Source organism: Leiobunum rupestre, chromosome 2 (assembly GCF_980474605.1).
Source record: "Leiobunum rupestre chromosome 2, qqLeiRupe1.1.hap1, whole genome shotgun sequence".
In the NCBI taxonomy this organism is placed as follows: domain Eukaryota; kingdom Metazoa; phylum Arthropoda; class Arachnida; order Opiliones; family Sclerosomatidae; genus Leiobunum; species Leiobunum rupestre.
The window spans coordinates 35,248,779-35,392,957 of NC_143385.1; the positions used below are offsets into that span (position 1 = coordinate 35,248,779).

At 36.0% G+C, this 144,179-nt stretch overlaps 2 protein-coding genes across 2 annotated transcripts; one reads left to right on the top strand and one right to left on the bottom strand.

The window, feature by feature from the left end:
• The first annotated feature begins 29,571 nt into the window (after positions 1-29,571).
• LOC149957434 (uncharacterized) lies at positions 29,572-101,018 on the top strand. The gene is made up of 16 exons (XM_090167029.1): positions 29,572-29,695; positions 68,150-68,290; positions 68,378-68,575; positions 69,879-69,917; positions 76,220-76,408; positions 77,205-77,258; positions 78,907-79,092; positions 79,981-80,472; positions 81,257-81,451; positions 81,535-88,614; positions 88,689-88,874; positions 88,952-98,287; positions 98,370-98,405; positions 98,475-98,654; positions 98,733-98,870; positions 98,940-101,018. Exons 1-16 carry the CDS (start codon positions 29,572-29,574, stop codon positions 99,113-99,115), a joined length of 18,750 nt encoding a protein of 6,249 aa, XP_090023155.1. The 3' UTR covers positions 99,116-101,018.
• A 32,361-nt stretch (positions 101,019-133,379) lies between these two features.
• Positions 133,380-134,057, bottom strand: LOC149957435 (uncharacterized). Its single transcript, XM_090164806.1, has one exon. The coding sequence runs from the start codon at positions 133,981-133,983 to the stop codon at positions 133,405-133,407; it is 579 nt and encodes a 192-aa protein (XP_090020932.1). The 5' UTR covers positions 133,984-134,057; the 3' UTR covers positions 133,380-133,404.
• Between the last annotated feature and the right edge of the window lie 10,122 nt (positions 134,058-144,179).

Consider the following 144,179-nt stretch of genomic DNA (forward strand, 5'->3'; position numbering starts at 1 on the left):
GTAAGTGGTGCCAATGGTATTAGCCTAGCTTATTATTATTATTAAATTAGTGCAGATGAAAAGTGTTTTACAATACCATTACAGAGGGAAAATAGCATTTTCAAATTGTATGGTAATGTAATGTAGTTTGTAATGTGGTTTGTAATGTAGTTTGTAATGTGGTTTGTAATGTGGTTTGTAATGTAGTTTGTAATGTTGTTTGTAATGTGGTTTGTAATGTGGTTTGTAATGTATTTTGTAGTGTAGTTTGTAATGTAGTTTGTAATCTGGTTTGTAATGTAATTTGGTGGGGTAAATCATCTCCATTGAAAATTAACTCTGGAGACCATCTCGAGCGGCACTTCTCTCGAAAGACATATATTATATACTTGTGATATTACGAAAGGCATCAACATTCGACTTTCATCCTCCTGAATATATTTTATCTTCTTAAACATGTACCCAATAACATATTAGAGAGATTAAGTATAGCTAAAGTCACGAACGGAAAGTCCAAGCTTCAACAGTCAAATCATTCCGAAGTTCCCGTTCAATTTGATCCGTACTTAAGCTCTCTATTTCCCGCTAGCGTAGTGACGCGTATGCGACTCGTCTTTGACCTTAAGAATGCACGTATTCTGGATACAAAGCGATCCGCGTGGCGTGAGCGAAGAATCTCCGATTCACGCTGGGTTTTGAGCGGTCACTATTTTGGGTGTCTGACTTCACGGCAGTCATGTTTTTTCATCGTACCGCCGCTTTCGGGGTATCCCGCCAGGTTGCGCTTCGATACGGCGCGCCGTCTATAAACTCCCCTATTGAAACCTGTTGGTAGGTCCCCTCGACAATGTACCTTCCGTTTCTCGTATTTTTTCCTTTTCATTTATGACGACCAACGTCGAGCTAAGTTGGCACCGCCCGAGAAGCGTGCACCAGGAAATATAACTTCGGTGCGCTATTGAACATTTTAAAAGCGACAATTTTTGAAATAAACTTTCTCGATTTCTCTTTAAAATTTGAATATTTTTTAAAAATTTTAAAATGCTATGTTTTTGCATATTGTCTTGTCACGATTTATGATAGATATTTTTTTGATAAACACGCCAAATAACCTAATGACCTATGATTTCACAATTTGACAGTAAACGCGGATCGGTATCTTGGCACTTTTTGACCGACAACAGGAAAATACAGTATTTCGATTTATGAACGCAATGTTTTTTTTAGATATTTTGGGAAGTGGGTGCAAAAGATAAAAACATACCAAAAACGTTCAAAATTTAAAAAAAAACAAACAAACAGATAAACAAAAAATATTTATAGTTATTATACAAAGCGATGGTTTTGTATTATTTATCAAAATAAAAACGAGTTTTAAATGGTATTTTAAATATTAATAAATAATCAGCTAGGCTAATAATCCTATAGAATTACGTTATCTTTTTAAATTAAATCGGAATATGAAATTATATTTAGTTAGATCACAACACCAAATTTACCAAGCTTTTTCGGTAAAAAATACTGTTTTCTGCCTAGTTCATGATGTCAAAGATATAAATATGACTTTTAAAACATTTGAGGAAACTTATAAGCACCCATCTAATATCAATCGCATACCAGTACCTTAATCTCAGACTTGTATTTTTTACGATTAATTAAAAGAAATGTTAACTACTTGATAAAATTTTACCTGCAATTCAATTCTGCAATAACCAAACTTCACATAATAAAATCAAACTTAGGCAAGAAAGATATGCAAGATTTGAGTAGTTTGCGGGAAATGCTGATAGATATTTAACTATAAACGTTTCTTTAGTTGGACAAAGGGCCAGTTGAAAAAATTATCCAAAATTTAAAAACTTTTTCTTACAAAATAATTTAGAAAAGTGAGAAAAATATGGGATAAAGTCGAACTATTTGGATCGCTACCTTCAAATTTCGTGTAGTATAAATTGATATTTAAAAAAAATTAAAGAATTTATATTAATAGCTCCATTGTGAATGTCAGTTTATTATCCTTCCCCGGGTGAGACACCCCGCCATTTCCGACTCTTCCGAATAAGTCCGCGTGATTGATAAGTCAGTTAAAAGACAAAATGAAACCCGGGATATACCGTTGTAAAGTGTGTTCCTTATCCAAAGAACCGTTGCCTAGATTCACCGGGAAAAAATACACCCCACGAAGTTCATCAAATTCCCGTTTTCAATTATTGAAACAAAGTAATATTTAAAAGAATCTCCTGACGTAACAAAAACATCTCCATCCTCCACCCACAACTCACTCTCCGTAAAAATAGTCGACGGTGTCCTCCGCCCGTAGGAAATAGTATTTTTCCTCCTAAGGTAGAGTCTCTCGGCCGATCTTCGGGTCTCCGAAGGTGCGAGCGAAAGGGGAAGATTGCGGCGGGGTGGAACCGGGGGGAACGCGTACCTGGCAGAAAAAGAATCCCCTTTGGTGGCTGTTCGCTCGGCTAGGTTGGAAAGCGATGATCCAATGGCTTCCCCCAAAACTTTCACTTTAATTGCCCGGGGCTGCGAATCGGCGGTATTTATAGCGTGAGCGATCGAACCGGCCCGACCGTTTTAGGCAGACCAGGCCAGAGAGAACAGGCGACTCGGACGGACCGCGGTCATCATTTCGCCACCACTCGACACTCTTTATATACCAGCGTTTAGTTCTAGAGTCGGCACTCTCACGTTGAACTCAGACACGAATGCAGCACCGACCATCGCGACACGCGATTTCAACCAGTGCTGTCGTTGATTGAACCGATAAATACCGCGCGCTATTCGTCGAGTGTTCTATCGTATTTATTATCGCGGGACGAAACAGTGATGATTCAGTGATATTTTTTGATCAGAAAGTTTTTAGTTTGTAGGTTTTTTTATCAGCTGTGGCGGACTAGAAGGACTAAATTAAATTACGTTTTAGTTTTTTTTAAAGTACACCAGGAAGAGCATTTTGTACAACGAAAGGTAAGCATTTTTTATCAACTTTTTTCTCGGTTTTCAAGGGTAACGTTTTACGTTTTGAAAGTATTTTCAAGTTGAATTGTTAACGTACCAATTTTTCTTCAGTGGGTTGAAAAATTGAAATATTTTTATTTCTGAGATATATTTTTTTTAAATATTGAAAGGTTTGACGTATTTTGGTATGATCTCGTATTCGTTAAGTTTACGTAATTTTGAAGTTATTGAAGTTACGATTTCTACGTTAATACTTAAATTTTACTGGTGTGGGTTTTTAAGTTAAATTTTGTACGGAAAAAGTTTGGGGAACCTACGGTTTATAGTATTTTAATTTTTATAAATTTCCAAAAATTATTTACTACTGAAAAATTAAATAATATTCTATGGGTATTTCGTAATTTTGAAGAATTTATTTAAAAACTGAATTCCGGGGTAAAAATTATATTTTACCTCAAACTTTATCTTTTTGAAAAGTGCCAAAATTTGTGACGAAATTTATTTTAAATATTTTCCAATACTTCGAAAGAGGTTTTCCATTTTCAAAGGATGTATAATAATTTAAGTTGAACTACGACTATTCTTTTTGCTTGAAAATGGGGTGTGAGAAGCCAATATTTCCAGAAACGAGGCGTGATAAGTTCGTCTAGAGAACGTTAAATACTCTTTCAACCTATTTGGAGAATACTTTGAATGAAAATTCTCCGTAAATTGACAAGCGTTTCTCGCTTTGACCTCGAAACAATTTAATTTCTACGAGGGATTTTGGATAGAGCATTTCGCGCCGGTAAAAAGCCTTAGATTTGGTTAGAAGTCTCCCCCTTTTTGAAACAAATTGTAACAAAATTCTCAGACTAAAGGGAATTTCTCGCCCACTTGTCAGAGAGCGGGTTACCGTTTGGAAAACGTGATACTCTTTACCAAAAATTTCCCATCCGTTATAGCCACGAATATCTTCTTTTTTTTACTTAAATTTTTTATGAAAAAAATTAACTTTCACTAAAGACGTAACGTTTAGTTCGTACAGGAAATATGGAACAATAAATTCTAACCAAAATTGTCGATAAAAACCTTTTAATACTAAAAAAAATTTTGCTTCTTATACGAAAGTTTTAATATAATATTTTTGAACCTGAAATTTATGAAGTTTGAAAATGTTTACGAAAAATTGGTTATCTGAAATTTAGCGCTTATGATAAATTTTTGGAAATTTTAAAATGTATAGTAAAAGCAATATTTTACGCAAAATTTGTTTATAGAAACATTTAGCGTAAGGAATGTCTCGAAAAGAATTGATAGGAATTTGTAAATAAATTAATTGATAATTAGGTAAGTTGTGGAAAATTTGTTAGAAAATATTTAGTTATATTGGATAAGTCATGGAAATTTTTATAGAAAATATTTAATTTAATTAGGTAAATTGTGCAAATTTATATAAATTATTTAGTGAAATTAGGAAAATTGTGGAAAAATGTATAGAAAATCGTTAGATAAATTGTGAAAAATTTGATGAATATTTCGATAAATCAGTTAAATAATGGAAAATTTTAAAGAAAATCTTTAGTAAAATTAAGAAAATTGTGGAAAATTTAAGAGAAATGTTCATGAGTGTATTAGTCGATAAAATCTATAAACAATAGAGACGTTTCTGTTGAACTTCATGAAATTGTATTACGTAGAATTTTAAAAATTCACGTGAAATTTGTAAATTTTATTTGAATTTTTCAAATTAACGTATATTTATGTGGATTTAAAAAAAGCAATGTGATAAGTTTTCCGATAACGTCAATTTAATTTGCGAAGTTTTAAGAAAAAACCTGAATGTGGAATTCGTAACATTTGAATATAAAATGACTGTAGATATAAATTTTATTTATATTAATTGACATTCATTCATATACTTTCCAAGGGGAGGGCAACAATATTTAAATTATAAATAGTGAAATGAATGAATTTCCTTAAGAAGAAACTGCGACTAAGACGCGAAGATATTTTGAGTTCGATATTAAGCAGTCATTTCTATGGAGGGTGAAAAATAATTAATGCTACCGAAAAAATGTGTATTTTTTTCAACTCTTTTTTTTTCCGCCACCGATTTTTGCACCGGATCTAATAGCGTGCAGTCGCCGTAATATGTCTTCGGAATTCGCGACTAGAGACGTCTGCGTCCCAAAAAAATGTACCTTTTTTATGACATATCTGCCATCCATATTTATTGGGTTACACGCCTTTAGATGGGCTATTAAACGCGACTCTGGAACGCGGGCGCTCCGTCGTGAAAATCCCGAGTGCAGCGGGCTACGCGACGAAGAGCGCCCAGCCAGCACGCCCGTCGTGAGAGACGGTCGCTTCAGAAATGTCGGCTCTCTGCGCAGCACGCGCCGCTCGCGACAATTTCTGCTGTTCAGAGAGAGAGAGAGAGAGAAGAGTCTCTATGAGCCATCACGCTGCTCGCGCGCGCTTTCCGGATCGCGCGCGCGCGAGAAAGCGAGAGAGAAAGAGACTTTCTCGCATTCTCGCTCGCGCGCGCGCGAACCGGAACACTGCTGCGCTCTGGTGGCGGAACCCGGTGCCACTGACCCTGGCAACGCTTCCACCGGCGCCTCGCGGGAGAAGCGGACGCTTAGGCGTAGCTGAGGGGGAATTCGACTTTTCGTTTCGCGTCGCTTAAGTAGATTCATATTACTCTATTAATATCTAATTTATTCTCGGTTCAACCGTAGTTAAGTTAATTTGTGTATTAAATCTTAACGTCTTTATGGAAGGTACGTTAACTGCCTAAGTTTAAGTAACTCAAATTTGAATAATTCGGACATTACGATGAGAAATTTGGGCTATTTTCCTCATTTTGATAGTGATAAAAATAATGTATTTTTACCCTGGTCATAATTTATTTTAAAAACGTAATAATTACTTAAATACGGGGGTGTTGATATTTTTGATAAATAAAATCCAAAATTATATTTATTTTACTTTTTTAATTTAAATTTTTTTTTATTTTATTGAGTTTCAAACATGGAATATTTTTTTATTAACAATATATTTACATATTTGCACCGGTAATGCAAACTTTAATTTGATCTTAATTAAATACAGTGCCCTCTTCTGTTGGTTCCGAAAATATTATGCACATTTGTACAGAAATTTCTTTAATTAAATTTTAATATTGTTTAAAATCTGATATTTTAATCCAATTGATATAAATCTGAGAACTCCGTTGAAATAAATTAAATTTCAAAGTAGTCTTTATACTTATTTAAGTGACCAAAAGTAATTTTCGCTTTACGATATGTCACTCCTTCAATTTATTGATATTTTTTTGGAGCTAAATTTCGAAGGAAATGAGGATTTAGGTTTCTTTTTTCAAATTCCATCAACATTGAAATGTTCGGAGGAAATGAATGCGAATAATTGCATAGTACGGCTTAAGATGGCCTTCGCTCACGTTTTCAATTGGGGAGTTCGGAGACAGCTCTCGGTTGCCCTTTTGAAACTACGAACCAAAACAGCGTGACACGTCGACGCATTCTGTCACCACATTGTGGCATTACCCATTCGCGTACTGATATTTCATTATTTCAATTTGTATTGATAAAAACAATTGAAGAATTTTATGGGCAGTTAAAATTTGTTTTTTTAGGAAAACTAAAAAGGAACGTTTGTTTCGGGGTAAGGTTATGTGGTAGCCTCATATTAATCACGTTAATCAGTTGTCAAAGTCAAGTTATGGATAACATTTTTGTAAAGAAGAACCATTTCACTAACAAGGAGACTACCCGAGGTGTTACACACCGATTTTGTTCAAACTCGGGGGTTGGTAGACCTTCGTGTAACTTGAAAAATCCTAAATTGATTTTATTCAATGAGCAACGGGTTTGCCTTGGTAACGAAAAATGTTTTTGACAACATAAAATTTAAATTTTCCCATTGAAAATAACATGGGATTTTGACCGATTTCCCTGTGAGAAAAATAAAAAAAATTTATCAAAATGTGATCAATTTTGATTTTTTTCAAATTTTTTATAATCCCAGGTTATTTTCAATGGGAAAATTTCCATTTTATGTTGTCAAAAACATTTTAGGCCCGTATAAATTCAATTTACCACGATATTCAAATTTATTTAAAATATTATTTAAATTAAAATATCTCTAATTTATTGTAAAAAAACTTCGAACTTCTTTCACATTGAGTATGCAAGTTCTCTCCTTTCTGGTTTATGGAGTTTTCCTTCGGTTTTTCGGTTTCCCCTTTCCATAAAAACATGCTGAGGTTAACGGTAATAGTTAATGTACGCTCGTTTGGCATGAAGGGCTTGCCACTACCCTCCTACACAAATTAACCAGGCCACCTGAAGTCATCAAAAGTCGTTAGATGACTTAGACCTAAGATAGTGCTTTGGTTATTTGCCTATAGCTGTTGATGACGGTGATATAATATAATTTCGCAGCCAAAGGTTCATCCCCATATAGAATGAAACTTCCTTTTCGTACTTTATGCCACATTTAATAGAAATAATAATGTCAGTAATGCTACTTCATGCATTTCTTCATTCATATTTAGGCGTGCTGCACTGCCTCTTAGACACGAGCAGCCCATACTTTCCTGTAACAAAATTACAATACACCCGCGTATTTCAGGGAAGCACGGAGAGGTCCAAGGGGCAAAAACATGAACTGATAATGAAAATACAGCATAGAGGATCGACTCCCAAGTTCAATTAATGTGTTCGTGGCATTCAATTTGTATCCCTCCAGTTATTTTACTCGGTGGACATTGTCCTTATTTTAAGAACTTGAATCATTTCATTTTATGTAATTTAAGAAAACAATTAGATCATTAAATCTCATTAATTAGGAATATTTTACTAATTATTTATGCAAATTAAGAACCATCAAGATCCGAAATTTTTCACGCAGACATGTCAACGTCTCAATTTTTTTTATAATTTGTCATCAAAAAACAATTGAACGGAGTCAATAAAAATTTGCATATCTGATAACATTACTGGTCTCTCAAAATATTTAGACAAACAATATACGTTATTTTCGTTTTCAATATGACTCTACCCACTCGTAGAGAAAGGAAGTATTTTCGAAGGAAAATTTGGGAGGACGCCAGAACAACGACCTTTTTCATTTCTTTCAGGATTCCAGCCCAAAAAAAATATTTGTATTGTTCATTTTGTAAACATGAAAGGATTACTATTTTGAGGCATTCCTCATCCTCAAAATTTACCCATTATAACAGAAACGTCAAATTAATTTAGAGCTTATGGGTGCAAAACCAATATTTAGATAAAGGCAAAAGCAATGTCGGTACAATGGACGCATTCAACAGTCAAAACTCAAACAGCAAATCAAACGTTAAAAGCACCTCTAGCCAATAAGCCACCAGAAATATTATAAGTTATTAGCTAGACTGTTTGACCGATATAAAGTTATATAACGTTCATATTGCAACGCCCTAGAGTAGCCTTGAACGACCAATTTTGAAAAAAATCAAGTTGTTGTAGTACCTTAGTTAAATGATGAGTTAGTAGGCGAATTCGTTTGGCCTGTCCCCGAACAAATTTCGAGCAAATAATTTGCTTGGACTGAATGTGAAAGGTTGGTAATGGTGTGGCTCCGAACAGCTTAAGGCAAATGGTTTTTGCCTATAGAATACTTGAAATCTGACTACTACATTTTAAAATTAAAGTAATTATTTTGGATAACCGTAGGTTTCCTCTTAATGTTTGATACATATCTTGATATTGCACATCATAGGCCGGGCAAAATATCCTATGATAATTTGAATAATTTGTTTCATCGGTTAAACCAACGACCAAATATTTGAAACATATCTTGATATTGCACATCATGCAAGGTAAAATATCCTGGTATAATTTGAATAATTTGATTCAACGGTTAAACCAACGACCAAATATTTGAAAAATATCTTGGTATTGCATATCATAGGCGGGACAAAATTTCCTATGATAATTTGAATAATTTGTTTCAATGGTTAAACCAACGTCCAAATATACATATCTTGGTAATGCATTATATGAACATGACCAAATGTCTCTTAATGCTCTGACCATACGTGTTATATGTCAAAACATCAAAAGATATTTTTCAAATTGGTCCAGATCATAAGGGCCTCTTTAGTATCAATGTCGTTGAAGTAAACCCGCGGGAAACCTGTCCTCCAGTTTTGTCACGAGGCGGAAATATAATCCAGGTATCACTTTTGTCGAACCCTTATCGTACAACCTTTTTTCACCGCCGACGACATCATACAAGCTTTTCGCTTTCCAGTGTTTCTATCGGGGGAAAGCATTTCCCGAATCCGGAAACTTGTCTTGAACCGGCGCACTGGAATTTAATGAATTTATCACTTTTATAACGCTCGGGTTCTTATTTATTTTTCGAAGGCGGCTTACCCGGATTCGCGACCTTACGCGTTTCAAGTTCACGCGCTTCTTTAGGTTCCATTCTGGCTTACGCGAGCGCTAATCTCAGATAATTTTAAATATTTAAAATTATTCCTCCCCCGGAATTTCGGAGTTTATTAAAAAAAAATGTAATTTTTAAACAACTTTTCCTTTACTATCGTATATTTTACGTTGCCTGGAGGGTTACCTAATTGCCTAACGAGAGTGCGGTATTACCCAAAGAACACCTTAAAAAATGATTATCCCGGGAAAATATGTTTCAATTTCCTTGAAAATTAGTGGTTTTTTTAAAGGTACCGCAAACCGTACATGTTGTAATATATACGTTTCGGTGCAAATTACTAAAACCGAATTTGTTTTAAAATTATTATATATTATCAAGGGTAATGTTTTGTAATACTAATAATAATATTAATATATTAACTTATAATAATACAAATGTTAATATTAATGGATTATTAATTTATTAAGTGAAGTTATTTAATAGTTGTCAGTGTTGATGACAATTTTCATTTTAGGTTTTTCAAATTTAATTTTTAATTATTACACTAATTTAATATAAATGTTTTATGTTGGTATTAATTTTAATGTTAATATTGTTATTTTAATAGAAACTAATATTACCTAAGATTGAGGCTTAGAAATAAGTGAGTAGTTTAGCCTTTGACAATAGTAACAGGTAAGATATAATATTAATATTGATATGACTAATAATATTATATAAAAAATATTTAGATTTCTAAATGGATATTTTCTTTAGCCTCTGAAGGTTTAAATTACAATTTTGAAGACGATTTCTCTTTAGAAAGTTTCTTAGAAATTTCACAACAATATTTGGTTTTTACTAGCAGATTGGGGGTTTTTGGAAACAATTTCTTTCAATAAAATTCTTCCAGGAATAGATGATCTCACTGACCGTAGTGCTTCGGATGATTATTAATTAATGGGTTTCTTGTCTGTTTTGTATCAGCTGCGCACTTTAAATTGTTTCTTTGTTCGTTTAATGCGTATATTTACTATCGATTGGCTTCATCGGAAATAAATATAACAAATTGCATTAAAGTTTACCGACATAATCTTATTTTTGTAAATTTACCTGTGGTATATCATATTTCATCACCAAATTTAATTTTTTAAATAATTTGTAAAATTAAGCGCGATCAAATAAATAAATGACCACAAACTATGGAAGACAATTTATCCTAAACTAACCCAAACTACCCAAGACAAATTATCCTAAACTACCCCCGATTACCTCAGAGCTACCTAAGACAAATTATCCCAAACTACCCAGGATAAATTAATCCAAACTACCAAGACAAATTATCCCAAACTACCCCAAACTACCCAAGACAAATTATCCCAACTACTCCGAACTACCTATAACAAATTATCCCAAACTACCCCAAACTACCCAAGACAAATAATCCCAAACTACCCCAAACTACCCAAGACAAATAATCCCAAACTACCCCAGATTACCCCAAAGCTACCTCAGACAAGTTATCCCAAACTACCAAGACAAATTATCCCAAACTATCCCAAACTACCCAAGACAAATAATCCCAAACTACCCCAGACTACCCAAAACAAATAACCACAAACTAAAATATCTGTGAAAGTTTTGGCTTTAAAATTTACGTCTTTATTTTAAATCTGAAATAAAATTTCGCAATAGAAAATTTATTCGTAATAACAGTTTTATGGTCTAGCCACATCGTCGTATAAATTATATCGAATTGGATGTAACCGCATTCTCCCGAGATAAATCCTAAGGTGTGATCGGTTAAATCTATTAAATCACTTTCCGACGAAACAGTCTTGCTTTCGGGTCTTGGAAAAATACGAAATCGGCGTCCTCAATTTTCCTACACTTTTATATGAATGTTTCTTAAATTTCCCGAATCCCGAAAAGAATGAATGAAACTTGTAAAGTGCGCGTCGGTGATTTTTTTTATTGACCCGTTCTAAAAAGCGCATCGAATCAAAATAGAGACGGAGCCCTCTTTGTAAAGGCTTACGTGATAGTTAACAACCTTTCTTCGTGGCTTTTTCCGCAATAAGGAAAAGAGCTTTTAATTATTATTAAAAATGACTCCACCGCCAGGTTCGGATATTGCGTAAATATTTAATAAAGAATTATCGAACTGTTTTCATTATAAAACGTACTCTCTCTCTCTCTCTCTCTCTCTCTCTCTCTCTCTCTCTCTCTCTCTCTCTCTCTCTCTCTCTCTCTCTCTCTCTCTCTCTCTCTCTCTCTCTCTCTCTCTCTCTCTCTCTCTCTCTCTCTCTCTCTCTCTCTCTCTCTCTCTCTCTCTCTCTCTCTCTCTCTCTCTCTCTCTCTCTCTCTCTCTCTCTCTCTCTCTCTCTCTCTCTCTCTCTCTCTCTCTCTCTCTCTCTCTCTCTCTCTCTCTCTCTCTCTCTCTCTCTCTCTCTCTCTCTCTCTCTCTCTCTCTCTCTCTCTCTCTCTCTCTCTCTCTCTCTCTCTCTCTCTCTCTCTCTCTCTCTCTCTCTCTCTCTCTCTCTCTCTCTCTCTCTCTCTCTCTCTCTCTCTCTCTCTCTCTCTCTCTCTCTCTCTCTCTCTCTCTCTCTCTCTCTCTCTCTCTCTCTCTCTCTCTCTCTCTCTCTCTCTCTCTCTCTCTCTCTCTCTCTCTCTCTCTCTCTCTCTCTCTCTCTCTCTCTCTCTCTCTCTCTCTCTCTCTCTCTCTCTCTCTCTCTCTCTCTCTCTCTCTCTCTCTCTCTCTCTCTCTCTCTCTCTCTCTCTCTCTCTCTCTCTCTCTCTCTCTCTCTCTCTCTCTCTCTCTCTCTCTCTCTCTCTCTCTCTCTCTCTCTCTCTCTCTCTCTCTCTCTCTCTCTCTCTCTCTCTCTCTCTCTCTCTCTCTCTCTCTCTCTCTCTCTCTCTCTCTCTCTCTCTCTCTCTCTCTCTCTCTCTCTCTCTCTCTCTCTCTCTCTCTCTCTCTCTCTCTCTCTCTCTCTCTCTCTCTCTCTCTCTCTCTCTCTCTCTCTCTCTCTCTCTCTCTCTCTCTCTCTCTCTCTCTCTCTCTCTCTCTCTCTCTCTCTCTCTCTCTCTCTCTCTCTCTCTCTCTCTCTCTCTCTCTCTCTCTCTCTCTCTCTCTCTCTCTCTCTCTCTCTCTCTCTCTCTCTCTCTCTCTCTCTCTCTCTCTCTCTCTCTCTCTCTCTCTCTCTCTCTCTCTCTCTCTCTCTCTCTCTCTCTCTCTCTCTCTCTCTCTCTCTCTCTCTCTCTCTCTCTCTCTCTCTCTCTCTCTCTCTCTCTCTCTCTCTCTCTCTCTCTCTCTCTCTCTCTCTCTCTCTCTCTCTCTCTCTCTCTCTCTCTCTCTCTCTCTCTCTCTCTCTCTCTCTCTCTCTCTCTCTCTCTCTCTCTCTCTCTCTCTCTCTCTCTCTCTCTCTCTCTCTCTCTCTCTCTCTCTCTCTCTCTCTCTCTCTCTCTCTCTCTCTCTCTCTCTCTCTCTCTCTCTCTCTCTCTCTCTCTCTCTCTCTCTCTCTCTCTCTCTCTCTCTCTCTCTCTCTCTCTCTCTCTCTCTCTCTCTCTCTCTCTCTCTCTCTCTCTCTCTCTCTCTCTCTCTCTCTCTCTCTCTCTCTCTCTCTCTCTCTCTCTCTCTCTCTCTCTCTCTCTCTCTCTCTCTCTCTCTCTCTCTCTCTCTCTCTCTCTCTCTCTCTCTCTCTCTCTCTCTCTCTCTCTCTCTCTCTCTCTCTCTCTCTCTCTCTCTCTCTCTCTCTCTCTCTCTCTCTCTCTCTCTCTCTCTCTCTCTCTCTCTCTCTCTCTCTCTCTCTCTCTCTCTCTCTCTCTCTCTCTCTCTCTCTCTCTCTCTCTCTCTCTCTCTCTCTCTCTCTCTCTCTCTCTCTCTCTCTCTCTCTCTCTCTCTCTCTCTCTCTCTCTCTCTCTCTCTCTCTCTCTCTCTCTCTCTCTCTCTCTCTCTCTCTCTCTCTCTCTCTCTCTCTCTCTCTCTCTCTCTCTCTCTCTCTCTCTCTCTCTCTCTCTCTCTCTCTCTCTCTCTCTCTCTCTCTCTCTCTCTCTCTCTCTCTCTCTCTCTCTCTCTCTCTCTCTCTCTCTCTCTCTCTCTCTCTCTCTCTCTCTCTCTCTCTCTCTCTCTCTCTCTCTCTCTCTCTCTCTCTCTCTCTCTCTCTCTCTCTTTCTTTCTCAGGCTGTCAGAATTCTTTTTAAAATGACTCCGGAATAAGATAAAGACCGATAATTATTTTTGCTTTCGCATTAAATTTACCCTCACTCTCGCATCACGCGATGAGCAAAGGTTTCAAATTGAAAATCGTGCCGTTTCATTTTTAAGTCAATTTCTTCATATATAAATTTGTAATTTTCGACCAAAATATAACGGAGAATTTATTAACCCGTTACCAATTAACACGTATGTTTTAATGACGTGGCGAATTATAAATATTTAATTTTTAATTTAGTTGACCTTTTACACGGTTCCAATTACTGTTACAGTATTTAATATACTGAAATGACCTTAAGATAATAATTTATTAATCGTAAAAAACTCTGCTAACTACAGCTGGTTTTAAACGTAACAAGCTTCTGTTAACCCTGGTCGCCGAAATATGGAACTTGAGGGTCAGTTTAAACTATTTCGTAAGAAAGGTTCAGGTCTTAGAGAATCTGAGAAGTTTAAGGATGTTTTAGGGTTATATTCCTAATTCATCCCTTTTGGAGCATTGATAATTTTTTAGACTATCCACGTATCGAAGATTATTGGAATAAGCAACTCAAATAGAATATATCATTAAATACCAATGCATGGCATTTAAAAATATTATTTCAATTTAAGATTAATTTACATTACAATTACCACTAATACAATTTTCTTCAATGCAACAAACCAAATTTAATAATTTCGTGTTTGACTGGTTTTTCATATCGGAAATTTATAATCAATTCGATTCAGCTCTCGTACATTCAAATTAGATCAAATATAATACATTTATAATTTTGTTATCAAATTGAAATTGAATTTTCCAAATTTTTCCTACATTTTGCCAATCAAATTTGATTCGAATGGCATCTCAATCGGTTACCGGATGTCATAATAATCAACAAAATTTAATCATGATTTAAAAACTATTAATCTTTATAAAACCAATGCTACAGAATTGATATTAATCAGATTAAATCTTTGATTTATTCTTACGATATTGTCCGAATAATTAAGGGAGTAATCGCTTGAGCCACCATTAAATTTAAATTGATAAGTTTAAAATAGCAGAAAATCAAATAAGGCACGCTCATAAAAGCGTTATTGCGCTTTCGCCCTTTGAAGACGTAATTTCGACAAAACATCGAAACAAATTAAATCATAACTCCGCGAGAACAAGCAATTTACACTTTAAGCGAGACCACGTCGTGTCGGAAGAATAATTAATTTTCCCGCGAACGAAATGTTCTTCGCAACTGCCAATACGGGGTTAACCTTTAAAGTCATAAAGCAACGATAATTAGCTTGTAAAGGTACAATCCTTCTCATCGGAAAAAAATCTTTTTTTTTTAATTTTTTTTTTAAAAAGAAAACCCATAAAAACGCCGAAAAGAACCACGATTCTCAATTTGGAATCCACCTTAAAAAATTGTAGGTAATTTGCATGTGTTGTAATTGGTATGAAGATAAAAAGGTCTTCGAAAGAAGCAAAAAGTAGTCGCCGGTGCGGAGGGGCATACGGTAAAGCAACCCCTTTTCGTGAATAGATTGTAAGAATTTATCCTAGTTAACCGAGAATATGCAAGCAGCATCCCGTTCGTCCGTGATTCCCCGAAGAAAAACCACGCCTTTCCACCTTTCCGGGAGTAGTCTTGAATTTCCGTTACAATCACAGGCTGTCTTTCTCGCGTTATCTTGCCCACTTTCTCCGCGTGAGGGGAAAGACTTTGCGCGAGTTGTGTCTACATATTCTCTCTTAACCCGAATAAATTCTTGTCGATAGTAATAGAAAAACATATATCGTCTCGAAGAAAGTGCGTGGGTTGTAATTAAGGCTTGATTTTCTTCTTCTTCGCGTAATCTCAACACTTGGCGAAGTCACGGCCGGTAAAGTCACGAAAGAGGCGAAGGTTCCTCGCCACAAAAATATGGATAAGAAAAAAAGTACAATATAATTGAGTACATCGTTGGTTAAAAGCGAAAATAACACAACTCCACAAATCGAAATTGAAGCCATTTAAATATATATAAAGTCTTTAAAAATCCATCGTGTGGTTTAGATGTTTGGCTATTTTGTTTATGCGGTTTCAATCTTAAAGAAGTTTTCAAAAAGGTTTTTGTATTTCATTTTTAGTTGGATTAAAAGTAGCTAAGGTCGAAAATTTTGGTATTTCATTTTTAGTCGGTTTAAAAGTAGTTAAATAATTTCGTACATTATTATACAGCTCTTTCCCGTAAGAAGAAGGTTTATTTAATTATCATCTATTAAAAAGGCATGATTGTGGTATTTTAAAATAGAAAAATACAAAAAATGTAAGTAGTGCAATTTTGCCTTAAGCCAATGACATTGCATGATCTTTAGCTATACGATAGAACGTAGTTAGAAGCGCACGACGAAAAGTTCGTGCAGGCCGCCATTTTGTTGGTCGTAAGGACTAGCCGACCGCGAATAGACAATATGGCGACGCTCAGAGCAAACACTAGAGAAAAAGAAAGGTCTTTTTGGCAATTAATTACGATGATCACCTTGAGAAAAACTTTAGAGATTTATTGGGACTGAATGTATTAAAACGAAAGATGAGTTAATATTTTAACCGGAAAAAATATCTAATGTTTTTTTTAACATATTTTCGATTAGATTAATAAATTAATGAGAATAATGAACCATTCTTGAATTCTTGAACTACTTATTCAGAGGCCGTTTACGTTTTAAAAGCATCGGTTCATCATTTTTTCTTTTTAAAAAAAATATATAATTATAATTATAATTAAATAATTTAGTGGGTTCCCACAATGTGTCACCGCCATTATCAAGAGAAAGAGGAAAGACCTTGGATCAAACTTCATTTTTTTCGAGTCTTCTCTTTCCGTTTGTTTCGACGAGAGAAATTGATTATACGCTGGAGACATTTTCTATGTCTCGCGTTGGTCAAGGAATGAATGTAACGGGCCTTGTAACGGGTTATTTCGTCTTGTGTTGGAATGAAATCAACTATGTAATCAGCCACTTGCTCAAGGTTCGCTCTTAACAGGGGTATCTGCCCACCACGTATAAACTAGCACTTAAATTTCTTACGAAATACCACAAGGATGATTGAACAAATAGCAAAAGGTATATTTCGTAGATTTATTTGGGGTTAAGTCTCTCATTCCAGTTGCGGACAAATTTATAATCCAAAAACCATAATATTGGACATTATTTAGTGGTCAGTCATTTTTCTGGACAAGTCAAATGGGCGAAATACAATAGCTTGATACGCAACAACTGAAACACTAATTTGTATATTTAATGAACCCAGACCAATTGTATTACTTTATTTTTTCAAACATATTTTAAAATTGTTTTGTATAGTAATACCTTTCTTTAGGTATTTAAAATCAGCCAATCATATTCGCGATTAAGTAAAAAAATGGCAACAAATGGAAAACTACGATTTATTCTATTAGACCTGTAACGAGAAATGTTACTCACTAAATATTTTATATTGTTATAATATTACAATCAAATATGGTTAATTTAAAACCTTCAGATATATCTTTGATAAATGTAAGTTATTTAATTATTTATTTGCTTTAGTGATTTTATTTATCTTGTAAGTTACCTATTTTATTTTTTATTTCATGATGCACTATTATTTTAAATAGTGAAAATATTGCTAATAGGCTAGACTTTAGATTTGGAAAATTGAACAATTTAAGAAATTACGGAACGAAAATATTTTCCAACAATTGGAAATATCCCTTAATTCCGTAACAAATACTCAACCTCCTCAATAAACCATAAACTTTTAAATTATTAAATATCTTTTTTATTGTTCCTCTAGAAAACTAATCATACTAATAAGTAATTTAAAACAATTAATAAATTAGGGTCCAATATAGAATTATGAACTGTGACGCGGTATTTATTTATAATAAATTATTAATTATCTATTTACCACACGGCATTTTAACTCAATGTATTTAAAAAAATCTCAGTTATTAATATTCTTTCGCCTGTAAAGAAACGCATTTTATATTGAAACTGCGAAATGAACGTCAGTTCCAATTTCAGGATGTTCCCAAGCAACGACGCAACTTTTTTGCGTCGAACGCTTTTAACATAATTGCCAGACGGTCGCGCGAAAAGTCTTTTCGGAAAATGACTCGAAAAGAAGCTACCGTGCGCCTTTAAAAGGTGCTTTAAAAACTGCGCCAAAAAAGAAGTAATTTGAAAGGCGTTCATTACCTTTTCTTATTATTTGAACAGTTTTCGCGTGGGATGCCATCACTATCCGTTTATATTACTGCGAGTCCTACCTGAAACCGCGCACTGGGGGGCGCAGGGGGGTTTCAGAACGTGGGTGGTCGATTAAACACAGCGCCCGTCACTTTCGACAGTTAGAATTTGCCCTGTTATTATGATACGCCCAATTTATTACCCGACACCTTTTCTTCATCCGGAGGCTAATCAATTTAGATCCCGAAAAGGTATTCCGAAATTGATCAATTTTAACCGTTATATACTCTATTGCGATATTTTTCTAATTGGGAAAAAATAAATTATTTCCTATTTTCCTAATTTAATCAAATAAATTATTTCCCATTTTCCCAATTTACCCAAATAAATTATTTCCTATTTTCCTTATTTGGTGAAATAAATTATTTCCGATTTTGCTAATTTAATGTAATAAATTATTTATAATTTTCCAAATTTTGCAAAATATATTATTTCCTATTTTAAAAATGGAAACTAATATATTTGGCTAAATTAGGACAGTAAAACATAAATTGTCTTATCTTCCTAATTAAATTTATTACTTCCTATTTTAAAAATGGTAAATAGTATATTTTCTAAATTAGGACAATAAGAAATAAATAATTTTGCTAAATTAGGACCATAAGAAATAAATAATTTTGCTAAATTAGGACAATGAGAAATAAATTATTTTGCTAAATTAGGACAATAAGAAATAAATTAGTTTGCTAAAATTGGAAGATTAGAAATTACTGAAATAAACTATTGACTATGATTTTAATTTAGCGAAAGAAATTATTTCTTTTTGTTCCAATTTTGTCAAATAAATTCAGTAATATTTTCCTAATTTAAGCAATAGATGTTTCTATAAAATAAAATGAATAAAAATAATATGTTGAATCTTACGTCACAGCCTCTTACTTTTACCAGCCTACGAGCGCGCGCTACAGTCGCCAGAGGAATATAGGTTTTTCAAATCCCGCTTGCATCGAATACACTAATAAAGCCGTGTTTTATGACGTAAGAGAATATTCATTATTTTTATTGAAACATCTATTAAGTAATAAATTGTCAAATAAATGAACTCCTTTTTTCCTAATTTACCCAAATAAATATTTAATTTCCAATTAAACTATTTCTTACTTTCGCGCAACTTTTCGAGATCTCACCTTAAATAAACAAAATTCGATTGAAGAGTAATAAACATAAAAAACTGCCATTCGCCAAAGCGAGTCAAGTGTTTGAGTGTCGTTATTCAGTACCTGTAGATCAATGTCAGCCGCGTGAGGGCGGTGTCGTCGGCGTCGGTGGGGCACTCGGAGGAAGGAGGGAATGGCACGCTCCACTCAGCCCAGACATTCGGGCAAACAGTGAAAGTCGCCGCGATTACACCGAGAGCGCCATTTAGGTGTGAAAAGCGCACTTTCAAAGTGAAAAATGCCCCGTCGAAACGTATAAATTCCTCGAAGGGTGCCTCGAAAGAGGAACAAAGTGTAGAAAGTTTTACACCTTCTCTGACATCCATTTCCATGTGCCTAAGACAAATAACGCAATAATGGAAGTGGTAAACGAAAACCTCCAGTTACCAGTCGAGCAGTCGGTGTTTTAGCCAGAGCCCCGTTTCTAGCGCCAATTTTATTTGCGTCTCTCGTTATGGGTTAGCGGGTTGGTGGTACAAAAGAATTAACAGCGATGTAAAAATGTTCAAGGCCATTCCTAAGAAAATTTGGTTCAGACCGTTACCCTATTGGGCGCCTGGGTTACGTGACTCTGAGGCTACAGGCTGAGAGTGGGTGCCAGACTTAAAGCGTCGCTTCCAACTGATTGGTGGTGGTGTCCTTTGAGGTCAATTATATTTAAAATGAATTCGTTTTATCATGGGAACCAAAGGGGAGACGACAGCCAAAATGCTAGACAGTGGAACGAAAAAACCAAATAAAGATTCATACAATATGTTGCATTCATTCTTTGGATATGAAAACTTTAGCTTTTTTTTTATTCAAGGTGATTTTTTTCAAAATATTTTCCGAAAAAAAGAAAGTGCGAAAAAATGAATGCTTTATTTTGGTACAATGTCCTCCCAAACAATGATGTTAGAATGAACGTGTAAAAAGCACGACTTGAGATGCGCGAAGATTACTACATTTGCAATATCAAAGAGCGTTCAACCGTTGCCGAAAAATACGTAAAAAACATCTTTTAACCGAAATGTATTTTAATTTCGCCATATCAAAGGACCGGCCATTTGCATCAATGACTTAGATCGGATATTAAAATCGAGTCGCGCGTTCCTCGCTGGAATAAATGATGAAACTTTTTCGTGAAAACGCTTAAACTTCCCTAGCACAGGCCTAACCCTCTCCCCGAATTATTTCTTTTTTAGTTTTTGCCCGGGTTAGAATTTTCGCATAAACAAACAAATATGGCCGTGCCCGAGCCAAGTTCAACAACCACACACTTTTTAAACTACATTATACTTCGAATAACATCGCGTAAAACTAGAATATTTACGATTGTAAAGCATGATATTACGCCAAACATCGTTAATCTGACGTAATTTCTTAAAAAAAGACCCCCAATGAATTGTAGTTATTAGGTGGGAGTGTGGATGAAAACGAAAAAAATCTGCAAATAAGAGATGTTGTTGAAGATCAATAAATTAACCACCAAAACACACGCTCATCATCCAATATCCGCCAAAGCCTCGCCTCCAAAAAATCCCATCTCTTACCAAGTAAAATATACCAATAATTCCAACACGTGCAATCGCGCATTCGTGGCATTGCAGTGGCTGTTCACTTATTTGCTTGTTTAGATAGTTGCGGAAATAGCAGCCCTGTCGTCTGGAATGATTTAAGCTTCAATTATTCGAATCCTTTTACGTCTATGAATTATACAACACGTTCATAGTCTTCATACCCATTTTATTCTTTGAGAGTGGTTTTGCTGCTTAATCTTAACCTTAGCAAGGCTTCGAACGAAGTAGTTGAGGTGTTAGAGGTCACATTCAATATTTTGTGTATTCCATTTGTAACTGAGAACTATCTAAGTAAGATTCTGGAGCGCTTTTGTAGCAGATACGTTCGATTTATAAAATTTCAGTTATGATTATATTTCTTTTTCCATTCAAAAATTGGTTTTTCAACCATCCCGATTTAAATTTCTGTCCAAAATTGGTTTTCAAACCATTCCCATACGTTCCATTTGACAAAACAATGGTTTTCCAAAAATAACCGTTCCATTTGACATAAATTTTATAATTCTAGAAATTTTCCATTCCCATTCCAAGTATTGCAATAGAAATTCCATTCCCAAACTCAAAATTACGTAGACTTAATAATTGCGTTCACAAAAAGTGTATAAGTTTATTTATCCTTTCGAATTCATATGTACAAGTTTCGTAAAATTATAAAAAATATAATCAATAGTTGATTTTATAAAATAAAAAGTGGTCTTGCCCAACTTGTTAAAATGTTGCTCTTACGTCACGAGACCCAGCTTTATTAGTGTATTCTTCGCACGAGCGATTTGCACGCGCGCTAGAAAAAGTTATTCTCCTCGCGACTCTAGCGCGCGCTAGTAGGCTTGTGAAAGTAAGAGACTGTGACGTAAGAGCAACATTTAAACAAGAAGGCCACGTTACTTTATAAAAAGATCTATTAGATTTTAATTAATAATTGCTAATAGCCCAAATATGTTTTAGCTTCACCTTGTTTTAAGTTTTTCCGGAATTTTTAATTTAAATAAAACAATATTTAATACAATTTTAAGAATTTACTTAGCATAATAAGGAAAGCTAGATTAAACAACCAATTCACGGATTTTGAAATGACGTTTTAGCGCGCGACACTACAGGTACATGTCTTGGGCACACAGCCTTCTTTGCGTGCTTTTTTTACCATAACATGTAGAGGTATTTTCACGCGCAAATGAATTTTAAAAGCCGTCAATTATCCTCTTTGGAATAATTAAAAAAAAATCCGTGTTGAACCACCCAGGGAGTGTTGTTGTCTTCATCAAAAGCAGTGAAAGATATATGAACAAATAGGTTTTTTTCAATGTTCGGGCTATGTTTATCAAAAGATTTAACACCATCGGGCTCGCCTATTGAGAGATGTAGACATTCTCTGTGTCTGTAAACACACTAGAAAGGATTATAAGTCAACGTTGAGCCACCTCGAGGCTGCAGACACGCTGGTGGAGTGGCTCCTAACCGAGCCCCTTGGAATGAACCTCACTCTTGAACTCTTCGCAATTTGAGTGTCCCCCTTTTGGCTCCTCGCGCCGGAGAACCCCGTCAGCGCGGACACCTGTTCCGCTGGGACTGCCCCGAAACAGTCTCGCCTGCGAGATCGGAGAGCTACGAGAAAGAGGCCCCCGTTCTTGATACGAGCGGAACATGGAAATGTACAGCGGAGCGACGCTTGAGAAGTTAAACATCGTATCTAGAAAATACAACTTGTGTTTTTGAAAATTAATATTATCCCCCAAATATTGACGTTTTTTAAGTTTAATAGTAATAAGTGATTTATATTTTATCGATGTCACACACCTAATTAATAAATAATTATTTTTACAAATCATTTTGAAATGGTAGCGTTAAAGATTTGGGATCTACCAAACAACAGATATTGGAAAATATCAAGGCTTAATTTTATGGTGATGCGACTGATATTGAAAATTAAGTACGTAGACCAAAGTGGTTGTGTGTACCATAAGACTCGCATTTAATAGATTTTACACTCGAATAGATGGAAATTTAAAATTTTGCGTCCGTTTTATTCAATTCAGTTAACTCTTAATACACCAACGACAAACATTTGAGACAGTGACAAGGAAGATTTTCTTCAATGGGAAAATAGAGATACTAAATTTACCGTAACTTCATTAAAACATAACGCAATATAAAAAAACTTCAATATTTGGTCGTAGATTTACAATATATTTCAACCAACATATTTTATGAAAAAAAAACAATTAAAACATTCTGAATATTGTAACTTTACAATATATTTCAACCAAAATATTTTTATAAATGCAAATTTATACATTCTTAACATGATAAATTCACGATATTGTTCAACCAAAATCTTTTCTTGAAAACCAATTAATGCATTCTTAATACTGCAAATTTACGATTTTTACAACCACAATATTTTCTAATAATACAATTTTATTTCTTAATATTTCTAAATCTAAATTGTCCGCATGATAAAATAGAGCGTACGACGAAAAAGATACCAGTCATTTTTCGTTTAAAAATCTTGAGAATGAAGTTACTATGTTTTCATTCTTTTGCATACGCGTATAAGAATCTTCTCAAGGTCACTCCGTTATCTGCTTTCTAATTTTCCGTATTGTATACTGTAATGGCTGAGAGAAAAAGTGAAATTAATTTTTTGGAATGCGCCTCAGCTGCCGCTGAAACAGGTATTTTAAATTTACAATATTTTCCAAAAAAAACCAACCAAAATTAATGAATAAAGAGTGATGCGTTGTTTGTTCCTACTCATCTTCCCTTGACCGTGACGGATGGCTTCTGCATGCTTATGTAATGGGATGCCCGTGAAAGTAGAGACGTGACGTGCTAGACTGTTTTCTTGTTTCGTTGCCTTGTTTATGATTATTTGAGGAACAAACGAGTTGCCAAGAATCATATTTCGTTCCTTGTTCCTGTCTTCCGCGCTTTATTTGCCACTGTGGGGAAATCAAACAAAACGCGCCCGTGTTGCTTTGATTTTGGGTAATTGATTACCTTTGAACAATGAAACATTGTAAAGTCAATTTTGGAATATATATTAAGTCTATAAAGTAACTCAGAATATATATACTTGTAACGATATGTTACACGTTATTTAACAAACTTTTGAGAAGTGCTCAAGATAAAAGAATATTTGGTAAAATGCCTACTGTATACCATTTTTGACCACCTTTGCAACAGAGAAAGAAATTGTATAGGGCTCTAGTTTACTTTCTTGCAAAGAAACCCCTAACTTTGATTTTTAGTGCGGCAACTAACGTTGTTGTCCATTGAATAAATGAACATAACTTGACACCTTTGATTCCGAATTCGTACAAGGTACGATGGTAGTTGATTCCATTCGATTCCATTTTCTACTATGATCAAGGCACTAGACTAACTATATACATTATGTTTACTTTATTAAAGATATCTATTTCAACAAAAATTAAGTTCATTAGAAATAATAAAAACCACTATTGTACAATAAAAGTTTATTAAAAACTGCTAGAAAAATTAAGTTTAAAATCAGAATATTCCAAATTTAAATCAATTTTATTTCAAAAACATTACACACGAGCCATCGACGAACCCTTAGTATACCATGACTTAAACAAATCCCTTTATTTACGAAGATATTTGAAAGTAACCAAGATATATCAACTGCAACAAAACCTTCCTTGTTGTCTCAATATTTATGAAATCTTATGTAAATCCGCGTTCTGTATTTTTCGACGGGGTCTGCGGGTAACTGGGAATTCTCTCCGAAACACATTGAACGATTCAGAGTCAGGAGTACGCGTGATTTCATTCTTTCTTCTTTCGCTTCGATACCATCGTCGTCATGCTAACGAGTTGCTCGTGGGTGGTTGAAAATATTTGCCCACTACCTCCGTTTCGTTCTCGGAGCTGATACCTCTTTTTTGCGCCTCAATCTTCTGGCTGAAAAAGTAAGTAAAAAAATAAAACAATTCCCGAGTCGGTAAAAATAAACGTTCCTTTGTCCGGCCATTTGACGCCGCGTTCGTTCTCACTGATTCCTCCGAGCGCAAAAAGAAACGAGGCGAAAGAATGGCATACCATAACGCATTGTCACGTCACGCATGGGTGACGTCATCGAAGCCATCGGTGTCGTTTTCTCATTGGTCGCTAAAATAATGAAGAAAAGTAAAAAGGAATTTTTTTAATTCGATCTTAAGTTACATAATATCCACACTCATAGTTCATGAAATTTCAGATCTTAAAGACGCTTTTAATAAAAAATAATGCCTTTCCAATTTATGAAGTTATTAGCGCGTGTACAAACACATTTCGAAGTCACGTACCTAATTTATAAGAAAAATTATAAATTGTGAATCAGTGTGAATGGTAAAATCAAAAGTTGGGATTTACCAAGGAACAGATATCGAAAAATTGTTCTTATTAAAGAATGTCATTTCAGCCTTTTAATTTCAACCTTTTAATTTGGTATATTGCCTAATAAAAACTTGTTGAGGTTAACGGTAATAGTTAGTGTAGGAAGCTGTTGGCTCGCGTGGCGAGAAGGGCTTGCCACCACCCTCCTACGCATTGTAACCCGGCCACCTGAATCAATGGCTTTAAAAGTCGCTTGAAGACTAAGGCCTATGGTGGTGCCTTGGGTATAGCCTAGCTGATTATTATTTTTTTTATTATGGTTACTCGGAATTGATTGATATGTAATGAACTTTTGTATTAGCCGAAAAAAGGTGCAAGTGGACAGTTCCACCCCACTATCCAATATTTCAAAGTCACCAATGTATTCAAAAGCTTATGAAATAAACGTTCCCAAGATATTCCGCGTTGAGCAAATATCAAACCTTAGATACTTTCGAGGATTTCGCTACTTATGAGGCGAAACGACGGGTTGGATGACGCTATGATGATGGCGCTTTGGAAAGAGGGCTCAGTGAAATGTGCTTGTAGAGGCGGGTGCGTTGCCGTATGCCTCCATCGCGCGAATCATTGACCCTCGAAACTCGGCTTCCACGATGTGATCACGCGAACAATAAGCGCGTCCCCTTTATTACCCCATCTATGATCTTGGCAAGGAAATGATACTTTCACTTTGGCTCTTTTTACGTTCTTCGGATGATAAAGGGTTTTCCACGACGCGATGTCTCATGACGAGAAAGCGAGTTAGGTAGTTATAATAATTGACCACCGGAATTCCAGATCCTAATCATAATGTTCTGGAAATTGAAGTATTATGGGTTCCGTTGTAATAGTCCACAAGGAGCGACGGGACAATAGCGCGTCGGAGACGCCACCAGACTCGCTTTTTCTGTAAACTCGAAGGCCACTGATCCCGATTGCGAAGGGGACAGAAGCACGCTATACCCATATATTCAATTTTTCCGAGTACTTTTTTTCGGTCGGCCCTCTTGGGGTAGCTGAATAGGGCCTACAGGAATGTGATTAGGATGAAGCCGCTCCGGGCAAAGAACCGCTTACGTAACAAGTACAAAACAATGCAGTCATTAGGGTTGTTACGGGGATATCAGACTACTATCGTGGCTTGTTTATTGATATAAATTAATGACCTTTCTAGCTTATCTTGTTGGGTTTACATACCGCAACAAATATCATGCTTTTCTGATGGTTTACGTGATCCACGGATTTAATAATTGGACGATAGCGTAGCTTTTCTGGGGAGTTTTTCAAAAGGGGTTTGTTACTCAAGCATGTTAATTGTAACAAGTACTTTGACAGTATAATCATGGTCTTTACTGACATTTTTATAATTTTTATATTATTTCTTATTAGTTCAGGCAGTTCATATTTTTATTCATATAACATTAAGGACGCAATTAAATAGGCTCTTATTGAGCTTCAAAATTAAAATAAATATTTACAAAAGACTAATCATTTGTAAAATCTGTTTTTAAAATTCTTAGACCAATTGAGAGGTTTCAAAGGAATACTTTTGTTGAAATATACTAAAGCCACGCGGGTTTCCTTGGCTATGTTGTAAATTTAACCTCATTGTCTGGGATCCATGTCTAGAATGCCAACACTTATGTATCATTACCATTGAGTGAACAAGCGTATGTTTTAAGGAATATTATTGAGTCTTAAAACTTAACATAAATATGTGGTAAAATATTTTGGTTCGTAAGTAGATTTGCGATCGTCGTTAACCGTATTGAAAGTAAATTCCTCGTCAATGGGGTTTTTGTAACCTGAAAATCCGATGCTCACACGTTGATATCTGTTTGGCTGGTAAAATTTAAGTGAAATTGGCCAATTACCCATTTAAACGGAAGATGGAAGGGGGCAATAGCACCGTCGTCGTCAGCGTGTCGATGTGGTCTTCAGACAAAGAGCCACGGATGAGACAGTGAAAGTTTGGCGTCCGTTTCACTTCCTCGCGCATTCCGACTGTCGCTTTCGATCACGTTCCACGTTCAGCTTGATCGAGAATCCCCGACAAAGAAGCGGCTACTCCAACAAGTGCCACTGACTGAAAAAAGGAACAGGAAAAAAAAATGAAGTATCCGCTAATGATGGCGACGCGGTAAATTGCGCTCGGAAACTATTATTTCCATTTTTGACGACGAAGCGAGCCACTGCTCACCGAGAGCGAAGGGGAAGGACCTTTTAGTGGAGACATAAACACGGCATCGGACTTGAAGAAGGGAACCATTAGGCCGCGCTAGTGTGCCGCCAAATGAAGACGCCAACGTGTTCATATCCCTTTCACTTTTCTTCGTGAGAAAATGATTCTTTTTATGGCCAACGCAAATCGTGGCTTTTTTCCCGAGAGTTTCTCGCCGTGGACTTATGGTCGTATGATCTCAAGAATGTATGGCCGCCCCTCCCAGTCTCAGGGAAATCAAACGGAACCCACGCGATCCAAGGACGTTTATTAGACGAAAGTTCGCTAGGCATCTCAAACCGGCAATTTAAAAAAATTTATGAAACTTATTTAATTGGTAGGTTACATTGTAAGCTATAGTGAATGGCTAACCAAAGAACGAGACAAGTGAATCTTTTAAGAAGCTTTGAACATAAATTACAAAATCTTAAAATTACTTCAAGTTACCAGTCTATGTATAGAGCAGACTGCCAACTTGAAATAACTTTTAGAATCTGGGATAAATATTCAAAGCTTCTAAAAGAGATACTTAACATATTGCCCTTGCTAACCGTAAATTTTCTTTTAATATGTTGCCCATCTTGCACATCTTTCTTCATACTGAGCAATCAGTTTAGTTCTGAAATCAAAAGTTTCAACACGAAATTAATTTTTGTCCATGTAGGGATAAGCAAAATTTGTAGGTTCAGTATCAGATTTATTTGACCTGAATTTATGTATTTTTGTAATTTTTTAGCTTTCTGTTAAACTTTACAATTATTTGCAAAATGCAATATCTTTAACTAGTTAGGCCGTTATTGTAGTTTCCTCTGAGTTGTTAGTCTTCGAACATACCCAGTGGAATAATCATGTTGTATACCACGCACATAACATTTTATTGCTTTTGTTTGAAATGTATATAGTAAGATATATACGCCTAAAAGATTTAATCTGCCTTTTAAAATGTTATTTTATTTTGTATATATTTAAAGATAATTTTCTTCCAAGGAATTCAAACGGTACTATTACTTGTTATTAATGGTTATTCCTTAGATTAACTACCCCCCATTTCTAGAATAGATTGACAATTCTTCGAAATACTGTTTTAAACCTCTTTAAATGTCAATTTCCCATACGGAACGCCAAAGTCGCGTGAATCATAGATGACCTTTGACGGAGGTCGTACCGCGAGAGCCTAATGGTGCGCTGAAATATAAAATCTCAATTTGGTTAATGGACTCGGACCTTTCGAAGACATAGCGTTATAAGAAGACGCTGAATAATAGCGTCGCTATGGTAATAACGTCATTACTCGAATGAAGGCACTGGACGCTGCTTTGGTGTAACGAGCGTCCGCGTAGGACTTCAAAGTGTTGCGTTGCTTGAATTTCCTAACGCGACAAGAGTAGTAAAACCATCATATTTTAGAGCTTAGATTCCATTAGACGTATCTTGATAGCACTCAATTTAAACGCTCCGCTGAGTCCATTTTGCGGAGATTGAGCCATTTTCGACGAATAAGGATTTTTTTATAGCGCAATTGTAACCTTGCCAAAGACCAGCAAGGTCACCCTCTCTTTTAAAGTGAAATGACTCAAAGGAAGTTGGTTTTTATATTCTGACAATTGAGACGTTATGAGGCGAAATCGTCGTGGTTAAATTTGCCATCCTATTCCCAGACGGTACTCATAATAATTAAATTAACTATTAATTTACAAAAGATTGACTTTAATTTACAGGCAGAGCTGAAATTTGCTAAATGTACTGTTAGAACTATATAAAGAAAGATGATTAGATCAGAGTTTTCAGGCATCTGCAACTTATTTAGTTTCATAGTTAAGATAAGATTGTTCAGCTAGCTAGGTCCTATATATAAATAAGATCACTTTGAAAGCTGACTATTTAACCTTTGATTATATGGCAATGGAGAATACACAAAGGAACTAAACCTAGATACCATAAAGTTTAAGAATAATATTTCATTGATACCATAAGGTTTAAGAATAATATTTCATTGATACCATAAGGTTTAAGAATAATATTTTGTTGATACCATAAAGTTTAAGAATCATATTTCGTTGATACCATAAAGTTTAAGAATAATATTTCGTTGATACCATAAAGTTTAAGAATAATATTTCAATGATTCCATTAGTTTTTAGAATAATATTTCGTTGATACCATAAGGTTTAAGAATAATATTTCAATGATTCCATTAGTTTTAAGAATAATATTTCGTTGATACCATAAGGTTTAAGAATAATATATCTTGGTCAACATTTCGTGGCGTTATTTTCATTTTAGACTTAGATGTGATAAGGAATGTTTTTCAAAGTGAATTGATCAAACTGCATACCCAGCAATATTTTAAAATAGACTTCATTTCATTTCAGTTCCGAGGTAAAGCCCGTTGACCGATGATGGTCTCCCGGCATCAAGTGACGATGTCGTCTCGGCCCAGTTCGGACAACGCGAACAGACCCAAGTCATCGACGAGGACGACGACCATCAACTTAACTATTTTATTCGTATTTATTTACATCATCTGTCTTCCATACACTTCTGCCGGTAAGTAGCGACACCATGGTTATACTGTTGAATCTCTACTGTCTCTGTGTAGAGTGGGGTGGTGGAGCTCTTGCGCCTCGCAGCAAGAGGAGCCGTGTTCTATCCCAGCTTGTGGCACTGGGTGAAAACTCGGAACAATCTAATTATCTCCCGAATGGTTAAAAGGGTTTTCCAAGAGGTCTTCGGTTTTCACTTTCCATTAATACCTGTTGATGATAACGTTAATAGTTAGTGCAGAGAGCTGTTGACTCACGTGACATGAAGGGCTTGCCACCACCCTCCTACGCATTGTAACCCGACCACCTGATTTAAAGGCATTAAAAGTCGCTAGATGACTTGGTGCCCAGGGTATTAGCCTAGTTAGTTATTAATACTTTGTGGATTTCTCTGTTCGTGTCTCGTTCATTTCCATTTCTGAAAGAGTTCCCAGGCAGTCGGGGCAGTGATAGATTCGGTGGAATAGTCGGTTATGAGGCGACCTATTCTGGGAGCCACCTTACCGTTACCGGGCCTCTTTACGTGTTAATCATTGCAATGAGTTTTCGAGAGACGATCTACAACTGGCCGCCAGGGTGAATACGTAACTACGTTTATGAAATTCTCAACCCAGAGAGACAGATACGATCGCTGAACAGGGTGTTTCAATTTGATAGATCAGGCCATTTGCCTCCGAAACTATAAAATCATTTTAAATTAGCTGTGCTAAATTATGCTACAGTCAATATAGCATTATCAAAAAGAAGTATAGATTTATAGAAATTCGTGATTATTATCCTAGATTAATTTTTAAATAACAAAAGTAGTTCATTTTACGTAACATGAAAATCAATATTTGAGGTCATTTTGTATACCTTTCGCTTTGGGGTACATACAAATAGAGGTTTTTTTAGTTTTATAATTTTTAATTTAATTGTCGTAGTTTATTTTTAATGCCAATCGCACCCCGCGAAAAATAGGTTCCATAAATGGAGAAAGCCTCCAGCAGGGAGAGGTCAAGCTTCAGTCAACACTGGTGGCGCGACTGCCTAGTAAAATCCGTCTGTGGGTCTTTATATCACCGAGATATTATTGTACAGCTCGCAAACAAAACTGGAATCGAAATGGTTCGCAACGTTGTAGACTGTCGCGCCACGAGCGATCAAATCGCAGCACCCTGTAGAGTAGACCAGAGATGTAATTAAAGCGTTTTGGCCTAATAAAACGGAGCTATAATTAAGAGGCCTCCTTCTTAGTTCCTTCAAAGATTCTTCCCAGAGATACCCACAATCACTGACAGAGGATTTTTAATGATTTACCGAAAGGGCAGAGAAAATCTTTGGGTTTCTCCATTGCTGAGGGGATGTTTTAATACGTGGAATTTTTAAAGCGACGTCTAGTAAGCTACCGCGTTCAGTAACGGTGCACGCGAAAGATTGTGCAAAAAAATGGCAGCCCCAAGAATAATTCAATTGGTTTTTGTTAATGTCTATGGCCACAGTTGAGAAATGATGGTACGAGTCGCTTTCCGAAAGCGTCTTAAATTACACCTAAAGAGCCATAATTGTTTTAAATTTAACCGTTTTTATGGATACGAAAACATCAATTATAATAAAATTATACCACATTTTATTTCTAAGAGCCACTTTGAAATGTTTTATTTTTAAATTACTGCAATTTAAGAAACGAAAAACGTAAACAACAGCTTAACAGCGTACATATAATTAGTAGGGGTTTTCGAGCTATATTAAAGAAGTTTAAATTAATTAACTGTTTATCAAAAAAAAGCTTTTTATTAAAATCACTAAAATTAAGTTGATAGATCGGGACCTGGAAGCCTTTTAATACGTGCTAGTTAAATAATTTTATCTAATAGTGGAGTGCTGTAATTCAAGGTTACCACAATACACGTAAAATTATCTTCTTCAAATTTCATCCCATTAGTAAAAATAAAGAAACTTTAAGATATTTGGGGTTTTAAATAATTCATTGACATTAACTGTTAGTTAGAATCGTTCCAAATCATTTATATTTGATAGTTATAATATATTCAAATCGTTTGTATTATTTGCTAATTATAATAGATTAAAATTGTTTCTATTATTTGCTAATTAGAATTGATCCAAATCATTTATATAATTTGAGAGTTAGAATCGATCCAAATCGTTTATTTCATTTGCTAGTTAGAATTGATCCAAATGGTTTATATAATTTTCTAGTTTAAATTGATTAAAATTGTTCAATTAGAATCGATTAAAATTGTTTAATTAGAATCCATCCTGTTTTGAATAAAAAAACGAAAAAAATGCTTTTAAATTAAAGTAGATAATTATTAAATAATAGTCTATCTAAGTTCCGATACAGGCGAACTCCAGAATAGGAATTACAAAGTAAATATTTCACGATTACAAAACTATTCTATTAAATTTTTAATTTTTCCTATTCGAAATTAATACCATTGAACGTCCTTCTGTGGGACTACCCGGGGAAGGTTGTGGGAAAGCACACAAATATTTCGTGTTGACTACCGTAATTAACTGTCGAGTGTCGATCAAATGTCTGTCCACGTAAATTGTTTTGGCAACTTGAGCTCCACGGTGATTTTAAAGCTTCTAGTTTGTATTCGCAATTCATGCCAGGAAAAACCTTGGAATATCGTCACTAGTAGCTTTCTATTTCAATGAAACATTTTGTCATTTAAAGTATTTTAATCATTGTATTAAGGACGGCGCCGGGCGAATGCTCGAACTGACTGTCTCAACGAGCTCGAATCAACACAGTTAAATTATTCCGAAAACTTGACGGAACGTATTGGCCGTTGAGTTTATCTTTGGCGTCCTTGGGGAGAGGACTACAACAATGGTGGTATAAAATCATCTTTCAGTTGACCCTCGCTTCCTTGACCCCTGACGTAATGGACCATCATCTCAGACTCATATTCTAATCGTCTGACATTTCCCGCAAAGAGACGTGTTCGCATATGTCACTTTAATAATACACCAATCACGGAATTCTTCCTGGAACTAGGGTTTGATTTCGAGAATGATTAATAATAGGTGATTAAAGAGATTTAATTATATAAATCGTATTCTCGGATAGCAATTATAATTTAAATTTATAATATCTCCATCCTAACGTTAGATTATTTAAACGCAAAAGTATGTAACACTGTCTAACTTTTCAACGCTAAACTGGCGTCAGCTCCGTTTTTTAATTACATTCCTCCGTCATAGACTCGTTTTTACTGGAGCACCGGATATAAGTGTGAAAGCCACGCATTGTTTATTTCCCCCATATTTCCGTTTTGTAGCAGATAGATGGCCCTTCTAGATGGCCCTTCTGTTGATAGACCAGTTTATTCGGCCATGTATTGATACTTGCTACAGTAGAAGTAATATATGTTACAAGCAAGATTACACTATTTGTGATAATAAAGTTCTAACTTTCACATAGTCAATTATACTTACAAATCCACGCTAATACATTCTAGGAATTGGCTAATGATTAGATAATGTTGTCTAAATACCGACTTGCGACTCCGGTGTACCTCATAACGCGGCGATGAAATGTTAGATGGGAACTTGTCCAATTTATGGAATTAGTATTCCACGGTGTAATACATTCTCCACGTGTTTTCCCCCGACTGAGTGACTACCTATTGCCGAAGTGCATGATGCTACTCGTGTGGAACGAGGGGGAAGATCGAGAGAAAATCAACGTAAGTGTGCGTGGGGGAGAGAGGGGGGGGGGAGCCCTTGACCCAAATCTTCGCCGCAACGCGTCGCTGTTTTTATCCGGCTATGGCTCGTGAGAGCTTTTACTTTTCAACTTGGAAAAATACTTTCCCTTTTTATTTCAAATGGGGAAAGTGGTCGCTTTATTAATTCGTCATTAAAGGCGCTGAATCGCTTCGGGTAGTTTCTTAAGCGCGCGCCCTGGTGTCAAAACAATGAACTTGAAAAAGAGCACGTCCTTATACTCTCGGTTTAATGATGATCTAGCTGTTCAAGGGGAGCCACCTACTTTCTCTTTATCATTCGGAACTCGTCTCTTTATCAGTCTTATGGAACTATATGGGATCATTAAATTTGATGATATATCTGAGCGGCATATGGCACGGAGTAAGATTTTGTTGACCCGATATGCTATTTTTCGAGATTATAAACATAGCCAAGATCAAGGACGTTGGCACGTTAGCACGCTGCTCGAATATTTGGAGATCAACGGGTGTCACGTAAGAGTTTTGCAGATACAGATAAAAGTTATGATTATAGGGGTGAGATGAAATTTTGGCTATTTGCACCAAAGGTTCGATGAAGGTATTTGATATAAAACTTTAAATAATTGATAACCATGGTGTCCTTGATTCTTTGGGAAAATAAAAATATCAAGAGCCAATTTCAGAGCTTTGCTCGGAGGTTATTTGTACATGATGCATTTCGTTTTAAGGATCATGCGGGTTCTCCTTACATATATTAGACATTTTACCTTTAATCGTTTATAGATTTCCATAGAAAAACAGTGAAATGTATAATGAAAAATGAATATTGAATGATTATTAGAAAATATGTTAGACATACAATACTAAAACAAATTTTTCAGTGAAAAATTATACAAAATTTGCCATAAAGATTTTCACATGGAACAAGCTGATAAAATTGTGATACAAATTTTACTTTTACAATGAAAATGTTTCAAGAGTTCTGTACCCTTTCTCCTGGCTGTCTTGACCTCTGAAGAAACTTCGATGAACTCTCTCAGGGTGTGCCAGTCACGTGATAGCCTTTGATTGAGATTTCATTTAAACTGTTCGCATGAACGGTTTAACGTGGGTTAGAGGTCAGAGTGACTTGTAATTGCCGATTCAAAGTCATTGCCTCTCCCTTATTCTTGACAGGCTCAGATACATCTTTCTTCAAATCTAGAAAAAGATAAAATGTTTATTTCTAAAATTATTTCTAGACTTTTACTCTGACTAAGCTGAAGATGGCGCTACAGAACGTTATGGGGCTTTGCCAATTCTATTTAATAACGGCTCGCGATGTACGTATTATTTAGAACTTGTAGAATGCAAGTAAAAATTCTATGAGAGAAATTGACAATTGTTTAGGTAAAATTATGAAATAGCACATATTCAAAATTTAATTATGAAACAATTTAAGAGTGTAATGCTTTTTGTTACTCTGTGACATTGACAGTATTTTTATATTTTCATCAAAATTGGAACACATTTTCTAGCGTAGTTATCGAGAAAGTAATCATACTTGGAAAAATAACCCTTAAATTGGAGTACATTTTACATTTCAATTCTTTATTTATTGACTGAAATTTCACTTTCACAAAGTGTTTGTCCTCACATCCCATGTGTGGAGGTAAAAAATAAGAGTCTGTGTATTGCAAGTTGGATGTTATGGTGAATCAAAACATCTATTTTCAATTGTACCATTAAATATGATTAATGTAGCGGAAACTAATAGAAAATGTCCGCACTAGTACCACTATAAATTCCTCCAAAACAACCCCACTTTCTGGACAACGTTAATTTGGGCCAATTTGGAACTTCGCCACATTTCTCGATCGCTTATTTTGTCCAATTTCGAAAAAGCAAACTAGCTGAAGGTCTGCAGATTTTTTAAGGTTATGAGTCAGTCCGTGTATCCTGCTTTTACAAGATTTCAACGGAATGTACTTAAAAGATATATCGGAAAGAGAAATAAGAAAATAATTGAAAGAAATTTGAGAAAAGGTGGCGCTGTTATAAATGATTGTTAACACGAAGAAACCACAGTGGTATACTTTATCTAAAGAAATTTAGATTTGAATAGAAATTTTCCCACAAAAACGTTTCCTTCGGGATCGAAATCACCCGCTGCGGAATAAATATAAAAAATACTTTCTTTTATATCTGTGTATAAAAAGTGAAAAGGTGGTGATGGGACTAGGTGGCCGACCCAGGTTACTAGCGGAGGTGGCCATTTTCCGCTCATTTTCGAGTGGAGTTTGAGAGTTTGCAGCCCAAAATGAGACGGGAAATCGGAGATGATTAAGGCTAGCTCTTTCATTAATGAGCGAACTACAATAAACTTTTAAGAATGTAGAGATATTATTTAGGTTAGAAAATTATTAAAAGAATAATAGATAATTTGAATACTAAAATTTCAAATAAAATAACGTATTTATATTAATTAGAAAATGAGCGGAAAGTATATTTCCAGGCAAAATATTGAGCGAGAAAAGAGATAAGCGATTTTCATTAGAGCATGATTTCTGGACAATAAAACTAATGGATTAGTTTATTTTTTACAGCTTGTAGTGTTTTGTTTAGAATTTCCACTTTATTGCTTAAATATATTGGCAAAAAAAATAAAATTGACATAGATTACAAGATTATTTTAAGGGTTAGTGCATTTAATATCCCACTTTTGCCGATAATAAAATTGACATAGATTACAAGATTATTTTAAGGGTTAGTGCACTTAATATCACACTTTTGCTGAATTTTGAGCTCCTTGAAAGACTATTGGAGCTGAGCACGATAAATATTTAGCTATTAATACGAAAATGAAAAATGTACTCAAAGAAACTGAGTAAACTAGCTTTAATCATCCGAAAGAAGTTGATAGTATGAGGAGCTCAGGAGTGAATTAAATTTTGAATGATCATGAGCGGTTTCTGAGCTGAGCGTGGTCTTATGAGAATGTCCATCGGTCGGTTTCCAGGGGCGTTAGACGGCGTAGGCGGACGCTGAGAATTTCGGAAGACAATAAATTAGGAATCTTCGCTTTCTTAGTATACATACGTGTAAGTAAAAAGAAATCAACTCTGTAGCGTTGTTAGGATAGAAAGAGTAAAAAGGGGCAAAGTATTTTGAAAGGTCGAACCTCTTGGGCTTCTTGGCATTAAGGAGTGGCGACCTGCTCTCGGGGTTCATAGCCTCTCCATTAAAGGCAGCGGTTCGACGCGATTCCCTCGCGTTACGATCGAGATGTAAAATAGCCGCGGAAGAAACCAGAAAGTAACCCGGTTTTATTCTATTCGGTTCGAAGTTTCGAAGTCTCGTCTGACAGTTTATCTGGCGTTCAATATCCACCTGGGTTTTTACGCGGTAATGGTATGTTGTAAAGTTATATTCGCTCTCCCCACCCTATCACGCAAACAGCCGTGAAGTCCGGGGTTAACCGAAAGATGTTGAAAATCCATTTTAACATTGTAAGAATACATTGTTGAGAGCTCCATATTGTTTAGCCGGCAAACATTGGATTTGAAACATCCCGCTACGAATTGAATCGCTTCTCCGGAAGGTTCGAACCCTCGGTTGCTAAACCTTTCACATCGCGTATAGACATTGTATTAAATTTATAAATCAGTGGCTGGCTGGTTTTGATCAAAGGGAAAGATATCTCGGGTCTTCTCCGCATTTTAATAGAATTTTAGGCGAATTATATTATCTTGAAATTTTAAATGTAAATTGAACACTTCGTTGGCTTAATTCGTTATAAAGGAATAGTTGTAAAAAAATACGAAGCAAAGTAAAAGAAAATATTTATTTTATACCAATAGCAGAAATATCATTCGTAAAGTAGGATACACGAAAATAAATTCGTATTTTGGACAACATTAACGCACTAATAAGTTAACCTACCTAAAGTAAGAAAGATGGGATTCATTGTTGATCTTTGTAAAGTAGGGTACACGAAAACTATTTCGTATTTGAGAAAACATATCTTCAGAAATAAATTAACCTACCGAAAGTGAGCAAGTCCAGAGCCAGTGTTGCAATGGTCTTCGTAAAGTAGGGTACACGAAAGCCATTTCGTATTTTGGACCAAATTCCCGGAGAAATAGAGTAACCTACAATAAAAAAGAAAATCCAGAGTCATTGCTAGTCTGTAATGAGGTAGTTCTAATTTAAGGTAAATATAAAATACCAACTATTTTCGGTTAGTCTCTTTTACTTTTTCTTAAAATACTTTTTTTTAAATTAAACTTCTCAAATATTGGAAATGGTTTTAAAACGCATAAGAACCAAATACATATAACGAATATTCTTTCAAAACCGTATTGCAAGTTAGATGGACGACCTAAATATTTACTGCATAAGCTCAGTCGTCATATTTAGAAATTTACAGATAATCTTTAAGCGTAGTTCCTCGAAATACAAAGCACTCAGTTTCACTGAAACAGCGCTAGGAATACGCAAACATTAAAATAATTTTAACCTTTTTCGTGTATAATTAAATTATTGAGAACTATTGGTAATGGCTCAATAATGCAAAGCCTCTTGTAATTAGGGCTTATTACCGGCCATGTACCACCCCTGCGCGAAGAGTTCAAAGCGAATTAGGGAAGAGTCCAAGGAGAAATGAAAACATGCACGTATTCGGTGTAAGCCCACTCGATTTGCTAAATAAAGGAGCACCATCTTGCGTCATTCGCGGCAAATTGATTTCAAGAAGGCCAACATCAAAACGACCACCGCAACACTGACTGCGGGGTCTATCCCGCTGATTCTACAGCGCGTTTAATTATCACTCTGTGATTATTTCGGCAATAAAAACTGGTTTCATTCCAAGAGGCCTTTGTTGATTTCTGCGCGATGGAAAGTAATTAATTTTTAATTCGTTTTGTCGGCTTTAAATCGTTCTTGTAGTAATTGAATACCCCTATCTACGAATTTAAAAATGAAATATAGTTTACTTCTTAAATAAACTGTATTTCTTTAAATTTTACATTTATTTCTTTTATAGGCGGTATTTCTGATTTCCTATAGAGCCTTTATTTAAAAATTCAAATCTAGTTTATTTCTTAGAGAGTCTGTACCTAAATTCAAAATATAAGTTAGAGAAACTGTATTTTTTTAATTTTACATAGTTTATTTCTTTTAGAGGCGATAATAAAAAATGGAAATTATATTATATTTAAATATAGCTTATTTCAAAATTTCAAAATTTAAATTTTACCTTACTCCTCAGATAGTTTTTATTTGAAATTTTCAAAATTTAAATATAGCTTATTTCTTAGAGTCAGTATTTAAAAATTAATAATATAAATAAAGTGCATTTCTTAATAATTTCGTTTTACAAGTTACGGTTTAAAACTTAATTTAAAAAAAGGATTACTGTATCTCAAAATAACTTTGTTTCCATTTTTAAAAACATGTACAAATGCCTCATTATCGTATTTAATGGTTTTCAGTGGGCTTCCTGCTTACTCAAGATTACTGTCTGTTGAAACACTTTATTTTCTCTTAGCGAAGGTCAATTTTGAATTGAAGTACCCTTATTCAAATTGTTGCTTCAATGTCATCTCTTAAATAAATTTATGCTAAGCTGGTAACAAAAGCCTTTTTTAAATAACTACAATTTGCTTAGCATACCGTAATTTTCAAAGCATGTATAAAACTTGGATGAGCTAAATTACCCTTTTTTGCAATAGGTATATAAAGCATTCAGGCTAAATATACTTTAAAACTAATCATAATAATAAATATTAATAATTTATTTATTTTGTAAAGAACCTTTTTTTCCCCCCGTAACTTAGATAGTCATACTATGTATATAATATTTTGTAAAATTGAAAAGTACATTTTAATGAGATATGCCTCATCACAAAGCAACGTTTTCGTTAGTTTTTTTTACAGCAGCATTTCAAATTACCGTTACTTAAAAACCGATTTAACAGAATCATAAAAACTCGCAAAAAAATATTCAACGGACAAAGATACGCAAAAAAATTGAAAGAGAATGAGTTATATTTTAAGATTATTAGTAACGTTAGTATTCTAAAATTGTCCAGACAATATAATTTGAAGGTCAAAACCCTCAAAGTACGCCAACAGCGGACGTTTCTCCTTGGACGTTCATTCAATAAATATAAGAATTAACCGAAGTGCTCTTACAAACAAAACTAAAGAATTTAAGCTCGTAGCTCACCGCAACTTCCAAACGCATCAGAGTACATACGCTTCCTTGTAACTCGCGAGTGAAAGACAACGATAAGGAGTTGTAACAGTCTGAGTGACGAAAATGAACGTCTACTTCGCGAGTCCTCCCGCACCAGGAAATATGGATAGCGTAGTATTTTGAGTTAATGCGTAACTTAAGAGCGCTCATCTCTACCTCCAGGCGAAGGAATTATTATTATTCCCGATTATGGCCTCGTGTCAACTCGAGGTCTTCGTCTCAAGGGTCACTTAAAGGTCAAGGAATACCCTCCCGATTTAATATTCAAGAAGCCGGAATTCGTCGAGAAAAATCGTAAAGACACTAACACTTCCCTTTAATTTAACTTTTTACCCGTTGAAGAGATTCAAGAGAAGGGTATTTTTCTTCATCTTGCATAAAAATTTAATTTTAGGAAGTACGTGCTCGGTTGAAGGTGAAGGGGTGTAGTCAGCTCGTGCCATCTAGCGTTGACCTTTAAGAGGGGTGTATAAGAAGTGACTTTAGATTTAGCCAATTTTACTCAACGGTTTAAGTATTTCTTAAAATGTTTTACGTCAACTTTGATAGGACAATCGTATTACGTCGTCAAATGGGCGGTTTTAGATTGAGCCTGACGCACTGGCGGTTACGATCTTAGTTTATTCTTACACGGAACTTGCATTTTTCACGTTTTGAAACACGCATTTTGATGTGTTATAATTTTTTATGAAATTTATCTTTGATAATTTAATTGTTAAATGTCTTTCATGTTTACATTAATAAATCCTCACAATTAAATTAACCAAAATTCTAACTATTCGTCGCGAGTTCATATGCACCATGTTCAATCATGATTTCGTAATTTACGAGGTTTAATCATAATTTCGTAATTAAACATGGTGTATCATGATTACGTAATTTAACATGGTAGTAATTTAACGTGGTTTATTCATGATTACGTAATTTAACGTGGTTTAATAATGGTTACATAATTTAACGTGGTTTAATCATGATACGTAATTAAACGTGGTTTTATCATGATTCGTAATTAAACGTGGTGTATTATGATTACATAATTTAACGTGTTTTAATCCTGATTACGTAATTTAACGTGGTTTAATCATGGTAACGTAATTTCAACGTGGTGTTATCATGATTACGTAATTTAACGTGGTGTAGTCATGATTACGAAATTTAACGTGGTTTAATCATGATTACGAAATTTAACGTGGTTTAATCATGATTATTGATAATAACGTTGTAAAAGTTTTACTAAACCATCAATCGACAGTACACCGTTACTTAACCTATTTAAATAATAATAAAGTAATTAATGAAATTTAATCGTAACATCGTTAGTAAAATTGGCCAAATTATTAAAACTTTATTTAACCAGCTGTCGCCAATTGTGACAAATAATCAAATATATTTGTGTACTTGAATATTAAAAGTAAACATGATCTAAAAGCTATATGCAAATCTTGGACGGTTTGTTGATTATTAAAATTATTCTAAGAGAAATTGCATAATTTTTGAAAGAATCCTAATTATGGTTTACTGCTAAATAATTATAATTTCACAGTCCGCGCTAGCTCAAAGCCAATCGCTGAAAATTGTTGAGAATGATGTAAGCGTCAAAATTAGAATCTCTCCCTTCGCTTTCAACCTCGGCGCTATTTCGTCAAAGTCACACTTAAATTGTTCTTGCGAAATTTAAAATGAATGCGGAAGATTTATCCCCAATCAGTGAAACTCCAAAAAACTATTTTCGTCATCGATAATTATCGGCGATGCCTCAGCGTCTATATTTGAAAAGAAAATAACCTTAAAAATCATCTTCTTGTTTCTTACTTCGTCAAATGACTGTCCGTGAATCGATTTTTATTTGGTTATTTGAAAATAATTAACATAAATGAATTTCATTATAATTCCTGTCTCACGAGAAATATTCAAATTTTAAATTGTTTTTCCCATTTAATGATTTATTTTGGTTAAGAAAAAACACAACAAGCATGTGCAGTCTGAGATTAGCTAAGATTACTTAATTTATATGGTTACGCCCTTTTCTCAGCTCTCAATCCCACAATGTCGTTTGATGGTCTCAGAATTTAGGGCTACTGATTGGATTGTTCAAAATTCTTAATTTAATTTAATTTACTAGAATTTCTATGAATATTACAATAAAATTAAATAATTAATTTTGACGTCACAAAATGTAAATACATGATGTGATTTTTTAAATGTGACGTCACAAAATTTAAATTGACAGTATTTACTAAATTAAAAAATACACGTGATTTTTTAAATGTGACGTCACAAAATTTAAATTGACAGTATTTACTAAATTAAAAAATATATGTGATTTTGTAATGTGACGTCACAAAATTTAAAAACATGATGTGATTTTTTAAATGTGACGTCACAAAATTTAAATACATGTGATTTTTAAATGTGACGCCATAAAAACTAAATTGAAGGTATATTCATATGTAACATAATACCATACGAGATAAACCATTCTAAAAATTTACCCAAAGTTTAAATAGTGCGTTTTCAAAATGATTGAAAAATGACGTAATATTTTTTCCTGATTAGCGTACGCCGGCCGCCGAGAAAACCAGGTTTTCTTTTTCAAAAACGCAACGGAAACGAAAATTATCCGTCTGTATATTTCTCTTTATTATTCTTTAGAAAAGATGATTTCATGGCTATCGTGTCAAACATCACTTACAGAGATATACCTCGCATTCCGACAACCTTGCTGCTCAGTAATTTCATTTAATTTGTTTAAAAATACAATAATGATGTCTTATTAGGGATTTCCCCATTTCGTTGATTCGCTGTAAACGCTTCTTTCCACCTTCTAAAAACTGAAATGGAATAAAAACTGGGTATCCTATAATAGTATTTTCTACCAAGAGTGTAATTTACAGAAGACGCGATTCAACCACAAGAAATCCTCGGTTCAACATCCAAGCGCCCACGCCCGCGAAACCCTCTCCAACGAATAAATTGCCAGACTAAATATACTATCAAGGGATTTTTCTCTTTTTTGTTAAAGGAAGATGGTTTTCAAAATAATACGCGACTAATAATTTCATTAAATTTACGACATAGGTTTACACAGGAATACACAACTCGAACTTGGAATGATTATCCAAGGACAGTAGATACAGGGACGAGAAAGTGTATTGGCGGCCTCTGTTGGAATATATCACCTAAAACGACCTAAACGCAAGGAGAGTTAGTTGTAATCAAAAACAATGGCGGTCACCTAATTTTAGCGGTTCTTAACGAGGCTTAAGTGTTCAAAACAAATGGGCATGTTATTATTTACGCTCGTAGTTTTTTTTTAATTTATCATCAAAATGGTAAAAACTAACTACAATAATACTGTCCATGGTGGACCACGTCTTAACAATGGCCGCGGTTTGTTTAAATCTAACTCCCCGTGAATAGAAGACGTTTAAAATCGAATTTTTTTCCCTGTTTTCTCGTCCCTGTATCTACTGCCCTTGGATTATCTCGGCCGATTTCCATCTCTACCTAAGGGACTGTTTTTTTAAATCATTTTTACGTCAGAGCATACGCGTTTTTTCTTACGAGTTTCATTGGCTTAAAAATCTCCTACCAAAAATATTCTGTACTCCCCAGACTTACAAAGTAAAGTTGACAACAAAACTGTAGTTGTAAAAACGGGAGGTTGCGCGGGGTTAAAACTCCTAAAGAGGGGAGACGCGCGCGAAAACGGTCCCCGAGATCTTACCATTTGGAATACGGCAGGATAACCATTCCTAGTACGAGGTATGTATTCCTGGTTTATAGAAATGCTTTTTTTTATATATAAATTAATATTTTCGCAAAAGTAAGATGATTTAAATTCTGAATTGCTGAAATGATCAGAGTAAAGATAATTTCCAGATCAACGATTTAAAATTATGTCGCCACAAAATTGGAACGCTCGTTACAATTAAAACAAAAAGTTTATTATTTAATTTATTTAAGATTTTGTTTGTCAAAATTCATACGTTACTTTCAACTTACACATTTATCGACAAATTATAACCTTTGATTGGTATCCATACCTCTATTTGGAATGCTTATCCTGCCGTATCGCGTATAGTAGGATCACTCTGACGGCTTTGGCCCCGCCTACGAGAGAAAAAATCCCCTCTGCGTGCGCTCCCCTCTCTGCCACGACAAGCATTCCTAGTAGAGGTATGGATTCCTGCCTTTGACTATTTGTTCAATCGCAATATACTTCTTAGGTTATTAAAATTTAGATACAAAATACAAATTTTATAATTAACGATATTTTCTGAAACCCAGATTCCAAGCAGTGACGGCGATCCCGTGGGGGCTCTGGGGCTCGAGCCCCCACAGGGAAACCTAAATAAAATGGGGAAACATAGCAATTAGGGAAAATTTATAATCTCACTGCCTTAATTTGGGCCCGAATTCAGTCTTTTTACAGAAGTTATTTTGAGATTGCAGATGCGAGTAAGATAAGGATGATATAACCGTAAAATTGATTTCGATGAGGTCGTCCAAACAGAAAATCACCTCGTCGTGTACCCTATTTTACCTAAAATACTTTCGTAAAGTATGTGGCCAAGAAAGGCTTAATTATCTAGCTATGTATGTACACAGATATTTTTCTAAATATATAGAATTAGTTTGTATTATCAATGTAGCCATTGACGGATGAGATATCAGAAAAAAACACTTTAAAAAAATATATATAGTAATAAAAATTTAGAACTGTACATTTTCTTGCCTAAGTTTTAAGTATATGCATTTTTGGATAAAAAACCATTGCCCGTGCCCTCACAGAAATGTTTTCCGATCGCCGCCGCTGATTCCAAGCCCTTTTTGTGTCTGAAACAAACAGTCCGTCTACCGTATTTGTGGTCCTTGTCCATTCTTCATCCGTTCCCTTACGCAAGGGGGGGGGGGGCGATGATGGAGAGGGAAAACCCTCCCTCGGATGATGGGTAGTAGGTGGGATGATGAGATGAAGACGAGAGTTGAACAAAAAGAGTTAAAAAGAGTCACGATTCCAGTTCTCTCCCAGCATCCGAGTGCGCGTCTTTTTAAGTAATAAGCCTACGAGAGCGTTATGGTTGGCGCCAACTCGGCCGCTAGCTTCCAACGCAGCCAACCTTGAGGATATTACGTATAACCGAAAGAAGGAATTTTCAAATATTGGATAGACACGAGAGAATCGTTTTTATTTCTCCTGACGTCATTTTCGTCGAAAGATTAAAACGAAGTTATTACGTGTATTTTGAAAATAATAATATGGCACGCCAACTGCTACGCTTAGAAGCGAAGGTTTCCCGTAAAATAATGAGTACGAGTTATAAAGGGATAGTATCATTTTTAGTATTCATTATATCGATTTGCATTTGTCCAATCTTTAATTGTGGGAATCCTGCTGCGTTATTCGGAGAAAGCCGAGTTCGCACTATCGCTTGAATACCGTTTTCATGACGAGTTTCAGTTAATTTAATTGGTTAAAAATGGCTTTCAAACATACTTAAACTGGGTTTTAAGCTACAGTACTACCGTGGCTTTATATACGCCAGAAATATTCTATAAAAACTAGATTAGACACGATTAAGTCTAATAAAATTTAATTTTAGAGAAAATGGATCCAAACCTTAACTATTCTAACTTCTTATAAATTCATTTATTTAAAAAGATAACGCTGATTCGTAACGATTAGATTTAGTAATTGAGACAAATTCCTCAAATACTCATATTGAATCGTGATTAATGTTAAATAATGAAATAAATCTAAGAATTCTTTTGTATGACAAAATTTCACTTTTTCAACAATGTCTATTATTTAATTGATAAGTGTGGATCTCTAGTTCAGTATTTCCAAAATTGTGTTCCGCGTCATGGTTACAATGGTTTCCTCGGAATTATTTGGGGAAAAATATAAAGTGATAATAACCCATATGGCTTACATTTGTAGCACGTAAAACATACGCTGTTTATTTAGGTTTTTTTAATGCTATTTATTTATTGAGTACATTCGATCTTGGGTATAAATTATCTTTCGTTTTTATGGCAGTTTATGCATTTTTAGTCCTGTCTCAAATTTTATTCCATTTTTCGCGAGTCCTGCTGCATCATTTCTTATTAAAAAATGAAAAGACGCCATTGCCCATTTACCGAGCCATTTAGGCTTCGGTCGCCGAAATGAACCACTGGCACAACTTAATTATAAAAATTAAATCCGGGATTTTTCGCTATAAAAAAACAAAACAGAGATACAAAAGGGTTCCGCCATTCAAAAAATTTGGGAACCACTGCTCTAGTGTGCGAATTATAAAAATGATCTGTGAAATATTAACGCTATGCACCTCTCTAACTAATATTCAGTAACACTTATCCGATTATGATGACTATGTCGAGATAATTTTTATCGTGGCTCCTAATCCCCACATGGGATGATGGGTTAAGAGTGAGTTCCTTCCTCCTAACAAAATTCAAATCAGTCCGTTATCCTATTGGTTCCGTAAAATTGAAAGCAAGAGTAGCCGGGTTCGATCCCAGCTTGTGGCCCTGCGTTGAGTTTGCAAGTTTTCTCCCCACTGGTTAAAGGTACTTCGGTTTCCCCTTTCCACAAAAACTAGAAGAGGATAACGGTAATAGTAGGTGTAGGGAGCTGTTGGCTCGCTTGGCATGAAGGGCTTGCCACCACCCTCCTACGCATAGTATGCCAACCACCTGTTTAAAGGCATTAAAAGTCGCTTGATGACATGGGAGTAAGGTGGTACCTTGAGTATTAGCCCAGCTTATTTCCTTCCTCTAATATTGAGGAACCACGATGCCCGCTGATCGTCTCAACAATGTCATTCTTCGTAATAATAATTAAATTCGTTCTTGTTAATGAAGCAGCCTTTACCGCAAATGCAAAGATCTATATATAGTGAAAAGGGGAATAATGAACTTGAATTGGTTGCTGAGACCGCGGCATAGGAAGGGAGCAATGATATATGGTCTTTTTCAAAACGTCCAAGCTGTAAAGTTCTTGTTTCTTTTTCTCCGAAGATAACTTTAGGCAAAGGAACTCTCTTTCTCTTCGGGTAACATCGGGTAATTGTCCGCGACGGAAGGGATCGGCAAAGGTTGCACGACTTCTGTATTTGCTGCTCCGGGGTAGACGATTAATTAACCGTTGTATTAACTACGAAACCATTATTCATACGCGGTAAACGTCAAATATACGTTATTATTTAAAATTATAATGTAATTTTAAATTAAACGATTGCCCGGTAACTTTAGTTCCCACAAAAATGTTAGATAAATTACCCTTTTAGGGGAAACCCCTTTTTTATAAAATAATTTAAGTATCAAAGGCAATTTTCGTAAGACTTAATTTTAACCACGACTTTAATTTATCTATTCATTATTAAGGAAATAAATGTGCTCTATCATTGGATCGAAATTTATGAAGAATGATGGAAGATTTTAGTTTTCATCACGTTGAGAGTTTTCCCACAATTAAACGAAAACCTATAAGTTGCATTTAGTCGTATCAGAAGTTTGAAATATTGCTCTTACGATAGAAGAATTCATCTTGGCCAAAAAACAATTTCATTTTCCCAACAAAAGGTTGATGCGCACACCGAATAAGGAGTATATAGAGAGATCCTGAGTTTCAGTGCTCGAAATTAATTTGCATTTATTGAAGATCACATTTAAAGTTAATTATACCTAAGCAATAAGCAAAAATTTATTCCCATTCATTTTGATGACAATTGGAAAATGAGCAAATTAATCTTTCGATGGAGATGAAAATGTCACAAGTTGTTGAAGAAATTCCCAGAACCGATTCTCAGTATAATTTATGATTAGACGAATTGAGCTATCACGTCGACAGAGTTGTAAACATTTCATCAAGTTAGATTGTTCAATATTTATGAAATCAAGGCTTAATCTCGCCTTTTAGTATACTGAATGACATTGAAGTCTTCAACAATAAAGAACTTCCTTAAATTAAATCAATTCAAACTTTCTTTTAGTCGTAACACGCAACTTTTCACTAGCCAATAAACAAAGTCGTACTCGGATACTTTTACGAATACAATCCGTGGTTCTGCGGTAGAACGCTCACCTGTCGTTCAAGAGGGCTCGGGTTCGAATCTCGGCCTATTACAAAATTATACTACACCCGATGACAAAAAGAGGGCGCTTTTGGTAAAACCTTTTCCCTGATTCTAAGAAACTGGGTAAGCAGTGATTACGCTTTGCCCCGAAAATGCGAAAGCGTTCGCAGGCCTGACAGACACACCCACAGACAGACAGACACGATGGTTGTATAACTACTCCTAGGGTACAAAGTCCCCTCGGAGAGGTAAAAAGCCTGGTCTTCCAATAGAGGGTTACGGAAAAGCGATATACACAAATGAATTACGGGGAAGTAACGAGATGACAAGGGAAATTTAAAAATATATAAATAATACGAGCTTGCTGTTTTGGCCGCAAATTTCTTCTTAAGCCGTTAAATGCTTATCCTTCGTTTCTTTTTGTCGGAAAAGGTATTCACTCTGATACAGCTCCCGCGACATCGCTTATATCTATGTCGAGCTATTTGTTTCCTAGCGGAGGAGAGGGTGCAATGCGGTAATTTTGGATGAGCGTTTGAGTCGCCCGACCAGGAAGTGGGCGGTCTTCAAACACCTGGCTAGGCAAGCCAATTAGTTATGTACGGAATCATTTAAAATTACAAAAGAAACTATAGTTTACGCATTTATCCCTACCGCGCTTTTTGGAGATTTTAAAAATATTTACAGCGAAGGTTCTTTCTTTAATTATTTAGTGGGTCACCTCAATTTCTTCGCGTAAAAAAAGACGCGAAAATCGTTCAGCAATTCTAAATTTATCTCTCTTTTATTTAAACAAGCGCTGTCGATAATCTGTCGAAGAAATCTGGATCGGGTTTCGGCACCCTTGTTGTTCGCGACGTTTCTTAGATTTCTATCAACTTAGTATTTAATTTCCATACGACATTATCAGTGATCGATCACGTTTTGTAACTTAGCGGTTTTCATATATTATTAACTGTGTGTCAATATTCAAAGCGCCATCTACATTCTTTACAAGGAATTAATTTTCAATTAATTATGAGATTTATGTTAGATAAACGTGCTTCGGATATAAACACTTGAAGCGATATCTAAACATATTTCAAAATAATTAATTATACAGTATAGTAGAATCTATAAATCTACAAATTTTAAAAATAATAAAATATGCAGTATAGTAGAATCTATATAAAATACAAAATTTATTTGAATTTAATTTTCATGAAACAGGATTTAATTTAATTTACCTATAAAAACTTTATTTCTAAAGAATATTTATTCAATTTCATCAAGTTAGGAACTAAAAATTTCTGAGTTTACTTCTCAATCATTAATGCCTACGTAAAGTATTTTAAAAATCAAACTAAGCCCTTATATGATCTTACATATCATAAATTTATATATCATTAATTATTGAAACATATATAATCATTTTCTTAAATATTCACAGTATTTTCCGTTTTAACATTTATCATTTTAAAGTTCCGTAAAATGGCAAGATTAATAAACTCTGAAAAATCTCTCAAATGCCATTAAATAATTTATTCCATAAAAATTTATAAATAAAAAATTATCTACGCAAATGCAATCGTTTTCAAAGTTTATATGGCCATGGAAAATTATAAATAAATTTTACCCAAAGCTCGAATAGAAGAAATGGATTACATTCCAAGATAAAGCGCATTTTAAATTCTAAACAGCGGCACTAGGACCAAACAGCACCCATGAAATGAAACGAAGAAATTGGTCGTGAATTTTTCGGCATTATCTCTAATAAATTACGCATTTAATTCTGTTCAGCTCATCTTCTTCATTTCTTCCTTCTTTCTCGCATGATATAATTTTCGACACGGAAGAGAAAACATTCGGCTTGTATAGGAAGCCATATTATCAAAACAAGTTGGCTCTTTACGAAATAAGTATTCCGCTTACCTGGTAGCACTTCTGCGCTATGACGCCATGCGAAATAGATTCAAGTCTGTTCTTTCAACTTTTTTGTAGTGATTTTTGTCAAACATTTATCATTAATTTAGGCAAGAATTTAAATAGTTTTAGGTCCCAAAAACTTCATTATTGTCAGTTGAAATTAGTATAACAACATTGTTAATTGAACAAGATAATATTTAATACTGCCTAAGCTTAGTTATGTAAACCATCTCCAGTTTGCATTAATAAATACAACTGTAATATAATTTAATAAAAGTAATTTAATACAGAAAAAGGAGCACATGAACTCTTATTTTTAGTTTAATAAAAGTAACTCTTATACTTAATTTAATAAAAGTAACTCATATATTTAGTGTCATAAAAGTAACCCTTTTATTTAATTTCATAAAAATAACTCTTATATTTTATTTAATAAAAGTTAATCTTATATTTTATTTCATAAAAGTTAATCTTATATTTTATTTAATAAAAGTTAATCTTATATTTTATTTAATCTTATATATCGTTTATTAAAAGTAACTCTTATATTGAATTTAATAAAAGTAACTCTTATATTGAATTTAATAAAAGTAACTCTTATATTTAACTAAATAAAAGTAACTCTTATATTTAATTTAATAAAAGTAACTCTTAAATTTAATTTAATAAAAGTAAGTCTTATATTTAGTGTAATAAAAGTAACTTATACTTAATGGCTACGATATTATTTTAATAGCACTATAACGTTCAATCGCTGTTCATCGAAATTATAATATTAACGATCAATCAAATTAGTCAATAATAATTTAAGGTAAAGCGTATTTAGATTCTAAGTTCCCGCGTAAGATGGTGTCTCAAAGTCCGGAAATCAAAGATCTTTAACGGGAATATAACTCCTGGCGTCGCAAGATGGCTTAACGCTTACCAAATGTTTGATACACGTTGCGGTTTTTTTTGGGAGTTTCAGGACGAAGAGAAAATATGGATGAAGAGCGAAGAGCCGTGACCGATTAGGGAAGCCTGAATAATATCTATAACCAATGTCAACCGGGAGCGAGGGAAAAATATAAAAGCAAAAATCACGGAAAAATGTTATTTCCCTTCTCGCTCTCTCCTTATCAGCAAATTATTATCTGAAACTTGTTTCGCGGCGTACCACAGTTAAAAAGGAGATCATGTGTCCCTCAGGGTTCAAACGCGAAAGAGACATTATCTGAAGATAGATAGTCAGCTTATTAAAGGAAAGGGTTGCTCGACACGCGGTTAAAAAAGAGCTTTTCTTTATTGGCATTGGAACGAGTTACGGTTGGTAATCGTATCATCGGTAATCCTTCTGTCACGTAACTACTTGTTTGAGTTGGCCTTTTTCACTCGCGTTAAAGGACTGAAACCTAATCCGTCAATCTCAATTTCTTCAATTGACGGCTTATCGACCTTTTCGACACGCTGGATTTATTTTTTAAGTAAATACGGGTATGTTGATTAAGTATCACCCTTAAATGGAAGAGAAAGAAATTGTTGTATCGCAATGTAATCGTATTAAATTATGATTTGCATGCTCATTTTACGTCTCATCGTGGGTTTGCCTTCACCTGGAATTTGATAATATCGAGTAAACTGTCCAATCTATTAATTTTTATGATTTCCGTGTTAGTAGTTGAATAATTTAAGTTTTTAGATTTTTTTAGATTTTTGATATTACTTAAATTAATATTTAATTATATTAATTCAATTAATATTCATTCAATTCAAATTCCTGCCACATAACATGTTTTACATAACCACATTTTTCAAAATTGAAAATTCTATATTAATTATAAGTATGTTATAATAATATAATAACATAATTATTTTGCTTAAAGTAACATTTGGGCTAAGGGCATTTTAAAATAGCTTAGAAAAATCCAAACAACAAATTGCAATTAATATTTTAGTAAAAGAACTCATTTCACGAATGTAAGCTGAACTATTCTTACTGTCAAATTGCAAGCAACTTTATTTAATTTGATTGCGCTTCCACGACAGCAAATTTACTGCGACGGGATTCGAAAATAAACTTCCAACACCGAAATAAAAGATTTCTTGTCCAAAAGTGAGCGGTGAAACCCCGTGGCTCTCATGGGAGCACGGTCACCTTGGAACCTTCATGAATCACTAACACCTTCAAGAACAAAATCTCATTATAAGCATGAGCTCGAAGCGACTAAAGTAAATCAATTGAGTCTAAAACAGTTTAAATTGGACACAAATCTAGAAAAAGAAGGGAAGGGTACCCCGCCCACTTCAATTTGCAACCGTCGCTTCATTCCGTACATCTCCGTGTGTCCAGTTCCGGAGTAGCCAGAGCGGGACGAAGAAACGAGCCATCGGAGTGAAAGTCAACGAACCATAGGTGCCCCAATCCACTAAAACAAACCAGAAACGTGGCTTCCGAATGAGGAGAGATCTCGACAAAAATGCCAAAAGAAAAATTAAATTAAAAACGAGGATATGCCACGTTTGTGAAGGAATTTTTCAATCGCGAGTCCGGCGGAACTGATTTTGAAACCTGCTCTGTTTTTTTCTCATTCTCTCGGCGACCCCTTCCTCCGTTACTCGTTCTGTAGGCTTATCCGTTTGAGTTATTGCTTCTATTACGTCCCACGTAAATTTTGAAAAACCGTGGAATGGTTGGCAGTACGTTCTTAGCATCGAGGATTGGGTGCAGTCTACTTATCCAAAGTTAATCCTTACACTTTACGTAATTTAGTCCATAATGTTGGTTCCCGTCGGCTAGTTACGTGTGCTTTCTCTTTTCTCATGCAACGAAGAATTTTTGAAGGAATGCGTTTTTTTCGTCGAGTACGAACTTGAAAAGGGTCCGGTTTGATCGTAAAACTTCAATTGCACCAACTTTGAGTACCAAATTTCACGACTGATAAAAATATATTCATTATCGTGGACGATTGTGTGTCATTGACATCAGATTTTCTTTCATTTCGTATGTTTTCATTATCGCGAGTGCAGTGTCACCCTTTCCATAATCTTTCTGTTTTGAAGGATTTTCTTTTCCTGGTTTGACTTTTTATGGACGCTGTTTTCCGCCAACAACGAAATTCTCATGTTTTTCCGTTTTCGCTCCACGCGTCAATGTTTTCATGGGAAATTGACCGAAATATTGGCCCATTGTCTTATTTTTCTCAAAACAATGGGAAATTTATAGTTCCACGGAGAACATTTAAAGTATGCTCATCCTCTTGTAATTTGGTATTTCCGACACTTTCTCTCTGGGAGTGACGAACTTTCAAATGCACTTCTTCAGATCATAATTTAATCTATAACTATAAGTCTTAAAGTTTGTCCTTTTATTTATTTATTTATTTGTATGTCATGTTCCTAAAAACTCGAGAACGGTTAACTCAATGTTCAGGGCCTGATTTCCAACTAAACGCGCCTAATTTTAAATACCTGACATGGTCATTAATCTAATTCAATTTTACTCATAATTCAATTTTATTTTACTCAACTTTTGACATTAAAACTACGACCCCGGGTGAAGCCGGGTATTAAAGATAGTAATATATAAACAAGACAAAATAAACAAGAGTATAGTTTTCCACTTTATAATATGTGGTTTTTATTTAAATTATTCAATAGACGTTTTTATATTTTAAGTTAATTAAACGTGAAAGATTTTAATTTAATTAAACGCGAAAGATTTTAATTTAATTACACGCGAATGATTATAATTTAATTGAATGTGAAAGATATGAGTATAATTAAACGTGAAAGATATTATTTTAATTAAACGTGGAAAATTATAATTTAATTAAACAATAAATACATTAATTTAATCGAACTTGAAAGATTATAATTTATTTGAACGTGGAAGATTATAATTTAATAAGATGTAAAATAAATAAAATATTCAATGTAATAAACATGGTAATGCCATAAAAATATGCTTTTCCACTTTATAATACGTCGTTATGACAATAGTTTAGTCGAAGATCAAAAACTAATTAGTTGAGCGTTTGTGAAGGCAATGAAACTTAAATGTTTATTTCAATTGAAGTTTAACAATTGAAGTATAAAATATTTAATTTCAATTGGCAGTTTAAAATATTTAATTTCAATTGGCAGTTTAAAATATTTAATTTCAATTGGAAGTTTCAAATATTTAATTTCAATTGGAAGTTTCAAATATTTAATTTCAATTGGAAGTTTCAAATATTTAATTTTAATTGAAGTTTCAAATATTTAATTTTAATTGGAAGTTTAAAATTTTTAATTTCAATTGGAAGTTTCAAATATTTAATTTCAATTGGGAGTTTAAAATATTTAATTTCAATTGGAAGTTTCAAATAATTAATTTCAATTGGAAGTTTTTAATATTTAATTTCAATTGGAAGTTTATTTTATTTAATTACAAGTAAATAAGTGAATTGATTTCAAGTGCATGGTATTCAATCCTAAGAAAAATATATTTGCATTAAAATTAAAACCAATTATAATTTTTTTAATATTTATTTTAAACATTTGTCTCTAAATCCAATTTCTTTGAAATTAGTAATTTTATTAGTATTTTATTAAAATAAAATGTATAAAATAAATTTAAAGAATATATTTCTTTAGAAGTAAATTTTTAGAATGTATTTGCAATAAAACCAATTAGAATTACATTTACCATCTCAATAGACTGATTTAAGGGGTTTTCCCCCGAGTTCTTCGGTTTCCCCTTCCATAAAAACTTGTTGAGGTTAACGGTAATAGTTAGTGTAGGGAGCTGTTGGCTCGATCGCGTGGCATGCAGGGCTTGCCACCACCCTCCTACGCATTGTAACCCGGCCACCTGAATTAAAGGCTTCAAAAGTCGCTTGATGACTTAGGCCTAAGGTGGTGCCTTGGGTATTAGCCTAGCTGATTATTATAGACAGAGCTCCATCATCCAATGTTCGTTGGCAATCCATTCGGGCAAATTAATGACTTTATAAGATAAATATCTACAAAAGGAGTGATTCGGAACGTAGAAAAAGTGGATAGAAATTCGATTTATTTGGTCTTGAGGTGCTGGTTACGCAAACCTCCAAAAATAGAGAATGTAGACTAAACGAAGTAGGTCAACGGAATAAAAGTCTATTTATTCGACTTGGAAATAGCTTTAGAAGATTGGAAATACACGCCAGGCGACGCGAAAGGAATAGAAATGCAATCGGATAGACGGGGATTAGGTCTAAATCGAGCTATTTGGCGCCCAAATTGATTGGAGAATTTATCGTCTCGAAAGCCGGCATTGTTATCTCGCGCACGCGGAACAAGCCGGAGGAATCGAAACCTTTGTTTTTCTAACAAACTCAAAAGCCCGCTTCAAACTTAACGTAACAAGAAAGGCGACCGATTTTAAATGACACTGCTCTTCGTTGGTTCCCGGCTTCCGAGAAACAAATCGAATTCATTAAAAGTTTGGAGCTTTCTCCTGACAAAGTCTCAAAATACAAAAGGAATAAATGCCTTGTTTGAACAGATAAATTGAACGAATTTACTTTGAAAATAAATTGGAAAAGCTTGGATTTTTGAAAGAAAGCTAAAAATTACGTATTTGGAAATTTTTATAAAGAAACTCATACTTTTCATGTAGCTGAGCGTATGCAAGTCGTTATAATTTGAATAAATTTATATTTGTTCATTGTTAATGGAAATAATATAACAAAAAATAATGAATCTTAATAATGAAATTAATATTTTAATTTCCAATCAATTATATCCCTTATATCAAATAAATTGACAAGTCTTAAAATTTATCTTGATATTAAAAATTTATTAAATCAAATTTGTTCGCAATATTTTTAGCATAATGTTATTTGATATTTGCTGTGAATCTTGCCTTTCGTACTAAATGACAATTCATTTCTTTATCATAACAATTTTTTTCATTCCAATTACAAAGGGTGTACAACAGATTAATTACAAAATTATCATACACATTGTTGCATGATGTTTTAACACTCTGTAAGCTTAATTTATTCCCTTTTGAATAGATTGAATTGAAATATCGTCCTGCCTATAGACCCACTTAGCGTAAAGAGAAAATGGCATAACCCTGTAGATAATCGTTAAATAACACTTTCGGAGGCCACTGAATATAAAACGTCCCATTATTCAGCTCAGAATACAAAATGAAAAGGTATCATTTCAAAGCAACAATACCATCCATTGTAATAAATACCTACAACATAAATTCAACGGCTTTATCACGTTACGAAATCAAATGCGAAAATAATGCTTTCAATTTTGGTTAGTAGAAGAGGTGAAAATGTTGGGTTACAACAATCACGCCGTGAACATGATCTACATATCTGCGCACTTTTCAGCCGAACGGATATCAAAAAGCGTAAATAAAAAAAAAATATATAGAATAGGAGAAAGCAGCCAGTGGGATAATCGTGAATCTTATCAAAAAATGCACGCTTTGATTCACTGTGTCTCAAGTTCAAGGGAATAAATGAAAGTGAAAAAGGAAAAACCTAGATACGCGGACGGTCTCGTGAGATAAAAAATACGAAGGAAATCGTGGGTATTGTAACAATTACGGCCGTGGGCTCACTCGATTAAGTTATTTTGATTTCATTTTTATACGGCAATGAGCGCTTCAGTTAAAGTGTTAACAGAGCGTATCGTTTCGGGCTGTTCGAAAATTGAAGCGCGGAAGGATTCCATCTCGATCTTTGATTTGATGTTTTGCGGCAGTTGGAGAAAATATGAAATTCAGAAAGGATGGTAACCGGAATTTCCATAAAATTGGTTTGCCAACGAGTCATCGAACTTCAACAGAGCACAACGAGTCGATTAGATTAGATCCGAGATTCTTCTAACACCCGGTTCGTCGTAATTACATTCGACTCTAAATATTACGTTGAATCGTTTACTCTAAATACTTTTTATTAAATTGCATTTAATTGGATAATCTACATTTTATATCAAATAATTGAGTCTACGTGAAAGAATTTAAGTGTCTAATGTAGTCCTTGAAATTGTGTTGGTTGTTTTTAAACGATGTAATATAACGCTTTAAAAAGATTTTGTGAGATTTAGAAACAATTAATAAATATACAAATTTAAAGCGCTTATAAATTGGGAAATGTTTCATTGAGAATATAAAGATAATACCATTAAGATGGTTTCACACTCGACGAAAATATGCCGGAAAGACGATAATAAACGCCGAGCTGAAAATTGATTCCCATTCGATATACCGCTAACGTTCAACTTTACGTTGCTAATTTTCCGTCGAGTGTGAAACCAGCTTTAGACAGCACGCAGAGGGAGAACATGAAACAAGTACATTTCAGTTTAAGAATCTTTTTAATAAGTTTATTTTTCTGTTTAAATCTCAAAAAAGGATATTATTGTAAAAATTACGTTAACTGACAAATATGAAGAAATTAATCGTACAGATTTTGAATAATTTAACTTACAATATCTAAACTTGTATCCAATATAATTCCAGTTTGAATACCACCCGGTTTAAATCAAATAATTTTGATAAATTGGGAGTAAAGTTGAATTTCATACTGCAGTTAGATCAAACATAATTTATTTGGCAATCAAACTGGAATTTGGATTTGGCCAATTTTGGTTAAAACTTCCAAAATAAAATCTGATCCACCATTTTCATAGTCAATGTTTTCATTCAGCAATAATTTTAATCAAAGCCTTTACTTGAAAAACATTAAATACATATTTTTATTTTGAAATAAATGAAATATATATTTTTGTTTTGGAAATAAATTAAATACATATTTATATTTGGAAATAAATTGAATACATATGTAATTTTGGAAATAAATTAAATGCATATTTATATTTGGAAATAAATTAAATGCATATTTATATTTGGAAATAAATTAAATGCATATTTATATTTGGAATTAAATTAAATAAGTATTATAAATAAATACGTTTTATTTCATAGACTACTAATTATAAAATGATTTCAATAGCTTAGAGTAATATTTCGTGAAAAGAAAGCTAGTGTAATGTAAAATGACGCGAAGTATTCCTCGCTTGAATGGTCGCCACGAACAGGAAAGAGAAAAAGAAAATGACAATATTTGCTTGTTGACCTTTCGGGGTGTACAGCGCAAATGTAGGCCCTATTACCGGCAGTTCGGAGCAGTTTTGGGCGATGGGAGGGGGGCGGAAGAGAAAGCGAAAGAGGCAAAACGGAGGTCCCACGGCGGAGATGCAACTAATGCCACAGTGGCTGGGACACCAACTTTCTTCCGGGTTGATTCAACCTTGCTCGGAGCCAATAATCACTTTTATTTAAAATACGTTACTCGATGATTTCGCCCGCGAATATATGCGGATTTTGGCGTAATAACGCGATAATGCCGGGTCCCGTTTCGCATCTCGGCCGCTTTATATTCAATGCCAATGGGTAGGGTGCGACCGTTCCGACTGCCCCGGGCCTCGAAACGCGCTATTTTGGTAATTCAACCTTCGATATAGCGGCGCCTCCTCTCGATCCTCTCTGACGAGTGACGTTCGCACTGACAACAATCTAAAGCGCCCAAATTCATCCTGCCTATTGGTCTATTTGAAGACCAATATTTGACCAATTAAAATAAATTAAAACCCAAATTGATCAACTAAGGCCTAAATTTAACTTTAAGATTATTCACCAGATGGCGTGTCAATATATTAAAATTAGTTAATAAATTTCCATTAATTTGTTTGTCTCTATCTATTGGTCTATTTAAAGATAAAGATGTGACCAATTAAAAAAATTAAAAACCATATTATCAATTAAGGCCTAACTTTAACCTTAAGATTATTCACTAGATGGCGTGTCAATATATTAAAATTAGTTAATAAATTTCCATGAATTTGGTTTGTCTCTATCTATTGGTCTATTTGAAGACAAATATTTGAACAATTAACAAAAAAAAACCCAAATTGATCAACGTTAACTTTAAGATGGCGAGTTAGTACACTAATATTAGCCAATAAAGTTCCTATTCATTTTGTTAGCCCCTAACAATTAGGTGTATTTGGAGACCAATTAAAAGAATGAAGACCAAAGGTGAACAAAGAAGGCCTAACGTTACTAAATTAAGTGACTGTATCGTGAAATTAATAAATTTGTTTTAATTTACTTTAAATCTACAATAATTAGTTAATTTGAAGACGAAATAATTAAATAATTAAAAGACTTAGAAACAATAGTTGAACAATTCATTCCTAACTTGTCAATTCACATTACGCGATATGTAGTCCGCCGGCAAAAAAAAATCGTCTAGTGTGAACGTACCTTATTAAGGGGGTTTAAAAGTCGACTTTTAATGTAAGGAATTCCTTATCGAAAGAGTGCTATATAATAACACGAAAATGGTCTTGTTGTACGTAATCTTTTTTCTTTCTTCTTGGTTTTTGACTTTTTGATGGCCTCCAGATAATAATCGTGTTTGTTGTTTCACCTGACGAAAAAACTGCCATGAAAATGGGAATTTGAACCGTGTTTCGCTATCCGCGTTGACAGGATTGTGATTTCCGGATTCTCCTAAATGTCCCTGCTTCTGCGAAGAAAGCCCTGAGCGCATTAGTAACACCTCCAATTAAGTTGCAGAAATTTTCATTGGAGTATTTTTCTATAAGATATCGAAAACAATTTTATTTATATATTTTTCTGTAATTAGTGTCAACTACCTCATTGAGCTTTTGTTGTATATATATAAATATTATTTAGCATTTAAGATTTAGGTGTAATAATGAAGGCTTTTACACCGTTTATGCTGAAGATGAATAACTGCGCGAGACGGATGCTTGGTGATGCGTTCCCATTAACAAGGGACACCGAGCCTGCGTCGTGCGCCGTTATTAATTAGAAGCGTTAAAGCCTCGCCGCTAGTGTTGTACAGCGCCATCTTCAGAAAAGTTGGAGTAAAATCTTCCTCATTAGAAATACAGTTAATATAGAAAGTAAGTTTTTCCTATTATTTACGAAATATAGTACGTAGCAGGTATTCAGTGGTGACGCTATGCCCTTTTTAAGGGGAGGGGGCTTTAAATATCCAGAATGTCATATTAATCCCCCCAAAATTGAAAATTATTACCAATATTAAATTTAAAAACTGTGGTATAGTAGTTTGTAATATATATAAAAAATAAATGGTTTTTCAGCACGCAAATTAATATAAATTTTAATAAATAACTTTCCAACACATTCCCCAAGATTAAAATCCTTGATACGCCACTGCGTGCAATTTAGACCAACAGGTTGAGAAATCGCCAGAACTAAATAAATAAATCTAACAGACTAAATGAAAGTGTCTAAGATGAGAAATAAATTAATCTAACAGTGTCTCGAATGAAGACGTTAACTTTGAATCTTACGTGATAAAATTTGGTACGTGAACCTTCAATTATTCATAATATCAGGGAGGTTAAGCACAAGGTAGAAAACGGACAGAGAATATTATTTATAGCATTAAACTTCCTCGCAGGTTGTTCGTAGAGCGCATTCTCATTACCCGTTTTTGTAGCTCGAGATTAATCTCTCGATTCAAATCCTTCTGGGCGAGAAAATTAACAGGCGTTTAAAAGGTAGTTGCCCTTCCCTCAAAACTGAATAGATGTTGGTAGTTAGGTCTTTAGCACGCAACGCCATCTATATTTCAACGGCGAACGTGTCTATATTAAATTAGAAATTCTCGGGAGTTAATCCGGTTTTCAACTCTCCGCATTTTGAGCTTTCAATCACGAAAGAGCTTTGAATATTGAAATAGCTGTCAATTGAGCATCATCGAAACTTTGAAACGCGCTGGAGTCATCGCTGGCTCGCTAGAGGCTCAAAATGAATTCTTCTTGGAAGCTACTTTACAAAGAAATATTTCGCGTCAAAATGATATGACTAATGACCAGTTTCAATTACTCGAGTCTGAATGGTTTTGCTCGAACACGGAGGGGTCTTCTTTTGACCATCTAGGGTCACTGTCCTCATCATGTGGGCTGCTGGTTGGCCATCATCTTCGCCAAGGTTGAAAGACTACGTCAATTGATAGGTGATGACACTAAGACTTTTACTATAAGAGGATTTGCAGTTAAAGACCTGTTATTTAATTTTAAGGATCAACGTTTACATTTTTCTTCCCTCGCGTACGACGCCAGATACAATGTTCCCGAGTTAGTTTACCGTCAACAATCTCCCATTTGAAAAGCAACACGCCAATATAACATTTACTTGTCACTTTGGAAATGTATAGCTAACTATACCCCCTAATCTACAGACGAATATCAAATAACCGCGTTCAAGTTCAACGCTCGTTTATATACATTTCTGGAATTCGGAATAAATGATACAAATTAATAATATTTCGAAGTTTATTCTTTGACAATTATACTAGAAATATGGTAAAATAATTTAGTTAAATTAATAATTTCAACTTAAATACCCTTTCGCGTACAACTTTTATTTATTTTCGAACTGATAGCTATTCTGGCATCTCCAAAAAATAAAGAATAGTTTGAGCACAACACTTTTTTTCCTTTACTTTAAAATTTTCTTTCGAAAGCATCTATTTGATTTTAAAACTAATTTACCTAAACAATAATGCAAATAGTAATAATTAACGATTTTAATAACTTTAATAATTTAACAACGTGAATTGGTTTGGCTTAAGACATTGAGACAAGTATCTTAATTTGAGAGGAGAAGCTGCATATATGAGTTTCAAAAAACCCAAACTATATGAAAATTAAAATCTAATTAATAGGTTATTAATAGACGTACATTTTTATTATATTTACGGGATTATAGATTGATATCTGTAAGACCCGCATCCCGTTATGACAACCAATCACTTTATTTTCCCCTAGAAGCGACAGCCACCAAATTAGAACTCCCCAAAAAGCTGCAGACATCTTGGATAAGTATCGAAGACTTGTCAGGCGAATAAACGTCGCAATGTCGAACAAGGGTTACCTTTTAAAGATTATAACTGACATGTATTTCTGTCAGTTCAAAAAAAACTCGAGTTTTATTATAAATTGTATAATTTTCCTATAGTATATAAATTATTTATAAATAAACTATTATCTTGTTAATGATAAAACTTAACGTTTAGTCAAAAGATTTGAATTGACCACAATATATCATTCTATAGACTAAATGAAATAAGTAAAAATATAACACGTTGCTTTTACACTACAAGACAGCTCGATTAATTAGCACGAGCTGGTAAAATTTTGAGAGATAAAGATGGGGACGTCAGAGCTATAAAGAAACAAGAAGGCCACGTTTATTAGAAAGAACTATGTTAATAGTTCTAGAAAGTGCTGTTTGATGGCGCTCCAACTGCCTATATAATATAACCATACGTAAGAGGTACGTCTCTCTATAACATTTCCATACAAACATACATTAAGTGGCCAAAACAATTCTTCTAATTGTTGTGAAATTGAAAAGATTACCATGGAAACAAAATCTCGTGATCATGAGACACGAGCTAATCGATAGATTTTAAAAGTCAGAAACGCGCGAAACTTTCCGCGCATGTTCGAAATACGCTTCAGATTCCATTCTATTAAGTTGATGACGTGTTTTTTGTCGCGGAGTACGAAGTGACGTAATTTACGTCATAGCTCGGCAACAAGATTTCACGTTACATGTTGATACGACCAATCGATGAATTAAATACATATTAAACAGCAGGCGTTCTTTGACAAGGCCTGACGTGCTTTTGACACCTCACTTAACCACAAAGTAATTATTATAACGGACTGTACAGCTCAGCGATACGAATCAAAATACGATACTCCTGTTAGTAAAGGTACTGTTAAAAATCGTTTAAGCGTGACAGTGTTAGTCGGGATGAGCTTAATTACAGTCGGTTGTCTTGGTTTTAACAGGCAGTCCTTCTCCCGGTGAAAGGGTTGTCAACACCACCCCGCAGTGATATGGCCGCGGGGCTGGAAGATTATTTGCCGACTAGGAAGGGAAAAGCGAAGAGGTAAAACAAGGTTGCATTCGCCGATAAAAGGAGAGAGAGAGAGACTAACAATCATTTAATTTCGAAGGCGTTAGGAAAAGGGTTGGAAGAAAATATTCTAAACGGGCTTCTAAAGAAACTATGGCGCTGGGGGAAAAAAGAATAATATTAAAAATGATTCTGGTCCATGTTCGACCTTTGAAGTGCCACGTTTTTGGCGCAAAGAAAGCCGCGACGTAAAGAAAACAAATGATTAATAACTTCTGGAGTGAGAGGGGTCGCTCCAACTGGATTCGAACTTGCTCGGAGGAGGATGGTGTAATTGAAAGGTTTTCGGGAAAGTGAGGCCGGTGCCAACCTGTTGCGCGGGCGGTGCCAACACCTTTAGTCCACATCCGCGAGGAAGACTCCACTCTAGGGCCGACCATCTTCGAAGGTCAGAGTGCCGCGAGCTAGGAAAATAATGTACTCAGCTCGAGCGTATTTCAGCCTCGCCGGATCTGTTGGCAGCGTTGATTTGAAGTCGGGAAACTTACGATCCATCGGGAATTTTAGCTTCGAACGTGTGTAGCTCGCTTTTAAGGCAGGTCTTCTACGTTTGGAAGTTGAGGGAGATATATAGGACTCCTGAGCCCGATGACTCCTGAGCGTGGAAAATCCCTTCTAGGCTGATGACCCCGAACGACGAGAAAATAATCGAAAGAAAACTAGTCGAGTTTTTTTTGAAAAGTCAAAACGTTTTTCATAATCATCTTTAATTTTGAATTTAGCTTTTTCACTTTCTTACCAAAGGAACGTTTTGTTAAAAATGAAATCATACTGCCCGTGCAAGTTTTGTCTTTCATCGCAACCTCCCTTCTTTTTCTGTTGCCTTTTACCAACGCCCTTAGTTCAAAGCCCCTTATACTATTTGTTTTTAAACCTCAATTAGAAAGATAACTTGACTTAGATAATCCATTAAAATTTGCATATACCATCATGTTTATGTTGTGAAACCTAGGCTTCACTAGTAGAAATATTTCATATCACCCTTATGTGAGAGATGCCCATCTAGGATGTAAAATTTGAAAAATACACTGTCAAGAGATATTTACCTATTTTCCCGATGAAATAGGTTTAGAAAAACACAGATTTTTGCGAAGGTTTCAAACGAACAGTATAAGGAGATGAAAACTTCCTCTTAAGAGATGTATTATAAACAGCAATAAAGTCCCTCTAATTGTCGTTATTTTCAATTTGAAGCCGCCAACCTCAACGAAAGTTTTGAAAATCTTTCTTGAACTTTCCATAAAGTGCATCCCAATTTTGATAATCATTACCATTCCACGAAGAAACCTGTGATTATGGATAAAAGCAATTTTTAGTAAATTAACTTGTAATTTACCATCTTTAAAAGTGCCATTCCTTTTTCGAGCGGTTAATAGAATAAAATCATTAACTACCCTTTAAGTAGAAGAAATTCATTCTATCTTTGATAGTTCTTGCCTCGGTTCAGCGTTTTTAAAAGCCCGCAATCCATCTTGCATAAAGACGAGGAACTAATGTTATTTATGACAATTTAGGCGAAAGCAGCGTATGCTAAAGCGTTTAACCCGTTTCCGTTCGTAATGAATGAGATTAGAACGAACCCTCTTATTATTTTTAAATTAATGCACGTATAACGCGTCACATTTCCACACGTTTTTTGGTGTAAAATAATTGACGTGAGTCACTCAAAGATGGGGCTATTTTAAATGTTATTGAACCCTAGCCTCGTAAAAACTAAGCGTGTATGGAAAAGAATTTGGTGGTGATTTTAATTTAACAAACTGGCTATTAGAGACATTCCATCCTCTCCTTTGCGCCCTCCGTAATTACAATCGCGGAAGACGGTCAATTTCCAGTACTTTCAGCAACAAAGAAGTCCCCTTGGCAAGAAACGCTCGCTCGGGCTCATTCGAAGCCGCAAATCGCGTCCAAATGCTTTTCTAATGGGAAATAGGGTTCCCCTCTTTTTATCCACCACCAAACATCTCCGCCCCCACATTAAGCACTTTCACCCTCGAAGCTATCTCCTGCCAGCCCCAAAAGGAATGGACGCCAAAATGGAAACAGGTTGCTTACGGCCAAAACTTCCTAGTCTGTGTCTGATATTGTTACTGTTCTAGCGCATTTAACAGGATTAACTTACGTAACATTTCTCTGGTCACTTTTGGGACCCCATACTCTTTTGGCCAATACGGAACCCTCAACCTTATCTTACTCTAGTAATTGTTAATATATCACTGTGTCTTTTACAAGTCCTTGGACGCGACTGAAACAAAGTAAATGCATAATTTCATTGATTTAGAAGCAATGTCCCATCATTAATTATGTTGTACTTAGTCTATGGTTACTCTCCAAATTGAAGAAAATTCAGATGATTGTTTGGAATGATTATTACAAATCAACATGCTCAAAGAATATACGTGTAATTTAGTATTTGGTTGTAACACCAGGAATGATATAATTTATTATGGGAGCTTTCGAACCTTGATCCTTCTTCGCCCAAAATTGTCTTACAGAGTTTTGATAAAAAAGTATATTAATTTAAAACCATCAAAATTAAGTTTAAAATCAATGATGACCAGTATTAATTGCCAAGCAGTTGAATTTTACTCTGGAAAAATATACTTCAAGATCATAAAATTTCACTTTCTCACCCAACAACCTTTACGTCAAAAATTCTAAATAATTTATCGCGGAAAACATGATCTCAGAGCTCAAGGACGAAATTTGAGCTTAAAGCTGGACTAAAAATAAATCCGAGATCTCAACCGCTTAACAACCCTAATGCCACGTTTTTTTTTGTACATTTCACTCTCATACTGCCACCGGCAATTTCACTGACAATCTTTCTCTTTCTCTGTATGTATGAGGCCATGCGCGGGTGAATTGACACCGCGCGAGATGCCACGGACCGGTATCCGCCGCCGGCTAAATTTAGGCTTCCTCTATTTCATTTTTATTTCATTTTTATTAATTTTTCTTTTTCGTATTTTTCTCGCACCCATCGACCTGCAACGTACGCGCGAAGCAGAATTTTAATTCGGTGTTTCGCGTCTGTGAAAATGAGAATGATATAACACCTCGGCTCTTCTCCGCAGAGACGATAATCAGCCAGCGAATAATTCATGATGTGTCTCGATTCGACGCCTTTCTTACAAAATTAGCAATCTGGTTTTTCCGAGGAAGTTGACTAGTCTCTGGTGTCGTATTACAAAATTTGTTTAGACCGAAGAGTAAACCAAATGGTTTTCACTGAAATCTTTCGTCAATTTATTGACACTGGAAGTCAATAAGGATAAGGTATATTATAACTGGCCCGAACCAGTGGGGTGGCGGAGTGGTTACCACTTTCGCCTCGCAGCGAGAGGAGCCAGGTTCGATTTCAACTTGTGGAACTGGGTGAAAAACTCGGAACCACTCCTTCTGCGTATAGTTTGCAAGTTCCCTCCCCACTGGTTAAAGGGGTTTTCCACCGAGTTCTTCGGATTCCCCTTTGTAGAGGTTAATGGTAGTAGTTGGTGTAGGGAGCTGTTGGCTCACGTCGCATGAAGGGTTGGCCACCACCCTCCGACGCATTGTAACCCGGCCACCTGTTTAAGGCATTAAAAGTCGCTAGATGATTTGGGCCTCAGGTGGTGCCATGGGTATTAGCCTAGCTGATAATTAACAGTTATTATTAAATATAATTATAAGTTTTAATTTGGATTAACTTGGAAGCAGGGACTGCAGGGTCCAAATCTGGTACTTCCCGTCTGCGTGGGCCCCTGATTATATTTACAGGCTTAGCAGCTTTTTGTCTGGTTTATCCACAAAATGTAATGAGTAGATCCATCAGCAAAATAGATTCCAAAATTTGTTTGAATTGAAGAATATCCGGTTGCATTCTTTCCAACTGTTTGCATAATGAAGATTTAAACCACTAGCTAGATAGCAACGACAATCCCTTCATTCAAATGCTATTTTCACTGTAAACTTCATAGATTTAAACCACTAGCTAGAAAGCAACGACAATCCCTTCATTCAAATGCTATTTTCACTGTAAACTTCATAAATTTAAACCACTAGCTAGATAGCAACATTTAAATGTTACTTTCACTGTAAGAGTGTCATCGTGGTTGTTTGCTATTCTTTGACTTATATTTTGCAGCTTCGGCGCGATATCCAATCCTTTACAAGAGCAAAACTGTAAAGAAACATTAACTTAAATGTTAAGCACATCAGCGACATCTATCCACGAGTTATATAAGCTTCATGGTGTTAATTGTGGGAACTACTTACTCTTTAGGTACTAAAAAGTACAAAAACTGTTATATTACTCACTGAAATATCCATTAAGGTTGAATCCGTGGAAATTATAATTTAAAAAGAAAAAGTTTCCGTGAAACCTTCGTCTGACCCCAAAATGGTTAAACACGTGTTTAATTAAATCCGAACACGCCTGCCTGACCCTAATAGCCCCCCCGTTGAAAAGAGTCAGCGAAGTTTGACCCTCGATTGTAACGGCGTAATTTGCATCGGCAGAGTAATATTCCCAGAGAGCGATTAAACCGATTCGGTCCCAGAAGAGATGTTCGCGCGCGACCTTGGCCAAAAAATGCACTAAAACGAACGAACGTTTATCGACGGTTAGCGCCGCCACTCGGAGGTAAAGAGAAACTTAAAAACGCCTCATTATCCCTAACTTCAGCTTCGACCTAAAAAAAATCAAGCCAAGGTTCTACGGACGCGTTTTTGAGAATTTATTCATAGGTTTAGCCTCAGACTGGCGAGTATTAGAAGGCTATAGCGTTTACATTTAGCTGATTAGACACATTTTACAATTGAACGGTATTTATTCGTTGCTTATGCAACGGACAGGTTAAGCCAGAGATAGAAAACGTGTTGGGAAAACCGACTGCGTGTTACGTTACTAAGTCCAAGCCTACACGTTTCTCTTATGGGTTTACTAGCGCGTGCTTAACTTACCTAATTTGATTTGGCTTTTTAAAACGTTTTCAGTTTCTGGTTATTGTTGATTATAAATAGAAAATTATATCTTTAAATTTCTAATAGACCTACAATCAATAAATTATAAGATAATACAATTTAAAACCGAAGTTATTATTAGTAAAATTTATTTATGTTTAAGTTCGTTTTTGGTGTACATTACCATAAGTGTATAATATTGCTTCATAAGTGTGACACTTCCGTTTCTTCACATGCAAAAGTTTTACTGAGAGCTATTCACAAGACAGACTCCACGTAGCCTTTGACAGCACCTCGCTTGGGGTAAATTTCTTCTTGTGATGACGTCACTTCGTTACTAGCTCTCAGTAAAATATTCCCCAAAGTTACGAACTTATAAATAAATATAACACTGATAAAATTAATTATTATCCATAGTAAACAATTTCATACAGGTATGCTTAACGGTAAAAATTTAAAACAACTTTAGACTACTTTTGTGTTTTAGAACTTTTTTCTAAATTATTTCTGGTTATAAACTATTTAAATATTTTTCAAATTTAATAATTTTGATTTTTCTGTTTGCAGCTCCTCTTTCGGAACACGGCCACGGCGGCGGCCACGGACATGGTCATCATTCACACGGTCATTTCTCGGCCGATCATCCTTCGCACTACAAACCAGGCCACAAACCTTATCACCCTTACCTACGTTCTCCGAGGGACAGAGGTAACCAACACAAACAGTCACGCTCATTGAAAGGCGTTTCTATCGAAGACCTCTTGTTTTAACTTTCACCATTCGCTCTTTTCGCAGGCTGTTACTACATGCTGAAGCATTACCACAACGGCGAGCAAATCGAGACGAACGAGCCGTGTCTCAATTGCACGTGCGTCAACAGCATGCTCATGTGCTACTTGAGAGTGTGTCCCTTCTTGTCCGCGCCCATCGGAGAAGATTGCGTCATCGAGAAAGAAGAGGGAGAATGCTGTCCTAAAGTCTGGTGTCCCGATGGTAAGTGGCGTCGTCGTTAAACCAGACCACTAGAGTTGATGTTGTTATTGGTGTAGTCAATAACAACATCAACTATAGTGGTCGCCAAGTTTCATTGGTCCAAAATTATCTCTCAACCTCAAGTATATTCCCAATTTGAAGATAATTATTCGAACCTAAACTAACCTTACATCCTAAGTTAAACTAATTGAACCTAAACTAACATTATTAAACATAACCTTAGATATTTTAACCTATTCTAACCAAATTATACATAATTTCACCTAAGCTAATCTAATTTAATATCAACTAACCTGACCTAACGTAATATAACCTAATTTAATATAAACTAACCTAACTTACCGTTAACTAACATAATTTAATATAAACTAACCTAACTTAACGTGAACTAACCTAATTTAATATCAAATAAATTATCTTAACGTGAACTAACCTAACTTTACGTCAATTAACCTGACTTAACCTAACTTAACCTGACTTAACCTAACTTAACCGAACCTAACCTAACTTTACGTCAATCATCATGATTTAACTTAACCTAACCGAGCCTAACCTAGCTTTACGACAATTATCCTGACCCAACCTAACCTAACCTAAACTAATTTTATTTTACTCAAACTATCTTAACCGAAACAATTCAAAGACCCCGTAAAAGAACTTGTGAACGTTGCCAATAAATTTTTGAACAGTTCCTTCGTTAAACCACTTCTGAAGATCCAATTAAGTAGATTCGTGCTCATTTTAGATCGATGTTAAATTTAGTATGCCTACTTATTTCATGTGTAGCTTTATAACACACAACACATTTGAAAAATTAAAAATACAGTCACTCTATATTGAGATAATCGTTGGTTGAGTTCAATATTCATTTAAATCCAAATTAATAATATAATTCATTTAAGACACTATCAAGAATGAACTAATTTAATCAAAAACTGCTCACATATGACGGATTTCATCAAAACTGTTCAGTCTATATTAAATCAAAATTTATTTGAAATTAAACGTCTGCAGAAAGAAGACTTAAATAACCTGAAACATTGATTTAAAACTTTATTTTGAATTTAAAACATATTTACTTTTCTCGATTAAGCTGTTTCATCGCGTTGGAACAACAGCTTTGGACAAATATATATGTTATTTCTTCTAGTTAAAAATATATAATTCAAAAGAAATATTATCGAAAAAAAACTGTTTTCAACTTTAAAATATAGTTTATGAAAGCTATTTCCAAGGCCTAAATATTTTTGAATAGATTATTCGGTACACATGAATGAACGGAGTTTTTTTCCTGTTATTTCAGAACCAGCAACGACGCCACAACCGCTGGAACCCGAAGAAGGTAAGACGAAATATATTTATTTCCCCTCCTACTACACCGTGCCGCTTCTGGCCACAAAAGAATCTGAAACGGGGGTTCCAATTTCACAAACTCCTTTATTTATGGTCACCTTTCATCGGTGAAGGTGACCTTTAGTTCAATTAACATTCGTGGCGCGAGCATCCAGTAGTCCTAAGTGCCGCCGTTAGGGCTTTCGAGAAGAATGAAAAGGAATGGCTCTTTTATCCCAGCCGCACACGGAAAACCTTTCAGACGGGTATAACGGTAATTGTCGGGCTTTAGTTTTTCCCGCTACCGCGTATGAGAGTTGCGAGTAAACGATATTCAAACAGTTCCAGACTTTTCACTATATAGCTCGCTTCGACGAAGCTCAAATTCAACCATTACGAATTTTAATTCAAACTTTAAAAATCCAAAAGAAATTTACGATCATCATGGTATATCCAAGTTTGTAACTGAAAATATAAATAACTAAAGGTATATGCCTAAAATATCATTACAAATTTACGATAAATGCCACTAAATTAAAACAATTTATCTATACAAGTCGATATTTATACAGTGTATCCATATCTTAATTATCAAATGTTTGAAGTTAAAAATAAAACAATATATATATTTCATGTTATCCTACATCACGTTTTTAGATTTAGCGTGATCTAAATTTCAAAACATTGTAAATTAATATTTATTATTTAAATTTTGAAGCATTTTATTCAAAACTTCGTTATAAAATCATGAACGAATTTTTTTCAAAACTTCGTTATAAAATCATGAACCAATTTTATTCAAAACTTCGTTATGAAATCATGAACGAATTTTATTCAAAATTTCGTTATAAAATGATGAACGAATTTTTTTTGAAAACTTCGTTATAAAATCATGAACGAATTTTATTCAAAACTTCGTTATAAAATCATAAACGAATTTTTTCAAATCTTCGTTTGAAAATCATGTACGAATTTTTTTCAAAACTTCGTTATAATCAAAATCGAGTAGACAGAGAATTATTGTCGTAAAAGGGGCCTCACGCGTAATTGACCGATAAGAAATGACAAAATTTCGCGAGTGAGTTTTCAGTTAGGGCACTATCGGAAGCGACCAAGGCCAGTCGTGTTTTGTTCGACTGACTTCGAGATGTTTAGTCGCAGTTACAATCTGGCCTTAAGGAAACAAATCGAGCACTTAGGGGGCCACCCTTTGGGAGATTCATCGTTTTTCACCGTCAAATTAAGAGTTTATTCGACATAGCACACACCGGTCGGGCGTTACTTTCGTAAGACACCTGTTCGGGGCACTTTCCGTTTTAGATAAATTCCAAATAGTCCTTCTATCGCCGCACGCGATTTCTAAACACCGTCGTACCATTTCTCTCTCGATCTTTTTCTTCATATTAATTATAAAACCTATAATTTAAATGTTTTATACCAATTTTGATTGAGGTATTTAACGTTGGGTTATGAAGAGGTAGTTGTGATGAATAGATTAAAATTATTTTTGGTTCTAGTAGTAATAATACTGTCGGGATTATCCGGTTTTGGATACAGTCTTCTAATTCACTGGTCAATTATTGCACCTTGAATTATTGCTTTGACCTTTCTATCTGGCACTAGTTTAATTAATTAATTAATATTTAAGAATATGCCATAGAAAGTCAATTGTTAATTCTGGGTCACAATAAACAGATTGAGCATTGGAGATATTAGGAGTTACTTATTCTCGGAATTATTAGTTTCACACATTTGTTATAGAATTTTATAATAGTCCGTTCACCATTTTGGAAAATGGCGGCGCAATTAAGCAATAACAATTATAAATCAAGACGCACTCGAACAATTTTCTTAAGCTATAGCAATATTCCATATGTAGAAATATTTTAGTAAAATACAACGTGGAAATAGGTAAAAGTGCAATTAAGTAATTTTTTTACAACCGCAAGATGGCAAATTTTCTCCAGGTGGGTTATAAACGATTGTACCACGTGAAAGAGCCCTTCAAATTCGATATAAAACCCAAGTTTATTTGTACTATAAGGAGCACAGTCGTAGTTTTTCTGTCACCACGAAATATTTTCCATACGAAGAAATCTCTAGCCATAAATTATAAAGTTAATTACCGTGGTTTGAGTAAATATATTGGTTTAATTATTTAAAGACAGAAACAACGAGGTTTTGTAATAATAATATACTTAATTATTTATCACTAGAAAATATATTAATAATATAATATATAATAAAAAGTATATTATTATTTCAATGCCATATTGTATTTGTTTTTAATAACTAAAAAAATATATAAATCTCCAGCCATTAAAAACCCCTTGATAAGGGTAAAAAGATAACTTTATAACCATTAAAATAACCCTAAATACGCGTATAGGACGATAGAAGTATAAATTTAAAAATACCATAATTGAAAAAATGAGAAATATTTTTTATAGACTTTTCGATATTCATCCCACGCGTTTATTAAATTTATTTTAGCTTTCAATTAGCATTTCCCACTAAACGTATCTACGCCAATGTACGAAAGCTCTCTCGAGATGAGCAGCTGAAGAGTGCCAATTGAATGGCGAAATCACAATATCTCGGGTTCAAGGTTATTACGTAATTACTCAAAAATAATGAAGACGACTATAGCTACTTTTCGTAATTTCGCAACTCCCTTTTGCTGCAAAGCGAGACAGAGAGATGCTGATTCTTTCTAATGGGGAACCCGTCAACGGAAGCCTTAGAACGACCTTGCCAGTGAAAACAGCTGTGCGCCCATCAGATGTTTATTTCCCCCTCAGTTCGACCCCAATATGGCATTTTTCACAAGATTGAATTTAAATATCTGGTCGTCTGTTCGTTCTCCCAATAAGAAGAGTACCCGACTCACGTTTTTCACAAGAACTGATTATGTGAGCTTAAAACGGTTTGAATCGGTTTAAAACGATTTAGCCTGGTTCGAACAACTCCTTCGAAACGTTTTGAATCGAAATCAAGGGAAATTGTGAACGTGGCTAGACTGACATGTTATCAGAAAAGGAAAGGCATGGTTATTTAATTTCAAAGGGTTGTTCAAACATCGCTTTCATATATATCTAAAAGTGATAGTCATGAACATTTATATTTAAACGTTTTTTTAGATCATTTTAATAGCTTATTATTGCAATTTCAGGGTATATAATAGTAATCGGCTTAGAGCTTAGTGGAACAATAATAATAATAAAAATAATCAGCTAGGCTTATACCCAAGGCATCACCTTAGGCCTAAGTCATCAAGCGACTTTTGACAGGTGACCGGGTTACAATAAATACAGATAAATTAACCGGAAAATATTATTCATAAAAATTTCGGTGAACTGTTTATTTATGAATATTATTCGCGGTTATTAAACGATTTACTTTGCAAAATAAAACAAGTTTTTATTCAGATAATTTTCAGTTATGGATAAAAACAAATAAAACGGATATATCTCATCCAAACCCCGAGCTCTAAATCGGCTAGGCTAATACCCAAGGCCCAAGTCATCTAGCGACTTTAATTCCAGTAATTCAGATGTCCGGGTTACACGCGAGAAAACAGCTCTATTACTGTTAACCACTAGATATTTTTAGGGGAAAAGAAAATCGAAGAACTATGGAGAAAACCCCTTTAACCAGTGGAAGAGAACTTGCAAACTTAACGCGGAAGAAATTACAAATAAAAAATAGGATAACTTTTTTTCCCTCGCAATTTGTTTCATTAAAGCAGCGCTCAGACTATGTGAAAATATTACGTTAGCATCGGTCGTGTCGTTTCAGTTATGTTGTTCGTTCATTTCACTGTTCAGAAAGGAACCAACCTTGCACGGAGATTAACATAAAAGGTGATTGTTCATCCAATCCGAGCTCAGTAATAACGGCGGAAAAATTGAAATAATTTTTTATCCACCTCTGATTGGTTATAGTATTTCGATGGTTCTAAAGGCCACCACTACCTAGAGTCAGCGCTGATGAGGCATAAGGCTCATTGTCTGCTATGATAGTTTTTAGCTTTAAACCGAGACGCCATCTAGGCAGTTTGCAACGTATTGAAAAAATGTAAACGACACGCGCGAAAATTTAAATTCTCTGTTGAGAAGTCTGAACGGTGTAAGAAATCGAAAGAACCGACACGATCGACGCAAACGTAATATTTTCACATAGTCTGAACGCTGCTTTAGACTTTATTTTCTTGTTATTCGGGGGATATGCTGGTAGTTGCGTTCAACAACGTCAGCCAGCAAAGAATTTCGGCAAATACGGAACGAATGTTTCGATATGGCAAACGATCAATTTCCGAAATAAACTCGATTTTCGACACGATTAATAAAAATACGAAAAAATAAATTGAAGAGAAAGTCAGATCACGATACGAGGCAATGCCAGCCACGATCTTCTCGCGGAAAAACACATTCTTCCCTCGCGCGGATGACGGATCAGTGGCCAACCTTGAGAAGGCTATTCGCGAAAAAATAACCCATAATGGGGATGACGACGGCTGGTGGGTGAGTAACCCACCCGCAAGTAAGAAAGATTTGATGGAAAAGTACAATAAAAAAGCGAGAAAGAGAGTTAACTAACGAGCCCCCTCTTTCGGTTCACGAAGAGAAAAGGCCAATTTTAATTGACGAATCTACACATCCATACAGATTCGTCGAGGTTGGCTGATTTTCTTCTCGAAAATAAGCAAACCTGCTGCATTATTTCGCTGCATTATAGCAATAACATACCAAGTACACTTTTAGTTTTTTCCAGTTTTTAATATTGTTTGTAGGGGTTAACGGTTATATTGAGTGTATGGAACTGTTGGATGGCGTGGCATGAAGGGCTTGCCAACACCCTCCTAGGAATTGAAACCTGGAAAGATGAATTAATGACATGTCGCTAGCTGACTTGGGCCTATTTTGATGCCTTAGGAATTAATCTAGTTAATTAATAAACAAAACGTGGAATTAATATCTTAGATTTGTTTGTTTTCATCAATACCGTGAAGACTACTTTCTGAAACTTTTAGCAATTGACCTAGGTATTGGTACGAGTTATTCGTAAAATTTGAAATTACTTTTTGCTTTTTTTCCCGTTTTAATTAAGGACTTTTCTACCTTTTCGCGTAATTTAACAGTTTCTGCATTAAAGTCCATAGGCGGTTCTTATTAATGGTGAACTATAGTTAACTATACTATAAAATTTTATTTATATTGGGCTTTTCATAAAATGCAATACTCAATAACGTTAATTTAAAAAAGTGAAACAAAGTACTGCAGTGGTGTAACATTTACATTCATAATTCACCCGTAGCACCTCCTAAACTAAAATATATGAAACTGGTCATTGTGATCCTAGCATATTGATCCCTAGTTAAAAAAAAAGCTAATTGATCCTATTGGGGTCCAGTGATAGAAGCCATACTCATGCAAATGGTAAATAATTGATCTGATCTTCAGATCGTGAGCTATTAATAAAAGCTTGGTTCCATAGATCAAAGTTGTACACTTTCTTTCCCTATTTGTGAAAGATCGAAACGTTTAAGACGTTCACGGACCCTTCACGCCACAAGAATCCTGCTCTGAAAGATTACGTTCCGCTTTTGTGAACTCCGCTCGACAGTGAATAATGGCTGCCATAAAAGAAAAACGGTTTAAAAGCGGGAAATCGGCAATTTTCTCTTCAATATGAGTCCGTTTTGTCCGAAAATAAGAGGCCAACACCGATCCTTGAGGCACTAATTTTATGTACATTTCAAAACGACTTTTTTTTTTACGAGCCCCAGCCCTCCCCCGCCGAATATCGACATGCGTGCGCGGTTGATATCCAGTCAAAGAGGAAACACGTATTTGCATAAAGAGATAACGTGCCGGCGTAAAGAACAGGTTTCAATAATATTATTTTTGAGTTTTTTTACCCGAGGCCCCGTGAAATTAATTTATGCGCGTTACATGGATGATCCCGACACTAGCTTACGTGACAAGTTGTTGTTATTACAATTATTATGCTGAGATAATTTTGTTTCTTGTTAAATCTGAGGCGTATTAAGTCCATTATATAAACCATTGTCTTTGCTCGCTATTAATTCGGTCTTCGGTCTACGCGTATAAAAAGAATAATAATTTTTTAATGAGATTAAGCTTTAATTAAATTTAAGGTCGGATGGGGACCTTGAAACGGAAAAATAGTGATTGTCTACGATTCATAATTGGAATTTTTAATTTGTTGAGGCTGTTTATGATTTGCGGGACATCCGTTGGACATGAAACTAAATGATCAATTTGGAATGACCGTTTTGGAAATTTGTAGGTTGTTTCCTTGATGGGAAATACTACCACGAAGGAGCTCAAGTACCTTCGGATCCTAAGAAGCCATGTGATGTTTGCTACTGCGTCCGAAACAGTACCGTATGTGCCATGCAAGAATGCGAATTACAAGTGCCAGGCTGCAGACCCGTCTACAAGAAAGGGGCCTGTTGTCCTTCCAGATATAATTGCTGTAAGAGTACACTCGTTTGCACCATGCACGAATGTTTTGAGATTACCGACTGCGCCATTCCCAATTGTTTTCACATTACTATAAGTTTATAATATTGTTCCAAAAGTTTGTCACTCTGAGGAATATTTTACTGAAAGCTAGTAACGGAGTGACGTCATCACAAGAAGAAAATCTCCCCCTAGTGAGGCGCTGTCAAAGGCTACGTGTGACGCGTTAATAAGCGTACGCAAAACTGTGACGAAGCCCGTAATGCAGTTTGTCTTGTGAATAGCTCACAGTAAAACTTTTGCATGTGAAGAATAGAAAGTGTCACACTTATGTAATAATATTATACACTTATGACATTACCTATTGAACGATGTTCATTACAGTTGCACGATTAACGAGTTATTTAAAATTTACAATTGCACCATTATTACGGTTGAATGATTAACGAAGGTTTTAAGATTACAAATTTGTCTTTCTATAAAGTAACTTGTTCTTATTGTTTTAATGTTTCTTTTACGTCACTTTCTCGCCCGATAGAGTCACGAGGAATTTCATATTTTTCTAGTTCGCTTGCAAATTGCGCGTGCTACGATTATACTAATAAAGCTCTGCCTTCTGACGTCAGAGAAACATTTTATTTTTTGTTCAATTTAATTTATTGAAACATCTTTTGCACCTTGCAAAAATGTTTTGAGATTAATTGTTCCAGGATGCACGAATATTTTTGAGATTATCTATTGCATGATGCGCAAATGTCTTAAACTTGTTTTTTCCTGTCACTTAAATATGTGTACTGTTATGATTACAGCACAAGCTACCACAACCTTTGCTCCGGGAGTTACACCTGAAACAGCCGCTCTTGGTAAGTTTTTCGGATTTCTTGCTTCTTAATAACGATTTAGTAAGATTTATTGAGATTATTGGTAAAGTGACTCTTCCTAGAGATTGGGTAACGTGTTTCGTGTTATTTCTTTTAATAGAAAAGATAAAATATCAAACTAATCGTTCACTTGGAATTTCTGTCGAAGATAATCTATGAATTAATTAAAAATTAAATAAATTAATTAACTGAAAAGTTTAAATTCAAATGACATAGCGCGTGGAAGCCACGACAATGGTGTCGAACCCGAAGAAGAAATCGTAAAGATATTTAAATATTTATAAAATAAATAAATAACGAATATAAAAATTACTTAAAGAGTCCAGCAGTTAGGCGTGTGGTGCTATTAAAAATGAGTTTGTCTTTACTGGTAATAAAACAAGCCCGGAAATGTCCCTTAACAGATACTTCTACATTGGGGTATTACAATGTCGGTAATTTTTTTAAAAATATGTTACGGGTACAAGTAACGGCGCCAAATGCGGCATTTTCTTCTGAAGCCCATACTCTTTCTAAAGAGATTCCAATAGGGGGCCAGGACCCACTAGTCCTCATTTGGAACAAAAAAAGGAAAAACCTGTCTGTATGAAAGTTTAATTAAAAATATTTAATTGTTTCCATCGCAGAGAGGTCTGGGAAGTTGAAAAGGGAGTCATCCTTTTGTCTTCCCAAAATGTTTTGACCGTGAGGATGGGTTAGCGCATGATGCCGAGGAATGGAAGGTCTTTAGGACGTTCGGTTCAAGGTTATTTTTTGTCGAAACTTCATAAAAGCGCTCTATGGAAAATATAAAAATATTCGTTGTTGTAAGAATACGCCTATTTTATTCAGAATTCTCATCGAGTAAGTTTAATTTTAGTAGCAAGTACAGCTTGTTAGCTATATTTTGGATAATTTAAAATGACTTACGTCGTCATTGTATTTAATAGACGCATCGTTTCGATATTTTTATATAAATGTTTGCGCTCTCTTTGTAAAAACTTTGTGTTTTTTTTAGTTGAAGGTTAAACATTGATAGTTTCGGTATTGACATTGACCTTTACCAATTTGAAATAATTTTTACAACAAACAACGTCATTTCGACCTTGAATATGTTTGGTTGTAGAAAACGATAAAAAAAGGTTTTAATTCTACTGGCAGAAGTAATATACTAAACTACCCTACTAACGGTAGCAAATAATGAAAGAAAATCTGTACGCTGTAGAGCTGTTCGAAATGCATTTAGGTTTATCATATTATTTTCCATAGAGGCTCCAGACGTAAAACGTTAAAAAAATACGCCAAACAGGGGATTACATAATTTATTATAGAAATTTGATTGAAAAATAAGCCTTCCAAGTAAAAAGGGATGCAAAGGTTATGCTGAAGTGCGATGTCAACGAACCATCCTAGCGTGCTTTTTTAGCTAACTGCGCATGTCTCCGAAAGTTTTGAAACTCAATTTTTGCTCATAGAAAAGATTATTTCAGAAGTATTAGTAGTACTCCCATTTATTTAACTTTTCCACGTTTTCACCATTCAAAAAATGGAGTCTTAAATATTTACTTTCCAATTGTTTCTTGTTTCTTGAAAAATAAAAATTGATTGTTATTTGTAACATTTTATAAATATTTTATGTGCTTATGATCAGGTTGTTTGGTCGAAGGACGAGTATACGCTGATGGAGTGCCAGTAACATCTAAAGATCCCTGCCAACATTGTTACTGTATGCGGAACGAAGTCGTTTGTGCCGTGCAAGAATGCAAAGCTCCCGAAGAAGGATGTGAAGCCGTAGCCGCTCCAGAAGGTCACTGTTGTCCGGAGAGATACGAGTGCCGTCAGTATTATTTTACTAATTCAAATGACGCTTCAATAGGTGGTTCCTTTTCGCCTGTTCTCGGACTAAAAGTGTAGTCTTTTTACGCTAAAGCTTGTTCCGGAGTATTAGGGATACTCTTTTTACTCCTTCAGAAAAGGAGGTGTAAAGGAGTAAATTGGAAATTTTCGTCTGTTAGCCAGAATTTATCTGCTGAAAATGCCACAGGCAGCCATTTTGTTAAAAGGTTCTTACTACGACTCAAACTATTCGCCACCACAGAATCTGAGTAAAATGACGTCATAGTCGTTCTCTTCTTTCCGGAAAAAGCGAAAAGAAACCACCTATAAAAACCGATCTAGCTATAGGACGCGTAAGATACTCTTTAGGTGGTCCTTGCCACTTGGACTTTAAGCGGTGCTAGAAATAAGAACAAATTATCATAAGGGAAAAACTCGGTTACGGTGAGTGTCGACACAAAAACCAATGTGTTAGCGGAGATTGCGCGTTGACGTTCGTTGCTGTGGCGTCTTTGAACGTTTAAAAATAAAAACTAGCTTATTAATTAAGAAGTTGTAGTTAGTGGTCGGAGCTTGGATAATAAATATTCGTTTTATTTTTTTTTATGCATAACAAAAATTATCTGAAAAAACTTATTTCTTGCATATTAAATCGTTTTATAACCGCGACTAATATCCATAAATAAGCAGTTGACCGAAATCTTTATGGAAAATCGCAATTTTGGTGGTTAATTTATCTGTCCCGCCGGGCTCTAGTTATAGTCGATAGTAGTTGCCCTGGTTTTACCAATCAAAAAATGTTTGTTCATTGATCACGAGGGGGCTAGGTTAAAAGAAAGATGTTTTCATTGTAGCGTCTATTGAATAACCCACCATTAATTCATTTTAGCCGAAACGACAGTCTCCCCGACGGAAAAATTCTTAAACGCCACCGAAGTTCCAGCCACGTTAAAAATGGACAAAGATATTGCCGTCACAACTAAATTCGTTGTCACCGACTCTTCCACAAAAGACGCAACTACTACCGAAGTAGAAGTCGAAGAGCTGACGGAAGCGCCCCCTACCGATTTCCCCATCGAACCAATGGAGGTTGGAGTAACATCGGAACAACCACCTTTCCAGAAAACGGAATCTGCTCGTCCAGTGGCGCCAAAATCGTCCGTCACACCGGCCAAGGATCGATCAGACACGCCCACCATCAAGTTGGGAGGAGCCATTTCTGACGAAGTCACCACTACTGCCGAGCCTACCACTTCTCAAACGTCTAGTCCGAAAACTCTACCTCAAGGAGAAATTACAACATTCCGCACAACACCCGCTGTCATCAGTAGAAGAACTACAATTGGACCGATGTTTTTTCCTGGAATGATTCCAGGCGAAGGTAATTAGTTATTTCTGGTATCATTTGAATTTTAAGTCAACTCTCCCCGTGATAGCACGGAAAATTATTGAAATTCAAACAATACTATGTCCCTTTAATAGAAATAACAAAGCTCCGGTATCAACGTAACAAGATTAGTTATCCAGAAAACACCACTGTGTAAAGATTTAGCATTATACTCGGTTGCAACCTTAGAGCGGAATGAATTGCTCTACAATTGTGACCAAGCCATTAATGCTTAAATGTGGAATTTCATCAGTTTGCTTGAGTTTTCTTATGTCGTACAAAAAAAATTAAACTGCGTCTTATTAGAAGATGCATCCTTTCTAAGGTTGTTACCGAGTATAGCCATAACTGTAGTTTAACTATAGAGTTGGCCGATAACAACGAATCCTTCTTATCAGAAGTAAATTAACAAACGAGCGTGAACTAAAGTTATTCAAGTCAAACGTCACAGATTTCTTTCTTTTGTGGCGATTAATTTCGCAATTTATTAGTATTCACGCCGATAATAGTTTTCTAATAATAATGATTCAATTACATAATACTGGTTTAATAAATGATTCAAAGACATAAGAAAAGCAAACACTTACGTGGGGATAGTAAAGTTTGAGCTTCCGATGTTTTAAAGCGTGATAATTACGAAATAGAAGATAAATAAGGAATCGCTTAAGTTAAATAAACACAGTTTTGAGATGCAACTATTCATAATTATTCTTTAACTTGCACGGATTTCGTTATCCATTTTTAAATCTGTTACACTAAATACGAATTTCTATTTTAGGTGTTTGTCGGTACGAAGACCGTGTATATACCAACAGCCAGTCAGTTGTTTCAAACGATCCATGCATGGTCAATTGCGTTTGTGCCAACAGCGTTGTTTACTGTGACGAATTAATGTGCCAGAAACCAGCTCAAGATGTTTCTCAGTGTCGAATTGTATATACTCCGGGAGAGTGCTGTCCATATTTCGAATGTGGTAAGAACCCACCATTAGCTATCACTGAACGTTGAGGTAACGAATAACCTACTTCTTCTATAAAGTTCATTTTTCAATTTTAGTTAAAACTCAACCAAGCAATGAAACCACGACACTTCCAACAACGGAAACCACTGCCCATACAAAAGAAGCTATAACCGAAGAACCCACCAGTTCTTTTAGCGGTGAAACAAGCACAGTGCCAATTGACACCATTACCTTAACTAGTGCGACAGTTTCGGAATTGGCGTCAACTCGTCTTCCAGAAACTGAACACTCATCAAGGCGCCCTGAAGATCTGTATAGCACTGAGACTACGAAATCTCCAACTGTAAGTGAAGGGACCGTTTCGACTTTATTACCAACTACAGCACCGCAAGAGGCTACGACAAAGAGTAGCCAAGACGGGTACAGCAAAGAGACTGAATTACCTTCAGCAACAACACTGTCTTCAGGAACAGAGGGTGTTGAACCTACTCGGCCTTCGTCAACCTCGAAATTTACAGATACACCTGACACTGTTAGGTCTACCACACTGGAAACTACGGAGAAAACAGAAATTATTGAGGCCTCTAGCTCATCGCCATCCACTGAATCTTCGTCAAAGGCTGGGGAAACCGAATCGGTGAAGACAACGGAAACGAAAGAAGCTGATTTATTGACAACTTTTTCCCCAACTGTCCCTGAAATAATTGAAACTTCTTCAACAATATCACCAACCTTTTCTGAAGCCACCGATAGTAGCACAAAGTTGTCAATAACTACAGAAGCAGCTGAAATCACTTCGCAACCCGAGATTATGGTTTCAGAACCAGCGACCACCATTACAGAAGCAAAAACTCAAACAGAGCAAACGCAAACCACTTCAGTTCCAGCGTCGACTGTTTCTGAGTTAGCGCCAACGACAACAGAAGAAACGGTAACTGTTTCGGAACCAGCGCAGCAAACCACAAAAGAATATGGAACCTTTTCAGAACAAGGGGAAACATCATCTGAAAGAACAAGTACTATTGGTACAGAAATCAAAGAAACACCGTATCAATCTACATTAACACCAATTATTGAAATAACTTCAAAGTCATCAGAGTCCACGGAAGAACCAAAGCTAACCGAAAAACCATCCTCGGAGACAAAAGAAACCTTACCGGATGAAATAACGCTAAGACCGACAACACCAGCGCTTCCCAGTTCTGTTGTACTGTTGGAAAGCAGTACAAGCACTGAATCTACCGAAGGATCTTTAGTCACTAAATATACTGAAGGTCCTTCAGAAACTGAACATACAGAAGGTCCTCTAGGTACTAAAACTACTGAAGTTGCTCTAGAAAATAAAGCTACTGAGGGTCCTTTATATACAAAATCTACTGAAGGCCGTCTAGGACCTATAGAAACAAAAGCTACTGAAGGCACTCTAGAAACGAAAACCACTGAGAGACCGCTAGAGCCTTTAGAAACGAAAACTACAGAAGGTCCTCTTGGACCTCTAGAAACGAAAGCTACTGAAGGATATCTAGAAACAAAAGCCACTGAAGGCCCTCTAGAACATCTAGAGACGAAAGCCACAGAATCACCTCTAGAAACTAAAGCCACCGAAGGCCCTCTTGTACCTTTAGAAACAAAAGCAACTGAAGGCACTCTAGAAACGAAAGCCACTGAAGGACCACTAGGACCTTCAGAATCGAAAACTACTGAAGGCCCTCTTGAACCCCTAGAAACGAAAGCCACTGAAGGACCGCTAGGACCTTTAGAAACGAAAACTACTGAACGCCCTCTTGGACCACTAGAAACGAAAACTACTGAAGGCCCTCTTGGACCCCTAGAAACGAAAGCTACTGAAGGCTCTCTAGAACCTCTAGAAACGAAAGCTACTGAAGGATATCTAGAAACAAAAGCCACTAAAGGCCCTCTAGGACCTCTAGAGACGAAAGCCACTGAAGGACCTTTAGAAACGAAAACCACCGTTGGCCCTCTAGAATCAAAAGCCACTGCAGGCCCTCTAGGACCTCTAGAAACTAAAGCCACCGACGGACATCTAGAAACGAAAGCCACCGATGGTCCTCTAGAAACGAAAGCCACCGAAGAACCTTTAGAAACGAAAGCCACCGATGGACCTCTAGAAACGAAAGCCACTGAAGGTCCTCTAGGACCTCTAGAGACGAAAGCCACTGAAGGACCTTTAGAAACGAAAGCCACCGACGGACCTCTAGAATCAAAAGCCACTGAAGGCCCTCTAGGACCTCTAGAAACTAAAGCCACCGACGAACCTCTAGAAACGAAAGCCACCGATGGTCCTCTAGAAACGAAAGCCACCGAAGAACCTTTTGAAACGAAAGCCACCGATGGACCTCTAGAAACGAAAGCCACTGAAGGTCCTCTAGGACCTCAAGAAACGAAAGCCACCGACGGACCTCTAGAAACGAAAGCCACTGATGGTCCTCTAGGAGCTTTAGACACGAAAGCCACCGAAGGACCTTTAGAAACGAAAGCCTCCGACGGACCTCTAGAAACGAAAGCCACCGATGGACCTCTAGAAACACAAGCCACTGAAGGCCCTCTAGGACTACTAGAAACACAAGCCACTGGAGGCCCTCTAGGACCTCTAGAAACGAAAGCCACCGATGGACCACTAGAAACGAAAGCCACCGATGGACCACTAGAAACACAAGCCACTGAAGGCCCTCTAGGACCACTAGAAACACAAGCCACTGGAGGCCCTCTAGGACATCTAGAAACGAAAGCCACTGAAGGTCCTCTAGGAGCTCTAGAAACGAAATCCACTGAAGGTCCTCTAGGAGCTCTAGAAACGAAAGCCACCGAAGTACCTTTAGAAACAAAAGCCACCGTTGAACCTTTAGAAACGAAAGCCACCGACGGACCTCTAGAAACGAAAGCCACTGAAGGCCCTCTAGGACCTCTAGAAACGAAAGTCACTGAAGGCCCTCTAGAAGCTCTAGAAACGAAAGCCACCAAAGGACCTCTAGAAACGAAAGCAACTGAAGGCCCTCTTGAACCCCTAGAAACAAAAGCCACTGAGGGTCTCGTAAATACAAAGTCTACTGAAGGTCCTCTTATAACCATATCTACCGAAGGTCTTTCTGTAACTGAAACCACAGAAGGTCTTTTGGTCACAGAAACCACTCAAAAGAAACCAGAAATTACTAAATCTTCTCCTGAAATTACTTTATCAAGTGCAACTGCTCTACCAACTGGAGAAATCACTATTACAGACGAACATAGTGAAAGTACGGAAAGTCCTCGGACATCAAGTGAAAAGGTAGAACCGACTGTTACTAAAATGCCACCTACTTCATCTTCAGAATCCGAACTTACCTCGAAAGAGACTGAAGGTGTTACCAGTGTAGAAGGTACAACTGATATCTATACCAAACTGCCAGGTGTACTTGAAACAACTGCGAAAACAGGTTCTTTGGACCATGAAACTCCCGAAACATCGGTTATCAGTGAAACATCAGCAGCACCTGTAACGGCGACATCGGAAGCAACCAGCGTAAAAGATGTTGTAACTACCGTTAAAGTAACTACACCTGATTTGCTATACACTACGGCTGCCCCTGAAACCTCAAAAACGGAACAATCTGTTTCAACAGAATTCTCCAAAGGAGCAACTGAGATGGTAACCGGGCCCCTAGAAGACCTACCCAAGACTACTACCACCGATTCTGCGAAAGAAACATCTGAAATTAGTGCCACAGAGAGAGGTTCTACTATCAGCCCTGAATCTAGTAGTTTGGGTTCGGAAAGCACCATACTTGTTACTGAAACTATCAGTCACTCGACATCTGAGGAAACTACACAGAAGCCCTCATCTGTAGCAACATTGGATGAAACCGACACGACATATAAAATATCTGATACAAGTAGACCTCAAATAGCAATTGAATCTACGAAAGTAACTACTGCTACGCCGGAAGTAAGAATTGACGTAAAAGACACCACTATATCTCCATTACCCAAAGAAACTAAAATGCCAGAAGACACATCACCCACTGAAACTTCATCGACCGAGACAGTCGTTAAAGTATTTGTTCCTACCAAATTACCTTCTACATTGGAAGTGCATGACCAAGTTATGGGAAGCACAACGGAAGAGGCTGGTCGTGAAGAACCTGTTGATCATACTGGTACATACTCCCAGGAGGATACTACTTTGCCTACTGAAGTGTACGAAACAACTCTTGGTACTGGTAGCACGACCAGACCCGAATATGTGACTTCAACCAAACTGCCATCCGACCTGAGCACGGAGTCAACGTCTACAACGTCGCAATTAGCCGAAAGTGGAAAACCTGTCAAGAAAGTTACTACAACTTCTCCTGAAATTGATGTCACAGCAACCGACACAAGCAGAGTCGCACTGGGTGGCGGTATATCACCTGATAGTACAGAGTCACCTTTCATAACCCGAAGTGAAGAGACCCAAACTACAGAGTCAACTGGAACTGGTGCTGTTGACGAGCGTCGTGGACCTGGAATAACATTTAAAACCGAATCCGGTACAGATGCGGTGACTTTTGGGTACACAGAATCAAGTACAGGCGAGGTTATGGTAACTGATGTTCCAACTCTTGGTGGGCAATCTGCCACAGATATTCCCTCGCAGTCAATTACGGAGGAATCTCCAATTCCTACCACTCAAACACTTAAAACTGAGGTGACGAAAGGAGGTGTTACTGTAGCTACTCTCTCAACAACAGCTACTCCAACGATAAGTAGTCAAGAACGGGATACAACAATTTCTTCGATTGAAACAGATATTGCCACCGGAGTGGGAATAGTAACGAAAACCACAGAATCGGAATCTGAAGAAACGAACGTACCAACTGAAAGTACTTTCGAGACGTTGCTGGGAGAATTTGAACCCTCAACAACCCAATTACCAGATATTGTAAAAACAATAAGCCACACAACGGAAGAAACAACGATAGAAGTAGACCGAACATTCAGTCCTAGAGTAACTGCGGTTAAAGCAGTAGTACCTACTACAATAACCCCGTCTCCAGAAGAGATAACAACACTTAGCAGCGAAGAAAAAGTTAAAACAACTACCTTAACGTTATCAGAAGAGAAAATTACATCAACGAAAGCCTCAACGTCCACCGAAACTGAAGAGACATCTATCGCGAAAGAAACCACTTTTGAGACAAAACCTGTGGAAGCAGAATCATCAACGGCAACTGAATCTTCGGGAGATAGAATGGCATCGACTTTAACTACGAAAACTACTTCGTCACCTGAAGAACTGACGTTGATACCAGAAATTTCAACGGTAGAACCAGTTGCAGTAACTGAAAAGTCGAAATCAGCTGAAGCTGACAGAACAAGTACCACTGAAGCGGAAACCAAAACAACAATTTCTTCTTTAGAACAAGAAAAAATTACTTCTACAGATTTTGAAACTGATAAAACGTTCGCCCCGGAGGAAGTAACAAGTGACACAACGTCTGGTACACTGCAAGATACAACCACACGATCACCGGGTGTCAAAGAAACGGTAGGCTTAAGTACAGGAGAAACAACTGTTCCCGAAGTACAAACCATGTTGCCAGACATAACTACTTTAGGATCATTGGCAACCAAGACCTCAACAATAGCTCCAATCACTATAACCACTAGTAGTCAGGAAGCTGAGAGTAAAACAACCGTTTCTTCCCTTGACATTGGAAAGATCACTACATCGGCGTTTTATACCAGAGTTACAACAGATGTTGAAACGGAAGTAACGACCGTTCCTGGAGAATTTACAGATGTTACCGGAGTTAGCGAGACAAAAAGCCCAACGTTAGATGGCTTTCCCGGGTATTCTGCAACAGTGGATGAAAGAAAATCCACTAAATTACCAGGGACAACAGGATTACCAGATGAAACACCTTCATCATTAACTAGTACGGCAGAAAAAGTTACTTCCTTTTCATATGAATCAACCAAATTGCCCGAAACAATCAAACCTACGGTACAATTTGAGCAAACACCGAGTTCTATTACGGAAAGTACATCTACACCGCCACAAACAGCGGTTCCGCAAACATTCGATGCTGATAAAACTACTGTTAAGACCACAGAGGAAGGTTACACTGGAACTCTTATTGAAGAAGCTTCAACCGGAACTCCAGATCAAGGTACAACCCGTCCTAGAGTACGTATAACTTACAGGCCTGTAACACCGTCGATTTCGGAGGAAGACATAACATCAGAGACCAGCACGTTTGCTCCTGAAACCGAAAGTCCCGGAAGTACTGAATTCACTACTTCCCCTGGGAATGTTATTCCAACTAAAATAACATTAGTTCCTGAGAAGGAAATTACCAGCACAAGTGAAGAGGTTACGTCTACCGAAGAACAATTAAGCACACCAGAACGACAACCAGCTGGAGAAGAGAAAACAATAACAACTGGCGAAGACGGTTTTACCAAAGAGCCCTCAACAGTAATTAGCGTAGAAGAATTAAAAACCACTGCTCCTGTACTTACAAAAACCACTGTAACGTTTGAAAGCGACGATCCTCAGCTGTCCACAAAACCATCAATGGAGGAAGTAACTGAAAAAGAAATAGAAAAGACAACGATATTACCAGGGTCGTCAACCAAAAGGGTATCACCACCTTTGACGCTCTCTAGTGAGGCTGAACTGACGACGAAATCAGAAACTGAAGCGACCACTCTGAAAGAAACTGATGGTTCGAGTCCGAGCTCAATCGAAATTTCAACATTAAAAACAGCCCAGGAACCAGATGTCACCGAAACGCTAATCGAAAGTAAAACGGAAGAGACTTTTTCTCCTGAAACTAGATACAGAACTACATTTGTTGTACCAAGAACCACTACTGTTTCGTCAGCTGCTGTCACTACAGAATCTTATAAAACAAGCACCACTTCGTTGGAAACTGACAAAGGCGAATTAACTGAAACCCCCGAGTTAACAACTCTCCCCGAATTTGGTGAGACTGGACAATCAACGATCGGTTACTCAACGAAAGAATCACCGGAAGGTTCGACGATGCTGCAAAGCACTACGTTGCGAGTAACACCAGGGGAACCGGACATCTCACCAAAAAAGGATTTTCAAACGACAACAGAAGTACCTGCTGAAACAACAATTGGCGAACTTACCACAACTGAATATCCTAGCACAACCACAACTGGGGGTATGTATAGCTTCATTAAATTAACTCAAAATTATTTTACTAGTTGAAATGCTAAATGTTTTCTTATTTTCCAGCATGTCTTATAAACAGTACTTTGTTTGTTGATGGAGAAGCTATTCCTACATCTGATCCGTGTGAGTTCTGCTACTGCGCAGCTGGTGAATTAATTTGCGTTTTGCAAGTTTGCAAGAGTCCGGGCGATGGTTGTCAACCTAGTGTGGTTAACGAAGAAGAATGTTGCCCTGTGACATACAGTTGCCGTAAGTATTCGAACGCTTTTCACTGTGGCGCGATTGTAGTTTTAACAATGTTGTTAACAATATAATGTATGATTTAGCTCCGGATAACCACACCGTTACTCTCACTCCTGAGACTGCAACGTTGACAACTATTGAAAAAACGACGAAACTTCCGCCATTTGAAACAACTTCGACTTCAGTTAAAGAAGATAGCGGTATTTCTTCTGAAGCAACTACATTGGGAGTACTTACAACTAAGCAAGACGGAACAACAGAAACCAAACTAACTGAAGCAACTAAGCCATTCGTAGTAGCTGAAACCCAAACAATCTTACCCCAAAAACAATCTACCGCGACCATAGATATTGAATTTACCAAGGCCAGCCAACCAATTCAAGAAGGTACTACTATATCATCACCAGCCGAAAAAGAGGTCAGCACAGATGGTGTTACTTCCAAAAGTGTAACAGAAGCAAAGGGAACGTTCGGTATTACAACAGAAACACCCAATACTGAAACGTTCAGTCGGGCACCTTTAGCTACAGAAACTGATTCAGAAGGAATATCCAAGGGAACTACATCTGTACCAGACCAGATTACACGCTCTGGCGAAACGTTGTCCACTGAAACTGAGAAAGAAACAACGTACATATTGTCCACGACTTCAAGTGCCTTACCAGAATTTACAACGAAAGAGTCAGTATTAGTTAAAACTGAATCTATACCGTCTTCCGTTCCTACAATTATGTTGGGATTTACAACCGAATCAACTTCCTTATACAAAGAAACTTCAACTGGTATGACATTAGCTGTGAGAACCTCTGAACTTCCCGACATAACCGGTATTGAGGTTGGAGTTACACGAGAGGCCACCTCACAAAAGAGCGACGAACCTGAAACTGTAACAACCACCGAAGAACTTCCTTCAAAAACGACACTTACAGAAACCACTGAAACAGCTGCTCCAGAAGTAGAAACTGAGCCCGAGCTAACGACTGTAACTGGCACCGGTGAACCGAAAACTCCCGGGGTTTCAGAAATTACAGCTGCTCCAGACGTAGGAACTGAGGCCGGGCTAACCACTGTAACTGGAACCAGTGAACCAAAAACACCCGGGGTTTCAACAATTACAGCTGCTCCAGACGTAGGAACTGAAGCCGAACTAACGACCGTAATCGGCACCAGCGAACCAAAAACTCCCGGGGTTTCAGTAATTACAGATGCTCCAGACGTGGGAACGGAGGCCGAGCTAACCACCGTAACAGGCACCGATGAATCAAAAACTCTCGGGGTTTCAACAATTACAGTTTCTCCAGACGTAGGAACTAAAGCCGAGCTAACGACCGTAACTGGCACCGGTGAACCAAAAACTCCCGTGTTTTCAGCAATTACAGCTGCTCCAGAAGTAGAAACTGAGGCCGAGCTTACGACCGTAACTGGCACCGGCGAACCAAAAACTCCCGGGGTTTCAGAAATTACAGATTCTCCAGACGAAGGAACGGAGCCCAAGCTAACGACTGTAACTGTCACCGGCGAACCAAAAACTCCCGGGCTTACAGTATTTACAGATGCTCCAGACGTAGGAACGGAGGCCGAGCTAACGACCGTTACTGGCACCGGTGAACCAAAAATTCCCGGGGGTTCAGTAATTACAGATGCTCCAGACGTAGGAACGGAGCCTAAGCTAACGACTGTAACTGGCACCGGTGAACCAAAAACTCCCGGGGTTTCAGTAATTACAGATGCTCCAGACGTAGGAACTGAATCCGAGCTAACGACCGTTAATGGCACCGCTGAACCAAAAACTCCCGGGGATTCAGTAATTACAGATGCTCCAGACGTAGGAACTGAAGCCGAGCTAACGACCGTAACTGGCACCGTTGAACCAAAAACTCCCGTGGTTTTAGCAATTACAGTTGCTCCAGAAGTAGAAACTGAGGCCGAGCTTACGACCGTAACTGGCACCGGCGAACCAAAAACTCCCGGGGTTTCAGAAATTACAGATTCTCCAGACGAAGGAACGGAGCCCAAGCTAACGACTGTAACTGTCACCGGCGAACCAAAAACTCATGGGGTTACAGTATTTACAGATGCTCCAGACGTAGGAACGGAGGCCGAGCTAACGACCGTTACTGGCACCGGCGAACCAAAAACTCCCGGGGTTTCAGTAATTACAGATGCTCCAGACGTAGGAACTGAAGCCGAGCTAATGACCGTAACTGGCACCGGTGAACCAAAAACTACCGTGGTTTCGCAAACTACCGTTTCTCCAGAAGAAGAAACTGAAGCCAAGCTTACAACCGTAACTGACGCAGGTGAACCAAAAATTAGCGGGGTTTCAGCATCTACGACCTTGACTCCTTCAAAAGAAAGTGAACTTACAGTAACTCAAACAATTTCAAGTGAGACAACGGTCAACGAAACCGAAGAGATTAAACCTGAAAAGCCTTCTACAATTTCCACAACCGTGGAAGTGACCGAGGAAACGAGATCACCAGAACAAACTGAATCTCCTGAAGAACCAATAACAACACCTTTGGTGTCAGAAAGTTACCCAACCACCTTTCTATCAACTGTAAAGACAACGGAAAAAGATTTACAACCAACCACCGGTCCTGGAGAGATTTCAGAGCGAAAACCAACTAGACCAATAATTTCCTATGTAGGATCGACTACGCTGGAATCCGTTGCAGGGACTGAACCAAGTACAAAGACGATTATACTAGCCAATGATAAGACACAAACACCTACTATTGACTATTCCCCAAGTGAAGAAGTCACGGAAGCCTTTGAAAGCTCTTCTAAATCTCCGGACGTCGTTGATAAAACCACGGCTTTAGACGAAGAGACATCAGCTCCCGAACTATCAACTGGCACGGAGATTTATGAACGAGAAACAACGCCATTTTCAGAGGCAACTGTTAAACCGACCTCCAGTGAAGAATCCGAACCTCCAATAAAGGTAGATACTTCGATTGAACCAGTTTCGACGCCAACGATATTAGTAGAAACAAGCACAACTGTGCCTCAATCCGTGTACACTACATCCTTGCCCACAACGAAATATTCTATTGAAATAACCACTTTGGAAGACGGAAAAGAAAAGGCAGTGATCAGTGAAAATCAAACTGTTGTAACGCCAAAAGCAGAATTCGAAACTGAATCTCACGTTACAGATGTAGCAGCAGAAACAGAAAGACCAACAACTATATCCAGTTTAGTAACAACTGAGCGTAAAGAAGAGATTGGTACGAGCCCAACAGGGCCATCAAAGGCTCCTGAAGCTGAATCAACAAAGTTTTCGGAAATGGAACCATCTACATCAGTAACTGAAACTGGAGAAAGTCATGAAACGACAACAGAAGTTGCAGCTGAAAAGCCTTTTTACACAGAAGTGGTAGACAGGGACTCTGTAAAATATACTACGGAATCAGGTAACACTGTAAAACACCAAACTACATATGCCTCAACGTTTGAAGAAAAAGTAACTACTCCAGTGATAGAAAAGCATACAACGTTTTCGACGGAAAAGGAGACCCTAGTTACTGATGCTACTGGAACGGAATTTGGTGAATCCAGCACACAACCTTCGAAAGAAGATATTACTGGAACTGTTAAAGAGTCGGTCACGGAACCATCAATTACAACCGGTTTGAAAAAGGATGAGCAAACATTAGCTACTACTGAAGCATCTGAAAAAGGAACTAAAATTACATCCGAGTCTCTCGCTACTAAAACTGTATCACCTATCGTTAAGGAAGCTGAAACAACTACCGCTGGAATTTACAAAATCACAGAAACTGAAACTGAAACCGAAATCACTAAAGCTGAACCTACCGAACTGCCAGACGGAAAAGTCACTGACCAAGATATCTCAATTTCGTCTAGCGAAAACACAACTCCAAGTTTATCTGGTTCGACAGAGTCGGTGACTAAGCAACCGCTTTTGATAACTAAGCCACTCGACACCGACATGGAAAAAACCGAATCCACAAGTACTAGGGTTCCTAGTATTTCAGACGAAACTACTATTACATTAGTTCAAGAATCATCCACACCTTCAGATAAATCGAAAGGAACCGAGGCTCCCAGTATAGCACCTACCACGTTGGAAGATGAGCAAACTACTGTGATTTCCACTCGGGAATCGGCTGTAACTGTGAAAGAATTTTCCGGAGCTACATTTACAGAGACTCCGATAAATAAGGGCTCCGGAATAACCAGCGGCAGTACAGTTGATTTAACTACGAGATTGTATGGAACAGTTCCTGAGTTATCCTCGACTGAGACAGAGCATACTAGAAAGTCCACAGTATCATCAGTTCCTTCGGAAACAGGAATCACAGATGTAAGCGGTGTGACTAAACCAACTTTTATCGCACCCGTAACTGATACAAGTGGGCTAATTGAAACCGTAACACCAGTGCGCGAAGAAACGGTTACATTAAAAGAACCAGGAACTGGCTTGATGCAAGAAACAAGTACTCCGTCTGGAGTTGATGAAACTAGCTTGTACAGCACAACAACGAAAAAAGAATTAACAACTGACATGGAATTTAGAGTAGGAACCGAAACAACAGACGGAATTAAGGAGAGACGGCCATCGGTTACTTTCGCGGGAACTACACTGTCCACTAGTACGGATGAAGACGGGATAACATCAGCCCCTGAAGAATTTAATACTCTTTCGGTAATTGAGGAGGGAACTACTTTGAAAAGTACAACTGGCGAAAAAGAGTTCACAGAATTTTCACCAACGTTACTAGGAGTAGAAGTGGAATTGTCTACTAAGCCAGCAACTCTTTCGACTCAAGTAACAGAAGAAATCAGCAGAACTAGCACAGTTAAGGAAAGTGAAGTCCCAGTTGATATTACGTCCACGACATCAGAAACTTTAGCGGCTGTAACAGAATCGATAGAAAAGATATCAGAGAGAACTACATTGAGTCCCAAAACAGAGTATACAACAATTGTAACTGAAAAAGAATTAGTAGGAACTGCTACTGCTACTGAACCCACATTAATACCAACTACTAGAAGACCTGTAACTGTATCATTATCAAGTACAGGAAAGACCGAAACTACTTTAGCACCTGAAACGGAATCCACCAGATTTGTAACTATATCCGAAGGTGGAACTTCTCCAACTAGCGAAGATATTCAAACGCCATCGCCAACTTCAATTTCGACTAAAGAAAGCACCGACGCTACAAGTGAATTTGAAGGAACAAGTACTAAACTGTACGAAGGAACTTTAATTCCATCATCTCCCTCAACGCCAACATCAGCCGAAAAAGAGACAGAAACTCCAAAGGAAGCTTTCGAGACTACTGAACCACAAGTCGTAAAAGAAGAAACCACCGTCGTAACTGAACAACCAAAGGCAACTTTTACTGAAAAATCATTAGATAAATACACTGAGAGCCCGATTCCAACATACGAGACCACCATTTTTCCTATTTCTGATGTAACTAAAGTAACTGAAAAACAAGCAACTGAGAAAAGCACTACAACGATTTATGAATTCGTAACTAGCACTAAAGCGCCATCAACTGATGAAGAAGTAACCGAAGTTACTGCTGCACCTGAAGAATATTCCACTTTAATTACAGGTGAAGAATTGACTACAATATTAGATTTTGAAAGTGGTACTTCTAGTACACCCACAAAGAAAATATCGGTACCATCTGTTTCACTTGTCACTGATGAAACAACGACGCAAAAAGAAACAGAGGGAACAACGTTGATAGAGAAGATTGTTGAGGAAAAAATTACAACTGCACTTCCTAGCTCTACATTGGAATCTGTTAGCAGTTCCTCAAGTACTGAGAAAGAAACAGAAGTCGTACCTACCACCGAACGGAGCACTTCCGCTGATGGTGGACAAAAGACAACCTTACTTGGAGTATCTGAAGAAATAACTGAGAGTACTGTATATACCGAACTAAAGGTAACGGAATTGTACTCTGTCACAGTAAAAGATATAACATCAAGTCCTAAAGTTGAACGAACAACTCCTTCTGTTACGGAAGGAAAAGAAACCTATTCTTCAACTGAAAAGTACCCATCCACGGATGAAGTAACACATACGAGTACCGTACAGACGGAATATGCCGCCGAAAAGACAGGTACGACTTCAAGCACTGTTTCTTTAGTAGAAGCAACGGAGAAAATTGAAGATATCACTGAAGAACCAATTACCGCAGCTCCAGAAGAAAAGACAACTTTATCCACATTATCTGACAAAGCGGAAATCACAACCGCAGCCATTTTGTTAAATGACACGGTTACCAATTCCGAATTTTCAACCACCGGCGTAAAAGGAACAGAGACGTACCCTGGGACAGATAGCGTTTTATCAACAGAATTCTCTAAATCAACGGAAAAACCAGAACAAACCGAGGCAGAAATTTTACCAATTATTACCACTCAAACTGTAGATCAGGAAAAAACTACTGAAACATCTGTTTCAATTTCCTCTGAGAAAGAGTTAACCGCTCGACCTATCACTGAAAGAATAACAGTATCTACCACGGTTGTAACGGAGAAACCAACTACTGAGGGTGCAACAGAAACAAGTAAAACTGAAATATTCGTAAGCGCAACTGAGAGAACCACCACGGAGTCTGAAATATTTGAGCTAAAGGGAACGGAAACGCAGCCAACCTCTCCTAAAATCGAATCGCAGCATAAGACGACAACCGAACCAGAAGAGCTGTCAACCTATGTTCCCGAAGAATCGACTGAAATAACTACAAAGGAGCCAGATCTAAGAGTAGCCGTAACACGATTGCCTGGAACTATTTACCACGAACTACCAACAACACAAGCCAGACCAGAAGAAACAGAAACTCCCAAGGCTATTGAAGAACAGCCAGAACTATCTACTACGGTTTCTGATGAATACTCAACTACTTTTGCACTAGACCTATTGACTTCTACATTGAGTCAGAGAACTGTTACATCCACTCTGCCATCAAAAGAACCAACTACATTTGAAACGAGTTCAGAAACCATTTATCATACGCCCGTTACGTTAACATCGATCGGAATCGACGAAAAAGAAGTTACTAGTATAACAGAAATCACGAAAAAAGAGACCGAGGAGGAACCGTCTGAAACTACTCCTTACTATTTGTCCACGGACAAACCAGATAGAGTAACCGAGAAGATATCTGCCGAAACTACAATTTCTACATTATCAACTGATGTGCCTGAAAGAGTGACCGAAACACCCGAAACTACGCTCTCTCCGTTGTCAACCCAAATCCCCGAAAAAGAAACATCCGAAACTACACCTACTGTCACTTCAACAGCAACGGAAATTACACCATTAAAGTTGTCGACTGAAGCCCCTGACGAGGTAACCGAAAAAGAAACATCCAGAACTACGCCATCATCTCAGTTGTCAACGGAAGTGCCTGAGATAGTTACAGATAAAGAAGCTCTCGAAATTACACCATCCCAGCTATCAACCGATGTCTCAGAGATGACTACCGAGAAGGAAATTACTGTAACCGCACCTTCCTACTCTTCGACGGAAGTCCCGGAAAAGGTTACCTACAAGGAAACTCCACCCTCTCCGGTATCCACGCAAGTTCCTGAAAAGGTAACTGAAACAGAAACTTCAGAAACTACAACATCTCCGGTATCAACGGAAGTTTATGAAAGGATAACTGAAAAAGAAACTTCTCAGACTACACCATCTCCGGTATCCACGGATGTTCCTGAAAGGATAACTGAAAAAGATTCTACCGAAACTACACCATCTCCGTTATCAACGAAAGTTTATGAAAGAATAACTGAAAAAGTAACTTCTCAGACTACACCATCTCCGGTATCCACGGAAGTTCCTCAAAGGATAACGGAAAAAGATTCTACCGAAACTACACCATCTCCGTTATCAACGGAAGTTTATGAAAGGATAACTGAAAAAGTAACTTCTCAGACTACACCATCTCCGGTATCCACGGAAGTTCCTCAAAGGATAACGGAAAAAGATTCTACCGAAACTACACCATCTCCGTTATCAACGGAAGTTTATGAAAGGATAACTGATAAAGAAACTTATCAGACTACACCATATCCGGTATCCACGGAAGTTCCTCAAAGGATAACTGAAAAAGATTCTTTTGAAACTACACCCTCTCCGGGATCAACGGACGTTCCTGAAAGGATAACCGAAAAAGATTCTACCGAAACTACAACAACTCCGGTATCAACGGACGTTCCTAAGAGGATAACTGAAAAAGATTCTTTTGAAACTACACCATCTCCGGTATCAACGGATGTTCCTAAGAGGATAACTGATAAAGATTTTACCGAAACTACAACAACTCCTCTATCAACGGAAGTTCCTAAGAGGATAACTGAAAAAGATTCTTTTGAAACTACACCATCTCCAGTATCAACGGATGTTCCTGAAAGGATAACTGAAAAAGATTCTTCCGAAACTACACTATCTCTGGTACCAACAGAAGTTCCTGAAAGGGTAACCGAAAAATATTCTTCGGAAACTACACCATCTCTGGAATCAACAGAAGTTCCTGAAAGGGTCACTGAAAAATATTCTTCGGAAACTACACCATCTCTGGAATCAACAGAAGTTCCTGAAAGGGTCACTGAAAAAGACTCTTCCGAAAATACACCACCTCTGGTATCAACAGATGTTCCTGAAAGGGTCACTGAAAAAGATTCTTCCGAAACTACACCATCTCTGATATCAACGGAAGTTCCTCAAAAGGTTACCGAAAAAGATTCTTCGGAAACTACACCATTGCTGATCGCAACGGAACTTCCTGAAAGGGTAACAGAAAAAGAGCCATCTGAGACTACAGCATACCAGTTGCCAACTAAACTCACTGAAAAGCCCTCAATTATAACGACAACCAGTCCCGAAGAATCCACTTCAACAACGGAGAGGACAATAAGTGAACACGCCACTCTACAGTATTCTAAGAAACCGGAAACCTTAGAAACATCACTGCCAACCGAAACCGCATTGGAAGAAAAAGAAGCTCCTCTGACAAGTTCACCCCAACCGGAGACTGAAGAAACTGCTACTCTAACCACTTTCAATAACACAACTTCGACTTCAGTCGATATGGAACTTGCAACTAAAAAAGACATTGAATCGCAGACGGCGACCGAAATTACACCGCCTACAACTGCCAAATCCGTTTTCGATTACTTAACAACGCGTCCTAGTATCTTTACAAAAACCGACAAAGATATTTCGGAAGCGACAACCTTATCTGTATTTGAAATAGATCCCCGTAGAAGACAAAACCAAACTCTTCCAACAATAACGACAGAAAGCCCATTAACTACTACTCAAGAGCTTGACCTTACTACTATTTACGGGTTATTCAAAACAACACTGCCACCGACAACGTTTAAGCCGTTGTTTACTCAGAAAAGTCAAGTTCCTACTGGTAATTTAATATTAAAATTAAAATAATTAATAAAATAATTTTCGATGACCTTTGATAATTTTATATCTATCTATCTCCATAGATACAACTACAGTTTCCTATGGCGTTGAAGAAGGAGGTAAATACATGTTATTTGAAGTCAATGGTTAAGATATCAGAGTTAACGTTATATTTTTATACGATGCAGCTTGCTTATTCGAAGGAAGAGTGTTTCAGTCAGCGGAACAAATTCCAAGGCCTGAGCCATGTGATTTCTGCTTCTGCTTCCGTGGTGATATCATTTGTCTGCAGCAGACGTGTCCTCCTCCAGTAGTCGGATGTCAAGAAACACCCATAGCCGGTTTCTGTTGTCCCAGATACGAGTGTCGTAAGTATCTTTGTTCAGCTGTCTCGTGGTTTTAATGCAGTGCATTTGTGGATGATTAACGTCCGTTTATTTCGTTAGCCGTGCACGTTCACTGGAAGAACAAGACGAGTCCGCCACTTTCCAAGAAAGGGCCTCAAGCTCGTACCACGACCACGACGACGACGCAAAGTCCGCTCTATATCGAACAAGTCGTTCAAAAGACGGAAGAAGTTAAAGGTAACGTATTTCTTTTCCACATTCAGGAAAATCGCCAATAGCTTAAACGTGTTCCGTAAACATTTACAGGTTGCGAAGTTGGCGGTGTATTCTACGAAGCTGGCGAAGTAGTGAAACTAGCGAGCAGTCCGTGCATGGAGTGCAAGTGCCATGAGAGTGGTATGATGAAATGCAACCCCAGAGACTGCAACCCGCAAGCTCCTCTGTTGCTTCGAATGAACAGGTCCTACTTTACGCGGCGATAACGTAGGACCAGCGAGTCAAAAAATCATTCGAATTAGACGTTATTTTTTGTAAACTATTCAGCGAGTGTGATAGTAACTCTTTTATTTTTTTACTTTATTATTTCTTACAATTCGTGTTTAGTACAATTTTCGAAACGTGTCAAATGTGGCGAGATCGTGGTGCGCGTGTTCCGTCACTGGGACGAACTAGCGACTCGAAAAGGAAAAGGACTTTTTTATGGTCACTAGATGTCGCGTGTTGATTGCGCGACGCGTTTCAAACGCGCTTGACACATGGTAAAGCCAAAACGAATACAAATGAACGGTACGAGTGAGCTTCTGTAGAAGAGGACTGACCCGACATAACTACTATATTTTTATACAAAATAGTTCTTCTTTAGAATAGAAAACGCGAGACGTAAAAGCCGACGGAGGAGATATTACTAAAAAAAGATTCATGATGATATTTTTAGTTACATTCTCTAGCCTTATTTTAAAGAGTGCAAAATAAGAAAAATTTTCTTGGACATTTTAAAATTGTTATAAAATAATTATAATGAAATACGCTTCAAATCGACGTAAAATTTAATTTATAAAAATCGTAGTTCAAAAACGAAACAAAATGTTAAAGGCGTTTATTTTTTACCAGAATCTGGTTTATAAAGTTTTTGAAAAACAAATTGTGAGAAAATTGTCTCTGAAATTCGATTTTGAAGAAATGAGTTGCGGCAAGCACTACGTACTGCGTTTGCAGAATTCGCTGGAATCGACATTCAAGTGACTATTCTACAGGTGCCAAAACCTCCGATCTGATGCCCCTTCACCAATTATCTTTCCTCTATAGATAGTTAATAGTACTGCCACTTTATGAGTCTCGCGGATGAATTATTGTAAAGCGAACTAGTTTTAGAATTAATCGTAATCGGTCTCAATTATTTCTTACTAAAGTTGTATTTAAGAATCAAAAGGGTCCTGCCAAAATGTCCGAATGCGTTTCTGTGCTGGCGATTAATAGTCCCGGCTGGTTACGAAATACATTAAATTTAAACAAATTGAATTAAAAAAATATAAATTAAAATGTCGATTACTCTTTCTAGTGACAATGCAGTCGACAATCAAAACATTTGCTTGCTTCCGAAACAGTTAATTTTTTCGTAAGCCGAAAGATCTCCTAATATTTATAACGCTATAGTGCTTAGCTCATTTTTATATTTTTAAACGCTATTACTTAAGTTAATTATTATTTTATTATGTCTCGTCGTTGCGTTGTTTAATTCAAACCATTTCAGTATGTGCAGTTCAAATTTCGAGTTTCGAATTCCGAAACTTTCATTTTAGGCGTTTTACAATTTTTTGTGTGTTAATCACAAATGTTTTTTTTAATTTGTTTTAAGCGCGCGCTACATTTTGGAATTGCGTTTAATATTAGAATATTAATAATTTTGAAAAAGGGTAATCATTTTGGTATTAAATTATAAAAATGAACAAAACATTTTATGTCTAAAAACAGCCTATATGGTATCGAGTACAATCACTTCTGCCCGCCAATTTGGTCGGTTTTCTCTATGGGGAAAAATCGTGGGTGACATCCCGTGACGTCACGGTGATAGTACTCTTTAAGCTATATCGAAGTGGTTTTAACATTCCACTTGGTATATCGAGTGATATGACACGAGTGATTGATGTATACGAGGACCATTTGAAGAAAAGTTCCTTTTAAAAAACAAAAACCAGAAGAATAGGCAAAAAAGAACAATGAACAAAAATTTAATTAGAAATGTGCAAAAATATTTATACACCCTTGATTTGTTTCTTTTCAAAAGAAACGAGGGCATCCAGGTCTTTATATCATAAGTAAGCTACATGTATAAATTCAAAATGATCGGTTCCTTTTTGTATCATAGAAGGGATTAATTGAATAAAATAATTCCGGTTAATTTCGGTGTCTTTTTTATTTTAAATGTATCGCAACCAGAAGTTAATGAAAAAGGTATCGGAGAACAACAGCTTTAATGTAAGGGAAAATTATACTGATCAATTATGGATTTCCTGATGGACCAATTATGAGTTTTCTGATTGACCATGGGTTTCGTGACCGATTATGAGTTTTCTGATCGATAATGGATTTCCTGATCGATGATGGGTATCGTGTCTTCAGTTTTTCCATATGGATTTGATACTAGTTAAACTTATTGGTTTTATAATTTATGGAAGTTTCGGGTATAAGAAATTTATAATCAACCGCTCCGTCAAAAGTTCCATTTCCTCACTGCCTTTTTACACGTGCCTCTCTTTTTAGCGCGGACTCGGGCACGTTCTCCTTTAATTTTCACTAGATTAAGCTTAAACGTATATTAGAACAGAGAGTGATAAGTACGGAATATTACATTTTATCCTTTGCAAAACAAAATAAAATGCTAAAACGGTTGGAAACGATCCCGTGGTTTGAAAGGCCTCTGTATGCGCCTTCGGAGGAACGTTAGGCGACTGTACAATCGGAGGAACGTTGATTGACTGTCCCCTCGGTGGAACGTTGGGCGACTGTGGCCGTGGTGGAACGTTGATGGTGAGGCGCTAATTGGTTGTGCCCTTGGTGGTAAATCTACTCGATGTCGTTTTTGATGGGTCTCGAAAATATTGTTATAAATATCAAGTGAGGTGTCTTTTCCACGTGTTGTTTTTGGCTCACCGTCATTTATGGGTTTCAACAGTGAGCAATTTCGTTTAAGCTTTTTTCCTTCTTCGTTTTGTATAGTAATACTCGGGCCATGCACTTCAATGACTGTCCAAGGATGTAGGTCATATAGGGAATTGAACTTGTTGCGTTGTAAGAGTTTCGGCAGGACACGGTCGCCAACTCTAATGGTGTGTGGAAATGATTTTCATTTATCATTAGAGTAGTTCTTCATTTGTAGTTTTCCTTCGTTCTCCTTTTCACGTACCACCTTATCGAAAGGGGAAGATGGTAAAATTGGAGGTAGTTTTGTTTGAATTGGGCGGTTAAAGAATAGGAGTGCTGGTGGTAGTCCTATTGTTGGATGAGAACATGCCCTGAAGTTCATCAAGTAATTTGGCAAGACATCTTCCCAGTTCGTACGGTCTAGAAGGGCCGTTAGAATGGTTTTGGCGAGCATTGGCATTTGTCGTTCAATTAATCCATTAGCCTGCGGCCATCTCGGCGTCACTTTGTTGTGATTGCACCCGTATTCGGTCGCGAAGACCTTAAATTGATTACTGTTGTACGGAGGCCCGTTATCCGTTTTGACGTTGATCGGAATTCCGAACATGGAAAAGATATTTCGTAACACTGTAATGTTGATATGGGATGATGTAGAAGGTACTGTGGCAACAACTGGGTAACGGCTATATTCGTCGGCCACCACCAAAATATAATTTCCAGATGGCGTTGGGCCAAAATGGTCAACGGCCACAGAATGCCATGGACGGTCGGGCAAACCGTTCATTTGTATTGGCTGGTTTTGATGGTGTTGTACATTCGCTTGGCAGGCTATGCATTTACCGACTTTTAAACCAACGTGTTCATTTATTCCTGGAAACCATATTTTGTCACGTAATATTTGTTTAGTGCGAACGATTCCAGGATGACCTTCATGGGTGATACTTATGGCTAGTTCAATGAGCGCGTTTGGGAAAATAATTATATTTCCTCGAAAGACAGAACCTTGGTTTTTTGAGAGTTCAAGTCGAAGTTTTTTATAAGCGTTCCAAGCTGTCTTGTCTGTGGCCGTCGGGTTGTAACTTTTCCATAATTTCGAATCGTAGATGGCTTCTTTAACTTTGGGTAGTATCAAGTCGTTAGCTGTGGCAATAATAACATCCGACATTGAAATTGCACCAAAGGCGATGAGATTCATTGCGTCGAGACTGTAATCGTTCGCATTTGGCTGAGCTGACATGACCGGATGACGGGACATATAGTCAGCGGGGTTATTCTTGCCGAGCTGGTAAGCAATTCGAAATTTGTGGTGTTGCAGGCGAAGGATCCAGCGTTGTATGCTATTTGATGTTAATGTGCGGGGGTTTTTAAAGATGGCAACTAACGGATTGTGGTCAGTGAGAACTGTGAAAGTAGAGCCATTGAGGTATAAATCGAAATGTTCACAACCGTAGACAATGCCTAGAGCTTCACGTTCGATCTGCGAATACCGTTGTGGATAATGATTTGCTCACAAATGCGACAATATTATCTTGTCCGTCGCTGTCGTGTTGAGTAAGAATTTCAGTGACTCCCACGGGACTCGCATCGACAATCACCGTTGTAGGCTTGGCAGGATCGTAGAATTTTAGCGACGAACAGTTATTAATTTCAGTCTTTATTCGGTCGAGTGCTGTCTGGTGTGTTTGAGTCCAAATAAATTCAGTAATATTTTTAAGTAAGTGTCGTAAGGGTTCGGTGAGAGTTGCAAAATTGGGTATGAATCGAGCACAATAATTGGCCAAACCTAAAAAACTGCTGAGCTCAGTGATGCTACGAGGTGATGGTAGTATTTGAAGAGCTTCAATTTTTTGGATCAGGCTTGACGCTACCTGCCCCAAAAAGTTTTCCAAAGAAGATTATTTCCGGCTTCGCAAAATCGCATTTGTTCTTGTTTAATGTAAGATCAGCAGATGATATTCTCTTTAGCACTTCTGAAAGTTTTAAGTCGTGATCTGTCACATCACGTCCACCAATGAGTATGTCGTCGCTCGTATTAATTGTGTTCGAAATATCCCTAATGGCATTTTCGATCGCTTTCTTAAATATTTCTGCTTCGGAATTTATTCCGAACGCTAACCTTTTATAGCGAAATGGGCCCATATGAGTCGAGAAGGCAGTTATTTCACGCGATGTTTCATCTAATTCGATCTGGTGGTACCCCTTGTTCAAGTCTAGTCTGGAGAAAACGGTCATGCCGTTCATGTTATATATGAGGTCTTCCATTTTTGGTGGAGTGTACCGTTCTCGTTTGATCGCGGTATTTGGAATGCGCATGTCAACACAAACTCGTATACTGGAATTCGGAGATAGTAAGCCGGTATGAGATTCGGCGTTAAGGTATGGTCCTTCATTTTCATTAGCTTCTTCGGAGATAGCCAGGTTGTAGTACCGACTGCCCGCTCAATAATGTCCGCACGTTCGAGGTCTTGCATTTCTTGTTTGTCTTGTTCTCTAAGATGGAATGGTATGCGTTGATGATTAACCGTGACTGGTGAAATAAACGGATCAATATGTAGATGCGCCTTAAAATTGACCATTTTGCCAATTCCACTGAAGAGTTGTTGATATTCGTTTATGAGCGTTGTCCAGCTACTTTCTTGCGGAGATTTCAATGAGGCGGATAAGTTCATGAGATCCAGTAGTATATTTAATCTGTGAAGGGTGGACGCACCAATTATATTATACGCTGTCTTCTCAGGGTGTAAAACGTGAAACGTTGCTTCGGATGATTGTGTTTTTATAGGTTAGTTCGGATGAAAATTTTCCCAGTAGAGGAAGTGATTCCATTGACGCGAATGCAAAGACCCAAATGTTCGACGACGTTAGAACTGGTCGGGTTTTTAAACTTTGATAAGTGTCATAGTTCATAATGGCTACACAGGCTATAGTGTCAATTATCGCTTTCATATTCGTACCTCCAACGTTGAATATCTGTAGTAGATTGTGCTTGTCCGATCTATCCAACGGAGGTAAAATAGGGTAGAATGGATTGCTAATACCGGAATCAGAAAAGGGTGTTAGCGTATATAACTGAGTGAGAGTTGGGGATGCTTCTGAATGAATGTCCGGTTGCTCGGTGTCAATTTGGTAGATTTCGGTAGTGGTGTATTTAGTGTCGTGTTGTTTCATTTCCATTTGTTTTGTTCGACAAAAACCTTCAAAGTGGCCCTTGCGTCCACACCACGAGCACTGCTCGGTTCGCGCGGGGCAGCCAAATCGTCCACGTTGATCGGGAAACTGACCTCCACAATTGTAGCAGCTAAGATTAGAGCTCGGTGACGGGTAAGTTTGACGTGTCTGCACTAGTTGAGCTCGTCATGAAATTGTAGTACTTTGCGGGGTAGCAGTGGGACGGTTAGAGAGTGATTCAAAATGACGTGGGTGACGTTTGGCATTGTGGCGAATCGTATCAACGGAGCTTCGTGATGAAATGATGTCTGACGATTCGTGATTTTCAATCCTTGTCACTTGTTCGTTAACTTGTTCATAGGGCCTAGCAGTTGTCAAGAGTTCATCTAATGTGATGGCAGGATTACGAAGAGCGATTCGACGTAGGTGTCGTGAAGTGCAAGTTTGTATTATATGACGTAGAATCTCCACGTCGGGATCGGCGAATCCACAGATTTTGGACAATGATCGTAGACGAGTGTGGTATTCGTCGATACACTCAGACTCACGTTGGCGCGAACTTCTGAACTTGAAAATTTCGTAAGTGGTGTTACGGCGGGTTTAAAAAATGATCATTTAGTATTTTGAACTGCAGTGTCGAATGCATTAAGAGCGAGGGCTGGCGGTTGTGGAGGTGGTGGGATCGGCAAGGTATCATATATATCCTGAACCTCGTCACCAGCATATAGTAATAGGAGATTCTAATTCTTGTGGGCTGGATCGTTAATGTCCTACGCAATGAGAAACGTATTAAATCGTTCCTTTTTTCATCTGGTGCCAACGTCATCGCGATTTTCTTGTACAGAAAATTGGTTGGTTGCAGAGTCGGTGTTGAAAAATTAACTGTTTTGGCTCTACTTTTCAAACTTCACGCGGAACTCGCATTTTTTGTCTCGTTCGAAATACCGTGATTTGATGTCTCGCGACACGCTTTTTATTATATTTTTCAAATCTATTTTGTCGTTAGTCTTAAATAAATATTGTTTCGGAAAGGTTTAGTTTTTGTGTTCCACTGTTTTTTTGTCTTTCACTCATCCACATTTTCATAGCGTAATTATTATTATTCGCGGTTCTCAACACAACAGTCATTGTTTGAAAAGTTCGTTTGTTGAGGAGTGTTTTGAAAAGTTGGCGCGTGTTATGTCGCGGGCTTTATAAGAAAAGATGCAATCAATGTTACGATGAAATTGATAGAAGTTAGGTGTGGGTTCGATGTATCTCCGTCGCTAATATCGTGTCTTCAGTTTTTCCATATGGATTTGATACTAGTTAAACTTATTGGTTTTATAATTTATGCAAGTTTCGGGTACAAGAAATTTATTATCAAAAGTTCCATTTCCACACTGCCTTTTTACACGTGCCTCTCTTTTTAGCGCGGACTCGTGCACGTTCTCCTTTAATTTTCACTAGATTAAGCTTAAACGTATATTAGAACAGATAATGATAAGTACCGAAAATTACAATGGGTTTCGTGATCGATGATGGGTTTCGAGATTGAAGATGGGTCTCGTGATCGGTTATGGGTTTCCTGATTGATCATGGGATTCGTGATCAATCTTTGGTTTACTGATCTACTATGAGTTTTCTGATTGACCATGGCTTTCCTGATCGATTACGAGTTTTCTGATCGATAATGGATTTCCTGGTCGAAGATGGGTTTGCTGATTGATCATGGGATTCGTGATCAATCTTGGGTTTACTAATCGACTATGAGTTTTCTGATCGATCATGGGTTTCCAGATTGATTATGAGTTTTCTGATCATGGGTTTCTTGATCGATTATGGGTTTCCTGATCAATTATGAGTTTCCTGACGGATCATGGATTTCGTTATAAATCGTGGGTTTCCTGTTAGATTGTGAGTTTTCTGATCGATAATGGATTTCCTGGTCGATGATGGGTTTCCTGATGGATCAATGGTTTCGTGATCGATCATGGGTTTCCTGATGGATCAAAGGTTTCGTGATCAATCATCGGTTTTCGGATCGAGTACGAGTTTTCTGATCGGCCATGGGTTTCTATTCTTTGATTTTATTACATTAAAACATTATCAAAGAACATTATGACCACATGGCGGTGATGCCACTACTAGTTTCACCGGAACACTTCGATATAAGATTGCTGGGTCAGGGGAATATTGAAGTACCTTAAGATATCTGAAAATAACGACCTGCATAGCTTCCACAGTTGGAAGAACTGCGCATAAAGATAATTAATTATCTTAAATCAACTGATTATCATTACCACCTATATTATAAAAGGGCCCTTGTTATTAGATATGCCAATAAATATATGCTTTTCTTTGAAAAACACGACTTTATTGGAGAGCGTGGTGCCATCTATTAATAGATAATGAAGCTAAAATTCAAAATAACGAGTCAATAACGTCGTCAGAGAACCATTGCAGAGTAATTTAATAAGACAACTTATACACTAATTGGTGGACATGAACTGAAATTTTATATCCCATACAATATTTGTTGTTGAAAATTACTATAAGTGAAGTTGTTTTCAAATTTAAGAACGAGCCAATCAAATTTTATGTGATGCTTTTTGGGTCAAAACGTAGCTTACAAATCTTGTTTTCGACGCTAGCGACATCTGTTGGGAAAAGAACTGAGAGGAACATAGAGCGCCATCTCTTCAAAGGAATAATTAAACATTATTCAAACGCATTATTATATAATACTAATAAATTATCATAAATATAATGTTTAATAAATACGTTCTATTTTGTAATATTATTTTATATATCATATTAAAAAAATTTATTCAAAATTTTATTTTATTATTACGAATAATTAATAATAAGGTACTCATTTTATATTTATTTCCAAAAGTATATTAAGAAATAGTTAGAAATTGTAAAAATTTGATAATTGTTAAAATTACGATTTTTAATAATTGAATTCTAACATTTGCTAGTCGTCGTGTAATTTCCACATCATTTGGGGATAGTTGCTTTTTACCATGAGTGAATGCTGGATACGTGACAGATGCACAAAACAATCCAACAGCGATAATTAAATCTCCTGGTACTAACTTATCTAAAAATCCACAATTTTCAGTTAAATGTTTGTCTGACACCCGACCACCACCCCACCCTTTTGAAATATAGCAAATGGACCCTTGAAACCTCTCACGGACCGGTACATTTCCGCGCATATCCAGCATTTCTTGGGTACACTAAGCGGAGACATCTTCCTCTTTCCCATAGCGGCTGGCTTATGAAAACCACAACGCATCTACGTAATCTTTACGTTTCATGGTGTAGATTACGTCATCTTTAGTGAGTCATTTTTAAATTACGTCATTTTTATAGATTACGTCATTTTGGGGGGTTTAAACCCAGAAATATTATTCCGTAGCTCAAAGAGAATCGGGATGGCATAAATATATTGTGAATTTTAAAAACGGTTAAAGTCTCTTTTCATTAAGTATTTTTAAATATTTGAATATCGGAATTGTATTTTGCCGCGTTAAAAGTAGAGTTTAGATGTATAGTCGTTTTAAGAAATACTCGTGATATAGGGTCAAGTGCCCAGCATATTTAAGTACTACAATGATATTAAAATAAAGTTTAAAAATATTTCCATTCTACGTTACTTTAACAACGAATATTCTATGACGTAAAAACACTCAAATCCATGTTTCAAATTCAAATTAACAGCGCAAAACACTTAAATCTATGTTTTCATTTGATTTTTAAATTAACCGCGACGCGCCCCCCCGAGAAATCCGCGCCATAGACCGCGCCCCCCTCCCCCCCCCAGGGGAAATCAGCGCACGCGTGCAAGACGGCGAGGTGGGGAGGGTAGCATGTCTTATGGGGAAACCAAAGTCATTTTAAAATTTGTTTCAGCTTCAATTTTAAATATATATATAATTAAACAAAATAAAAGAAAGAAATAAATAAAAAATATAAAAAACATAGTTTGAAATTATGGTCGTTGTCGGAATTCGCGAACATATCGGGTCTTCTATCTAAGCGCGATACCACCCTTGAGGTTGGGGATGGTTAACTTTTATTCAATAGATAAAGCTCTCAAAATTATTCGTAAAACGTTTTGATCAAGTAATTTATATTTCTGTATTATCCGCGTAATAAGCCGAGTTGGATAATTTTTCGATTCAATTATTGTAATTCTGGGTAAAAAAATTGCATGTCATTAAGTTATCGCATTGAAAGAAGCTTCAGTGTTTCCATAGTGAAATGTAAGGGAAGTTGGTTTTAAATATAATGGAAAATTACCCTTGTTATTCTATGTTCACCCATTGAGTATGGTAGCAGATGAAAAAAAATTAATTAGCCAAACTAATACTGTAATATATGCAAATATTTCACTCAGAATCAAAATTATTGACTCCCAAAAAATATTTAGCTATTTTATTATTAACCTACAGAGCTAGTCAGACTTAGGGAAGCGTGTTTTAAGATATGTTTAAAATTAACTTGATAAAAACAATGCTTGAGTTTTTAATTTTACGATACAGAGTGGCTCCCATTTAATGTGATGATTCTGAGTGAAAAATTTTCAAAAGTCAAAGTTATTGGATTGCATGAAACTTTAGTGTTTTCAGTTTGAAATTTAAGGGAAGTTACCGTTATTAAAGTGATGGTTAAATTAGAATTGAAAAAAATAAATAATTTCAGGTTTTTTATAACTGATATAGGGTGGATCCAAAAAAAGTATTTTTTTTAAATTGAACACCATCTCTTCTGAATACCTGTGTTGGGTAATTCTAAGGTGGTCACATATTTTTTCGATTCCATAATCGTAATTCTGGGAAAAAATGCATGTAATAAAGTTATCGCATTGAAAGAAGCTTCAGTGTTTTCATAGTGAAATGTAAGGGAAGTTGGCTTTAAATATAGTGGAAAATTACCTTTATTATTCTATGTTCACCCATTGAGTATGGTAGCAGATGAAAAAAAATTAATTAGTCAAACTAATACTGTAATATATGCAAATATTTCACTCAGAATCAAAATTATTGAATCCAAAAAATATTTAGCTATTTTATTATTAACCTACAGAGCTAGTCAGACTTAGGGAAGCGTGTTTTAAGATAAGTTAAAAATGAATTTGGAAAAAAAATTGCTTGAGCTTTTAATTTTACGATACAGAGTGGCTCCCATTTAATGTGATGATTCTGAGTGAAAAAATTTCAAAAGTCAAAGTTAATGGATTGCATGAAACTTTAGTGTTTTCAGTTTGAAATTTAAGGGAAGTTACCGTTTTTAAAGTGATGGTTAAATTAGAATTCAAAAAAATAAATAATTTCAGGTTTTATATAACTGATATAGGGTGGATCCAAAAAAAGTAATTTTTTTAAATTGAACACCATCTCTTCTGAATACCTGTGTTGGTTAATTCTAGGGTGGTTCCATATTTTTTTCGATTCAATAATTGTAATTCTGGAAAAAAAATGCATGTAATAAAGTTATCGCATTGAAAGAAGCTTCAGTGTTTTCATAGAGAAATGTAAGGAAAGTTGGCTTTAAATATATTGGACAATTATCTTTGTTATTCTATGTTCACCCGTTGAGAATGGTAGCAGGTGAAAAAAATAATTAGCCAACCTAATACTGTAATATATGGAAAATTTTCACTAAGCATCACAAGTATTAAACCCAAAAAATATTTAGCTATTTTATTATTACCCTACAGAGCTAGTCAGACTTAGGGAAGCTTGTTTTAAGATATTTTTGAAATTAACTTGATAAAAACAATGCTTGAGCTTTTAAATGATACAGGGTGGATACCGAAATTGAAGAAAAGCTTGCTAAATGAAATTTTTTCACTTCCTAACATAATCAATGGGTGGACACAGACTTAAAAAGATAATTTTCAACTATATTGTACGGCAACTTCCCTTAATTATCACTCTGAAAACACTGAAGTTTCCTTCAATCCAATAACTTTAACATATTAAAATTTTTCACTCGAATCATCACATTAACTGAACCCAGAAATATTTATCTCTGTTAATAGTACTCTACACAGCTATTCAGACGTGCAACGTTTTTAAAGTTATGGTTAAATTAGAATAAAAAAATAATATGTAAATGATATAGGGTAGATACAGAAAAAAAATCTTATTTAAAAGCTGAAGTAATTTTCTTTTAAATTGAACACTACAAATATAGTTTTCGCATTTTAACTTTAAATATAGACTATTTTACCATTCTCGAGTATCTTGCATATTGAAATTGTTACGCATACGGGGTTACCATTTAATTTTGGAATAGATCACCGAAATGTTTTAATTAAAATATCTTTTATTTTCTACAATAATTACCTTTTATTACCATAAATAATGCAAAATACTCTGTACGCTCAATACGTTTAAATAGCTTTCCAAAATGTAAATATAGGTAGTAAAATACTATAAAAACCCCTGACTCTACGTTCAATACGTTAAAATAGCTTTCAATACGCCAAATATAGGTGGAAAAATAATAGAAAAACACACACATACTATTATTATTTTTTAATTTTTGGAAATACACAACATCCACCAGTTACTTCGCAATATGACAAATTGGCTGCTCTCTTAGTGCCCAACATATCACAATTTAAACACAAATATATGCGTGGTAACGCTTTTAATACACCTGGAGGAATTCTTATACTTAGAATTCTTTTTGATTGGAAATAAACAGCTTTACGGTACTTCAAACAGATTGAGTATCCGTCACAGTACCATGCTAGCCGTCCGACAGTTGGAACATGAAAAACTGAACCGTCACAATATATACAGAAGTAGTCACCAGTTCTTAATAATGACGTGATTCCGTCTTTCTTCAATTCTTCGACTGATATTGCATTCACTAGTGGTAAATACACGCTTGGTTATAAATTCATATATAATTCTTATAATAGTTTCTAGTGAAGGCTACCAGTAATTAAGAATTAACATTACAACTAAATAATTATATATAAAAATAATGTGATTTCTAAGCTAGCTTTAAAAAAAAATAACCGAAAACAATCTTACTTTTGAAAAATGACTCTTTAATATCAAAAATCGTCTGTCATACTCGGAAACAATTAATTGATCACTGAGGTCGTTTCTAATATTTCTTCAGCTTTTAAAGAAAAAAAGAGTTACTCGAGAATGGTAAAATAGTCTATACTTAAATTTAAAGTGCGTTTTAAATTGAAGTGATTCTTATTTTGTATTCCACTTTCACAATGGGAAAAGTGTCTTTCTCAAATGTTGTAGTTGTACTATTGTTAGAACTATTTAAATCCATAAGATAGAATCGTTCAGTACTTTGCTGATATAAAAAGAGGGACTCGTTCAAATGGAAATATTTTTAAACTTCATTTGAATATCATTAGCGTGTAAGTGGTCCATGTACCCAAAATTGAACCGCAAGTTCAGATATGCTAATACATAGAAAATACTATAAAAGCATCTTAACTCTACTTTTAATACATCAAAAAAAATTCCGATATTAAAATATTTCAAAATACTCAATTAATGTACTAAGTTACGTTAAAAAAGAGCCTATCGTAAACACGAATTCCTCCAATTGTTAAACATAGATTCCAGATTAGATGGTGTATGTATGATGGGTAAGACTCTTGTCAGAAAGATGAATTTTTATTTTAATACGTTAAAATAAATTTCGACTATACAAATATAGTTTTCGCATTTTAACTTTAAATATAGACTATTTTACCATTCTCGAGTATCTTGCATCTTGAAATTGTAACGCATACTGGTTACCATTTAATTTTGGAATACATCGCCAAGCTAAAAATATAAAAATTGATAAAAACTTAAATGGCTACGTCCTCATCCGAGAACAGCGGAGATGGATTTTACATTTTTGGTGGGAACAATCGTTTGTTATAACCATTTTAGCGCGAAGAATCCACACCTGATGTAAAAACGACACTTTTAGCTAGCGAGAGGGGACACCCGCTGTGTCTATTTTACGCGCTGGGGGCAAGGGCCATCCTCTATCTACCCTTTACCCCTTAGGGCCGATATTCCGTAAGACGGATAGCTTTGCGCATCGTAAAAGTGTTTGAAAATAATGTTACACGGGGAAAGTGTTTGTCGGTGAAAATAGTTATGAATAGATACACAAAGGGCTCGACCCATTGAACTATTTGGATTTATTTCATAACACCACTCGCACGTGGAAAAAAGTGTTTGACAGATGCCGTAGGGGGCCCATTACTCGGGTTTATAGCTACTGGCTGTTTGCATAACATCATGTCAGATGATTCCACCAGCCCTACCGAATAGGGACGATCCCGCCTTTCCCGTTACTCGCCTTATCGCGAACAATCCTAAAAACGCATTACTAATCGCGTTGATTTTACTTTTAATGGGACTTGTAGAATTTCTATCTCTTTGGTTTACCAATATGGCCGTCGCTATACACATAACACCGCAAAATTTGACTAATCGCGTGAGTCATTGAGTCAACCCATTACGTCATCCTGATTACGTCATCAAATTATTATCGCTATATAAGGGATTCATCCCCGTCATCCATCGGCAGTACACTACAAACCGTTTCTCGAGCATCATGTCTAAACGAAGCTGTGTAGATAACGTTCCAGCGCCTACTAAAATGTCTAAATTTGATCCGACTCAGCGGAAAGTTAACCCTCGGTATTCACTTTCATCCGAGCTTTTCGTTACTACGGGTTTTACGTCTGAGCTCGATATATCTGTAGCTCTATGCAATAAAATCACACCAGGTCTTTGAAATGTCTTCGCGCGCCTGGGATGATTTATACGGCCACTGGGAACAAATAAATGATCCCCAACGGTTGCCCTTTCGATCACCGTTCCCGCTATCTGATGCGCTAGTGACCGCCGCCATGTCTGACCAAAAAGAATTAACCTTGCAAAGTACGATATCCGAAGCGTCGGTCGTAATCAAAGCGCCGGAAACTCGAGAATTGGACAGACTCAAATATTTCATTAATTCGCACATTCAACTCCTTAAAGTGAACCAAAAACTCTTTGAATTAATGGGTTACGTTATAACCGATAATTATCGTAAAATTTACGAAATATTGTATAAAGAACCATGTGCACCCAACAATTTATTTCTATCGGATGAACATGAAAGGTATGATACCGTTGTCCGCTACGCGTCCAATTACGTAACAGCATTTAAAATTATTGACGATTTTAAAGAAACAGTGGCCAACCAAAATATGTTTTGTGTATTTAACTTTTACAATTTGTTTAATATGGTATCTACCAACCATAAATATATTAAAAATAAATTGTTTTATCTTTAAACGTTTTCATCCGCTTAATGTACTGTAACTTTGAATGTATAAATAAAACCTTATAATTTGTATACACTCTGCTCTTTTTTTCCAAAACACTTTTACCGATGACCGCCCGCTATTTTACGCTACCCTTAGGGGCCCGAAAGTGTTTGTCGGCGAAAACCAACCAACTCGAAAGACAGGGGGGTGACATTCACTATGACGGGTAGGCTGTTTGCATAACATCGTGTCACCGCCATAGGGGGGTGAGATAACCTATTGACCTATAATGGGTTAGCACCTGGGTTTTATGGGTTATAACCCGGGTTTTATGGGTTATAACATCGTAAATCATCTAACCTTTTGACCTAAATTGGGTTACCACCTAGGGTAACATCGTAAATCAACCTCGTAAAACAGCTAACCTTTTGACCCGCCGAAAATGTACGCAAAATGGGACCCCTACAGGGGCCTGTTTCACCCCTATTTCCCCTATTTAACGGCTGTTTGCATCGTGTCCACACCGCCATAGGGGCAGATAACCTATTGACCCAGGGTAACATCGTAAATCATCTAACCTCGTAAATCAGCTAACCTTTTGACCTAACCTTTTGACCCCGCCGAATATTGTCGCAAAATGGGGGGCCCCTGTAGGGGCCCGTTTCACCCCGTTTCCCCCGCCCGCAGGTGCCCCCTTATCGGCATACGCACTCACTTATCTCTGTCGTCTCCTCGTTAGTTTCTCTATTCGGTGTTATTGTCGCAAGCCAGATTTCCCGCACGGTACTGACGAGTACCAAATAGGACGAAACCGGTCTACCGTTGGAATTTCTGGCTATTTAATTTAATTTAATTTAATTTTGTTTTTCACCCTAAGATCTATTTGACCAGTCCGAGTTTCGCGTCTTTTTGTTCGCTCGAAGACATATCGGTACGAGCTATTAGTAAGTTTTTAAATTTCTTCGAATTTGTTTAGGGTTTAGCTTTATTATCCCTTTTCTTAATGGACTAATCTACTCAAATGATATTTGGTAGGCAATGAAATATTAAAGGGAATATAACCTGCAACGCAAACTTTATTGAACACTATTTCAATTTCACAAATTTCCCTGTACAGTGGCGTAAGACATTTTAAAGGGCATGAGCGACCAGAGCTGCAAAAGTAGGTGTTCTACACCTAATACCTCATGTAAAGTGTTAACAGATTTAAAGGTTTACATTGCTTGGTCTCAGGCAGATCGAATGTGAAATGTACGAATCTTTATCGATTCCTCAAATGTTCGAGTACAATCAAGAATATATTTATACTTATTGAGAATGACGGTGTTAAAGCGGGAATAAGCCCAGCTGATTATTATTATAATTACAATTGTCCGAACAAAGTCATTAGAACTCCTTAAGTCTAAAAGTAAAGAAGTAGATATTTAAATCATGAATTTTATACTTAAATCTTTATATTTATTGTGTTATTTTTCGCGCCAACTGTTAACACTCTCATCGACGTACGTTTGTTTGTTTAGTACGCTTTGAAAGATTACGTAAGCAATTACCATGAACTAATTGTAAATATTAAATAAAAATGCATTTATCAAAGCAGTTGAAAGGTTGATTTAAGGGGGAGTGGTTGAGATCTATGAAGGCGCAGATATTGAAAATGTTTTACGTTTACAGAGTTTTGTTTTTGGAATTTTCAAAAGCGAAATATATTTCTAAAATAATTTCCATCGATTTTCCTCACCTTTTATATATTTTAAAACCCTTCACTTAAATTTGAGCCTTGAAACTGTAACAGTAAACTGAGAAAATTTTAAATTGAAAAGGAGTACGCGTGTTTAAATTGTAGGTAGTAGGTTAAAATAAAAACTTCGTTATATTTGCATATATTTAAAACTTCTATTAAGGCTTAAGCCTTAGTCTGACTAGTTTCGGCTAGCTTAGCTGGTCTGCTACGTTGTTGTAACTAACTCGTGCAGAATTATTTTGCAAATTAGTACTCGTAATGAGTTCTAACCTAATTTATTTGCTTTTTTTATATGTTAAATTAAAAATGTTGTATGAATATAAAAGAAATTAAACGGTTAAAGGAGTTGGCAACCTTCTATGTAAGCTAATTATCTTGATGAATTTAATTGATGTTATATAAGTCATATACTAAACTCTATCTATCATAGTCTGCATTTTTTAAACTTTTCGTTTAAAGTAGAATCATTAATTAATTAACCTCATAAATCCATGGTTGGGGGGGAACTTATAGTACTTTTATCGAAAAATTAGAAACATTACAGAGAAAAATATTGAGAATTTGCCTTAAGAGAGATAATTTTTATCCAACTATTAATCTATATCGAGATTTTAAAGTATTTAGTGTAAGACAAATATATGCAAAAATTATTTTGACACATACCTTTAAGATAAAAGATAGTATTGCTCCCCCCAACATAAGATAAGATACTAGAAGTGTAACTAGCCAAAATGTGACTGGTGAAAAAATGTTAAAAACCCTCGGTCAAAACCATATAAATTTTTTGGGTCCAAAATTATACAATAAAATAGATAAAAATATTAAAAAGTGTACTACTGTAAAATCTTTTGTAACCTTGTTGAATGTATGGTTGATTAATTTCGGGATCGATAATATAAAAAATGTTATGAATTCTTGAATGTATACATAAAATTATTTCTTAATTTATAATTTACGGCTTTATAATGTATATTCCAAATAAAAGTCAATTGTACTCTAATATTTCCCGGCCATGCACGAGCAATATTTGCTCATATGGCCAATGGGAAGATGCGATATTTATTAATGTACAAATATGTAACTAAACAAGCATCAATAAATTAAATTAAAAACAAATTACACATAACAACATGTCTAAACGAAGCTGTGTAGATAACGTTCCAGCGCCTACTAAAATGTCTAAATTTGATCCGACTCAGCGGAAAGTTAACCCTCGGTATTCACTTTCATCCGAGCTTTTCGTTACTACGGGTTTTACGTCTGAGCTCGATATATCTGTAGCTCTATGCAATAAAATCACACCAGGTCTTTGAAATGTCTTCGCGCGCCTGGGATGATTTATACGGCCACTGGGAACAAATAAATGATCCCCAACGGTTGCCCTTTCGATCACCGTTCCCGCTATCTGATGCGCTAGTGACCGCCGCCATGTCTGACCAAAAAGAATTAACCTTGCAAAGTACGATATCCGAAGCGTCGGTCGTAATCAAAGCGCCGGAAACTCGAGAATTGGACAGACTCAAATATTTCATTAATTCGCACATTCAACTCCTTAAAGTGAACCAAAAACTCTTTGAATTAATGGGTTACGTTATAACCGATAATTATCGTAAAATTTACGAAATATTGTATAAAGAACCATGTGCACCCAACAATTTATTTCTATCGGATGAACATGAAAGGTATGATACCGTTGTCCGCTACGCGTCCAATTACGTAACAGCATTTAAAATTATTGACGATTTTAAAGAAACAGTGGCCAACCAAAATATGTTTTGTGTATTTAACTTTTACAATTTGTTTAATATGGTATCTACCAACCATAAATATATTAAAAATAAATTGTTTTATCTTTAAACGTTTTCATCCGCTTAATGTACTGTAACTTTGAATGTATAAATAAAACCTTATAATTTGTATACACTCTGCTCTTTTTTTCCAAAACACTTTTACCGATGACCGCCCGCTATTTTACGCTACCCTTAGGGGCCCGAAAGTGTTTGTCGGCGAAAACCAACCAACTCGAAAGACAGGGGGGTGACATTCACTATGACGGGTAGGCTGTTTGCATAACATCGTGTCACCGCCATAGGGGGGTGAGATAACCTATTGACCTATAATGGGTTAGCACCTGGGTTTTATGGGTTATAACCCGGGTTTTATGGGTTATAACATCGTAAATCATCTAACCTTTTGACCTAAATTGGGTTACCACCTAGGGTAACATCGTAAATCAACCTCGTAAAACAGCTAACCTTTTGACCCGCCGAAAATGTACGCAAAATGGGACCCCTACAGGGGCCTGTTTCACCCCTATTTCCCCTATTTAACGGCTGTTTGCATCGTGTCCACACCGCCATAGGGGCAGATAACCTATTGACCCAGGGTAACATCGTAAATCATCTAACCTCGTAAATCAGCTAACCTTTTGACCTAACCTTTTGACCCCGCCGAATATTGTCGCAAAATGGGGGGCCCCTGTAGGGGCCCGTTTCACCCCGTTTCCCCCGCCCGCAGGTGCCCCCTTATCGGCATACGCACTCCCTTATCTCTGACGACCCGAGGTGGTTCTCACCGATTTCGTTCAAAGTTGGGGGATTGTTAGACCTAGATGTAACATGAAACCCGTTAAAGGGAAAAGTTACGCTGGGCTTCCGTTTTGCCATGGCAACCATAAATGTTTTTGACAACATAAAATAAGAAAAAGTCTATGTAAAATAACATGTGAAAATGACAAATTCTAAGGGTCCCCCCCTGTGCAAAACTTCAATAAATCAAAAAAATAAAAAATAAAATAAAATAAAATAAAATAAAAAAAATAGTAAATTTAACATTTTTGGATTACTTTGGACAAATAGGGGGGAATAAAAACCATTTTGGGTGAACTCGAGCGAATTTGAATAAATACGTCGAAATTTTAGGTATAATACAAAATATTTGTAAAACTTATGCCGTGATAACTGCCATATATTTTCGCCGATAAATCTTAAAATTTCTACATTACATTATCTGAACGATGTAAACAGATTTGTAGATTTCGATAGAAAAACTAGGCCATTTTATAAAATGGCGGATACAAATATAAATCATGGTGCAATAAGTTAGGTAATTTGTATCCGATTAACCTAAGATTTTCTACGTAACATTATCAGCCCGAATGAATTCGTACTATAGATTTTTATAGAAATCCGACACCATTTTGGAAAATGGCGGATATCAATAAAACTCATCGTGCGATAAGTTCCGTAAATATTCGTCGATTAATCAGAAATTTTCTACGTTTCATTATCCGCCCGAGTTAATTAGACCTATGGGTTTTCCAATAATAATCCGACGCTATTTTAAAAAATGGTGGATATAAAATATAACTTATGATGCGATAACTGCCGAAATTATTTGTCGATTTACGTGAAATTTTCTACATTACATTATCTGATCGAATAAATAAGCCCCTTACACTGTGTTAGAAATATGACGCCATTTTACAAAATGGCAGACATCAATATCTCATAATGCCGAAATTATTTGTCCAATTACTTGAAATTTTCTACTTTACATTACCTATTAAAGATAATAAATCCTATTAATTTTAATAAAATTCGAGGCCATTTTGAAAAATGGCGGATGTCATATAAGTTCCGTAATTATTCGACGATAAATCGGAATTTTTCTGTTTCATTAAATGATCGAATAAATAAGTCCTTTCTATTTTGAAAGATTTCCGAAGCCATTTTGCAAAATGGCGCTAGTCTGAGAAGTTCCGTAATTATTCGTCAACTATTCTGAAATTTTCTATTTCTGACCTAGTAAATAATTAGTCCTATTTCCTTTGAGAGAAAAACTCCGTTTTTCAAAATAACGCACATCAATGTATCACTTGGTGCGATAAATTCTATATTGTTATTGTTAAAAAAATTATAGGAAACTTCATATAAAATGGGTAAATTTTAATACATTTCGGCAAAATCCGATAATATTGGGTAAGTTCTTATATCATTGGATTAAAAGAAAATAATTATGGTTAAATTTATCATGTAGGCATAATTTGGGTAAATTGAAATATTATTAAATTAGTTTAATTGGCATTCTAGAATTATTGGTAATTCGGGAAATTATTGTTAATTCAGAAAATAGTTGTAATTCAGGAAATTTTAGGTTATTTGGAAAATTATTGGTAATTTGGGAAATAATTGGTAATTTGGGAAATAATTGGTAATTTGGGAAATAATTTGTTATTCTGGAAATTATAGGTAATTCTTGAATCTAATGGTAATTCTGGAAACTATTGGTAATTCTTGAAACTAATGGTAATTCTGGAAATTATTGATAACTTGGGAAATTATTGATAACTTGGGAAATTATTGATAACTTGGGAAATTATTGATAACTTGGGAAATTATTGGTAACTTGAGAAATTATTGGTAACTTGAGAAATTATTGGTAACTCGGGAAATTATTGGTAACTCGGGAAATTATTGGTAACTCGGGAAATTATTGGTAACTCGGGAATTTATTGGTAACTCGGGAATATATTGGTAACTCGGCAAATTATTGGAAACTCGGCAAATTATTGGAAACTCGGCAAATTATTGGAAACTCGGCAAATTATTGGAAACTCGGCAAATTATTGGAAACTCGGCAAATTATTGGAAACTCGGCAAATTATTGGAAACTCGGCAAATTATTGGAAACTCGGCAAATTATTGGAAACTCGGCAAATTATTTGTAACATGTGAAATTATTGATAACTCGGGAAATTATTGATAATCGATAATTTTTCTAATAACAATCAAGATATATATTGTTATGCGCTATTTTGCATACGGCAGATTTCAAATTAATGTAAAAATAATTTCGGCAGTTATCGCTTTTATGAGATATTGATATCTGCCATTTTGTAAAATGGCGTCATATTTCTATCACAGTGTAAGGGGCTTATTTATTCGATCAGATAATGTAATGTAGAAAATGTCACGTAAATCGACAAATAATTTCGGCAGTTATCGCATCATAAGTTTTATTTATATCCACCATTAACTTGGGCGGATAATGAAACGTAGAAAATTTCTGATTAATCGACGAATATTTACGGAACTTATCGCACGATGAGTTTTATTGATATCCGCCATTTTCCAAAATGGTGTCGGATTTCTGTAAAAATCTATAGTACGAATTCATTCGGGCTGATAATGTAACGTAAAAAATCTTAGGTTAATCGGATACAAATTACCTAACTTATTGCACCATGATTTATATTTGTATCCGCCATTTTATAAAATGGCGTAGTTTTTCTATCGAAATCTAAAAATCTGTTTACATCGTTCAGATAATGTAATGTAGAAAATTTAAGATTTATCGGCGAAAATATATGGCAGTTATCACGGCATAAGTTTTACGAATATTTTGTATTATACCTAAAATTTCGACGAATTTATTCAAATTCGCTCGAGTTCACCCAAAATGATTTTTATTCCCCCCTATTTGTCCAAAGTAATCCAAAAATGTTAAATTTACTATTTTCTTTATTTTTTTTTAAATATTTTTTTTGATTTATTGAAGTTTTGCACAGTAGACTTTTTCTTATTTTATGTTGTCAAAACCATTTTTGGTTGCCATGGCAAAACGGAAGCCCAGCGTAACTTTTCCCTTTAACGGGTTTCATGTTACATCTAGGTCTAACAATCCCCCAACTTTGAACCAAATCGGTGAGAACCACCTCGGGTCGTCTCCTCGTAAGTCTAAATATTAAAAATTTCAAAACGAGTTGCATAGCAACGGAAAGCCGAATAGGGGGAGAGTGGTGCAGTCCATAAGTGGTTCCTTTTAACTTATTATTCGAGTAGAACTATGTAGACTTCGATCAGAAATAGAACGATTCAAATCGTGAGATGGACTTTGCCAGAGGTAAGTGTGGCATTTACTAGAATTTAACCATGATTATACAACTATAAGGTTGGATAACGACGCTATACCCGCAATAGAAACGCCTGTCCTACAATAAGTCCGATTGTCTCCCCTTTCGCCTGAGCAGAAAAGGGGTAAATTTATATATTTTTTCCTATCGTAAATAAGTAGAAACTCGTGGAAAATAATAATCAAATGTGGTCAGGATCAGAAACATTTTAAGATCGCTTTTTCAACTGTGAATAGGGTTAAAGAGTCTGAAAAACGAACTCATATGACGGCTCCTGGTGGGCTCTATTAATCCTGAATGAAATTCCTCAAATTAATTTACTTTTATGACACAAAATAAAAATAAAATATTCCATTTAATATTTATTTGAAATAAATTGCATAACTATATTTTGGATATTTAATTATCTAATAATTTGAATCGTCTAGATGGCGCTCGCGTGCAAGGACGATTAAAGCGGTAGAAGAGAGGGGGAGGCAAATTTGAATTTTCAACGGCGGCCAAAAGCTCCCGATATCCAACCTTACAGTTGAATAATCTTGATTTATCTGTGTTACTAATTAGCTATGGCAGCTAACTGTTAGCATCACACGAATTCTTATGCAATTTTGATCAGATCGATCCAATTTGAACCCGAGGATGAGATGTCTTTGAATTGGTTTCTACAAATTATGCAAAAATACTGGAATACTGTAACCAATATATACTAGTGGTTTATAACAATGCCGTACTATCTTTTACAGATATTTTTATTTAAATGCCTAGCAATGCATCCTTAATTTGAAGATGGGAAACAGGTGTTAGGTTAATGACAGATCGTAACCGTCAAACGATTGGTCGGATTATTTTCTGCTGTAGTCTTTGATAAGGGAAGATCAAGGTCGTTTAACTGGAAAGGACGCGTAACAATTTTCAACCCGTTCACGGTGGAGAAAGGGGGGTTAAACGGATGTTATGCTGTGACTAGTCGTGTCATCTTATGGTCGCTAAGAAATTTACTACGATTTTTAAAGCTTTATATATTATAAGCCGAATAATTAATATTAATATTTTAAGGTAATAAATTTCTTCACTTATTATTAAATCTGAAAATATTTTAATTTCTACATAACGAGAATGACTAATTTGAGACCATTTCTTGCAATGCTTCCATTATCCTTCATGCTTTAACCATGGACACTGTATCTCTAACCGGACGGGAAAAGCTGTAGCTTCCACCATACAAAATCACCTGCCGCCGCCACCGTCTCTCTGTAAAGGGGGGGGGGTTCAAGAATTTTTAAAGTTTCGGGGCTGTCAAGGCCATATAATTCGTCACGTGGTCGAAAAAACGTTCTTTATCGTATGAATACGACACCTGGTGAAATAAATTCAAATTATTCTGAGAATTATGGGAAATCGAATTTTCCCAGGAGTTCTTTGAAATTTTTTCGGAAAGATCGTCTGCTTAGGAATAGTTTTTTTAAAATCGTTCCTGCATTATCTTCGTAATTTAAAGGGTTATTTAATGATAATTAAAAAGTTGAATACTTTAAACAGGTAAGCAATTTATTCCTAAACTATTCTTTATAGTTTTCGTACATAAAATTATACAAAATATTAAATTTTTATAGTTAAAGTTGAAATTTAAGCCAAGGTGGTAATGTGAGGAATAGAAATCTCTTATACATATTTCAAACATGGATAGACTGTGGTGTAAATATAGTTACCGTTGCTATTGCTATGTAGTTTTTAATATGACAATGTTTTTATTTGTAGATTAGTGGTTACGCTGAATGACTTATTAGTGGCGTTGGAAACCTTAAATTGCATCTCAAGATTTATTAATTGTTTACATTTATTCGTTAATTCATTTAAGGTGTCTTCGTTATTTTTTTCTAGGGTTGAAGACTTCTCTTTAAGCTCCTTATTTTCAAATATCAACTGGTTAATCAGAGCATCCTTTTCATTAATAATTGATGAGTAATGGTATTTTATTATACACGAATGTTCACAGTGGCTGATGGTAAACTCATTCTTCATGCTCATTTGTGGTACTGGTAACGTACTTTCCTCGTTGTTAATAACAACATCTGCTCTTAGCGACAACGTTTCATCCGGAGGAAGAACCAGATAGTTATAACCTAACCGTACTGTGAATAAAAACAAGGTAAAAATGTTATAATTTATTATAAATAAATAAATAATTATAAGTTAATTTCCAACCTTTAAAAGCCTTTAAAACAATATGTTCAAAAGATTTCCAAGGAAAGTAACAAGGGAGAAAATCATTGTAATGTTTGACTCCAGCTGGGTTGAAATGGTATCTGCAGATTTTGCTAGTTGCTGAAGGAATCCAGTTTCAAAATTTGCTTTTGAACTTGTGCATGGTTTAGAAATCATGAGGAGCTGATTGAATCCTACTAATCCATTCCTCTTTCAAAGTCTTGTCCCTTGGAAACAAATGAAAGCTAGCTTTACTCTTGTAGCTGTTTTTCCCACAACCGATAACACAACATCTTGTTCCTCCCCTTTTGGGAGTTTCTGAAGAACTGTAAATAATATACTATCATTAAAAATTGAACATTCAATAAAATAGGCGAAATTATTTATTATAAATTACCTGTTTTGTCTCTCGATCTCGTTTGAAAATCGTATTTTACACCTAAACTTATTAAGCTTTACCGATAACTTAAGTAGCAGACGATTTATACAGTCCTAGCTAAGCAGACAGAAATCGCGAAAATGTTGATACCCATAATACCTAGCGAATTCCCAGTAGATGGCGCATTTCAAACGATAAAGAAATAAGGTTTACATTCTTTCGAATGACCTTGACGGCCCTGCAAATCGAGTACGGCCGACTATTTCAGCTAATACGAAGTAGGCCGCAAACGGACAGTGAGGGGGTACCTCTTTTACGCTGCTTTTCCCGTCCGGTTAGAGATACAGTGTCCATGGTAGAACCAAAATATAACCGTGGCGTCGGCGTGGTTCACAGTGTTGCCAATGTTTGAAAGTTAAAAATCCCACAGTTTCGGTGAAAAACCGCCCAAAAGCCACAACCCCTATACATTCCCGAAAACTCCTCGGAAAACAGGTACAATTTTTTAAGACCGAATTAAATTAAGTTTTTTTTGTTTTGTATTTTATTTATTTTTATTTTTTGGAAAAATTATTAATCTCATATTTAAAGAACTAGTTTACTTTATCCTCCTTGCTTATCCATAGGTAGCAACTCTACCATTTTATTCATTATACATTTTTGAATTGTGGAGATCGAAATGTCGGGGTTCTGGCTTAAAGTTAGTGCAATCATGAATTTATTCATTTTACCCATAAATATAGAACTGTACCTTATCTGTATCACGGCCAACTTCGATCGCGCGTACCGCGCTTTAGCGGCCCCGTCAATCGCCTGAATTAACCGTGTATATATTTTCCCACCAGGCTTTCGCTACGACCAAAATTTAACGTTAGTCAGATAGGAAAAATCTACAAAAAACAATTATTTTTAAATAAATTTTAAAAAACATTGAATTAAACCGAATGTAGGTTAATATTTAACTAATAGTATAATATTTTTTTCATGATTAAAATTTTTTAACGGTGTTTATAAATTATAAAAGAGTTAAACAGAAACCAAGAACATCCTCTAGAATGCTGCCAGGAACATAGTGTTATTGTTTAATACTTGAAACACATGTAAATAAATAAATAAAACAAAAAGTGAAAAGAAGTTTCACTGTAACTTCAGGGTAAATATATTATTTTAACATTTTTTATTAAATAATTTTAAGTATAAATATATTATAAGAACAATAAATTATAATTTTAGGTTTCAACAAGTTTTAAGCTTTCATCTTTTTAAACCTAGAATAATATTGTTAATTGTAAATTTATCTGACTGAAAAGTTTTTCCATAATAGGCCTAAAAGTACAAACCTGAACAGTAATCATCCTCCTTGAAACGCAGGCTGAAGACCATCTATCTTTTACCTATTTAGTTCCAAAGATGTACCGAAACATCTTTTATCTTCAATTATATTAGTTTTAAGATTCTTACTCTTAAAACTAATTAGATTTACAGAAAATACTACCTAAGAACGGTTATAAACTCGTGAATTTGCTATATATATACTATTAATAAAGATTTGTTATTATTAAAGATTTATAAATTTTAAGAGATACATTATTTTCGCGTCAAAACGCTCAAAGCACCTCTACAGCCTTCAAAACTATGTATTCTAATAAGGCGCCTTCGCGTAAAAAACGCGTCTCTTTTTCTTCGTTTAATATTTATAAGGTAATATTTTTTTAAATTATGAATTATACATAAATATATTGCGCAAAGATAGATTAACTAACTATACCTTGTTTTTTCTAAATAGGTAAGTGGAAAACCGAAGAAAAAACATTTTTCCGCGATTTCGCTTGTATTCCCCTCCTTTGGTGATAGTAGGTTTTTCGTCGTATGTAGCGCCCCTATCGGGATTATTCATACACGCAAATTAACATTAGATGCGAGGCGATTGACGAGGCCGCTAAAGCGCGGTACGCGTGATCGATGTTGGTCGTGTCTGTATTGTGCTATCCCGATCCGGTAGAAGGCAGGGCTTACGCAAGGTGAATATAGATACGCTATAATAGGTGTGCCAGCGCTAGCATTTTTTGAGACAGAAAATTCGCGGCGGAAAGAGAGTTTTTAGTGACGTCAGCGTCGGACCAGAAGAGAAAAGTCAAGAAGCGAGCGGGATTATTTTGGCGCCCATTCGCTCGCGGGGTCGCTACGGTTTCTATTTGTTTTGAGGATGATAAATGACAAGGTAAGAACAATTTTAATTTAAATACCAAATATATTAAGTAAAATTTAAGCTGTTTGAAAGGCCAAACCGTAGAGATTTTAGACATAAAAACCACGTGTAGGCTTTTAACATGTAAATTACTACGTTTCTGTTAAGCCTAGGCCTTTCAGATGGAATTTCTCAAATGGCATTTAACAAATGCCATTATTCTAAAGACTCAAATGCCTTTGTTTTTATAGGTACAATAATTTTAAAACAAGATGCCAGGAGCTAGGTGTGCAGTGGCTTTGTGCAACAATAGTTTATTTGTCACTAAAAAAGACCCAGAAAAATGCCATATTGTTTATCACGCCTTCCCGAAAGATGATGCCGACCGTAGAAGTATTTGGATCAACAAATGTAGAAGGAAGGATAAATTTAACCCGTCTACAAGCGTTATTTGCTCAAATCATTTTCTTCGAGAGGATTACGAGCGCGACCTTAAAGCAGAATTACTGAATTATATTCCAAAAAAAATGCGAAGCAATTAAAAAAATGTGCAATTCCCACTCAAAACCTAGGAGTAACGTCTTCAGCCTGCAGTGTTTTAGGAAATGATAGGCAAGAGCGAGCCAGAAAAAGAGAAAGAAAAAAAGTTGCTACAGTTGTGATAAACTCTGATGTAGTTTCTTCTAATACTGATTCGGAGCCGACTGTTTCCAATGACATAATTCCTGAGGCTGTTGAACGTACTGAAAGCATTATAAAGAAACAGAGGTGCTGCAGTTGTGATTCTTTAGAAAAGCAAAAGAAGCTAATTAACATTTGGCAAACAAGGTATGCAAATATGAAACTGAAATATATGAAGCAAATTAAAAAAAATAACTCTTTAAAAATGGAAAAATTTGCCCAAGACATTTCTCACAAACAATTAAAGAAAGATCTTAAGCGCCTTAAAACCCAGAAAGATAAAAAAGAGCTGTTAAACCGTAAATGTTCTGATATACTAAGCACAGTCTTTACAGCTAGTCAGGTTAATCGATTAATGGGTAACAAAATGGTTGTCTGGTCAACAGAAGACTTAACCAAAGCATTTACGCTGCGATACTTTAGTAAACGGGCATATTTATTTGTTAAAAATGAGCTTAGAATTCCCTTGCCAGGACTCTCAACTTTAAGAGGATACGCCTCAAAAATAAAACTAGGAAAAGGTGTTTTAGATGATATTTTAAAAATTATGAAAAGCACTGGAATTAATATGTCTGAATTAGATAAACTCTCAGTTTTAACGTTTGACGAAATGAAAATCAAAAGTCAGTATGAATACGATGTGAAATCAGATCAAGTAATTGGGAAGAATAGTCAAATGCAAGTAGCAATGGTTAGAGGTTTATTCGCGAATTGGAAACAGCCCATTTATATAGATTTTGATCAGAAAATGACAAAAAAAATCTTGTTTGACATTATTTCTAAATTATATGAATCTGGTTATTTAGTAGTAGCTATTGTTTGTGATATGGGAGGGGGAAACATGGGTCTCTGGAATGAGTTGGGGGTGAAAATTAATCGTACATTTTTTAATCACCCGAGTAATACTCACAAAAATGTATATTGTTTCGCAGATGCTCCCCATGCGTTAAAACTAATAAGAAATTGGCTCTTAGATGGTGGGTTTTCTTTAGATGGTGGAGATGTAGAAATTAACAAAAAGCCTCTAGAAAAGTTATTAAATGCGCATAAGAGTGATATTAAAATGTGCCCTAAATTAAGGAAGTGTCATTTAGATTGCGAAGGACCTGTCAGACAAAATGTAGCTTTAGCGGTAGAACTTATTTCAAATACAGTGTCTAAAGCTCTTTTATACATGGCTAAAACTGGAAATAAAGATAACTTAGAATCTGATCCTGATGAAACTATGGAACTAGCCTATTTTATAGAGAAAGTAAATAATTGGTTCGATGTGTTTAATTCTAACGTAGAAAACCATTCAAATCCTTGTAAAAGCGGCTTCGGGGTACACTTAAAAGAACAATTAAAGGTTTTAGATGTTATGATATCATTAATTAATAACATGCAATGTATAGACAAAAAAGGCAAAACTAAATCCTTTCTTCAAATTTTTCAAAAGGGAATTATTATTTCTTGCAAATCACTTAAAGACTTATTTTTCGATTTAAAATATAATTATAATATTAGACACATTTTAACCCATAAATTAAATCAGGATTGTTTGGAGAATTTTTTTTCTCAAGTGCGCACAAGAGGTGGTCTAGATGACCACCCTACACCCCTTAACGCATTGTACAGAATACGAATTATCATTTTAGGAAAAAACCCAGGCGTTTTTAATTGCAAAGCCATGGAGAGTATTTAGCATCTAATGTTTTAAGTTTGTCAGATAAAAATAATGATGAATACCTTATGAATAGCATCTTAAAAACCGCTGAAATAGAAATTGATGTCCCTATTTTTACATCAAACGAAATACTAGTCAATGACCATTTGCCTATTAATACCCCTCTACAAACGTGTTCGGTAAATACTAATAAAATGAACTCCACTGTTGATGTTTGTCAGGGAGATAATGATTTTAAAAAATTCGAAGAAAATGGTATAGAGTATTTCAGTGGGTGGGTAGCTAAAAAACACTACAAAAGCTATCCAGAATTAGATTTAATTGACAAAAATAAGGTAGATCATGATTATTACATTCCCTCTTGGACAAATTTTTTATCATTCGGTGGTCTAGTCGTTCCTTCTAGTTCATTTTTGGAAAAAACTAAAGTGTATGAGGATATTTTTAAAAACATATTACCTAACATGTCATTGTCGAATGAAGAAAATATAGTTAAAAATATAAGTGCCAAAATATTTGAAGTTGAAGATAAATACCCGTTAAATATAGTTAACACTTTTGTTAAGCTTAGAATTTTTATACGCATTAAATACCTCAATTCAATTAAAATTACGAACAATGAAGCAAGTGATGATAAGCGGAAAAGATCGAAAAAAATGACTAAAATAGGCAATTAAAATTATTTATTACCCTAAAATATTCTAACTATACAAATGAACTTATCCTGCCAAACTAGTCGTGATAAATTTGTGATAATATCCAACCATTGTTTACAATGTGTAAATTTTTTCTGTGATAAGTACTATTTTTAATTTCATTAGGTTATTTGTTTGTTAGTTATCGCCATGTGTTTTATCATACATAGGTTATTATTATATGTAATGTAAAAGTAAGTTCCTATATGTGAAATGCATCAAATGTATTATTTTTTTATTTTATTAGTATAATTTTTTCAATTGTTATTGCATTATCTCAATATTTTGAGTTCTATCATACTCTCATTACACATACTTATAATATTTTATTTACGTAATAATGCTAGTTCCTATATGTGCAATAAATGCACGAAGTATTATTTTTTATTTCATTAGTATAATTTATTTATTTGTATCATCTTACATATGTAAGATTTAAAAAAAAACATTTAGGTATTGATATTGTTGTATTGAATTGTATTATAAAACGTAAACCACTAAACATTTATTAACTTTTTATATTAAATTTTCGTCTGTCAGTTTTATATCTCATAAATTAATTTTGATAGTAAACGTAACATAAACCTTACGTCTTCGCTAGCCGCCGCAGCCCCCAAGGTCCGACGCTGACGTCACGCGCGATGAGAGAGAGACGGAGAATAAAAATCGAAAATTCCGAATCGAGCGTCAGCACCCGTTGGGGCTTACGAAGCTATGCCACTACTACGTCAAATTGTTTAGCCAATTAAAAGCTAGAGGAAATGACGGACATCTCCATAGAAGAGTAGGGGTTCAAAAATCAAGTGGCTTTGCCGAACCACGGCCCACTGCGCATGCGCTCGCGTTCTCTCGCCCCATAGCGGCCCGCTGAGTCAGCCCAAAATAGTGAATTTCATTTGTGGCCTCTACGTAGGCTGTAGCGCTATAATCTGACCCCTCTTTAACATTGAATCCTACGGAGATATGTTGGTTTTTGATTCATTATGAAAAAGATTGAGAATTAATCGGCATTTTCAAGGAAATGAAAGGTAAATCAACTCTTTTTATACGTTATAATCACTTTTTTAAAATTTTTACTTTTGTTTTTCCCGCCGAAAATAATATTTTAAAATCCAAGGTTCCTAGAAAAAATTCTCGCTACTGAGTCAGCTGTTACAGTAACTGTTGTCGATGAAAAGAGACTGCTTGGATAATCGCTATTTACGCTTGTAGCTAAGCCAATAGTAAATATTTTAATAACTGAGAAATTGAAAGTAAGTTATTATTTAAATATTTACAATCCATAATATGGAGAATTTTAAACCAAGTTATTATTTACATATTTCTCCGGGAATGACTGCTGTAAAAGTTGTATTGAACGTTTCACATTTTGAGAAACTTTCTCGATTGCGGCTTAAAAGTAAGTTCTTTAAGTTTCTCGTAACAAGCTGAAATTATCCGTGATATATTATCAACTAAAGGTGGAATTATTTTGTCACAGATAATTTTGCAGAAGTTGAAGGATGAGTGTCATTGCAATAACTTTGTAAAAGACGTAATTTAGAAAGTTTCGGCAATAGGTAATATTCAATATTGTGGTACAAATTCCATGAGTTTCTCGAAAATATGGAATAGCTCCCTCTTTGAAGGTCAAAACAATTCAGATAATCATGACAAACTTCTGCTTTGGGCATTTTAAACCACCTCTGTCTGAGTCCCAATAGACGATTTCAGAAACGATAGAGACCTACGGCGGCATATTTTTCCGGGCTCGATTTATGTAGATGTATCGGCTGCTAGATTGGAGTTTTGAAGAGGCCTGGAAATAAGCCTCAGTAAGCGAGCTGCAGCGAACTTTGCAGCTGGTCCGGATTCAGCTGAGCTGCAGAAAACCAAAAGTGTTGTCTGCTAGTTAACATTATCGATTCGTTTAGGCCTTGTAGGCTTGTCGTAGCTTTCGATTTGGTGGTAAAATAAAACTTTCCAAAATCAGGGTAAGTTTATGAAATATTTAACTGTTCTATGTCAATATGTAACATTTTCTTTTACAGGTCATAATATGGGATCACCATCACGTAGTTCACCACTTAGAAATGTTAATATTCAGATAGAGGATGAACCTACATTTCCTAGAGGAAATTGGACCAAAGTAATACGTAACTTTCCCGACAATTTTGGAGGACATCAGATTAAAGCGCACCAAAAACTTGGCAAAGATAGAAAACATTATACAAATGGTTATAAAATGTTACATTATGGAGACTCTGGTATATTTGTGAAAGGAACCTGCCAAGCATCTTTCACTATGAAAAAACACTATTCGGTTTTTGCTATCATTACCCTGAAAGGTACAGTGTCTTATGGAAAATGTGGTTGCAAATCTGGTGCTGGTGGAAGGTGTAAACATGTAGTGGCCTTACTGTGTTACTGTGGTACTTGCTTGACAATTTACAAATGGGAAATAGTTTTTTGTCGAAAGACATATCCTGTACGGAAACTGAATGTCAGTGGAACAAATGTAAAGGGACAGGAAATCTTGCAGGAACCAGTATACAGTTTGAATCGCTCCTTTTTGTAAAACACATTCCTGATAAGAAGAGTTCCACTGCTGAAAGACTGACCAAGCGTGTAAAACGGTGTGAAAACACATACACTGAAGTATCTAAACAGTCCCTGATTGAACTTTCCAAAGATTTAACAAGTGCGAGCAGCTGCTTGATGTTGCAGGATATCTTAGCAGAGTGTAATTACCAGCCAATACCATTACCAAGAAAGTCATTAGCAACAACTGTCAATAATACAACTGAAGTGTTAAATTGTAGACCAAAATTGCCATTGATGTCTGAAGACTCTGAGTTAGAACCAAATGTAATGACTTCTTTACCTAGCGAGATTGTTTTATCCATTGAGGAAGCTTGGGATTTGGAACAAAAAACTTGTGCACAATCTAATAGTAAGGAATGGATGGAGGAGCGAAAGCTTAGAGTAACAGCGTCACAGTTTGGAGAAATTTGCAAAAGGAAAAAGATTGTTAATACTCAGTTTGTGGATCGAATCAAGAAAGTGCGGTCCAATATCTCGACAAAATATATGAAAGAAGGCCTAAGAAGTGAAAGTGATGCAGTGATACTTTACTTATCTAGTCACAGTACTATAACAAAACACCATTTCTTGGTGCAACACCTGACAGGGTTATTTATGATAATACTCTTGAAGAATGGGGCATCCTTGAAATAAAAACATTGGCTAAAGGAAAAGAAATGGGCCTAACGGTTACTGAATGTATCACCACATTAAAACCAGACTACCTGAAAATACAAGGGCAAATCGCAATAACTGGATTGAAATGGTGCAATTTTTTGTGTATAGTGGCTGTGATTTCCATGTTGAACGCATAGCTTTTGACAAAGTATTTTGGACTTCAGCTATGCTACCGAAGCTAACAAAATTTTATTTACAATATTTTATGGATAGATAAATCATGATGAAATGTGATACCTAAATTCTTATTTTTGGAGGAAATTTTTAAATAAATATTTATACCAAGTTGATATGTGATATTTTGTAAAAAGGAATCTATATTCATTATATTTATATTTTGTTTACAGAAGGGACCTGTGATAAATCTCACATTTATATGCAAATTTAATCAAGTGAAATAAATTGCATACATTTTTATTTCATAAATTCCTGGTGATATTAATTTCTACATCAAATACTGGTTAAATCGAAATTGATTTATCGCCTTTTTTTTCTAGTAATGGATCACCAATGACATTACACAAATAACAGCATATAAGCCAAATTTTGTTTAACTTATCATGCATAGAATTCGGAAAAGTGTATTTTAATATACGGAAGCTTTTGACCATTCTAATAACTCGCTCAACGTGAATTCTCACGCTAGCTATTTCCCGAGTTTCATTTTCATCTTCTAAACTAAGCTGGTCCCTCATTCCCATAAATGGTGGTATATTTAATTTGATATTTCTCTTGTTGAGGTCTTCCTCTATCAAAAATCCTCGATCAGCCATTACTTCATCATTCTCTTCAAGGAGGTCAAGGATCCCACTCTTCTGCGTGATTTCCTTGTCAGATATGCGACCAAAAGATAATTCCGAGGCAAATGAAATGAAACCATTAGGGGTGCACCCTATCAGTCCCTTGGCAGTGTTGTGTGACTTGTAACTTGAAAAAGTTGCGCTTTGTACCCTATAATCCGATGGAGTTTCTATAAATATCTCGGTGCAATCCAAAAGAATTCTCGTAGAGGGATACAACTTTTTAAACGAATCAGGCATATATTTATCCACCACTTTACGACTTGGCCATATGGGAACTTGTCGCAGTAGGTTACTTAAATAGTCAATCCAAAATGACCAAATAGAGCTTATGGTTGAAACACTTACTCCAAACCTAAAAGCAATATCCTGTACTAGCAAGCCTACTCGTAGACGACTTAGAACCAGGAACAGTTGATTTATAGGGCTAATAATTTGCTTTCTTGCAGTTTTACATTTTCTCAGTGTCTCTTTTTTCACTCTAGATTTGTTTTCATTTTCAAGACCAGATCGAAAAGTATCATAAGCATCTTGATAACCTTTTTCAACAAAGTTGAAAAATGCTATGAATCGTTCCTTGTTCTCAAATCCCGTATAAAAATGTAACGCAAATTCGTCGTCTACAATAGATTCAATATCAAATCGAGTTTTCTTTGAATTTGCCATTTCAGTTTTTAGGTCAAGATCCATTTGAATTAATTTTCCACAAGTTATATCGTATATTGAAGAGCGTCTATATTTTGTTTAAAATTTACTATATTTTCTTCCAAGTTTTTTATTTTCTTCAACTGCTGTTTGATGATAGATTTATTATCAAGAATAACGGATTTGTTTTTTTATGTTATAGTTGTGATCTGTCAGTGGTTCCATAGTTGACTTTGTTATAAGCGATGTAATTTTCACTTTGGAACATCGAACCTTTTCAGGGTAATAAATTTGTCTTCCGAGAGATATTTCCTCATTAATATCAGTCCTAAAATACTCGTCACCAATAGCATTACAATTTGCCTTACGTTTTAAATGTGGTCTTTCTGGAATATTAAAATCAAACTGGCTATCATCGTTACCTTTAGTAGAATTTGTAGAGTTAGATTTACATGAAAAATGTAACGGTATATTTTGACTATGGAGCTTCACGCCAGATTTGTCAAAATGACTGCCACAAATTTTGCTAGTAGGTTTGGGAGACCATAATACATCAGGCCTATCTGGCTTTGAGATACTTTCTCTAACACATGCAATCCACTTTTCTTTTTCTCTCGGAACACTTGGAAAATTATGAAAACTAATATTGGGTGTTTTTTTTGAGTTATTTGAACATGATGGCACACAACATGACGTTCCTCCTCCACCTTTTTTCTTGGATATTGAACTTTTACTAGATTAAGAAACAAAATTAAATAATTAAATTCATTAAATTTTGTTTAAACATAAGACTCGACCAAAACATACCTATGTAGTATTTTACGTGACTCGTCAACCATAGGCTCAATCTGTGCCACAAAAACTTCCATTTCGTTCCTCGAAGTTTATTTTTACTTATAATTATTTAAATTTTAATTAGGATTACTTTTCTTATCATTTGGGGTTTTTAAAATTAAGATTAGCCTACAAGGCCTAAACGAATCGATAATGTTAACTAGCAGACAACACTTTTGGTTTTCTGCAGCTCAGCTGAATCCGGACCAGCTGCAAATATCGCTGCAGCTCGCTTACTGAGGTTTATTTCCAGGCCTCTTCAAAACTCCAATCTAGCAGCCGATACATCTACATAAATCGAGCCCGGAAAAATATGCCGCCGTAGGTCTCTATCGTTTCTGAAATCGTCTATTCGAAATTTGATTCGTTTAATCAATAAATCTAACATTATTTGTTTGAATTTGGTTAGTTGATTTTTAAGAGGCAAGAAAATTACTAAACATTATTTACATGTTTGAGGGGCTACTACGAGATTTTTAGGGTGGACTAATTTTTAATTTCAGGTCGCTATATCCCACGCCCAAGGGCCAAGAAACTCCAGTGTATTTATATCCAAATTGTTTACAGGTTCTTCGAAAATTTCAATTGTCATTTAAAGATGAATTCTGTACCTTTACTTAAGTGTAAATTGCATACTACACTTGATGCTGATGTGTCATTTATTTTGTAATTATCGTGAGATATGATTTTCAGCCATCTTTCTCGCTGAGTTTCATCACTTTTTTAGATTTGCAATAAGGAACGCAACGCAAAAGCATTTTAATCTAGTTAAGTAAGGGTAACTAAATTGTCGAATAAAAATTATTTAATTTCTAATTACCTGTAAACTGTATTACTACGCTCCAATAGTTTGTATAATCTAGTGAATCCATTCACTTATTGAAAAATTAAATTCTAAACAACATATAAATATATGTTGGAACTTATTATTAAAAGGGGTTCAAACAATGTAAATCTTAGAACATTTATAATAAAAATTAACAAATTCCACCTATATAAACATTTTATTTTCTTTATAAGACAATGAAGTTTATAATGTGTGGAAAAATGGCTACAAGACAAGGTAAAGTTGTAACTTAAACTATCTAGGGTTAACTTTTTTGCTAAACAATTTGAAAAAAAAACTGAACTGAAACCCAATTTTTAAGTTATAAATGGAAATGTAACTTTCAATTATAATTATAAAATTAAAAAAATTAGCTTTAAGAATATTTAGGTACTTTTTAGCAGCTCGTACTCATCAGTTGTTGAGTTTCCCACCGTAGAGTATGATGTTAAATCGGTTGTAAAAAGACGCGTTTTTAGGGTTGGGACGAGGCGCTCTCGGCGGACGACGATGACACTAATCGCTAAACTTTAGTTTCGCGCCAATGCATTGATTTGAAATTCTTTGAGCGGGCCGCCACGGCCAACTTTGATCACGCGCTGTTCGCGCTACTACGGCCAACACATTCGTCGAAATTCCGCGAGAAAGGATTTTCCCCCTATAAACTGTACTATAATGTGTAGGAGTTCAGCGCCACGTTCGGTGGTTATATTGTCCCCAATGTAAAAACTATACTAAAAATAATAATCCGCTAGGGGCGCTGACGTCATACACATCTTTTGCTCATAGGTTAACACAGAAACGTCAACGAATGAGATGGCCGCTGTAGCGCGAGAGATGCGCGAGAAATCAAAGTTGGCCGTGGGGCCGCTATGGGGCGAGAGAACGCTAGCGCATGCGCAGTGGGCACGAACTGAGTCTCCCCCAATGCTTTTACTACGGGAATTTGTTTTCCGAACTGTGTTGCAATTCGGAGACTTTTTAATAATTTTAGTGTTTGTACTCAACTATGAATTTTTCATATGATTGTTAGTAAGTTTCCAGGTTTGATTTAAGACTACTTCCATCATTTTTTTCTTAATTATTTCACTCGTGATCTACTTTTCAAATCGACGAAAATTTTAAGGCGGGGAAGGGACCTGTATATGTGCTAGGCCTTGGTTTTGATGTTTGGAATTTAAAAATCATTGCGCTATCATTGAAGAAGGCTGGTTCGTTACTCGTTTGCACCTATAGTGGGGTTTTAACTGTGAAATGGATTGGATATTAGGGCATTAAATGTTGTTTATGCTTTGTCTTTCACAGATGAAGAACTTTATCTTATTTCCTATTTTTTCTTTGTAACCCAATTGGCAGTAAAATAAATATTTACTATATTCAGAATTAACCGGGCTGTTCATTGCTTGAATGAAGAAGCTGCTTTTTTAAAGCAGAGCAAAGAAAAGATTGAAAATTAGATTAAACTTTGATTATCAGCTCATTTTGTCTTCCATTTCACAGTTAAAACCCCACTATAGGAGCAAACGAGTAACGAACCAGCCGTTTTCTATTATTGCACAATGGTTTTTAAATTCCAAACGTTAAAACCGAGGCCTAGTACAAATACAGGTCCCCGCCCTAAAACTTTCGTTGATTTCAAAAGTAGATTACGAGTGAAATAATTAAGGGAAAATTATGAAAGTAGTCTTAAATCAAACCTGGAAACTTACTAACAATCATATGAAAAATTCATAGTTGAGTACAAACACTAAAATTATTAAAAAGTCTCAGAACTGCAACACAGTTAGGAAAACAAATTCCAACCAATTTTCACGAAAATTCGTCCGCTGAGACTCAGTTCGTGCACGGCCCACTGCGCATGCGCTCGCGTTCTCTCGCCCCATAGCGGCCTGCTCAAAGAATTTCAAATCCATGTATTGGCGCGAAACTAAAGTTTAGCGATTAGTGTCATTGTCGTCCGCAGGGAGCGCTTCGTCCCAACCCTAAAACGCGTCTTTTTACAACCGATTTAACATCATACTTTATGGTGGGAAACTCAACAACTGATGAGTAGGTGCTGCTAAAAAGTACCTAAATATTCTTAAAGCGAATTGTTTTCATTTTTAAATTGTAATTGAAAGTTACGTTTCCATTTATAACTTAAAAATTAGGTTTAAATTCTGGTTTTTTTTTAAAATTGTTTAGCAAGAAAGTTAACCCTAGATAGTTTTATTTACAACTTTTACCTTGCCTTGTAGCCATTTATTTTTCCATACATATAGCCAGAAATACATTAATTTCTGATATAACTATATAATTTTCATTATCTTCTAATGAAAATAAAATGTTTATTTAGGTGGAATTTGTTAATTTTGATTATGAACATGTTCTAAGATTTACATTGTTTGAAACCCTTTTAATAATAAGTTCCAACATATATTTATATGGTTTTGAATTTAATTTTTTAATAAGTCAATGGATTCACTAGATTATTCAAACTATTGAAGCGTAATAATACAGTTTACAGGTAATTAGAAATTAAATAATTTTTATTACACAATTTAGTTACCCTTACTTAACTAGATTAAAATGCTTTTGTGTTGCGTTCCTTATTGTAAATCTAAAAAAATTATGAAACTCTCGGAGAAAGATGGCTGAAAATCATATCACATCACGTGATAATTACAAAATAAATGACATCAGCATCAAGTGTAGTATGCAGTTTACACTTTATTGACACAGATAAAGGTACAGAATTCATCTTTAAAAGACAATTGTGGGCTTGACATTTTCAAAGAACCTGTAAACAATTTGGTTATAAATGCATTGGTGTCTCTAGACCCTTGGGGGTGGGATATACTGACCTAAAATTAAAAATTAGCCCACCCTAAAAATCTCATAGTAGCCCCTCAAAAATGTAAATAATGTTTAGTTATTTTCTTGCCTCTTAAAAATCAAGTAACCAAATTCCAACAATATTAGATTTATTGATTAAACGAATCAAATTTCAAAATGGGACTTCCTATTCTCCGCTCCTTGATTTAATTTAACTTTCAGACAGAGGGGGTTTAAAATATCCAAAGCAGAAGTGTGTCATGATTATCTGAATTGTTTTGACCTTCATGGAGGGAGCGATTCCATATTTACGAGAAACTCCTGGAACTTGTAACAAAATTGAATATTACCTATTGCCGAAGCTTTCTAAATGTTCTCTTTTACAGTGTGATTTCAATGACACTCATGCTTCCAACTTCTGCAAAATTTATGTGTGGCAAAATAATTCCACCTTTAGTTGATAATATAACACGGTTAAATTTCAGCTTGTTACGAGAAACTTAAAGATCTTAGTTTTAAGCCTCAAACGAGAAAGTTTCCCAAAATGTGAAACGTTCAATACAACATTTGCGGCAGTCTTTCCTCGAAAAAGATAAATAATAACTTTGTTTAAACTTCTCTATATTATGGATTGTAAATATTTAAATAATAACTTACTTTCAATTTCTCAGTTATTAAAATATTTACTATTGGCTTAGCTACAAGCGTAAATAGCGATTATCCAAGCAGTCTCTTTTCATCGACAACAGTTACTGTAACAGCTGACTCAGTAGCGAGAATTTTTTCTAGGAACCTTGGATTTTAAAATATTATTTTCGGCGGGAAAAACAAAAGTAAAAATTTTAAAAAAGTGATTATAACGTATAAAAAGAGTTGATTTACATTTCATTTCCTTGAAAATGCCGATTAATTCTCAATCTTTTTCATAATGAATCAAAAACCAACATATCTCCGTAGGATTCAATGTTAAAGAGGGGTCAGATTATAGCTCTACAGCCTACGTAGCGGCCACAAATGGCATTCACTATTTTGGGCTGATTGAGCGGGCCGCTATGGGGTGAGAGAACGCGAGCGCATGCAGTCCGCTCCTATTGACTGAAGACAGTATCAGTCACGTGCTTCCTCCATGGTATATCCGTCAGGTGTAAGAGGGGCGTAGCTTATAGTTCCGCCTCTTTCCGACATAGATAGAAACATATCTAGAGCGGTTCTATATTCATGGGTAAAATGAATAAATTCATGGTGCAATTGATATTATTGGCCTCAAAGCTAGATCTCAAAATGCAATATGCATTCCATAGTAACGTTATGATAGCTTAAGCCACATTAGCCACTGAATGCGCTCCCCCACCCATTTGACCCTTGCTCCCCTTCAAATTGGACAATGGACAGCTTCGTTTTTCTCTACTTCCAAGTGGTTTCGGAGATAAGACTATGGACGAATTCCAAGAAATGCGAAGGCCAGCTGCAACTGCAGCAGCGACTTTTCGCCTTTCTTGGAACTTGGCGCACGTCATGATCCCCCCCGTTCTTCCTTGCGGCTCGCGACGCCTTGCGTTCTGTATGGAGGGGGGATTAAGGGTGGGTAGTGGGTACAGTGGCTTATGAGAATGAACAGTAAATGTTAGGACCGTTATCGAGCTGAACAGGTGGAAGGGGGTACTTTCTTTTTCCTCGGAAGGCAGTATCAATATTTCTTTAGAAAAAATTGCCTGGGTATTTTGAACTGGCGATCCCAAAAAGTGAAAAATCCCACAAAAACCCTTTGATTTGGTTAAGAAATCCCATTATCCCATTTCTAAAAATAACACCCTAAAAATCCCACAATATGGGATTTATCCCACGATCTGGCATCACTGGTGGTGCAGCATTTATTTGAAATTTCGTAGAAAATAGGTTGTCTTATATTTGCACTACCAAAGTAATAATTGAAATGTGATAAAGGAAGAACTAAATTTTTGTTAAAGCTGCAAAGATATGATTTCAACGGAAAATCTGGTAGCCCTGTTAAGAAATATTATAAAACGTTGGTGGCGAGCCGCTTAAAATCTTTCGGTGGCGGCTGCGCAGACAAACGGTCGTCGTCGGGGTTTTGAAAATAACGTCATTAACAAGTACAATTTTCCGCGACCTTTGTTGGCTTTACAGTTCGTTTTTCACAGCCTATGGAATACAAAGTAACTTTCTTTCCGCTAAGGGTTAACGGAAGCTTAAAGTCTACCTGCATTATCTCCTATTTTCTCGGTGCATCTCCTTATAGCACCTTCTATAGAAATTATTTCCGTTTTTAAAAGTAAGCGTGACTTAATTTATAGCATCACTAACGTCACAGATGCTAGTTAATTTGGCGGGCTCGAATGTAAATAAGATTTACTTCGTAATGTACTCATTTAGACTACAGCAGCGCCTACCGTGAAATAATTATTCCCTGGTAGAAATGTTTCTTTCATACAGATGGGGTAAAGGTAGTTTCATCCACTGGTATTTAAAACCATGATACGGTAATCAGAGCCCTCTATTTCTTAATGTTTAGTATGTTTTCATCGTACAACGCGACATAACTTGTCCTGGAAATTTGGCTTTTTATTTTCTAGGGTGTAGCCAAACGTTGCCTTACGTAATCATGATCTAGGCAATTTGGCGGTTTGAGTAAAATATATTTTGTTTGGCTTCTTCTAAGTCATACATTCAAGATTTCGTGTTTTCGGGTCAATTGAAAGCGGAAGTTTGTCCGCTAAATTTCACAATTTCTATTTGGAATAACTTATAAAATAATTAATATTTTAATTTTGAAATTTTGAGTGTTGACAACTATACATAATCTAATAAAATATTTAATTTTAATTTTTGGGTGCAGGTAGACTTTAAAGTTATCCAAAATGTAAATTAATTAAAACATATTTTTATAATTTTTTAACAGGTTGAAATATGCTAGTGAAAATTCCCTGCGTAGTTCTATTCAAGCGTCGGAAATAGTTATTGAAAGAAACAATTTGGGCTGGATTTTAACCACCGGAATGAACCTTGATGTATGTTTTTTCGCTAAGTAAAACTAGCGCTTTCAACCGTAATTGGTTATCTGCTATTTTGTCTAAGAACTTCAACTTTATCAAATTAGATTTACCATTTTTTTAAATATCAGCAGATAACAACTAGCTGTCTCTGAATTGTAAGAAGCTGTGACCCGTTTTCCTTAACGGAATGAAATACCCGGGAAGTAAATGTTACTTTTTTACGTGAGATTTATAAACTCGCTTTAATCTAAAATAAATGATCTTTTAATACAATTTGTCGTGAACAGCGAAATAAAAGACGCGAACTTTTCCGACATAAAAACCGGTAAACCTTTTTCCTCTTATTTCAAAACAGAACTGGCCGTTAATTTATTTTTACACGCGCAAAATAACACCTTTTTTAACAGCAACCAAAAACTCACTTTCACGCGCGCGTGCGCTATATAAACATTTGAAAACGAATATAGGTACATGTACTATACAAAATTACGATGTGTACAACCGAACATTCCGCCCGCCTTGAAATAACGAATTTCAAATGAGATAGTAAAAGTCCGAAAAGTTACATTTGCATACATAAATAACCCTTAGTAAACAGTTTGAATACAATTAAAATCAGTCTAGTGGTAACTGGCATAATTTAACTACGGGTCTTTTCAGTGATTTGTCAGAGGTTCTGACAGTTACGACGCGAACTTGATTGTCTTGTCCTGGATGAAGTTCAGTGATTCTTGCCATTCTCCACTTGGTTGGAGGTAAATCTTCATCTTTGAGCAAGACCAAGTCGCCGACTCGTAGATTCGGTTTTGGTGTAGTCCACTTTGGACGTTGTAGAAGGCGAGAGAGGAATTCATTTCGCCAACGTTTCCAAAAGTGCTGCAGTACTTGTTGGCCCAATTGCCAACGTGACAGGCGGTTGACGTTTTCAGAAGTGAGATCGGGTTCGGGTATTGCGGTGAGTGCATCTCCGATTAGGAAATGTCCAGGTGTCAACGCATTGAAGTCGTTTGGATCCGAGCTTAACGCCGTTAAAGGACGTGAATTTAAGCAAGCTTCGATTTGGGAAAGAAGCGTTTGCATTTCTTCAAAGTTTAGAACCATGGTGCCAAGAACTCGTTTCAGATGATACTTGACGGACTTCATCCCGGCTTCCCAGAGGCCTCCAAAATGTGGCGCTGCAGGCGGGTTGAAGTGCCAATTAATTCCTTCGTCTGCGAGCCATCGTGATACTTGATCGTTGTTGTTTGTAGAGACTATGAATTTGATGAATGTTTTCATCTCTCGATCGGCTCCTGTAAAGTTGGTTCCACAGTCGCTGTAAATGTCGGCGCATTTTCCTCGTCGAGCAACAAAGCGTTTCAATGCTGCCAGAAATGCTTCGGTGGTCATGTCACTGACAAGTTCAAGATGAATTGATCTTGTGGTAAAGCAAGCGAAGACGGCAATGTATCCCTTAAACCTGAGGTGACTTCGTCCCTTCATTAGTTTAAGGGTAAATGGTCCTGCGTAGTCGACTCCACACTTCAAAAATGGCCGAGCAGGATTTACTCTCGCTGGTGGTAAATCGCCCATAAGTTGCTTTACAGTGACTGCCTGCTGTCCTACACATGAAACACATCTTCTGATATGGAAACGTATGGCATCACGAAGACCGACGATCCAATAACGTTTCTGTAAGACAGAAGTTAGTAGTTGAGCACCTCCGTGAAAATGTTTTTCGTGCTCGTGTTGTATTAGAAGTTCTGTTAATTTGCTCTGTCTCGGTAACAGTGCCGGATGCCTTTGTTCGTATGGTAAGTTGGAGTGGCAAAGTCTGCCACCAACTCTAAGAATCCCATCTTGATCGATGTACGGACGCATCGAAAGGATTTTACTTTTCCGTTTTAATTCCTTGTTTTGTTTAAGGCAAGCTATCTCTTCGTTAAAACTGTTGCTTTGGACGACCCGAATCCAATGGGATAGCGCCTTTTCGTTCTCTTCCTTCGATAAAGGTCCAGTAATCCTCAATTCTGTCGCATTTCGCGAATTGAAGACAAAACGTAGAATGTAGGCGGTGATATGAATGAGTTTTTTAAGCGCTGAAAATTTGGAAAGGAGCGTGAAATCCATTTGATGATGTGTTACTAAAGAAATAATTCGTCTTTCCTCGGATAAACATTCATTTGGCTCTGAGAGTTCATGTAGTTCTTGCGTTGTTGCGGCGAAAATAAGGCACTGCGGTCCATGCCACCAGAGACCATGATTTCCCAGTTCGCTAGCGGATATTCCTCGAGAAGCGCAATCTGCAGGGTTGCTATCTCCTG

Coding starts and splice junctions, on each gene's coding strand:
- LOC149957434 (XM_090167029.1), top strand. CDS start 29,572: ATGTCGTCTCGGCCCAGTTCGGACAACGCGAACAGACCCAAGTCATCG. Junction 68,291..68,377: donor ACGTTCTCCGAGGGACAGAG/GTAACCAACACA, acceptor CTCTTTTCGCAG/GCTGTTACTACATGCTGAAG. Junction 80,473..81,256: donor TGGAATGATTCCAGGCGAAG/GTAATTAGTTAT, acceptor TTTCTATTTTAG/GTGTTTGTCGGTACGAAGAC.
- LOC149957435 (XM_090164806.1), bottom strand. CDS start 133,983: ATGCCTGATTCGTTTAAAAAGTTGTATCCCTCTACGAGAATTCTTTTG.